Source organism: Amborella trichopoda, chromosome 11, assembly GCF_054954075.1.
Source record: "Amborella trichopoda isolate Santa Cruz 75 chromosome 11, AtrichopodaSantaCruz75HAP2 v2.0, whole genome shotgun sequence".
Taxonomy (NCBI): Eukaryota; Viridiplantae; Streptophyta; class Magnoliopsida; order Amborellales; family Amborellaceae; genus Amborella; species Amborella trichopoda.
This window is the reverse complement of record NC_142346.1, coordinates 48,610,102-48,754,280: the sequence shown is the minus strand read 5'-3', so window position 1 is coordinate 48,754,280 and position 144,179 is coordinate 48,610,102. Positions and strand designations below refer to the sequence as shown.

The 144,179-nt window shown below is 37.9% G+C and overlaps 8 protein-coding genes and 1 pseudogene across 26 annotated transcripts; 6 read left to right on the top strand and 3 right to left on the bottom strand.

Moving 5' to 3' along the window:
• Positions 1–1,737: 1,737 nt before the first annotated feature.
• Positions 1,738–5,619, bottom strand: LOC18427842 (alpha/beta-Hydrolases superfamily protein). Of its 3 annotated transcripts, none has more exons than XM_020663431.2 (6): positions 4,998–5,619; positions 4,281–4,392; positions 3,502–3,595; positions 3,206–3,383; positions 3,060–3,129; positions 1,738–2,633 (listed from the first exon to the last, which is right to left on the bottom strand). In XM_020663431.2, exons 1-6 carry the CDS (start codon positions 5,366–5,368, stop codon positions 2,595–2,597), a joined length of 864 nt encoding a protein of 287 aa, XP_020519090.1. In that variant the 5' UTR covers positions 5,369–5,619; the 3' UTR covers positions 1,738–2,594. The 3 variants fall into 3 exon arrangements, with proteins under 3 accessions (XP_020519090.1, XP_006836950.2, XP_088707460.1); XM_006836887.4 differs by having other exon boundaries at positions 1,738–2,620; XM_088851334.1 differs by having other exon boundaries at positions 1,738–2,620; positions 3,502–3,615; positions 4,998–5,209.
• Positions 5,620–8,619: 3,000 nt separating this feature from the next.
• Positions 8,620–23,382, top strand: LOC18427841 (glutathione S-transferase zeta class). Of its 4 annotated transcripts, XM_011622724.3 has the most exons (10): positions 8,620–8,711; positions 8,803–8,884; positions 9,118–9,174; positions 10,289–10,374; positions 10,622–10,693; positions 11,015–11,068; positions 11,182–11,257; positions 17,122–17,183; positions 17,735–17,794; positions 23,055–23,382. In XM_011622724.3, the coding sequence occupies exons 1-10, from the start codon at positions 8,676–8,678 to the stop codon at positions 23,154–23,156; spliced, it is 687 nt and encodes a 228-aa protein (XP_011621026.1). In that variant the 5' UTR covers positions 8,620–8,675; the 3' UTR covers positions 23,157–23,382. The 4 variants fall into 4 exon arrangements, with proteins under 4 accessions (XP_011621026.1, XP_088707456.1, XP_088707457.1 ...); XM_088851330.1 differs by lacking the exon at positions 9,118–9,174; XM_088851331.1 differs by lacking the exon at positions 17,122–17,183.
• A 10,201-nt stretch (positions 23,383–33,583) lies between these two features.
• Positions 33,584–50,854, top strand: CHIP (carboxyl terminus of HSC70-interacting protein). 2 transcript variants are annotated; one of them, XM_011622723.3, is made up of 8 exons: positions 33,584–33,953; positions 34,069–34,136; positions 34,286–34,349; positions 44,464–44,535; positions 49,705–49,838; positions 49,956–50,106; positions 50,243–50,353; positions 50,510–50,854. In XM_011622723.3, exons 1-8 carry the CDS (start codon positions 33,843–33,845, stop codon positions 50,633–50,635), a joined length of 837 nt encoding a protein of 278 aa, XP_011621025.1. In that variant the 5' UTR covers positions 33,584–33,842; the 3' UTR covers positions 50,636–50,854. The 2 variants fall into 2 exon arrangements, with proteins under 2 accessions (XP_011621025.1, XP_088707455.1); XM_088851329.1 differs by lacking the exon at positions 44,464–44,535.
• A 1,688-nt stretch (positions 50,855–52,542) lies between these two features.
• Positions 52,543–54,476, top strand: LOC105420158 (pentatricopeptide repeat-containing protein At4g21065 pseudogene; annotated as a pseudogene). Its single transcript, XR_016043862.1, has one exon. The product of XR_016043862.1 is annotated as a pentatricopeptide repeat-containing protein At4g21065 pseudogene (transcript).
• A 2,521-nt stretch (positions 54,477–56,997) lies between these two features.
• Positions 56,998–65,054, top strand: FRO6 (ferric reduction oxidase 6). Of its 8 annotated transcripts, none has more exons than XM_088851321.1 (10): positions 56,998–57,054; positions 57,530–57,821; positions 57,916–58,006; positions 58,207–58,404; positions 59,300–59,534; positions 61,805–62,132; positions 62,379–62,652; positions 62,908–63,163; positions 63,305–63,725; positions 64,544–65,054. In XM_088851321.1, exons 2-10 carry the CDS (start codon positions 57,590–57,592, stop codon positions 64,711–64,713), a joined length of 2,205 nt encoding a protein of 734 aa, XP_088707447.1. In that variant the 5' UTR covers positions 56,998–57,054; positions 57,530–57,589; the 3' UTR covers positions 64,714–65,054. The 8 variants fall into 8 exon arrangements, with proteins under 8 accessions (XP_088707447.1, XP_088707448.1, XP_088707452.1 ...); XM_088851322.1 differs by having other exon boundaries at positions 56,998–57,131; XM_088851326.1 differs by having other exon boundaries at positions 56,998–57,146.
• A 5,560-nt stretch (positions 65,055–70,614) lies between these two features.
• AL6 (alfin-like 6) lies at positions 70,615–92,772 on the top strand. Its single transcript, XM_006836880.4, has 5 exons — positions 70,615–70,898; positions 71,030–71,062; positions 73,119–73,347; positions 91,732–91,867; positions 92,209–92,772. Exons 1-5 carry the CDS (start codon positions 70,799–70,801, stop codon positions 92,482–92,484), a joined length of 774 nt encoding a protein of 257 aa, XP_006836943.1. The 5' UTR covers positions 70,615–70,798; the 3' UTR covers positions 92,485–92,772.
• Positions 92,773–93,581: 809 nt separating this feature from the next.
• Positions 93,582–96,226, bottom strand: LOC105420164 (pentatricopeptide repeat-containing protein ELI1, chloroplastic). The gene has a single exon (XM_011622751.3). The coding sequence runs from the start codon at positions 96,101–96,103 to the stop codon at positions 93,845–93,847; it is 2,259 nt and encodes a 752-aa protein (XP_011621053.3). The 5' UTR covers positions 96,104–96,226; the 3' UTR covers positions 93,582–93,844.
• Positions 96,227–96,707: 481 nt separating this feature from the next.
• Positions 96,708–112,557, top strand: LOC18427833 (Class I peptide chain release factor). Of its 4 annotated transcripts, none has more exons than XR_002279890.2 (7): positions 96,708–96,963; positions 100,103–100,178; positions 106,019–106,149; positions 106,274–106,344; positions 107,341–107,422; positions 109,877–112,058; positions 112,318–112,557. XR_002279890.2 is itself a non-coding variant. In XM_006836878.4 (6 exons), exons 1-6 carry the CDS (start codon positions 96,850–96,852, stop codon positions 112,336–112,338), a joined length of 495 nt encoding a protein of 164 aa, XP_006836941.2. In that variant the 5' UTR covers positions 96,708–96,849; the 3' UTR covers positions 112,339–112,557. The 4 variants fall into 4 exon arrangements, 1 of the variants encoding a protein (XP_006836941.2); XR_016043861.1 differs by having other exon boundaries at positions 109,871–110,029; XR_002279889.2 differs by having other exon boundaries at positions 109,871–112,058.
• Positions 112,558–113,811: 1,254 nt separating this feature from the next.
• Positions 113,812–141,351, bottom strand: LOC18427832 (uncharacterized). 2 transcript variants are annotated; one of them, XM_006836877.4, is made up of 5 exons: positions 139,916–141,351; positions 129,648–130,314; positions 115,659–117,015; positions 114,835–114,918; positions 113,812–114,710 (listed from the first exon to the last, which is right to left on the bottom strand). In XM_006836877.4, exons 1-5 carry the CDS (start codon positions 140,925–140,927, stop codon positions 113,973–113,975), a joined length of 3,858 nt encoding a protein of 1,285 aa, XP_006836940.2. In that variant the 5' UTR covers positions 140,928–141,351; the 3' UTR covers positions 113,812–113,972. The 2 variants fall into 2 exon arrangements, with proteins under 2 accessions (XP_006836940.2, XP_011621021.1); XM_011622719.3 differs by having other exon boundaries at positions 129,648–130,299; positions 139,916–141,347.
• Positions 141,352–144,179: the final 2,828 nt, after the last annotated feature.

Genomic DNA, 144,179 nt, shown 5'->3' with positions numbered 1-144,179 from the left:
TCTCTCAAACGCTTGATTTTTTCATAGTTTTTTTGTAAATTTTTTATTTTTATTAAATTGTCGGATTTTTTTTTTTTTTACTCGTAATCTTCGATGATGTTTGGAACAAAAGCAACAAAAATTAATATTTGGAATAGAAACCCACAAAAGGTCTCAAACATCATCCAAGATCTGGGGTTAATATTTGTGAACAAAAACCAACGAAAGCCAATATCCGACCTTTCAAGGGTTGGAGTTGATGTTTGTGAACGAGAATCAACATCCAACCTTGACGCTTTGAAGTTAACGTTTAGAATATTCAAGGTCCAAAGTACATTTATTGGCAAAAAAAAGATTACACTTCGGCACATTCAACGTCTAGATGCAATTAAAAAATAAATAAATATTTTCTCAAAATAAAAACCTTTTTAAAAAATTCTTAAATAACATTAATTTGGAAGGACATAAACATAAAGTTCTCAAAAAAGTTTACGACTTGGAAAAGATTTAACGGCTTAGATGGGCCGAATTACAATGTCATGCTCTATACTATTTTATTTTTAGTTTATTTTTATATATATAAAACATTTTAACACCAAAATTTAGGCGTCCAATCCTCTCTTGAACTCGCACCTATAAAAAATATTTTAAAAAAAATCTCAATAAAATAAAATGACTAAAATGCCCTTGAAAGTTTCAGGGGTATTTTGGTCATTTTAATTTATGCCAAATATTTTTTTTTAATATTTTATTTATGTAGACCCCATTAAAGCTATGGCATGTACCAAATTTCATATTCATATAATTAGTAAAAAAATTATACTCTAAGGCGTTGGATTTAGATTAAATGGATTAGTGGCTCACTTGATCTAAATTTGACGGCTGGATGAAGGAAAAGTACATATTATATGTTGTAGAGGAAGCATAGAAACCTTTTCCATAATAGTAAACTTGAATACACTAACATCTTGCTGAGATTAGACTTATTTGTACGATAAAGGTTATGGCGACAAAGACTTGGATCATTTTGCAATGACAGCAAAAATAACTTCTTAGGAAATTATCAAAAATATCTCTTTCTTTTAGGTTATTAGAAAAAACCCTAAATCTTTTAAAACCTCATACAAAATACCCTTCACCGTAGTATTAGGTCCATGATGTACTAAATGAACTGAAACCATCATGGTAGTGTTTGGGCCATGATAGAGTATCACGATTGTGCTAGTACCGTGATGCTTGCACTTGAGAATCATTGTTGAGTTAGAACCATGAAGAATAAAACGCATTACGGTTGTGCTAGTACCGTGATGCTCTCTACGTGAACCACGGTTCTAAGTAAGGTCTTGATGATATGAAACATGCTCCCACATAAGAGGCATTGATTGCTGTTGAGCTAGGACCGTTCTGCCATAAACAGTTCACTTAGAACATTGAAGATCCCCAAAGAGTCATTAGGGTTGTGTTAGTACTGTGATACTTTCTAGGTTCATCTTCACTTAAGAATCACAATTTACTTAGAACCGTGAAAGGTATTTTGGTCACAAAATCCCAAACAGTGAAGAAAAGGGATATAAGTGAGGTTTTGAAAATTTTGAGGGGTTTTTTCTAATAACCCAAAAAAAAAAGGGGTATGACTCTTGCGAGTCCCAACCCAAGTCAAGGTTCTTAAAAACTGCTTTCGAGGATGGAGCCACCATAAATTGTATGATTTCCTTTCTTCCATTTTTTCTCTTGTGAAGTAAAATTCTCCCTACATAACAAAGGTAGCAAGCTAGATTTTCACAAGAACCAACCGTTTGAAAAACTACATAAAGATAACTCTAAGAACAAACTAGTAATTCCTAATCACAATCATAGAATATGCCTCAAATGATATATACTTTAACACACAAAAAGCTCTCTCTTCTGCAAAATGTTTCAAGATGGCGAATACCGATCTATATACCATTCTTTATTTCTTTTATATTTTCTTCCTTTTTTCGCCTCTCATTTCCTGTGTGGGAAAGATAGGAAGAGCACCCAATTCTTAGTGAGGTGACAAACATGACTTCACTAAGCCCAAGGAATGATCATCTTCATGGGATGCAAACCATACATTCCATGACTCTCACTTAATCCACCACATTAACAGTCGTTGAAGTTACCCAGGAAATGATTTTGTAATCACCAGAAGAGCATGCCAGCAATGCCCTCTTAAATTCCCTCGGTTTCAAGGCATAAAGATTTGAGAATCTTTTAAGGAAATCTATTCTCTGACTTGGAAGAGGATCATAGCTATGAAGATTATTGGACCATTGAAGAATCCATCTACCCAGTGCACGGAATTTAGTCATGGAACCTGAAGACCGGCCAACCAAGGAAGCAGCTTCTCATGGACCAAATCAGGTCTGTCATCATGTGGACAGTGGCCAACTCCTTCGACGACACATACGCTAACATTTGACAACCGTGAAGGGAGAACAGAGAAATACTTGCCCACAGGTCCATCAAGAGGGGTGAATGGGTCTTGATCACCCCATAAAACCAGGACAGGCACTGAAATTCTTGGCATCAAGGAAATGGGGTTTGGCCCTGGTGGGCCAGTCACAATGGACACAAAAGCATCAAGAGCTCCATCATCGTCCGCTGGTCCTTTGATTATCTGCAATTACAATCTAAAAGTACAGCATCACAACAAAGGCATCTTTTATGGTAGACCATCGCTATCAATAAGGTAAGAGTATGTTACAGTTCAACTGAACATGGAAAACCATGCTGCATTCTGGTCATACCAAAATATACTAGAAGCAAAACGCCAAATCCATCCAATAAAATGACATATGACAGTTTCTACTGGCCAATTAAGGTAGATTTCTTTCTTATTTCTACCTGATCATAAATTGGATTGATGGTTTAAAGGTCCTAATCAGAAACTCAATTTTCACATGGCCTACCACCCAGTTGAAATTAAAGGAGAAGCAGAACAAGGACAGAAAATCATGAGAAAAAAAATATGCTAGTTATTTTGCATTCTCATGTATGTAGCTAAAAAACAGAAATATATGAAGCAAAAATGCATCATAAAGGTGAAAAATAAGTACCTCCACCAATTCATCATCAACAGATTCTTTGTTCCCATATACTGATAACAGGATGTTCCTCAGATTCTCTCTGTCTTGGCAAGAGAATGAGCATGGATTGATTCTTGTTTTAGCTTACAAAACCAGGAAAACTAAATTAATAATACCTTTCTTTGACACGCTCAAACAATGCGGATGCAATACCCCGCTGCTTGAGCAAGAAATCGAATAGCCAAAGTAACGGAAGCAAAATCTTGATCCTCCAATCATCAACAATTGCCTTGTTGTTCATGCCTCCTGCACAGTTAAGTAACACGAGTGCCCGAACCAAACCCTTCCTTGATTCTAGTGATCAGTTAGGTTTTATCAGATCAGAAGCCAAAAAGCCCAACAATAATTTTTTAAATATCAGTAAAATCAACAAGTTTATATCACAAATAGGACATTTGATGCCTATTCTAACCTGAAGCAGCAATGACACAGGCCAGGCTGCCTACAGAGTTTCCAATGAGCACGGTTGGCATCCCAATGACTTCATCCATGAAATCCAGAATCAACTGCAAAATTATATTTAGAACTTGCAGAAAAACAAAGATTAGTCTTCATCAATGAAAATTGCCAGCATATATTTCTTGGAGTTCATGACTGGTCAGAATAGGAAAACGTAAAATATGCCCAACTGCATTGGCTTTTAAAATGGCATTTGACATCGTAAACATATTAGAATGTTGTTTTTCCCATTAAGAATATTAATATCTGAAATTCGGAGAAAATTTCCCCTCGCTCTGTTTCTTTTCATTCTATTTTACAAACAAGCATGTATTTGATTCCACTATAATTTCAGATCAAATCCCAACTTTCAAAAGGGAATGCACGCTATAACCCAATGGGCTCCATATACACATAATTCATCAGGGATATCAGCCTCGAATAAAATGATGGATGTTGAATGGAGAGAGAATGAGACCCACCATAACAGAACATGATCATCGCGGTAAGTCTCACTCTATATCCATGCCATCCATCACTTCACTGACACTGATGAGCTTAAGGGACTATGGTCTGCAATGCACTTCCCTTTTTCATCATCGACAGGAAGCTGAAAAAATAGAGTAAAACTAATGAAAAACACAGGAAAAAAAGATTGGTAAAAAATGGGTTTGAAAAGGGACAGTACGACCTGTGACTGATCAATGAAGAATGAATTACAAGGAGATGAATGTGAGTTAATTCAGTGACTACCTCAGCCCATGCTTCCATTGTGTAAGCAAAGCCCGCCGGCTTTTCTGACGCTCCAAATCCCAACAAATCAATAGCAAAAACTGTATAACTCTCAGCCAAAACTCCCATATTCCTATCATAAGAAAGATCGCCACAACGATTAAAACCACCCCAACCGTCATTCATCGTGAATTTGCTCCATGCCTCAGGAAAATCGACATGGAAAATGAGGAGGAAGTACATATTCAATAATTAAAACCACTCTACTGTTACTTCATCATGAATTTGCTTCAGTCCTAAGAGAAAAACCCGCATGGAGAAAGAGGAGTAAGTAAATACACAAAAATTAAAACTACAAAAAATGCCACTTCATTGTGAGTTTGCTTCATTCATCTCCCATAGAAAAATCCATATCGCGAGAGGAGTAAATACCAAGCACCCCCAAGTGCTATTTCATTGCGAATTCACTTCATTTTTTTGAGAAAATCCATAAAGAGACCGTGGGAAAAGCAAATATGCAAAAATCGAACCACACCAGCTGTTATTTCATCATGAATTTCGTCCATTCTTCAGAGACAAATCCATATAGAGAGAGGGGGAGAAGTAAATATACAAAATTAAACCACCACAACTGTTATTCCATAGCAAAATTGCTCCATTCATAAGAGAGAAATAGATGCATCTTGGTGAAATTGAATGCGAATGCACTTCTTAGGATGAAAGAGAAGTGTGAGGCACCTGCGCCAGTGGCCAACAGAGGCCCCAAAACCGTGAACAAGAAGGAGAGGAGCTCCATTCCCATTGCCAATCTTTGAGAAATTGATGGTGTAACATCCCCTCCATTGCCAGGTGCAACAGCTCTCATATATGCTTCTCAATGTAATAGAATGGGGAGGAGAAGGCGGTTTGCGGAGCTTTGGTTTGTCATCTAATGAGGAAGAAGAACCAGAAGCTGCTGAAGCAACAAAAGGAGAAGAGGTAGAAAAAGAAATGGAGAATTTGGTTGGGAGTTGCAGAAGAGGAGATGGGGGTGAAGGCTTAGAAAAGAAGGGGCAAGTAGTGAGAGGAAGGTCGCAACATGGCACCACAAGATAGCACACACAACCCATATCTCAATCTCTAACGTATCCAGCCAGAGACAGTATTAAGTATGGAAAAAGCTTATACGTATATGAATATGAAAAAGATCAAGATTTTGATGTTGCAAAACATCATATAAATTATTGTTTAAGGTTGCAACCTTGTAAAAACCACACCCATTAAGTAATTAATTGTTTTTCCACTGAAAATGGGGAGTGATTTATGAGGCTCCTATTATCACTTACTTATGTCACTCAAAGCAAGAGATATAATGCATGTCGAGGTCCAAACAATAAATTGGGGTCAGTATTAGAGCTATCACCGATATGCCTTTCGCTATTTTCCTTTAAAACAATTACACAAAGAGGCCACTTAGCGCTTTTGTACATGAATGTAACGCATCATTTTTGTCTCTTAAATTTAAAAATGAAAATGGGTTGTTGCAAGAGTGTTATTGAAACTTCATATCTATTCAATAACACTCTTGCAACCATTCATTTTAAATTTCAGAGACTAAAATGCTTGTGACTTCCATATACAAGTAATACATAGTCTTTTTTGTAGACAATCCTTTTAAATTAGGATGCGGTTTGTATAGTTTCGAGGCTTTTAAACAATCAAGGGCACATTCAAATAGTATTGAGAAGCATAGTTTTAATATTGAAAATCTTTATGATGGCCTTAAAATATAAATTTAAAGCTCCAAATATCCTGTAGATCGAGCATATCTATAAAATCTTGAAAATCAACGATCAAAAAATGCATTACAAGATGCACTATTTCCAAAACTTGAAATCTTTTTTTTTTTTTTTCATGTAAAGAAGCCTAATAATACTTTCAAATTTGAAAATTCGAAGTTAGAAGTCAAAAAATATGAAGTACTTTAATTGGGTAAATACTTCAAATTTTTTTAAGTTTGACAGAGAAAACTTTGGGAATTTTAATTGGTAAACTACTTTTTAACTTAAATACTTGGGTTTTCAAATCCCAAAGTATTCTAAGGGTTCCTTGTAAGCCTCACTGATTGGGAATAACGGTATCAATCTTCTCAAAATCTAAAATAAAAAGTTTATATGGAGTAGAGGCTCTAAACAATCAAATTAGAGCCCACCTCAAAAATTTTACTAAAATATGTTGTTTTGATGCCCAAATATCCTCAAATTTATCATCTCGACATCAAGATGCATAGACATGAGAAAAATTTGGGTTTTAAGGTTTGAAAATAGTGAATCTTCTAATGCATTTTTGGACCATCAATTTTCAAGATTTTCAAGTTTTCATATATCTGCTCGATCTACACCATTTTTTAAGCTTTAAATTTTATAATTAAAGATAAAAATATATTTTAAAGCTATCACAAAGATTTCTAATATTAAAAAAGATTTCTAATATTAAAACCACATTTTTTTACAATATTTGAAGGTAGGTTTTACTTTGATTGTTTATCGCCTTGGCTCTATACAAACCGCACCCAAATCCAAAATAGAAGCAATATTGTTATTTTAAAAAATTATATATATATATATATATATATATATATATATATATATATATATGGAAACGGTCCTGTCAGCCCATGAGCTGACATCTACAGTGTCAGCCAACGGCTCAGATTGAATTTGGACCCGATCTATTGATCATGATCTCATTTCACATTTTCATTTTCATTTTTTAGACAAATTCAAATCACTTGAAATTTTGATAGTTTTTTATTAAAAAATAGTAGAATTTAATAAAAATATAAAAACAAATCGTAAATATAATTGACCAAAATACCCCTAAAACTTTTAAGGAGTATTTTAACCAATCTATATCTTATAAATTATTATTTTTTATATTTTTATTAGGTGTGCATTGATGAGAATAATGAACCCCTAAAATTTAAAGTGAATTGGATTTGTATATAAAAAAAAAATTAAATTAAATATGAAACGAGGTTGTGACCGTCAGATCGGGCCATATTCAATCTGGGCTGTTAGCCGACTGTAGCTATTAGCTTGTGGGCTGACAAAAGCTGTTCCCATATATATATATATATATATATATATATATATATATATATATATATATATATATATATATATATATATATATATATATATATATATATATATATATATATATATATAAGGAATTGTTGATAGTGAGACCATTTATTTTTAATACAAGGTGGTCTCAGTTACCTAGATCCATCTTATGTGAAATTTGATAGCTTAGATGCGTCACAAAGTTCGAGAAAAATTATTTTGAAGTTTGAACATGGTCAATGCAATAATTGCAACCACCCAATTTTACATCTAATGGTCAAGATTAATGTGACCACTTTGTACCAAAGATAAATGGTCTCATTCTATACTTTATTTATATAAAGAAACCACTTATTTTTGAGAAATTATAAAAAATGTACCTTAATTTTTGTTTAATTGGAAAAAGAAAACCCCCACAACTTTCATAAACCTAGCTGAAACCTTTTTTTCTCAAAATTCATTTTTTTGTACAAAAATAGCCTTGACGGTAGTCGTATTACCATAATAACTACCATATTACGGTACTTTAAATATCGTAATGACCCGACCAAACATTTTGGTACTTTAAGTACTGTAATAACCAAACTAAACATGACGGTACTTTAAGTATTGTAATGTCCAAGCTAAGCATTGCAGTACTTTAAAGACCGTAAAGTCTCTTTCTCCCTCATGTGCTACATCTCATTAGACTTTTCCTTTAAGGAAAGAAATATTTCCCCATTTTTGTTGTTAAGCAAGTTTCAAGAGTAGCTTTTCAACCTATTTGATTTTTGAGCATTTATAGCATGTATATGGTCTTTAAAGTACCAAAATGCCTGGAAATTTGAGTATTACAGTTTTAAAAGTATTGTAATGCTTAGCCTGATTATAACACTGCTGAAAAGACTATAAATCCTGAAAACTACTGGAAATTTGAGCATTACAATACTTAAAGTATACCGTAATGCTTAGCCTCGTCATTAAAGTACTTGAAGTATAGTTATTATGGTAATACAACTACCATAAAATCTATTTTGGTCACAAAAAATGTTAAATTTGAGGAAAAAAAGGTGTCCGATGAGATTTATGAAAATTATGAGTTCTTTTTTCCAATTAGATTGAAATTAAATTGTATTTATGATAATTTTTATTTTATTTTTAAGTAATAAAAAATATATAAAAAGACATCCCAAGCCATCCAATTTAGGATTAGTTGTGACCTCATTGTCTTCTTACGCCAAGTATACTTACTCTCCTTCCCCCGCAAACAAAGAAAGTTGCTGAAATATAATCGCTTATCTCTCTCTCTCTCTCTCTCTAAAATTGAAGAATGGCTGCTTCTCCTCAAAACGAGCAACAGCCTTCGGTGCTCCTCTTCTTTCTTAATGTTTTAACCCATCTATCTCTCTCTCTCTCTCTCTCTCGTATATATATTGATTGAATCTTCTTCTTTTCAGGGTTCTTCCAAAACGTTGCAGCTGTATTCTTACTGGCGAAGCACCTGTTCATTCCGTGTGCGCATCGGATTGAATCTTAAAGGTCATCGCATGCATTAAATCCCACTCTCGCTCTCTCTGTCTTTTAATTCCATCAATTACGACTTGCTTCATTGCCATCCACTACTGCCAAATACTAGTTTCTCAAACTTCTCATTCAAATTTAAAATCTTGCAAATGATCGACTCCATTCATGGTGTTTCTTCACGATAGAAGTAAAATTTTCTTCCTCGATGTGATAAATGTGATTGAAATTTGGAGTTTTAAAATGAACAGGCATAGCATATGAGTACAAACCCATCAATTTGCTGAAAGGGGAGCAATTCTGTCCAGGTATCAGCTGCTCTGGTTTCTTTCCTGTTGAGTGTATTCCTCTTTAATTAGGGTATAGGGTTTTTGTAATAAATAAAAAACTCTATAAAAATAAAATAAAACTTTATAGAGTTAGGAACAGTGAGTTGTGGATAATGGAATTGGAAAACAAGAAATTAAATGTAAATCAGCAGTACATCATAGAATCTCTTTTAGAGTATGAAGTTAGGGTCAATGAGAGGAACTCTTATACTCATACTCATAATGCTGGAGGTAGTGGCTATGGGTGCAGCGGGGGCTGTAAAATCAGGTTCTGAAGGCTCATGAAAACAATTGCATAAAATCCTCCTATTTTCAGGCATGCTAAAAGAGCTATTTCAATATAATATTTGCTCTATTAATATATGTACGCATAGGTTTGCACAGGCAAATATGTTCTCGGGATACTTAGGAACAGAGGGGTCGTAATTTTATTTCACCTGTCCAATGCGCTTGAACAGCGAGATATTAATGCATTTCACTTTTTAGAAAGAGAAGGAAATGAGCAAGAGAGTGAGGTAAGAATGTGGATGTAAATTATAAAAATGAAATTCGGGTCCCTATTCGGAAAGTAAAAAAGTGGCTCTACAAGTTGAGAGTTGTGACTGTTCACTGGTCTTGTGACTCTGCATGCTTCGCATGCCCCACATCAACCTATACTTTCCCCTTTGTTCTAGGAATGCATAAGAAGTATTTTCTTTTGGGTAAGTTACACATAGGAAGTGTTTCCATATAAATACATCACTTTCTCCTCTATTCTCCAATGTGGGACTAAAAACCCGTTGCTTCTGTGTAGCTTGAAATGATATTATTTGAATATAATACAAATAATACGTATTGGTTTTCATAAACCAAATTAATAACACGTAACTCGACTGTAAACCGTAGGTTTAATACTTGGGCCTAATGTACACATTCTTTGAGATTAATGTGACTGGTGGCTGTCATAAAAAAAAAGTTTCTTCCCCTTCTTTTGCTTTCAAACTTGGATTGTTGCGTTTTTCAATTTGTGGGGATTTCAAATTTCAATTCAATTAACTTTTTGAGATGCACGATTGATGAAAGCACTCTGTTGGCGGTTGTGGTGGTGGTGCAGAGTATGAAAAGGTGAACCCAATAAAATACGTTCCTTCCCTCGTGGATGGCGACTTAGTTCTATCTGACTCATTTGCCATCCTTTTGGTAATTCACTCAATTATTAGACTATTACATCCCTCTAAATCCTTTTTTATTTCTTTTTTGAGAGAGAGAGAGAGACCCTCTCAAGTCCATTGAAAACAAGAAAAAGAAAAAGGAAAGGAACACTTGGAATGCTTCTTTTAGTGATGTTTTCTCATCTTTCTTTAGTTTCTTCTGAATGAATTCCAAAATTTCCAATGTACATTTTTTAATGGAAACATGGCATTTTCTTTGTCTGTCAATGATGCAGTATTTGGATGAGAAATATCCCCAACGTCCCTTGCTTCCTGCTGATCTTCGGTTGAAATCACTCCATATACAGGTATGATCTTTTCGCCTGCATGGGGGCATAATATTTCAAAATGGCCCTGTTTAGACAAAATAACTTTAGTACGCCTTTGCATTCTAAACCTTTTGTTATTGCTCAACAGTCATCATGCTTGACATACTTTAGAGCTCTGAGTTAACTTTTAAAGTTTGTGCAATGCAATTTTCACTAACTGGAACTGAATATCCCTCACTCTTCTTGGGAGACATGAAAAGGAAGTGTTCTGAGTTTCATTAATTGCATGTATTTTTTGAATTTATGAAAGTAGATTTCTTGTTTATTGATGTGAAATTGAGAATTGTGTCCTTTCTGCAGGTTGCAAGTATTGTTAGCTCAAGTATACAGCCCCTTCATAACCTTTATGTTACTGTATGTTTCTGCTACAATATGACAACTTTGTACTGTTCTTCTTTGATGGTTTATCCATAGTACTATTTGGTATTATAAGGAAATTTGATTTCTAGTTTGTATTCTTTTATTAGAGATTCATTGAAGAGAAAGTCAGTACTGAAGAGATGTTCTCATGGGTTCAATATCACATAGGAAAAGGTTTTAGAGGTAAGATTGCATTGACTTTGTATATTAAGTGGTGATGTTGCATTATATACACGTTTTAGTATTAAAGAATGCATTTTAGACACCATCCAAGAGTCCTAGTGATTTCTTGGATGAATCAATTTAGGAATTTGGTTATGTCTCATCTAAATATCGCTTTATTAATTTACTTGTCTAGTACCCTGTAGAGATAGACATCTGCACAATAGAAACATGCCATGCTTATGTATTAATTTGATATCATGTTTTGAGATCTTAGGCTTGGCATTGATTAGTTAGGTGTTGATGATTGCGTCAATACTTCTCGAATCCTACTACTGAGCTAAGCTGCCAAAGAAAAAGGTTCTTTATGTTACTATAGTGAAGTCCCTAAGCATATTAAAAAATAAAAAACAAAAGTCCCTTGGCAGTACCTCTGCAGGGTAATAGTTTTCAGTCTGGCCTATCGCTTTGTTAATCCTTTATAGCGATACTCCATCTCAAGCTTAATTAAAAAAAAAAGTCAGATTTTCTGAAAAACGTTTGAGAATGCAAGACTTTCAGCATAAGTTTAAAAACCTAAAATTTTTCAAGCAAATTAAGTATTGTTGTATTATATGATTTTTCAAAAACTTTTGAAAGAACTTTTAAGAGTTGTCTTAAGTTGCTTCCTTTTTTTTTTTTTTTTTTTTTTTTTTTTTTTTTTTTAATATGTTAACATTGTACTAGTGTAAAAAAAGAGTTACATCTTCCCAAAAAATTGGCTATCCACAAGCAGAACCCCTATATAGAAAAGCGCCCAAAGGGGGTGCAAAAAGAAACAGCGAAAGAACTATGCAATGGCCTATCTTACAAAAATTTACAATAACATAACATTAAGGGCCATAAAAAATGAGCCATAAAAAAATATGCGAATTATCTATGCTTGTTGTGTCCTTAGCGAGGGTGTCGGCTTCCTGGTTTGATTCCTACCAAATATACTTCCATGAGACGTGCATATCCTTGCAAAGGTGATCGATTTCATAAAAAATGTGAGCTAGAGTCCATGGGAAGGGAGAAATTTTAGACGCCTAATCAACAATATTCTTTGAGTCACCCTAAGTGACAATTGGGGTGTCCGTAAAGGGGAGTAATAGCCTAACCCCTTCCAGTAAAGCGAGAGCTTCAGTGGTCATGGAGTCGGCATGGCCAATATTCTTCGAAACAAAAGCGATAATGGCACAGCTTCCACTCCCATATAACAATGCAGGAGTATTGTTTGGTGGAACTTGGGTCTCCCACTGCCCAAAAGTTCCACCAAGCAAACACGCCCTAAGCACTCTCATGGTAACATTTTCTCCACAAAAAGGTTAAATAGAAGCTTCAATAGTGTCATACGCATATGTCGGCACATGCTAAGAACAATGGACTTGTCAGAGAAGTTTGGGGTCGAAGCCCTTGTCAGTGGGAGGGAGGCTTGGGGGGCATATGGGTATCTGGGACCCTATTGCCCATTCTTTGTCGTTGTCTCACATTGCTTCTTTCTCTATGTCCCTCTTCTCTCCTGTATCCTTGATGGTTTGGAATGGAAATTTAATGTTGTTTATGGCTTGGGATGAACTTAACCTTGTTGCATCCCTCCCCCATCCCCTATTGGATCATTGGCGGAGATTTTAATGTGACCAGATGTTCTTTTGAAAGAAATTCTTTTTCTAGGATAACTCTGGCCATGCGTCAGTTCTCGAACTTCATTTCCCATAACAACCTCCTTGACCTTCCGATTCAGCGGGCTCAATTCATGTGGTCCAATCATACTTCTTCCCCGACTCTTTCTAAACTGGACCGGTTTTTAGTTAGTCTTGAGTCGGATTTATTCTTCCCTGGATCTCACATCCTCGCCTTACCTAAATCCACTTTCGACCACTGTCCATTATTTTTGGACACTAGCCCTGCTTCCAAAGGCGCCAAACCTTTTAGATTTGAATTGGATTGGCTAGAAGAAAGGTCTATCCTATCCCTTATTCCCTCCTTGTGGGAGGCTCTCTCGTTGTCAGTTTCAAGTTGGGTTGGGTTCAGAATTCAATGTAAGCTTCAACTGTTGAAGGGACATCTCAAATCCTGGAGTCGCTTGTTGCCTAGATCTTTTCTCTGCCTGTAGTTACTACTGACTATCCATATTCCGATTCGTCCAGTTAATGGGAACCATGTTGGGGATTGAGTTGAGTGTTTCCCTTCCCTTGCCAAAGTTGAGGTGCTGCCCTCCGACCATAAAAAAGCCCTCCTAAACAAAAATCGTCCACGCTTCAGGTCATTCAAGACTTGGATATTACGGAAGAATCCAGGCTACTTTCGGCCCGTGAACTTCAAATGAGGTTCGATCTCAAGATTGAGTACCAATCGATCCTCAAAAAAGAAAAGCTTTTTGGCATCCGAGATCCAGAATCAAGTAGTTGTACTGTGGAGACTTCATCACTGGTTTTTTTCACAAAACTGCCAACTGTAGGCATAGAGACAACACTCTCTCTCACCTAACAATCAGCGAGGGAATCCTCGAGCAACCTCTTGAGATAGAAGAAGCTATTCTATCTTGCTTTAAGCAATTATTTGCCGCTCCTACCAGCCCCAGACCTAGGATGGACGACCTCTCCTTCCTCTCTCTCCCCCCTGATAAAGCGTTTTGGTTGGAGAGACTTTTCTCAGAATCTGAAATCCGATCAGCAATTGATCAAATGGCTTCAAATAGGGCTCCGGGCCCTAATGGATACCCGATGGCTCCCATCAAAATTTTATGGGAATCTTTTTGGTTGGACATCCTAGCTCTCTTTGATGAATTCCATGAGAGAGGAATTATCAATAGAGCTATGAATGCAACCTTTGTCACCCTTGTCCCCAAAATTGAAGGAGAGAAGCAGCTTAACGACTATCGCCCTATTAGCCTTGTGAATTCAACTTATAAGATCATTTCCAAAGTTCTAGCCTCTCGTTTGAAAGAGGTCCTTTCCCTTGTCATCTCTCCCTCCCAATGTGTGTTTGTGAAGGATCACCAAATTCTAAATGGGGCATTGGTGGCCCATGAGTGTATCCACTCTAGACATTTAGCCAAACTACATGGTCTTGTTATTAAATTAGATTGGGAGAAGGCTTACGACCACGTGGACTGGGGCATATTGGAAGAAACTCTCTCTAGGATGGGCTTTGGAGGCAGATGGAGGACTTGGATGAACGCACGTCAACCCTTCTTTTCTATTCTCATAAACAGATAACCAAAATGTTTTTTCCCTTCCTCCAGTGGATTGAGGCAGGGCGATTGCTCTTTGGCATCTCGACAAGAGTGTTAGCCAATCCATCTCTAGAATGTTTGCTACCGGCAGAATGAATGGGTTCAAGTGTGGAAGACGGGCCCCTCTAGTCTCCCACCTTCAGTATGTAGACGACACCCTTTTCTTCCGCAACGCTTGCTCCGTTGATCTTAACAACCTCTTCATGTTTCTAGATGTTTTGAATTTGCCACGGGGTTTAAAGTGAACTTCAACAAGTCTAAGATGATGGGGATTGTGATTGATCACCAAGTTACCAAGTCCTTTGCGGAAAACCGGGGTTGCGAGGCAGAGCACCTTCCTTCTAATTACTTGGGTCTTCCGCTCTGCATCGGAAAGCTTAAAAAACGTTCCTGGTCGCACATTATCGATAAGGTCAACCAAAAGCTTGCTAGTTGGAAAGGTCGTTTCTTATCCCCGGCTGGGAGGCCAACCCTTATAAAGGCTACTTTGGCTAACATTCTTGTGTACCAGATGTCAATCTTTCATATGCTAGTAGCGGTGTCTTCTCAGTTAGAACAACTCTTTCACAGGTTCGTTTGGGCTGGTGATGCTACGAACCACAAGTTCCACTTAATCTATTGGGATAAACTCTGCCAACCTAAGAGGTTAGAGGTGTCGGTATCCGCAACTTGAGAAAGCATAACTCAGCATTACTTGGGAAATGGTGGTAGCGCCTGGCTACCCAGAGAGACCAACTATGGATCGACATCCTAAAGCACAAATACGGAATTGCACCTTCCTCTTGGGTACCGGAGATTAGGGCGAACAGTAGATCTTCAGGGATCTGGAAATCTATTTCCTCCTCTTTAGCCTCTGTCGAAAGACTTATTCGCTTTCACCCTAGAGAAGGCAATAGGGTTCGCTTCTGGAATGACTTGTGGATAGGCCAGGTATTCCTCAAAATCCAATACCCTCAACTCTATTCGCTTGCTCACTTCCAAGAGGATTTAGTGGTAGAAGATATGACTACAGCCGGTGCTTTTCGAACGTGGAACCCGGTGTTCAAGAGCGATCTTACCGGCTCAGAAATACCCATTTTCTCCGAGCTTGCTGCTTCCCTCCAAAATTGTTTCTTAGCATTCCATGGTCAGGACCTCATTATCTGGATTCCCTCTCCATAGGGTATATTCTCTGTCTCTTCATTCTACCACAAACTTGTCCAACCACCTACTTTCGCTCTCTCCTCTACATCCCCTGCAGCTCAAGCATGGTCGTCTTTTGACCTTCCTAAAATCCATGTTTTGTGTGGCTTGCCCTTTCCTAAAGGGTGCTTATTGTTGACCACCTTCGGAGGAGAGCCCTTCCAAATCAATGTATCTTCTACATGGCAAACGAAGAGAGCAATGCCCACCTCTTCCTTCACTACCATTTTGCCCACAAGATATGGGGTAAAGTCCTTAGCCTTTTTAATTGCCAGTGGGTCTTACCCGCCAATGTACCTCAGCTCTTAAACTCCCTTCAACCTTTCCTGTGGCGTAAAGTAGGCATTTCTCTATGGAAGTCTTCAACAGCAGCCACGATTTGGGTGTTGTGGATTGAACGCAATAACAAGATCTTCCAGGGCGAACACTTATCCGGGGAAGGCCTTTTCTCCAAAATCAAACCCTCGATAGTTTTTTGGGCTACTAACCATAAGAGCTTCAAAGGTGTTCCATTTCTGCTTTCTACCAAAATTGGGAGGCCATTCTTCTTTTAAGCCCTAATCATACTCCTCGGGCTCCCGTTTGGAGACCTCACCGACACAATACCTTAAACTCAACTTCGATGGCTGCTCTCTAGGTCTCCCGTTTGGAAGGGGCATCTTCTACACTTTGTGGAAGAGGGGGCTTAGGTAGTCCCCTCATCTACAAATAAAAAACGCCCTTAATGTCACTCAAAATCCCATTTCTCTCTCTAAATGATTTAGGGTCATGTCATGTCTGAGTCAGCAATTCTGTGGTTGGCATTTCTGATGTGCATATCCATGTCAGAAGGTAATATGCGTATCATTGTCTTTCTAACATTATGGTTTTGGATATTTCTTTCCTTAAATCTCGCTTTCTTTTGTTGTCTGAAATGCCCAACCAAATATGGAACAATTTTATCTCACTGATCAATTACACCATTTATAATGTTAAAAAGTCCATCCTCATGAGCATGTGCTTGGAATCAGCTTAAATTGGTGCTGTGATGAACCCAATTCAGACATCGGGTGAGCTGTGTAGTTCTTGACTGGAGGTCCTGTAGTTTTTCTATGGTGTACATTGTCACTTGGGTGCTTCTCTTCCTGTGACAGATAGTTAATTCTGTTTGCTCAACTGGTGACCCCTTTTTGTTCAATTTGCTCTGCAGCAAATGGAGTTTTTTGCTTTGACTTGTTAACAGTCTGCATTTTGCTGTTTTTATGACTTTCCATAATTTCTTGATTAAATTTCAATCTGAATTGAACTTAAAATTCCCTTTTGGCTCCTTGGTGCAAAAGGTCTTTTTAACTCTTATGTCCAGCTGTTCACCATGATCATTCTTTCTTTTTGTAAGTTGTCACCTGCTAGCAAGAGCAGAGATTTGAATGCATTCTAATCCTACTGCATTTATTCGATGTGCTTGTAGCGATTGAGAAACTGTTAAATGGTGTTAGTGGCAAATATGCGACTGGAGATGACGTTTACCTGGTATCTTCCCTTATATTATTCTAGGATAGTTTGCATTTCTTTGCACATGGAAATATTTGCCTCTTGATTTTATCAATCCAAGTTCAACTCTTATGGTAGAATGAACTTGAAATTAGCTTCTAGGCCATTATGGTATGCTTGAGACTGGGAATCCCCTAATGGGGCCCTTCTGCCTTCCTCAAGGTTGGCATATGGGTAGAATAAACTTGAAACTAGCTTTCTAGGCCATTACGATATCCTTGGGACTGGGAATTCCCCAGAGGTTGCCCTTCAGCTTGCCTTGGACTAGCCAAGCACCATTTAGACATGGGAATGTAAAGTAGTATCGGAGTGGGTCGCTTGCTATGCACTCACTGATACTCTTTGATTTATTTTTTGTGAAATCCATGGGAAGTAATTGGGACTTATTCTTTTATGGCCCCTCTATATAGAAGATTATTAAAAAAAAAACTTTAGAGGACTGTAAAAGAGAACTTTGTTGTAGCCTTTAGATCTACTGGTATTGAGAGAAGAGTGGAGAAAATGGTATGACGAGTCATTTTTATATGCAGGCGGACCTTTTCTTGGCTCCAGAGATTGGTGCAGCAATAACGCGGTTTAAAGTTGACATGGTAAATTTTCTGTCATGTAATTTTCGTGATTGTGTACGTGAACTTCTATACTTATTTATTTCTCCACAGAAATAGTTTCTATGGCATCTTCTATGACATTTTAATAGGCTCTATTTTTCACATTCAAAAGATGTTGGCATGTGCATTTACACAGCCACTTATGCACAATATACTTCTATTGTTGGGCTTAAAAAATGGTGCCCGGCTTTACTCTCTCTCTCTCTCTTTTCTTTTTCAGTGTGTTGTCAGGAAACTATCAATTAAACCTGTCCCAGTTTATTGTAATCTATTAGTTGACATTTTGGTTAACATTCTTTCATAAATATTAGTGAGGCAGAAAATCCTGGCCCGAAGCCATCTCCCACACTGTCTACTACTTTATTGGCTTCCCTTGATGCATGAGCAATAACAGTCATTGCACCATATGTTTGCAAACTTGAATCTTTTGTGAAGTTTTAAGAAATCCTCCTCGGAATGGGACAACAGTAGCCTTTGTGCTACTGGTCTGTCATGAGAATGCTTGAAAGTTGTGGTCATTTCCTTCCCCCCATAAGCTGCAAGCTTTTAATTATTGGCTATTATCAACAAGGTTCTCACTCTGGACTACATCCAACATAGGGGAATCCCACTGCCCAATCGGTGTGTCATGTGCACGAAAGTGGAAGAATCTATAAACCATCTACCCTCCATTATGAAATGCCCTTCCAAATCTGATCCTCTTTCCTGAACCTTTTTGACCTAACATGGTTATGTCCTAACATGGTTATGTCCTTAATCAACTGATAATCTTTTCCTATTATAGCCAAACACTGTTTGCTTTCTCGGGAATGGTTGGTCAATGCAGAAGCAATATTGGGATTCCAGAACTTCTGCAGAAGCTGGGGTAACAACCTTATCATGAAGTTGACTCAGCAAATACAACTCCAAGTTGGCCCATTACCCATGAAGATTGGAATAAATATTTAAACAAATTCATGACTTGAGCTCTTCCTCAGTTTTACTTTCTCACAAACCTGGGAGGGAGGCAAACACACTGATTGACTAGTGAACGAAGGGTTTGGCAGTTCCGATCTCTATGCAAACAGTTTTGATACCTATCCTCGTCACAAATTTGGGGGCTGAATTCATTACCCTAACAGAATCGTTTGTACATTGTTGACATCCACAGTTCTATAAAATTTTGTACACCTCGTGGATGATGCAATATATCATTGCTGCAATGAAAACAGATAACTTCCAACAAAAAAAAGGAGAAAAAGAAAGGGAGAACCACCTTTAAACTAGCATATGACTGTTGGGAAGCTGTGTCCTCCTGTCTCTGTGAATCAAAAAGAAAAAATATCAAACCTCAAAGAAATAAAAGCACGTACACGATACTCCCTCGGGGGCATAGTTTACTTCTACTCCCTCAGTCACATGACCTACTTGAGAGGATTTTTCCAATATGAAATTTTGGCAACCTCCTTAGAATCACTAGATGATTATTCTAAAAAAAATATTTGAAATTTGAGTTTTCTAGCACTTAGATCTCACCCTCTAAAAATTGGACAGTTTCAATTCAATCTTGAGACATTATTTTCTTGAATTTCTTAGAGGGTGCAATTCATTGAGGTTAATCTATGTGTTTAAGAGGTTATACCCCCAAAATTTGGGGTCCTAAAACTAAACCTAGGTGGGGTTTTTACCTCAGGGATTAAATGGACAATATACTTCCAAGAGAGTAGAGTATCTTTTGGCAAGAAATAAAAATATGGAAATTAGTCGGAAATTAGAAACAAAACAAACACCAAGATTTGCATTGAAAACCCTTAAAAGAAAGGGAAAACCACGGGGCACCACAGATGAAATCCACTATGTAGAAAAATAATTCCAATAGTTTTTCCCAAGTTAACTAACTGTGACTTAAAGGATTAGGAACATGAAAACAAGAAAACAAGAAAACAAGAAAACAAGAAAACAAGAAAACAAGAAAACATAGGTTACTTCTATAGAATCAATTTCATCTTCTTCCCCTTCTCAAAAGAATCACTTCTTCTAACCTTCATTGGAGAACACCAGCTTTCATCATATAGGAAGCCTCAAACCTTTGGTTTTTGAAAAAAAAAAAAGAAAATCCAATGTAATTTTTCTGCACATATAAAAATCCTAAAGAGAGAAACAAAGGCCAAAGGCCTTCAACCTCTCTCAGCAATTTTTTGGCTCATCTCTCTCTACAAAAGAAATAAGAAAACCTCTTTTTTTATAAGAAACCCTAACTATTAAATTTTTGCTCTTTCCCGAAAAGGCCCTTTTTAATTTTCTTTTTCTGTAGTGTCCCCCATGCTCATGGGGCCAGACCACCAAAAACATTTTGTAACAATTTCCCCTCTAGACCCATGAGGAGGGCTTTCCTTGCTTAGTGGATCTCGTGCCCAACGTACCTGTGCTCAAGTAGCACCCTTGCCTGCCAAGTCCCTACAAAGCTTTTTCTTGTCCTTTTTTAGGGCCTTGGTCGTCATTATCCATTGGATTGCGATCAGTATGGATTTTCTCCATTCGCATCAATTGATTCTTTAAGACATCTCATAACCAGTTATCGTGGACATCTATATGCTTCGTTCTTGCATGATATGTTACATTCTTGCTTAGGCTAATAGCACTCTGACTATTACCGTGAACCACATAAATATCTTGCTTCAAACACAATTCCTTTAAGAACCTCTTCATCCACAACATTTCTTTGCCTGCTTTTGTAGCCGCTATATATTCTGCCTTTGTCATTCTTTGCCTGCTTTTGTAGCCGCTATATATTCTGCCTCTGTCGTCGAAAGAGCAATACCAATTCTGCAATTTGGACTGCCATGACATGGCTCCCCTTGCAAAAGTGAACAAGTAACCTGACATGAATTTCGTGGTTTCAAGGTCTACAGCTATGTCTACATTTATATATCCATCTAGCACAAGCTTTTCACTTCCAAAGCATAAACATAATTTGGTTTTGCCATTGAGATATCTAAGAATCCATTTTACTGTTATCCAGTATTCTTTGCTAAGGTTGGCAAGAAATCTGCTAACTAGGCCCATTGCAGTGCGATGTCTGGCCTCGTAGTCACCATGGCATACATCAAACATCCTACCGCTGAAGCATAGGGAACATCCTTCATTTCTTTCTTTTCCTTCTCATTTGAAGGTCTCAGTCTTGCACTCAACTTAAAGTGTCTTGCAAGTGGTGTGCTAAATGGTTTTCCATTCTTCATATCGAACTTCTTAAGTACTCATTCAATATATTTTTCGTGCGACAGCGATAACATATTTGCTTTCTTGTCACATTTTATTTTTTTTGAAACTGCTTGACTTGTAGAAATTAGAGTAGTTACATAGCCACTGAAGTGGTAAAAATTGGCAGCCCACAAAATGGGTGCTTAGATTACAAGGAGGAGGGTAGAGAAGCAAAACTAGAATAGAAAAACAAAAATACATACAGATGAACATCTGAATATCTAAAATTGGCATCAAAAAATTGGAGCATCATCAATTTTGAAAGTCCCCAAAGGATGTCCACTTAGTTGGATTGTATACAGTTGCCAAAAAATGAATGCAGGCTCGAAATTGCGAGGGGCCAGTAGGAGAGCTCTGGTACTGAGTTAGGACATGACGAAGATGGATTCCATCACCAAAAAAATTGTGTGAGCTGGCCCTTCAAACCAATCTGCCGGGGACCAGAAGGATGAACGTACTGCCTAGAGCACAAGCTGCCCCTCCCCAACTGTCACATTTTATTTTCATGCGCAAAATCTGTTGCGCTGGCTCTTAATCCTTCATGTCAAAGGACTTGGCTTAATTCTTTCTTTAACATGTCAATCCTGGGAAGATGTTACCCAACAATTAGCATGTCATCAACATAAAGCAGAAGATTAATAACGTCATTGGTCAAAAAGTTTTCTAAACGAACACAATGATCTGCAACAGTGCTATTATACCCATGATAAATGAGTCAAACTTCTTGTACTATTGCCTGGGGGACTTGTTTCAATCCATACAAGCTTTTCTTCAACTTACAAACCAAGTGTTCATTACCATTCGCTTCAAAGCCTTCTGGTTGTTCCATATAAATTTCTTCCTTGAAGTTGCCATGAAGAAAGCCAATTTTTACATCTAATTTTTTTATCTCGAAAAGTTCACAGTTTAGACAAGAATCACACGAATAGATGACATTTTCATGATGGGTGAAAAATATTTCATCAAAGGTAACACCCTTTTCTAGCCAAAGCTTTTTTCCAGCTAGACGACCTTTGTACTTCACTTGTTTTTTTGAGATAAAGTTAACATTGTATTACTGAAATTGTTGTGTATAAGAATTGGTAAGTCCAAGTTCACCCGCTAGGGGTGGATCGGTAAAAAACAGTTAGCATATCATATACAAAAAAGGGGGCTGATAGATTCCGCCCGATCATATACAAAAAATGGGGCTTATAGCCCTGCAAATATGGTCAATTTCATCAAAGATAGTGGTTAGGTACCATGGCGGCGAGGTTGTCCTACTAACCTATGAGAGAACATTTTTTGAATCTCCTTCTATGATGAGGTGGAAGCCCCAAGAGCGGTTGAACTTTTTCAAGCCTTGTTGGAGGGCCAAGGCTTCTGCATTATGTACATCCTTGAAGCCAAGATGCTCTAAGAATGTAAGCAATACGTTGCCTTGGTGGTCTCTAAAGACCCCTCCAGCCCCAGCCGGGCCAGGATTCTCGAAGGAGCAACGATCGAAATTTAACTTAATGATTCCTTCTGGTGGTGGTTGCCAAATGCTGGATCTTTGTGGCTGTCGTGGGCTGTGATGGAGGTTATTTTTCCACTGGGGAAAGAACAGACTCCTTGGTATACCCTAGTAGACCTTGTGGTTCGAGGCCCAGAAAGGAACCATGGAAATTGCCTTGTGCAAGAGTCTTGAAATTTGTAGTTTGAACCTTGGAAGGTTTTGTTGTTTCTTTCCACCCAAATGGTCGATAAGGTTGCCACTAAGCTAGCCTTCTAGTTGAATCTGAGGGATCTCTACAGTGAGGTGTCTCGTGTTCGTTTCACAATGTGTATGAATTTTAAAACCTTTCTAAAGGAGATTCCCACTGTAATTCATATAGTGCCCTTTGAGGTTACATGTTCTACTTTCCTGATTGTTTTTAAGAAAATATATTTTAGCATCTCTTGCACCTTCTTTTTTCTTTTTTCTTTTTTCTTGTCTCCATTTTTTATGTATCCAATATTGTTTCTGTGGTCATTGGTGCAGTCGCAGTTCCCTCTTCTAACCAGGTTTTATGAAGCATATAAAGAGCATCCTGACTTCCAAGCTGCTGAACCTGCAATGCAGCCAGATTGTGTGAAACCCTAGGTGGTTTTACTGCCTCCAGCCATGTTGGTTTTAGCCGAAACTTCAAGGGACAAAAAATTTCATGAATCCTTGAGTTGATTGCAGTTCGTATGTAAAAATAAATATGAAATACAAAAAGAGGATACCAAAGAAGGAATGGCACTTTGTATCTATTTACTTCGAAGTGGGATGTGAATGGTACTTGAAGTAGCATATCATGAAATTTCATTCTGGTGTGTTATGCTTCCATTGTTGCTATTACTTAATGTGCTTTGGTTTTCATGCTAAGCCATGATGATTTGGGGTTAATGGCTGCTTCCGTCTTGCAAACTCCTTTCTTTCTGTGACTGAGAAGAGAGGTGAATTATTATTACCCAGTCACAAAATTAAGAATACAGAACAAGGTGGGAAAAACCAAAGAACAGAAGGCAGTCCGGCAAAAAGCCATGGATTTTCTGAAGGGATTGTATACAATGAGAAGCATTATCTTTCATGCATAAAGGTCGCATGCATCGCATGCCCCCGTATGCAAAATTGGACAACTGGGGTATGTCATTTCTTAGCACAGAGGCTGAGGAAATTTCTCGGACTTAGAGCACTGTAGCCTCAACTGCCTGATTTCTCATGCTAGTTGTATGACGTTGACCAGTGTTGCGGGGCTCGATTGAATTAGTATGGGTGAGACCCAGTTGCCCGAGTTATATGTACTATTCGGGGTACATAAAAAAGTTTAAAATTTTCCAAAAATAGCAAAAAAAATGGGAATATTGTCTAAATTTGTTTATATATAATTTGGATTTTTTGCAAAGATTGGTGAGTTTTTTTGCCATAACTGTTATTATTGTAATTTTCTTTTGTTGTTTTTTTTAAATGACCCCATCCATTTTTCTATACTTTTTAAACTTATTGAGACTTTTTAATGTTGTTTTTTGTTTTATTTAACTTTTGCTACAGTTATTGATTTTTTTTCATATTTTTCTTATCTTTTTAAATTTTTCTAATGGTGGCTTCAAAGTGGAGGGTCATTATGTTAGAAGAGGAAGAAGCAACTTTATCTGTTACTGTTGATGTTATGTGTTTGATAAAAAGTAGAAGATAATTTGAGATTCTGTTTGCCGTTGAAGTTCCCACCTTTTAGGCTCGAGTAAAGTTTCATGGTAAACCATCGAATTTGAAAAGGGGACTTTTTTTATTTTGTCCATGATATATATATATTTTTTATTTTATTTATATAATAGATATTTATAATATTATATAATAAAAATATATACAATGTATAATATATTAGATTATTTTATTTTATTTAAATAAATATAAAATACACTATATTATATTTTACATTACGTATATATGATATATGTAAATATTTATTATATACTATATTTGTTTATATAATAGAAATTTATAATATCATATAACAAATGTATATATTAATAGAAGAAATATAGAATACAATGTACAATCTACTAAATTATTTTATATAAATATAAATATATATTATATAATGAAATAAATAAAGAATACATTATTATGTTAGACATATATTGTACATTTATGTAATATAATATATATTATATATTTATGTAATATAAGATACTTTCATATATACATATTAAAATTAAATATAAAATACATTATTTTATATGTTATAGTATATTATAAATATTATAAAATATAATAGATATTTATATTATTATATAATAAAAATATATAATAATAGAATAAATACATAATACAATGTACAATATACTAAATTATTTTATATAAATATATATTATATAATAAAATAAATAAAAAATACATTATTGTGTTATATATATTATACATTTATGTAATATAATATTATATATTATATTATGTTATATATTATATAAAATATATATTTATATATTTATATATTATATATTTATGTAATAAAAGATAATTTCATATATATATATATATATATATATATATATATATATATATATATATATATATATATATATATATATATATATATGTATATATATTATATTTATGTAATAAAAGATAATTTCATATATATATATATATATATATATATATGGGAAAAAATGGGATTAGCCCACTAGCTCATATGAACATATGAGCCCAACCCGATTGATTTTGGGTCGATTTGACGATCACAAATGTCCTATAGTGTTTGAATTTTAGTTTTTTTTCTATAGATCCAAATCGACACCTATTTATAAAAAATAGGTGAATATTCAAAAAATATCAAACAAATATTTTACATGAAATAAATTGACCAAAATACCCTCAAAAAGTTTTGGGGGGTATTTTGGTTATTTATTTTACAGATAATTTTTTTTATATTTTTATTAGATGTGCCTTGATGAGAAGAACACACATCTAAAATTTCAAATGATTTTGGTTTGTAGAAAAAAAATTAAAATTCAAACACTACGGGACATTCATGATTGTCAGATCGGCCCAGATTGAATCTGAGCCGTTGGGCTCATATGTTCATATGAGCTAGTAGGCTAATCTCATTTTTTCCCATATATATATATATATATATATATATATATATATATATATATAATACAGTATATCATATATAATAGTATGTTATAAATATTATATATTTCTATTTAAATTATTATCTATGTAAATATAAATATAATATATTTACCATATATCCCAAGAGTTATCAAACACATAAACTATGAACTTCTTAGCTTCCCACGAAGGTCATCAAACACAAAAACTATGAACTTCTTAAGTAACTTCTAAGTTACAGTTCTTCAGTAACTTCCAATTTCCAGTTCATGGTCTTGCTTCCTGTTATCAAACGCGTTTGATAGCATGAAGTTAGGAAGGAATGAAAGAACTTCTCCATTACTATACAAATTCTATGTTTGATGCACAAAATTTATATCGTAAAGAAGGTCCACCTAGAACTTTCTTGTTACCTTGTGTTTAAGAAAAAAATGTTCCATCTAAAATGATGGAATTTAAAATAGGAACTTGTTCCTCAAGCCCTATTCTACCTCCCTTCTTATATTTATATTTATATTGTTAATTTACATCAGCATTTGTATTATATTAAATTATATTATATTATTTTATATATATCATTTAATATAAATAAATATTAATAAAATCATTTATCATATTATATATTACATATATTAACAAAATAAATATAAAATATGTTATAATATATATTATAATATTACGTTATATATTTATTGTATCATATATAATATATTTTATTATATAATATATTTTATTTATATAATAGATATTTATAATATTATATAATATAGATTATATATTTTATTTATATAATATATATCCATATATATCTATATATATATATATATATATATATATATATATATATATTCGTATTATATTAGTTTATATATTTATGTAATATAATATATTTTATTATATATTATAAAATAAAATAAATATAAAGTAAAATATATTATATATTATATTATGTTATATATATTATATATAATATATTATATATTATATATTATATATTACATATGATGTATAGAACACATTGTGTTATATATTATATTATGCTATTTGTATATTATATATTTAAAGATATTATACATTTATGTAATATAATATATTTTATTATATATTAAATAGTAAAATATCTATAAAATACATTATATTATATATTTTATTATGATATATATTATATATAATACATGTTTATATGCTATATATTTATGTAATATAAGATATTTTATTATATAGAATACATTAGATTATATATTATAGTATGTTATAAATATCATATATTTATATTTAAATTATTACCATAAATTTGTTTTATACTATTATAATATATATATTTATATTTATTATGCATAATATAAAATATAATATATTTTGTTTTATAATATATTTTATGAATGTAATAGATATTTATAATACAATATGTATTATATATAGTTTTATGTTTAATATAAAAAATAATATTTAATATATAATATTTAAATAAACATAACTTGATAGTTCAACGGGTGAACTTCTTTAACATTCCAGCAAGTTATCAAACATGTACACTCAAAACTTTCTTAAATAACTTATTTCTTCCCAACAAAGAAGAATTTTGAATTTCCAAGGGACATTTACCTTCTAGTTATCAACCAGACCCCATAAGTTCGTGATAGTAAATGTTAGAAGAGTTTTTTCCCATCGAGCTCTCCATTGAGCAAGGTAAATTTTTCTAGAGATTCCTAAATAGGAAAAAGTTTTGTTTGCAATTTATAAGTAACGTATACCTCAAAAATCCAAGACTGTTTTAAAGTTGTAATCTTCTAATTGATCATCATGATCACAAGATGTATAGATTAAAGAAAACAAAGAAATACAAGTTCTAAAACATTGAATCTTATAACAAGTTATTTGGACCATCTATTTTCAAGTGTTAATAGATATGTTTTATCTACATTGTTTTTTGAAAATTTTAATTTTATATTTAGTGTTGATCATGGACAACAACATAATTGCCTCATGCAAATTTTAGAGGTGTACCTTATATGTATAATGTAAGGTAGGCACCGTATATAAACCTGCCCTTTCTTAATATTTTAGTTCTGATGGAAAAACATGGATAAATTAAAAAAAGGGTGTGCTTTCCATAAGGTTGCAACTTTAAACAATCTATTTAGGGTGCACCTTCAAATTTTATCATTACATATAATTTTGATTAAAATATAATTAAGATTATCAAAAAATCTATTTTCATATCTAATTATAAAGAATTTAACTCAAAAAATGATTAAAATCAAGCAGATCTATAAACATATGAAAATCTTTAAAATGAACGTTCTAGATAATATATTGTAAGATGCACCATTTCTTAGACTCAAAATCTTTGTTTTTTTCATAGTCATACATCTCGATGTCAAGATAATCAATTAAAGGGTTTTTCAAATTAAAACAACCTTTTTTTTTTATGGATTTTTAGGTGTATATGTCGTTCTACATTTTAAGGTTGCAACCTTATATAAACTTTTCCCATAAAAAAAAAGGTAAAATTGGAGATAATTTTAGAAGGGTAAAATTCAGGAATTAAATAAAGAAAAAGTGTCCGTAAGGTTGTAATCTTACATTTAGAAGTAAGGTTACAGTGATCTATACTGGATACTATAGATTTGATACTATCTTAACCATTTTATCACTATTTTAAAAAGGATGCAGTTTTTATAGAGTCGAGGTCAGTGTTCACAAAATCGAACCAGAACGATTAACCGGACATGGGCTCGAAAGCGATTTAATCAGCCTAACCGACAAACCAGCCGATTTAACCCTTCAAACAGGGCAAGTCCGGGATACTCATAAAAATGTTAAAAATAAAATAAAAAATACAAAAAAAATAATCTACTAAAATATGAAAAATATATTAAAATAAAACAAATTCAAATAAAGTTGAAAATTATTTTAAAAATTGGGTTTTAATGAATCAATTTGTGCCTAGGAGTATTTTTAAATTTTTTTGAAATAGGTGGGAAAATATAAAATGAGTATTAATGACCAAAACAATTTTTAATCTTTAACATAATGTAAATAATATTAAAAATTACATTACAAATCAAATTCTTTATTTTTGAATATATATATATATATAGAAAAGATAAAATTAGCCCACTAGCTCATATGAGCATATGAGTGCAACAGCTCAGATTGAATCTGGGCCTATCTGACTATCTCGGATGTCCGGTAATGCTTGAATTTTAGTTTTTTTTTTTTTTACATATCCAAATCACTTGAAATTTTAAGTGTGTGTTCTTCTCATCAAGGCGCACCTAATAAAAATATAAAAAAATTTATTCGTGAATTAAAAAAGACCAAAATACCCCCTAAATCTTTTTCAATGGTATTTTGGTCAATTTGTTTCATGTAAAATATTTTTTTTGATATTTTTCGAAGATTCACCTATTTTTTATGAACACACACCTAAAATTTCAAGTGATTTGGATTTATAGAAAAACAACTAAAATTCAAACACAACCAGACATATGTGATCGTCAGATCGGCCCATAATCAATCTGGGACGTTGGGCTCATATGTTCATATGAGTTAGTGGGCGAAAGAGAGGATATCTCGATCGGGGGAGAGAACGGGAGAATTCCATATGATCCAATATGTCAAACAAGTCACACTATATGTCGACCCAAGCTGCGTCTTCCTCTCCAGGACTCCGAAAAGGTAGGGAAAAGATGGGATTAGCCCATTAGCTCATATGAACATATGAGCCCAACGCGATCTGACAATCACGGATGTTCTGTAATGTTTGAATTTTAGTTTTTTTTTTTTACAAATCCAAATCACTTGAAATTTTAGGTGTGTGTTCTTCTCATCAAGGTACACCTAATAAACATATAAAAAATTTATTCGCGAATAAAAAATAACCAAAATAATCCCTAAATATTTTTAGGGGTATTTTGGTCAATTTATTTATTGTAAAATATTTTTTTGATATTTTTTAAAGATTCATCTATTTTTTATGAACACGCACCTAAAGTTTCAAATGATTTGGATTTATAGAAAAACAATTAAAATTCAAACGCTACTTGGCTTAGAATCAATCTGGGACATTGGACTCATATGTTCATATGAGCTAGTGGGTTAATCCCATATTTTCCCATATATATATATATATATATATATATATATATATATATATATATATATATATATATATATATATATATATATATATATATATATATATATTGTTTTGAATTTTTTCTTTTGAAATGCCGATTGATCGCCAAAAACGGGAACCGACCAATAGCCGGTTCCGATCTAACTGAGCGGTTAGCGGTTAGACCACCCAGTTTTTCAAAATAGTAACTGAGGCTCTAAACAATCAAATTAGAGCCCACCTTCAAATAGTGTCGAGAAATATGGTTTAAATACTAGAAGATCTTGTGATAGCCTAAAATTATATGTTCATATTTAGTTATAAAATTTAAAGCTTGAAAAATAGTGTAGATTAAGTAGATTTATAAAACTTGAAGACTTGAAAATCTTGAAAATTAATGGTCCAAAAATGCATCACAAGATGCACTATTTTCAAAACTTGAAATCCATTTTTTTTTTCAGATACATGCATCTTGATGTCGAGATGATCAATTTGATGATATTTGGGCATCAAAATAAAATCTTCTAATGAAAATTTTGAAGTAGGCTCCAATTTGATTGTTTAGAGCCTCGGCTCTATATAAACTTTTTCCTTTTAACAAATATGTCAAACCTACATCATTCAACTACAATGGACGGTATAGAACATTGCAACCTTACGTCGAAATAAGAGTTACCATCTTGACGTTACCTTTTGACAACCAATTTACCTTTTTTTGTATTTTTATTTTCCTAAAATTCATATTCTTCTAGGAAATGATGTATTCATAGTTAAGCTTAAATATGTCTCTTTCAAAAGTTGTAAGAATATCCTACGAGACTCCTTGACAACAAATAACATACTTTTCTTTGAAATTCCTTTTGAGAATGGAGACATCAAGGAAACAAAAAGGAAGTGTGGAAGCTGAAAAGACTAGTATGACATTTTCTTATGTCTAAGAAAATAATAGAAATGGCCAATCAACTACCTGGTAATTGCATGGAAGCCGCTTTGAGGGTGCAAAGGGGGCAAAAATAAAGCTTTCCTCAAAAGCATGTTCAAGACCCCTTCCCCACTATTCTTATGGAAAAGTGAAACTTCTTTTTTCTGAGGAAATTTATTTATTTTGTATTCATTATCCAGAAAATATTTAGAAAAAGTTTCTAAAAATAAATTAGAAGAAAAACATAAAATATGGAAAAGAAAAAATTCAAAAGTTCATTAAGGTTGAGGCATTAAATTAAGGTGCACCTCAAAAATTCATTAGAAAAAGTTTTTTGATGCCAAAAGCCCCTCAAATTTGACATCTCAACCTTGAGATATATGTACCTAAAAGAAAATAGACTCCAAGTCTTGGAATAGTGCACCTTATAATGTATTATCTAGAGCATCGCTTTTTACGATCATCAAGTGTTCATAGATCTGTTTGATTTGCACTATTTTTTAAGCTTTAAATTTTATAATTAGAGGTGAAAAAAAGTTTTCAAGCCATCATAAATATTTTTTCTACTAAAACAATATCTTTTAATGTTATTTGAAGGTGCGCTCTACTTTGATAGTTTAGAGCCTCAACCTTATACAAACCACACCCTTTTGTAAATGTTTTACCATCACATACATATATCTATTTATTAAGACGGTTTCTATAAGGCTGCACAATTTTGAAATTGGTAAAACGACACCTTAAAGACCAGCTCATGAAATCTATTACTGTTCTTGATTGTGGAACTTGAAATTCCAAAATGGTATTGATCTAATGGATCTTTGAAGAGTTTGAAACAAATAGCCTAGAAAACATGTTGCAATATGAATCAATTTTAGAGTTTGAAATCTATTTTTTTAATATATTCCAACCTAATTTGAGGTGCTGGTTGTCCCTTAGAAAATATTTTGTATTCATCATCTACTATTGTTTTTTTATGGGATTGTATACTATGAGACCATTTAACTTTATTACAAGAAAGACACAATTCTTTCTAGCCTTTAGATATCAAGTTAGATGGCTTGGGATAAATGTTTTTTTTTAACTTTGAATCTAATCACATACGCACTCATAACCATCCAATTTAAAATATGACGGACACTAATGATTATGATCTCCTTGTATTAAAAATAAATAGCTTCTCTGTATACTTTTATTTTTCTTTTATGTTTATTATAAGTTCAATTAATTCTTCACCATTTCTCTTAATCTTTCTCGCACATCTTCGTGGAAAGTCAGTCCTCTTTGGCCAATCCACGCTGCAAAAAGAAAAAAAAAGAGATAAGAGAAGACAAGTATCATACCGAAAGCAACTTACATAAAGGCATGGAAATTAAGGAGGTAATTACGGTCACTTCAATTTTGATATTTAAAACGCAAGAAAAAAAAGCCCAAATAATATAGGGTGATCCAGGAGCATTCTGGCATTCACTACCTCACATGAAAACCGAGTATTTTTAATTCACAAGGGAGACTTAACAAGGCCCAACCTTGGAATGTGGTCAACCTCAATGCATAGATGCACCCCTAAATTTTGCTAAAAAATGTGGTCCCCGGTGCCAAAAACTCTATAATTGGCTAAAAATATATTTTAAACCCTAATCATGATATTTTAAGCTCTAAAAATAATGTAAATCGTGTACATCTATAAATATCTATTTTTTAAAAAAGGAAATGATCATGTAACCCTCTCACACCCATATATATGTAAGATCTCAAAAGATCACCATTAAATTTGGCATAGATATCTAAAAAAATTAAGTCCCACATCATGTGATAACTTTTCTAAATATCAATGTCAAATTTAATGTTGCTCCAATACATATGAGTGTGGAAGGGTCTCACAGGATCATTACTCTTTTAAAAAACTTAACAGTTTAGATAATGCATTATAACATGCATTATTTTTCAGACAATTTTTTTTCTGAGTAAGTCAGTGGCAGAGAAGCCCCCCTAAAAATAATGCTTATATAGTTTTTTTTGCGTAAGTTAGTGAGACATTTAAGGCCTTTGTGCTACTACAACCAAGTCCTCAACCCACTCACTATTATTTTTAGGAATTGAAATCTTATTTTCATATATATATATATAGAGAGAGAGTAATCCTATGAGACCGTCCTACTACTATGTGTGTAGGATCCCAAATGATCACTATTAAATTTGGCATGGATTTTTAAAAAAGTCAAGTCCCATACATGTGATAACTTTTCTTGATATCTATACCAAAATTTAATGATAATCTTTTAGGATCCCATAAACATGAGTGTGGGAGGGTCTCAGGATCATTAATATATATATATATATAGAAAAGATGAGATTAACCGACTAGCTCATATGAACATATGAGCCTAACGTTTCAGATTGATTTTGGGCCGATTTGACAATCATGGATGTCCAATAGTGTTTGAATTTTAATTTTTTTTCTACAAATCCAAATAACTTGAAGTTTTAGACATATGTTCATAAAAAATAGGTGAATCTTCGAAAAATATAAAAAAAGTATTTTGCATGAAATAAATTGATCAAAATACCCTCGAAAAGTTTCAAAAGGTATTCTAGTCTTTTTTTCCACGAATAATTTTTTTTATATATTTTTATTAAACCTACACCTAAAATTTTAAGTGATTTGGATCTGTAAAAAAATAAATAAAATTCATGTACTATCGGACATCTATGATCGTCAGATCGGTCCAGACTCAATCTGAGCAGTTCTCATATATTCATATGAGCTAGTGGGCTAATCCCAAATTTTTCTATATATATATATATATATATATATATATATATTAAGATGATATTTGAGCATCAAAACAACCTCTTTTACTAACAAATTTTTGAGCTAGGCTCTAATTTGATTGTTTAGTGCCTCTGATCTACATAAACTTTTCCCGTTATTATAAACTATTTTAGTCGATAAAATCCTCCAAAGCAGGCATTTTAATCGAAGGATCAAAAACATAGAGTGCTCCAGCGGGATTTAATAAAGGCGCTCGAAAAATGATTCGGACACTGGGTACACCTCTTTCGCAGGTTCCTTCGTCCGCCAATTCGCCATTTCCCTTTTAGAGTGAGAGAGAGAGGACAAAAGGGGAAGGAAGCCATGCCTCCTGTGCCCTCAAGCGTGGCGAAGCAGGCGGAGCTCCTGAAACAAGACGGCAACACCTTCTTCAAGAAGGATCGCCTCGGTGCTGCCATTGACGCCTACACAGAGGTCTCTCTCTCTTAATCCCATTATCTCTGTCGAGGCTTGCAGCATTTGATATGACGGTTTCTCTCTCTCTGGTCTATTTCTCTTTTTTATTGTTGTTTCTGTCTATCTTTTTCAGGCCATCACTTTGTGCCCGAACGTGCCTGTGTATTGGACCAACAGGGCTCTTTGCCACAGGAAACGCAAGTCAGTTCTCTCTGTTATCTTTTTGGGTTTCTTTTTTATTGATTTTCATATATATATATATATACTCTCTCTTTGTGTGTGGGTTTCTTCTTTCTTGGTTTTCTTGTGTATTTGCGCTGCAATTTTAATATGGTGTTTTGGCTTAACAGTGATTGGGACAGAGTAGAAGCAGATTGCAGAAGGGCTCTTGAGCTTGATGCTAGTTCTGTTAAGGTTGGTCACTCCCACCCTTCTTTTCTGACTTCCTATTCCACCATTTCTGAATCTTCTGTGAAGAACTATATTAGCTCTCCATTGCATATTTCTACTATTTTGACTTTGTGCAGTTGCTTTTTAGTTTGGAAAAAGTTTATTTAAGTGCGAGGCACTAAACGATCAAAATAGGGTGCACCTCAAAAATTTCACTAGAAGAGGTTGATTTGATGCCCAAATATCCTCAAATTGATAATCTAGACCTCAAGATGCATGTAGATGAGAAAAAAATGGATTTCAAGTTTTGGAAATAGTGCATCTTGTTGTGGAAATATAGAAACTTACACTTACCTTTAGGAACAATGTGTACCCCTATTAGGACGGTGGTTCATTGCATATGTTAGTTTCTATAGTACTACATATCTTTGTAACCCTATAAATTGGGGCTCTTGTTCGTATCTTTGATAACCTCAATAATACATCTTCAGGGGGGCTTAAAGCCCAATTATACAGAAATACACTTTCTCACGTGGTATCAGAGCCAGATTCATCCATTCCTGAGCAATCGAGTCTTAATCTACTATTCCTCAATGCTATCCTTTTATTCCTCGATTGAGTCTATTAAATCTGTTATTCCTCGATGCTATCCCTTCTGATTGAGCCGTGAAACCGTAGGATCTTTGTTGCTTCTTTCCAATTGCTTCGCATCATAATGGAAAATAGACTCAATGCTTTCTCTCTCTAGAAACACCAAGACTTAAGCCATGGAGTCCTCTCTCTCTCTACACTATCCCTCTCTAAAAATAATAATTTCTCCGCCTCTACTCTCCCTTCTCTCTCTCTAAGCTGTCCTTTGCTTGCTCCTGACAGCCACTGCCTTCCATTTTGCCAGAATCTTTTTTTCCTTGTCGAACTCCGCTATTTGACGGAATCCTCTTCTTAGTGGCCCTATTTTTAGGAGGAAGCTTCATCATTCACTCCTCTTCTTCAACTTCTCAACAGTCTCAAGATGTCGGTCTTCTCCATTTCGATCTTCGTCTACAACCACCCAATCATCATTGGATGTGCCTTTCGTCTCGAAGCCAATACTATTTTCTTCCTTGCCCAAGGTTTGAAGCTTCTCATTCTTTCTCTATTCCCAACTGCTATCCCTCTCTCTCTGACGGAAAGAGTGGTGATCTTCAGGCCTGTCTCGAGATCTAGCTCGATCTTCTCTTCTCCTATGGTTAAGACCCTCATCTTTCTCTCTTTTCCTTCTACTTGCATCTTCCATAACCCTATATATGTTATCTTCCTTGTCATCTCTCTCTCGCCTCTGAACCTCTTCATCCTTCCTCCGCTTTACACATGGGTTATCCAAGGCCTCATGCCTCAAAAATGAGAAATCATCACCTTCCCTTTGTCTTGAAACTTCTTTTATCATGTTGAGCCCTCCAATCAAAATCATTTGCCCTTTTTTGAAAATGGTCTATGAAAACGGCCGATCTGCTATCTACAAAACAGCCATCGAGTCGTGTTTTCGACTCTCTGATCTGTCTCTCTGCTGAGTCGTGTTTTGACTCTCTGATCTGTCTGCCGAGTCGTGTTTCGACTATCTGATCTGTCTTCCGAGTCGTGTTTCAACTCTCTGATCTGTCTCTCTGTCGAGTCATGTTTCGACTCTCTGATCTGTCTCTCTGTCGAGTCGTGTTTTGACTCGCTAATATGTTTTGGATCTTATTGTTCTCAACTCCAAATCTAAGGTCCAACTGTGCTTGTTGATCCACCGCTGATTGCTGCTAGCTCTTCCAAGTGCCTCATGTTTGGTGATTGAATTACTCGATCATGTCTGTTCCGAATGCCTGTTGATTTGCTGATACGCGAGATTGCTCTGTTCAAGATGTCGTTTTCTGCGAATCGTTAATTTGCAGCTGCTTAAGCTTCTTCTGTTTCTGCTTTGTTACTAAGGCATGCGTTCTTTAGATGTCCAAAATCAAGATGCTCTCTCTTAACTCATCTTGAGTTTGAGGGGGAGTGTGGAAATGTAGAAACTCACACTTACCTTTAGGAACAATATTTCCACACTTGTAATGCATTTTTGGACCGTTAACTTTCAAGATTTACAAATTTTCATAGATCTTCTCGATCTACACTTTTTTTTAAGCTTTAAATTTTATAATTAGAGATGAAAATATATTTTAAGGCTATCACAAAGATTTCAAGTATTGAAACCACATTTCTTGTCACTATTTGAAGGTGCGTTTTACTTTGTCCTCAAATAGACCATCTCGATCTCAAGATGCATGGGCATGAGAAAAAAAATAGATTTTAAGTTTTGAAAATAGTGCATCTCGTAATGCATTTTTGGACTGTCAATTTTCAAGATTTTCAAATTTAATGTATCTACTCAATCTACACTATTTTTGAAGCTTTAAATTTTATAATTATAGATGAAAATATATTTTAAGGCTATCACGAAGATTTCAAGTATTGAAACCACATTTCTTGAGACTATTTAAAGGTGCGCTTTACTTTGATTGTTTAAAATTTCACTAGAAGAAGTTGTTTTGATGCCCAAATATGCTCAAATTGATCATATTGACTTCAAGATGCATGGATATGAGAAAAAAATGCATTTCAAGTTTTGGATATAGTGCATCTTGTAATGCATTTTTGGACCGTTAATTTTCAAGGTTTTCAAATTTTCATAGATCTGCTTGATCTACCCTATTTTTGAAGCTTTAAATTTTATAATTAGAGATGAAAATATATTTTAAGGCTATCACAAAGATTTTTAGTATTGAAACCACATTTCTCGACACTATTTGAAGGTGCGTTTTACTTTGACTGTTTATAGCAATGATTTAAAAAGCGAATCGGTGAACCGGATCGGACACCTCAAAAACCGATCCGGATCGGCGATCCGGATCGGGAATCGACTGAATCGGTCGGATTAGAGCTTAAAAAAAATCCGAAAAAATTATTAAAACTCATTATAAATGTTGTTTTTTAGTAATCCAATAAGAAATGAGGGTAGTACATTATGAACTTTCAGTTTTTTCATCAATTTGTGAATATTGAGATGCTCTTTCCCTGTATAAACTTAAGTATTAAATTTGCATCACATAAAAAAAAAATCATAGCATTATCATGGATAAAATATATAATTATACATGGACTATAATAAAGGATAGACTGAATCAATGAAAGAATGGCCATTAAAATCTTGTTTTGGCGAAAAATCCTAATCCGCTAAAAAAACCCAAATTATAACAACCTAACTAACTATAATCCAAAATTATTACAACCTAACTAATTATAATATTATATACTGAAATTATAATTATTAGTTTACATTTTATAATTATTTTATTAGATAAATAATAACAAATTAAAAATATTTTATAATATTATCTAATTTAAAATGTATTATTGACAACTGTAAGAAAAATAGTACATTACATGATTTATAATGTAAAAATTAATAAATAAAATGAAATATTTGGTTATCAATGTAAAAATTAATAAACTGCGTACTAATTTTGGAAAAAACACTTTAATTTATTATATGCCCAAGGGGGAACAAAAATTTGCTCAAGAAGGGATAACTATTATATGGACTATTATATGTCCCAAGAAGGGATTCGAACTTGAGATGTCAAAACAAATAACATTAGTGATAACCATCATGCCTCCTTAACATATGTATTTAAAATTGCCTATTAATAGCATATATTTATATTATGTTTTCATTTAATGATGTTTGGGAATTATCCCACATCGAAGGATGAGTATTCAAATATGCTATATAAATAACTATGTAATTGGAGATTAATGCAAGTGTGAAAACACTAGGGCATCAGTACACATGCACACGTGCATGTGCGTGTCGCACGCGTGGCACATGTGGGAGTGGTGTGCGTCGCATGTGTGATGCGTACGTGTATGTGTGTGTTGCACGTGTGGACACACGTGCGAGTGGTGTGTCACACGTGTGGCACATGTGGGAGTGGTGTGTGTCGCACATGTGGCACATGTGGGACTGGTGTGTGTTGCACGTGTGACACGTATACATGTGTGGGAGTGGTGCGTGTGGCACGCGTGATCCACACACGTGCGTGCATGTGCGTGTGGCACGTGTGGGAATGTGTACGGCTCGTGTCACACATACACACGTGTGTGAGTGGTGTGTGTGGCACGCGTGACGCGTACACACGTGTGAAGGCTAGAACCAGGAGGGAACCGGCTAGAATCGGGAGGGAACTGCTAGAACCGGGAGGGAACTGGCGGTTCTGCTCTTGAACTAGGCGGTTCTCGGTTTTGTGCTGGAACCAGCACCGCCTGTGCAGATTCCCGAGTCTAACCGGGCGACGAGTCCGGTTCGACTCGGCGATTTTTAAATCATTGGTTTAGAGCCTCAGCTTTATACAAACTGCACCCTTCTAGTTTTTACTTGTTGGGAATAACTTCATGTTGGATTTTTTCCCAAAAAAAAAAAAAAAAAGCTTCATGCTGGATTCATTTTATTTATGGGTTTAAGGTATTGACTTTCAGGCTTTTTTTTTTGGTTTGTTAGTTATAACATTTACTCTTAAATTCAAATTAACTGAAAAATGTATTCTTTATATATTTTTGATATATTCAGAGGGCAAACAAAATAATTTCATTGCTGAATCTGGTCTCTATTGGAACATATTTCTTCATCCATTTTGATGACTGAGATAGGGAGGATGGATATAGTTAGCTTGCCCTTCTTTTGAAGGAAAATGGGTGACCAATAGATAGTCAAATTGGTTTGTTTGTGTGGCCATCTTAAAGAGGTGTTTATCCCAAAAATAGGTATTGACAATAAACATTGGAAAGTCTTGTCAAACCCTTCCTTGAAGTTGAGTTGGGGGAGGTGGACATTTGTTCTATCTGTGTCTGTCCTCTGTCATTGGTGGCCTTCTTTAGCTAAGTTCCTAACCATTGATTACCTTAAAAGATGAGAGGGGTCTTTGTTTCTTATGTTGGGTGACAGAGAAAGCTATAGAGCTCCTTCCTTTACATTGTTCCTTGGACTAGTGATTTAGAAAATCATCCTTAACTTGTTTGTGATTCCTCAATGTTTGCTAGGTACATTTGTGGGGTTTCATGGGTCGATATATTTTTTTCCCCCTTTTTCCCCCTTTAAGGTTGTTTCGTCGGTCATTGATTTTGTGAGATATGTCCTAAGAGAAGCTGCCTTTGTTGGAAACTGTCTTCCCTGGGATTTTCTTGGGGCATATGGGAAAGAGATAAACAACACGATCTAACCTATACTACTGTATTAGGGATCTCTGGATATATGCCCCTCTTAGTTTCTGACATTGAGTTGAGGATTTGGGCTGCATATGGAAAGAAGGAACCCACTATGCCACCCTTAGAAACGGACTTGAAGCCTTGGATTGAAGGCAACCAGTGACATTCTAAAATACAATTTCACAATAGCTCATGAAAGGAGTTCTAGGATGTCACGATTGGATGATTACTATGGGCCTGCCATTGTTGAAGCCTTCTTTTGGCATTTATCTATCTTGCTTGATTTGAAAAACGATACTCTTATTCTTATCATTTGTTCTTCATGTTCCAAATATAGAAATTATGAGTACTTATGGAAAAAAGAAGAAGACAAACCATAAGCATAAGATGGTTATGATTTGAGTGTATCAACAGTGTAACTGTGTTGAATCAAATATTATATAAAAAGTATTAATAAGTTCCTTTGCGCACCACTCCATTCACTACAATTATTAGTCATTTGGTAATATGTTTTAGATATTATAAACGTGAAATACTAACGCAGGAAAATTATTCTTATTTGTAATTTTTATTCAATTTCAAAGGATGTATATTTAAATTTAAATTTTAGTTTTTAGGGTTTTCAATTGTTTTGGGATTCCAGGTTCTTCTTTTTGCTTTTATTATTATTATTATTATTTATATTTATTGATTTTTTGGAGTTGTGTAGAAAAGTACTTAGTGTTTATAGAATATTTTGTTTTACCAAGGGTAAAATTGTTATTACGAATTTTATTTTAAGTTAGGACTATTTTAGTCATTATACTTTTGTTTAGAGGCATTATTAACTTTGTAATTGAATTATTGAATAAAAGAGATTTGCATGGATCTCTATTGTGGTTTGGTTCTGAGAAAAAGAAAGTAAAGCTCCTGGCTTTTCAAGCCATAGGTGGTTGAGGAAGAAACGCTAGGTTTATTCTACTTGTTGCTTGTTTTTGGCCTGAATTATTACTGATTTTCTACTCTCTATTGATTTTCCTACATCAATTTGGTATCAGATCTCATGCTTCCTTCAACATGAAGGCCAAGAATCTATAACTAAGTCTATGGCTTCCTGGTTTTGGGCCAAGTTTTGCCAAATACAGCCTAGATCTTGCTGATTTCAATGAGGTTTTGTTGATTCTCTGTCTAAGGTTTGTGATTTCGGAAAATCTATGGCAATGAGAAGGGGCAGTGGAAGGGGGGATCTCATAGACCAGTTCATGTTCCCAGAGATGAGGCGATTGAAGACCTCAGAAGAAAGTTCAGCAGGCAGCCCAACTCTTTTGCCAGTAACTTAAACTCATATGCCATCTCGATTGGGAACCCAGGCTTCTCAGGTTTTGGAGGGATATTTGGATTGTACTCGGGTACCATCCTCACCACTTATTCTAGACTTGTTGGCAACTCAAAACATTTCATATGCTGAATCTTATACTCTTCTTGTGGGCTTGTGATTATTGAATAGAAGTTTGGGTTCCTCACTAGTTGTTGAATTTGATGCCTTCAATTCAATAATGTGGGCCAACAATCTTCCTCCTGCCCCCCCGGGAGGCTAGAGTGTTTATTCAACCAAGTATGTCAATTATGTGAAGGCAACTCAGTTTCCTTTCAACAACCGACGCACATCACGAGATGCCAATTCAGGCTGACCACTTAGCAAAAGAACCGGTGACTTATGCATTCGTCTCCGTGACACATTTTCATAACCGCCATAGATACCATATTATCTCACCCAAGGTTGCGATTTCGATTTGGGATCCCGACTCCACGATTCCTATAAGGAATCTGTTTGTGTAGTCAAGAATATCGATTCCTTATTTCAGGAATCTTGATTGCAACGCTTATCGATTATCGTTTCTAATATTTATTGATTCTCGATTCCTTGATTGTTGAATCTCGATTCTACGTTTGTTGAATCTGGATTCCATAGATAATGATACTCGATTCGACTGTTTTCGAATCCATATTCCTAAACATCAAGTACCTCGGGTTGTAGATGCAAGAAATCACATATTAATCGAACATACAATCTTGGCTCGATGCTTATAGAATCACGATCTGATTTTTTTGGAATCATAATAGAACAAAATCAAATACAATGTTCTTGGTGCTCAAATCTGCAACTTATGGATTGGTTCAAAATATTTGTGGATTACGATTTGAGTCATTTGGAATCTGGTCTGGAGACGATTGTCTCCAATAGTTCATATGTGCTCTGAAGAATAATATGATGAACGCATTTTCGAAGTATTGGTTCCATAAATCAACTTCAAGTGCAAATGTCTAGAGTTTAGTGCTTAACAAGTATCATTCCAATGTCTTTTGCAGGTAACAAAGGCAAGTATAACATCATTTGGTGATAACAAAAAATTAAGATAACTTAGGCCTTGCAACGTTAAAAATTGAATACTCCATGTCTTCACCCCTAGTATCAAAGGCACATACTACAACATAGACAATACCATGGATAATGAAATCAAAATCACGTGTGAAAATGCATGAGATAATATTTGTATCTTTTGTGGACATTTTCCCTAAGTGGACTACGAGTGTCCATTAATTGACCCTACTTTTGATACTGTGTCTGAGGTTCAATAGTCAATTCATTTACTTTAAATTTAAGGAACCCTTGTTCAGGCCTTAGGAACCTCTGATATTGATCACTTGATGAGGTTCTAAGTTGTTAAGGTGCGAGATGTCATTGATGTAGGGATCTTGGTTCTAAGGGGGTTGATTTGAAATCTTGATTTCCAGGTGGGACGAAACCTAATTCCAAATTGATATGAATCTTGATTCCATATACATCAGAAACTCGATGCCTAAAATATCGGAATCTCTATTTCATATATGAAGAAATCTCGATTCCAAATAGGTTAGAAACTCGATTCCAAAGAGGTCAGAATCACAATTCTATATTGTAGTGATCTCAGTTCCATTTGGGTCGAATCTTAGTTCCTAGAAAAGTAAGAATCTTGTTTCCTGCAATTCCCTTTGTACAAACGTTGATTCCAAAAATAGGAATCTTCTAGCAAATCGTGATTCCAATTCCTAAAACAATTCGGAATCTCAAGCATTTCCAACAACTATAATCTCCCCCTCCATAATCCTATCTAGGATTCAATTTTGTACAGTCTAGGTCGGTGCTAGCTTTTGTCATTTTTGTATGCTCACACACACTACGAATTGTACAACTTCGATACAGAAATGCAAAGAGTTATTTCATCATCATCATCATCATCATTCGAGCTTTATCCCAACTAATGCAAAGAGTTATTTATCCAAAGAAAATGACTATGGTGGTGATGGTGATTGAGTCTGAGGCGGAAGAGGTGGCGGTGATAGTGAAATCACAATACGAAATAACTAAAAAGAAAAAAAGAAAAATGATGGTAGATATGGTTGTTTTGGAGTACGCAGTCAGTGGTGGACGCAAAAGATGCCAAGGGTACAGGTTGGAATGTGGGTAAAGAATGAGGGGGAAATAGAGATGGTGGTGATGTCGAAGAGGTTTTTAGTAGAAGAGAATTGGCAGGTACAGGGCCTACGCATGGGGCAAGAAATGGAGGTGGGTTTGACACCACATGTGAAACGGTCATGTCCTCCTCTGTAGTGTGTTATCTTGCAAGGAGAGTAATATGGAATGGGAGATGAGGTTGATGTGGTGGTCTTGATTAGTGGAAATGGGGGTTTGAGAGGTGCTCATATGTAAGCACACGGTAAAAGGATTAGGAGAAGGTAGAAGTGCCTAGAAGTTAAGAGAAAGTTAGGATGGAGTAGACTAAATGTCATCTAAGAAGGGCAAAAAGAAGACACCATCAGATAGTGGGCAGCTGCATTAAAGGAAGGGCAATTGGAGATCTTTTGGCCTTGATAGATGTGTTTGGATAGTGTCTCAACTATTGGGGCGGGGTAAAGTTGATGGCTGAGAACATGGTTTGTTGACCATATAGCATGCAAAAATGTACTTAGGTGGGCATGTCATTAGTCATAGTCTTATGACAAGAGAGAATTAAGTACTACATTTAGTAGTGATCGATAATGGCCTGTGTGGTGAGAATGGGTGATCTGATTGGTGGCAGGTCTTGCTGTCTTGATCATCACAACAGTACAAAACATGGAGGCGGTAAGGAGGGGTTATTTGTCTATTGGGGTTGTGGCCTCACCCTGAAAATGATCACCATGTTACATTAGCCCTGCAAGATATATTTTAATGTGAGAACTTATTTAAGATTCAAGTGAAGTACACATCTCGCTGCATTCAGGAGCAATCAGTGGAAGATGTATACAAAATAAGTGTTAAAGCAGTAGGGGATTGTCCCCACAGCATCTGATTCTCTTTTCCAGCCAAAAACGTTTTGTTAGCATGATAGAATGGTTAAGGATTATGGCATGGATACCACCCATGGCCATACCATATCATTCCATGGGTTATATCCCACGTCTTTGGTTCCTCTAGTTTTGGGGTTGTATTTCAGTTTAGGTTCCTGATTTTGACAAATTGCATATTAATTTTAGTAGGGAAAATTTGGGTTCCATATCACTCTTTCTTCTCAGTTTATTTTATTTGGATTTTTATGTCGTTAAATTCTTCTCTTTGCACATCCTTGCTAAATACTTTCTATCAACTACCCATCAAATAAATTATTTTCTATCAATCCAGAAATTATTAATGTGGTTTGCCTTAGGCGGTATTTACTCATATGTATCAAAAAACCCAGAGTTGTCTTTAGAGATCCTAGCTCTTGATCCAAGTGAGGCCTATTACATTACACTAACAACATGAATGTTTCTTTATTTTTACCACCATCTTGATCTGCATATGTGACTTGTTTGTAGATGCTTTACCCCTTGGCAGGCCCACTATATGCTTGGACTAGCATTGCTACAGAGGCAGGAATATGCAGAAGGTATTAAGGCACTGGAGAAGGTAAGGATTATGGATTTGTGAATGTAGACAGATATATATTTTTTATTGTTTCTTCTCTTGATATTTGATCAGTTAGTCCTTTGCCTGGATAGTGCAATGAACCATGGTTCAGTTCTGTTTTGGGTCGGGAGCCCTTCATATTTGAAATGGCATATTAGGTGCTAAGTTACACCCCAATTAGGTTTGCCTTTGAAAATGCTGCCACTTTGTGAGTTGGATGAAAACTGAAAATATTCATTTTCGTCCCACTCACTCATTGGCAGATTTAGGTGGAGCAGTGACCACATGTTGACCGAAACCCATGTGGCATCCAAACACGGGGCAAACCAGTTAATACTTTTTGCTATCTCACTGGAAAGGATCTCATGAAAAGATGCTCTTTTAGAAGATTATATCATCATCATCATCATCATTTTAGCCTTTTCCCAATTAATTGGGGTTGGCTACATGAATTTTGGTTATCCATTCTGCTCTATTAAAGGTCATATTTTTAGCGAGATCATAAGTCCCCATATTTTTTCGAACTACTTCCAACTACATCTTTTTGGGCCTACCTCTTTCCCTTTTTAGTCCTTCCACTTGGACTAATTTGTACCTCGTAACACGTGTTGTACTTGGTCGGTGCCACACATGGCCAACCCACCTAAGTCTTCTCTCTCTCATTTTATCGCCTATTGGTGCCACACCTAAATTCTCTCAAATAGATTCATTGCGAATTCTATCCCTTTATGTCTCGCCACTCATCCATCTCAACATCCTCATCTCCGCTGCACTGATTCTATGAGCATATTGTTTTTTGTCTACTCAACATTCTGCCCCATAGAGCATAGCTGGTCTCACCGCTGTCGTATAGAACTTGCCCTTCGGTCTCATTGGTATGCGACGATCACATAAATTGCCAGTGGCACATCTCCTCTTCGCCCACCCAGCTCTAATTTTGTGTACGACGTCTTCCTCGATCTCTCCATTTTCCTGGATTATCGATCCAAGATTTCGAAAGCGCGGTCTTTTTTCTACTTCCTGGTCGTCAATCTTAATTACTTCCTCGCCTTTACCCCTATTGTTACCAAATTCAATCCTTTCTTGACCTTCCTGGCATAAAACCAAATTGGTTTTCAGATACACTCATTTCATGCCTTAGTCGTTGCTCAATGACTCTTTCCCAAAGCTTCATAATATGGTTCATAAGTTTGATACCTCGATAGTTGCACAATTATGCATGTATCCTTTGTTCTTGTAAATAGGTACCACAATACTTTTTCTCCATTCTTCTGCCATTTTCATTGTTCTCACCACCTTGTTGGACAGCTTTGTCAGCCAGTCAATGCCAATTTCCCCCATGCACTTTCAAATCTCCATCTTATTCTCCTCAAGGAGGAAATATTTTGGTCCCAAAGAGCCAAAGTCATATGGTTAAAATTGGGCGATTTGAACACTGGCTACTTTCATAAGATAGCGAATTGCAGAAGGAGAGAAAATGCCATCTCTTGGTTGAAAATCAACAACCTCATTCTCGATCAACCCCACCTTATAGAACAAGCCGCTATTACCTTCTTCTCCGAGCTCTTTACTGCCCCCACTAGCCCAAAACCCTTCATGCATGACCTTGCTTTTCGCTCTCTACCTCCTGAGGAAGCTTCTTGGCTAGAACATGTCTTCTCAGAGAACAAATCCTCGGCCTTGAACAATCTCAGCCTTGACCGAGCCCCAGGCTCTGTTGGGTACCCTATGGCCTTCTTCAAATCATTTTGGGACTCCATTCAAACTAATGTCTTGGACATTTTCTCTGAATTCCACTCTAGTGGGGTGATAAACAAAGCCATGAATGCTAAATTCCTGGTCCTTGTCCCAAAAATCGAAGGGAAAGAGGAGCTCTAGGACTTCAGTCCCATCAACTTAGTAAATAGCTCCTACAAGCTGCTCTCCAAAGTACTTGCATCTAGACTCAGGGCTGTGCTCGGCCAGGTCATCTCCCCCACCCATGCGACCTTAGTAAAAGGTCGCCAAATTCTTGATGGTGCCCCAATAGCCCACGAGTGTATTCGCTCTTAATCCATATCGCCCTAATAGCCCACGAGTGTATTCGCTCTTAATCCATATCAAAGTCTCTTGGACTTATCATTAAAATTGACTTGGAAAAAGCCTACAACCATATAGACTAGTCGCTCCTCGACGAGACTCTTAGGCGGATGGCCTTCAGACCTAAGTGGAGAAGTCGGATCACGGGCTGTATCTCCAGCCCTGTATCGCCTTCGGACCTAAGTAGAGAAGTTGGATCAGGGGCTGTATCTCCAGCCCTGTATTGTCAGTGCTTATAAATAGGACCTCAAAAGGCTACTTCCTAGCCACTAGAGGTCTTCTCCAAGGCGACCCTCTATCACCCTTCTTGTTTGCCATCTCAGCCGAGGTCTTCAGTAACTCCATATCTACGTTCTATCAAGCGGGATTCTTGAGAGGATTCCAATCTAGCAATCTTGGCCCGATGATCTCCCTCCTTCAATATGCAGATGACACTCTTGTCTTTTGCGGCCCCTCGTAACACCAAGTCGACAACTTACTGCTCTTCCTCAAATGTTTCGAGGTGGCAACTGGTTTCAAGGTGAACCTCGCCAAGTCTAAGATGATGGGAATCCATACAGAGCCATTCCTAATACAGTCTCTAGCCGATAGATGGGGATGTTCAGTGGAGGAATTGCCCTTGACTTATCTGGGCCCTCCCCTTTGCCTTGGAAAGCCAAGATTCTTGCAATGGAGCCACATCATTGACAAGTTTACAGATTAGCTGGTTGGAAGGGAAAGTTTCTATCCAATGCAGGTGGGCTCACGCTTATCAAGGCCACCCTCGCCAATACCCTAGTGTTTCAGATGTCCCTATTCCACATCCCTGCGGTGTGGCTGCACGATTGGAAAGATTGATGCGGGAATTTTTTTCGGGCAGGGGAACATGGACACAAATACCACCTGGTGTCTTGGCCCAAACTGTGCTTCTCCATATCTCAGGGGGGTTTGGGATTCATAACCTCAAAACTCACAACGCAACCCTCATGGGCAAGTGGTGGTGGAGGTTGCCACTCAACCAAATCACCGGTGGAGAGAGGTCGTCAAATTTAAGTATTGCCATGGAAACCATCTATGGACCCCAGAGTGCCAAACGACTGGGCCCAACTCGTTTTTGGTGATCTGTTCTTCGATGCAGAGGCTCCTTCCTCCAACACATTCGCTTTAGCCTGAGGGAGGGGACTAAGGTAAATTTCTGGTTTGACAAGTGGATAGGCAACAGTCTACTCAGGGAATAGTTTCAATCTCTACCTTCTGGCTACTAATGCCCGGTCCACAGTGGCAGAAAATTTCCCTTCCATGGGCGACAGGATCTTGGTCGCCAATTTGCAGTAGACCTCTCGCTGACCACGAACTAGAAGACTTCAATGCACTGACTGGTTTGCTTCATTCTATTTTCGTCCCTATTTCTGGAGAAGATAGGATCATTTGGACTCCTGCTGCTTCAGGCACCTTCTCGGTGTCTTCTTTCTTACGCATCCTCACCTTGAACCTCAATCCCTTCTCTTCTTAACCCTCTCCCTCGCATCCAAAGCATGGCTCCCTATCCTTCCACCGAGAATTCAAGTCTTCTGTTGGATCGCCATTCACGAAAGGTTGCTGACCATTGATCAAATCCGGAGAAGAGGCATGTCTTGCCCAAAGAGATGTGCCATGTGTATGGAAGATGAGGAGTCCAATGCACACTTGTTTTTACACTTTAAGGTCATCTATGCCTTGTGGACTGCCCTACTCAAACTCTTCGAGTGCACTTGGGTCACCCCCAGATCCATCCACAAACTTGTTCAGGCCCTCCTCTCCACCCCTTGGCCAAAGGCAGGGAGACTGCTCTGGAAAGCCTCAATCACAGCCACTCTTTGGGTCATTTGGCTCAAAAGAAATAACAGAATTTTGGGGGGAGAAAAATTAAGAATCTTGTAACCTTTTGGGCCACAAACCATAATATTTTCAAGGGTTACTCTGCTATTGACTTTTCAAGTCAATTGGCGGAATCTCTTGCAGGTTTCATGACCTTCTATATCCGTGGCTTCTTTATGGAGAATCCCAGAACAAGGTGCCATTAAGTTCAATTTTGATGGTTGCTCCCTTCGCAACCCGGGCCCCTCAAGTATAGGTGGTCTATTCAGCAGTAGTGATGGCATTACCCTGCTGTCCTTTTCTAAAGCCATTGGCACAGCCAGCTCTGCTCTAGCTGAGGTTCTGGCCTTGTTGGAGGGCCTTCACAAGTTTGAACTTTCCTGGAGCACTGAGCTTTTGGTGGAAGGAGACTCTAAAAGCATTATTTCTTGGGCCTCCAATCTCACTCCCTGGCTGTGGCATTTAGAGGATTTTTATATGTCTGTAGTGGTATCAGGGTGTCCTGGACCCACATCTTTAGTGAAGCCAATACAATGGTGGATTTTTTGGCTAAGCAGGGTGCCCATTCAAAATCTACTGCAGGGTCCTAATACTTGGTGCCCCTTCTGATATGCTCCTTCTCTCCTTGGTCTCTCTCTCCTATCTTTAAATTGTAAAGTCTCTCTTTAATCCTCGGGGTTTTGTATAGGGCACCCTGTTTGGGTTGCCTAACTTTTGTAATATTCTATTTTAGTAATGCAAGTAGTTAACATTATCAAAAAAAAAAAAAGCTCGCTTTGATTCAAATATTCCTATTCTAATATTTAAATTTGAAAAGTCAAATATGATTACATAAAATTTGAAAAATCTGACTAAGCTTGTGATCACTATACTCAAACTTGTGCTTTATATATTAATGGATAAACAAAGAAATTAACATCAACAGCAAGTGGACCTCAATTCTCATGTGCTGGAAATGTCACATGTGGGTTTTGTGAACCAATGATACCTCGTATTTCACGTGTTTGTTGGGAATCTATGTACCAATGTTGTGCTACTTTGAGGAACATGACCTAATAATGAAGTTTTTATGCATTTCCTTGGTCTCGATTGAAATTCCTTAGTTCCATTGAGTATAAAAAAGAACGATGGGATTGTCTTTTTCCTTTTCAGGCTATCTTGTTCTGAAAAATATTTCTCCGGTATTGACAGCTGTAGTGCTTTTTAAGTATCTTTGTCGTGTTTTTGACTGATGATATATTCTTTTGAGAACAGGCATTGGATCTTGGCAGGGGTGCAAACCCTGCCAGTTATATGGTGGAGGAAATATGGCAGGAGCTTGCCAAAGCCAAATATTCAGAGTGGGAACACCTCTCTCATGCTCGGATAGAAAGGCTTGACGTCTTGAGGCATGTGTTTCATCTAATACACTGGCATTACATTATTTTCTTTGACGTTTTATCTAGATATTTGGAAACTTTTCCCCCATCCCATTACCTTGACTTGGAAACATGTCTGTAATCCAGAGAAGCATGTGTGAAGGCTTTAGGATCTCAGCGCATGCATGGTGTTTCTCGGGTGATTGGGTTATCGAATGAAGCTGAAGGTGATCCAGAACAGTTAAAACATCTCTCAGAAGTTTTCAGAAAAGCTGCTGAAGCTGACATCCCATCTGAGGTAACAGATAAATCTTTCATTTCTTTCCCTTTCCCTTTCCCTTTCCCTTTCCCTTTCCCTTTTCTTCGATTAGTATCTTTATTTCAGTTCATTGTTCATTGGAGTTCTTTACACGAAATTAGTCTGAATCCTATAGGTGCCAGACCACCTGTGCTGCAAAATTACATTGGATATCTTCAGGGACCCTGTTATCACCCCGAGTGGGATAACATACGAGAGGGCCGTGCTTTTAGGTCATCTTCAAAAGGTGCATCTCTCTCTCTCTCTCTCTCTCTCTCTCTCTCTCTCTCTCTCTCTCTCTGATCTCCCTGTATATATGTACTGAGGTTGAAATCTTGGTTCATATCTTCCTGTTCATATCTACTAAGGTTTAAAATCTTCATTCTTCTGATTTTTAACCTAGGTGGGAAAGTTCGACCCAGTTACGAGGGAACCACTTAATCAACACCAACTGGTCCCCAACTTAGCCATTAAGGAAGCAGTAAGAGCCTATCTAGATGAGCATGGTTGGGCATACAAATTGAATTGAAGGTCAGCGTGTGGGTTTTATTTTTTTTCACCCCAGTTTTGTGCATAGTGCTTGATCCTTCCCGTTGGTGTTGTGTTTTATATTGGATTTTTGAGTCAAATAACACAGCGGCCATTTGGTCTGTCTCTCTCTCTCTCGTGTATTATTCTCATTACATGAAATCTGCTCTCAAATAATGTACAGCTCTCTATGCCTTTGAAAAATGTTTTTTTGGCGGCACGAGTGAATGTGTACAATTTGGCCTGTGCAGATTCTGTGCAGATTCTGAGAATTTTACTTCTTTGAGCATTGGATTACTTAACTTTAGTTACAGCCTTATTCATATTTTTGCAATTGGATTACTGGATTGGAACTCTTTTTCTCATTTTGAATGGTCAATTTTGATATCTGGGAAACAAACACAAGAGAGAGAGAGAGAGAGAGAGAGAGAGAGAGAGGGAGTTTGTGGGATGTGGAGTTGAGAGGAATTACAAAGCTTACAACATATGGGTATTTTAAATGTTTACTGATGGATCAAGGCAGGATGGGACGAAATTCCATTTTGATGTGGGCCATTTTAACTTTGTGGTATTAAAAAAAAGAAAACGTTTTTACAGTTGTGAGGCCCTAAATATTCAAGTTAAGACGGACCTCAAAAATTTCACTAGAAAAGGTTGATTTGATGCTCAGAAATCTTCAAATTGATCATCTTTACGGCATGAAAAAAATGGATTACAAGACTTGGAAATAGTGTATTTACTATAGTTTTGAAATTTTAAATTTTATAATTTGAGTTGTAAATAAATATTCAGGCCATCACAAAGATTTCAAGTATTGAAACATCTTTCGATACTATTTGAAGGTACCCTACTTTGATGGTTCAAGGACTCATCCTTATACAAACCACACTCTTAAAAAAATATCCTGCAATTTTTTAAACTTATGGGTATGGCTCTCTTCTTTTTTCCCCACGAAGTGCCCCCTGCATTCGGACTTGAGACCCGAATTGGATTGTTTCTACTTCTTTTTTTCTATTGTTTTACTTGGTTTGGGTTTGGAATTATAAGTTCTCAACCGTGCCTTTTTTAATTTTTTTTTTGTTAAAATGCGGTTCGTTCCTTGGAGTTCAGAACCACATTTCCTCTTATCTTTTGCGTATGGGCAAATTCCCAGCTTCTGTACATAAAGAAAAAGGTCAATCGGTTTGGAGCATCGATGTGTCTATGCCTCAACATAACATCCCACCCAAATTGTATGCACCTCTAAATTTTATCATAAGATATAATTTGGTGTCAACTATTCTTAGGATGGTCTTGTAATCCATCTTTTGTCTCTTGATTATAAATTTTAAACTCTGAAAATGGTTCAAATCAAGGAGATCTATAAACACATGAAAATTGACAGTCTAGGTAATGCATTGCACTATATTTTGGACTCTAAATTTTATTTTCACACAGGAGATGCTCAATTAGAGGGTTTTCCAATACCAAAACAATCTTTTTCAATGGAATATTGAGTGCACCTTAATTCTACATTCTAAGATTGCGACCTTATATAAACTTATAAAAGATAAAAAAGGTCAGGTTTGACTTAAATGTGTTTAATGGTGGTGTCATTCAGAACTTGTTTGAACCGCTCATTCAAGTTGCATGGACCGTAGTATACAAATGGTCCCCTGCAAAACTCTTTATATACTATGGTCCCAAAGGACCGCAATGCGGATTTCTATCACTGACCTATTTAACGGCTTAGTTTATTAATCCGATGTCAAATAGCCCTTCATTATTTTTATCGAATTTCAAGCAGCTCATAAAAAAGATGTTTAGAAATTATTCTTGAAGTGTTTGGTGAGTGTGCTGAGTTACACTATTATTGTGCAGTCTCCCTACAAAATATATTTCAAAGACATCCAAAATAAAATTTTAGAGTTCAATTGTAAGATGTAATATTTTTTTGAGTCACATCTCATAGATGGAAGTTGGATAGACAAGGGAGGGACCGCAGGGCGACGTGTCCATTTTTTAAAGGGGTGAACAAAGTGGTTCTAAAATTTGCTAAATCTGTCTTTTGTCTTTCAATTTGGTCTGAAAAGAAAGAAAGTGGCAAAACAAGACTTGTTAATCAATTGAATTCCGCTGCTCTCTCTCTCTCTCTCTCTCACTGTACCGTGGTTAGCAATGGGGTTAAGATGCACATCCAGTGATGAATGAATGATACGCAACCTTCGCCATGCATACCTGCAACCTCTTCACACCTTCTCTCTCTCCATTTCTGGCTCCTTTCATTCCTCTCGCTCTCTTTTCACACATAGCAACCCGTCACCCTCTCTTTCTCTCCTCGCAGACCGATGCACCTCCATGAGAACCATCCTCCAAATCCACGCCCAAATGATCGTCACTGCCCGCATCCTCGACAATTATGCAGCAAGCCGCCTCATTGCCTTCGCTTCTCTCTCTGAAAATGGGGACCACAAATATGCATTCCAGGTCTTTCGAAGCATAGAGCAACCCAATCTTTTCATGTGGAACACTCTCATTCAAGCCCACGCCCAAGCTCGCGAGCCGTGGCTTGCAATCATCCTCTATAAAACTTTGCGAGCCAGAGCCATTTCTCCAGGCGAGCACACATTTCCGTTCCTCTTGAAGGCCTCTGCTCGCATTATCTCTTTCTCTACTGCAACCCAACTGCATGCTCACATCATACATCTCGGATTTGAGACTGATGTTTATGTATCAAATGGACTGCTTCATGTGTATTGCAGTTGTGGTTTGTTGACGGATGCACGCAAGGTGTTTGATGAAATTCCTCAAAGGAATGTAATCATTTTTACGACCATGATTAGTGGTTATGCTCAGAATTGCGAGCCCAAGAAGGCCTTGGGAATCTTTAATGATATGGGTTTTGCTGCCGTCGAGCCAAATGAGATCACATTGTGCTCGGTTCTCTCTGCCTGCTCGAAATCTGGGGACCTCGAGCTGGGGAGAGATATCCATAACAATTATATCCAAAGAGAGGGAGTGGAATTAGGCCCGATTTTGGGTACAGCCCTAGTTGATATGTATGCAAAGAACGGGTGTATCGAGGCGGCTACAGAGGTGTTTCATGAGATGCATGAGAAAAACACGGCTACATGGAATGCTATGATATGTGGGTTGGCCATGCATGGCCATGTGAGTGATGCTCTAAAGCTTTTCCATGAGATGGTGGGTGTTGAAAAGGTGGCCCCAAATGATATAACATTTGTCGGGGTCTTATCGGCTTGTTGCCATGCCGGTTTGGTGGGTGTGGGTAGAGAAATATTCGAGTCCATGAAAAGGGCTTATGGGGTTGAGCCCAAGATCGAGCACTATGGGTGCATGGTTGACCTACTAGGGCGAGCAGGGCTCGTTGAAGAGGCGGAACGGCTCATAAATTCCATGGCTCCGCCTCTTAGGCCCGATGTTACAATATTAGGAGCGTTGCTGGGGGCTTGTAGGAAGCATGGGAAGATTGATATAGCTGAGAGAGTGGTTGAACATGTTCTTAAGATTGAGCCTGAAAACCATGGTGTATATGTGCTCTTATCAAACATGCATGCAGAGGCTGGAAGGTGGGGAGAGGTGGTGAGGTTGAGGAAGGTCATGAGAACTCAGGGATTGAAAAAAGTTCCTGGGTTCAGTTTGGTAGAGGCTAATAATTAACAAGGAACATTTTGCATAAAGAAAATGTGATTTTCAATTTTGGTAGGGCCATGGTTGTAGAGCTTGCCAGGAAATGCAGTTTTGGTCTCAGGACAATATAAAATCCTATTATTCCCACCTTGTTAACCATGAATCTGAAAAAAGACAGAGATTTCAAGTATTGAAAATGGTTGATCTTACAATATCTTTTTTAGGTCATTCATTTTAAGTATTTATGCATCCACTAGATCCGTGCAATTTCTGGAGTTTTAAATTTTACAGTCGGACAGATTTGAAGGCCACCGCAAGGTTTTAGGCCCAAAAATTGTGTTTTACAGTTGGGTTTTGAGGTGCTACTTTGCCGAATTTCATGAGGTCTTGCCCTATATAAACTACACATTTTAGTTATAACATGGGAAAACTGGGATGGGAATTGAACCAATGGTAGTGAGTCCCTTAAAAGTTAGTCAAGTGGTTAAGCCCCTCATTTAAGGTTGGTGCCCTGATAAATGTAATTCATTCTCTCTAGGACGAGAGGATGATGGTATTCTTCAATCATCATGATCATAATTTTTTTTTTTTTAATTAATTGAAATCGGTTGCACGAATCTGAATACACCATTTTGTTTTATTGAGGATCGTACCCTTTGTGGTTTTACATGTTCTAATTAAGTCCCAATGGCACCCAAAGCAATTTGAAAGATGAATCTTAATGCTTGTTTTAACCAAGCAGGAGCGATATTAAATAAATAAAGAAAGAGAAATGCACAAAGATTCAACTATATTTTAATATTTTATCTGTTTTTTATTTCATTTCAAAAAGTCCATCACAACACACGTGATCCTAGAAGAGGGGATATGGGCAATATGTTAAAATATTGATAAATAAAATGTATTTTGATAAAAATTTCTCAATAAAATTGAGCTCCCAACTGCTAATATTCTTTTGAAAGAGAATGTTAGTACCCCTTCCAGCATTGAGTACAGACGGCCTATTTGATAGATGATTAAATTTTAGGTTTTTAAGAATGTTTTCTTTTCGGGTTGTTCATATGGCGAATCAAATATGTGTTTAAAAAATTCTAGAGCAAGAAAATCCTCCCAAGTAATTATTTTTCCTATGGGTGGTAAGTGTAAAACATGAGCACCGTCGCAATTGTTCCAATTAGAAAGGAAGAAAATGAATAGCCGGAATTGTAAGATGCATTTTATTTTAAATATTTTTATACTAGATTTAATTGAAAACTTAAGGTGTCTAAATGTTGTAAATCAGGCCTCCTAAAAAATATAAAATAAATAATTTATAAAAAATAAATTGATCAAAATACCTATTAAAACATTATTTATTAACCAACTTTATTTTTCAAATTATTTTTTGTATTTCTTATGCTTTTCCAAGTATGACGCACACACACCTCCAAAAATTCATATAAACTTATAAAATATCAAATATCAAATACAATCATGATCGTGTATTTCTTCACTTCTAATCTGAATCGATTAATGGTGCTTGTGCGACATATATATCATGCGCCTACCATGACAACCAAAAGGGCAATAAGGTCTTCCGAAGAGATTCTAACTGTCTTAACAAGTCAATGGTCAGTAGATGAATTTTTTCTTTTTTTAGTGATAGGAAATGTATATCATATTGGATTTTGGTTGGGAGGAATGGGGATACAATTTCCAAAACAGGGGATTCAAACCATTTTTGTTTTCGGACACGCAGGAGCGCTATCACAAGACGATATTTGTTTCCCTTCGATTGAGTATTTATTGTGCACAAAAAGAGCAATTTATTGTCCCTAAGGACCATAATACTTATATGGACCATCACACTATAAAGAATTATTTATATATATATATATATTTTTTATAAAGTTTAAGATTGTTACATACGTATAGGGGCATCTCTCGCACATACATACGCTTCACCTTAAAAGGTGGATTTCTGATTTTTTTGAACGATTTATCGATATGCATGATGTGTGATGGTACATGTATGAAGTTTTGGGATCTCCGTAAGTCATCATCATACACAAAAGTCACACAGTCTCTCGGCTCACTCATTCGGACATATTCTCCCGCCTTATAAATAAATAAAATATTTATAACTAATAATTCTACATAAATATTTCATTTCCAATTATCTTGAGTTGGATATAGGCCTAAAATGGGAGGGGTGGAGAGGGCCGAAACGAATCCTACACACGTGCACAACTCATGCTTGTATTCATGGCCAAGGGATTGATGCTGGTCCTCTGTTTCAGAAAGCGCCACGTCATTACTTGTCACTGTCCGTACGAACTCCGGCGGTCTTCCTCGTACGACTTTCTCTATAAAAATCTACAAACATTTAAACAAAGGAAAAAAAGTCTCTCTCCCTAAAAATCTGGAAGCGTTTAATCAAAGGAAAAAAGGTCTGTGGTGTGGTGTGGTGCGGTTCGGTTTGGTTTGGCTTGGTTTGTTTTGGAAGATAGAGAAAAAAAGTTGATTCGTTTCTGTCTCTTCGTCTTGCTTTTGATTATTTAGCATGGTGTGGTTGGTGCAAATTAGGATAAGAGGCATGAGGCCTTCCTGCTTCCCCGTTGCCCAATCAACACTCGACGGAAACTACAAATAACCACCACCCACATAAATCTTTCATGGCTCTTCGTCTCCCTATGTCTCTTTCCATAACTAATGACGACCTTCTCTCTCTCTCTCCTTCTCCTCTCTTCATTCATCGAAAAAGCTAGCAAACACAACCGTTAAAGCCTTGCAACCACAAAAACTAAAAAGGCAGCAATCCTTTCTGCATTTTCCCTCTCCAGAAACATTAATGGGATATTGTCCTCAGTGTCATTATTGTTTCCCATGTATTTGTTCTCACTGTAATGTAAAAACATCACGCTAGTTAATCAATTATTGGTAATTCTAATTGTGGGTGTGGCCCCTATAAATAGTATTGCTTCTCTGTAATCAATCTATTTTGGGTGGTCTGTCTTCTAACGTTTCCTTTTCTTGTGAGTTCCTCACATAAATGGTAACAAGTTCATAAAGTTGGTATCTCTAGTTCTGAAACAACTATGAACTTATTGCATTAGCTACAGTTTTTTCCGTTAGTTAGAATAATATATGATCAAAGCTTGGTTCCTCCTACAATTTGGCCAATTAGTCTTTTGTGACTTATTACCTGGTTATACATTGTTTCTTTTATGAACAGTGAAAATTACCTTATTTATAACAGATGGGATTTAACAGTGACCTTATACAGGGATTGAGCATTGAGGGTCTTGCTGGCTAGGAACGTTTTCCTTTGAATGTTTTGATCACCATGGATGAGCACACAGTTCAGGATCCTTTACTTTCTGATGGTGCAAGGATAGACCATGGTGTTAAGAAGCCAGGTCTTTTGAGCTCAATTGGGAAATGTGTGTTCAAGATTTTCTTATGGGCCATCTTCTTAGCTTGGGTTGCTGTTATATTTCTCTTCCCTAGTGATTTCGTGCGAGGATTCTACTTGAAATATATATTTGCTACTCGCAAATCAGTCTTTGAAAGCTCTGGTTAGTATCTTTCCAATTTATATTCTTACATTTCCAATTAATCCTTATTATATGCCCAATTTTACTTATTTATGTTCATCTTTTGGATAAGCAGGAGGCATATTGCTTGTATTCAGTGCCCCAATTATTTTGGTTGCCATTTTGGGGATGATATACATTACCATTTTCCCAAGACAGTACCTTGGGTATGCTTTTCTTTATCCATGGACTATATACTTTGGATCTCCTTTTCCTTGCCTCTACCTTAACAAATTAAGATTTTGTATGGCTGGAAACAGAGCAGTAGCGTGATTCTATTAGAAATCACTGTTTAGGATTAACTATGATCTGGCTATTCTGGTACACTTTATAGCGATTTTTTGTTTTTTCCACAATTCTCTATCAGGGTGAAGAAACGAAATTTCCCAAGTTTCCATTTATGGACATTCCCGGTTATTGTGGATGGGCCTTTTGGAGTGGTTTCTGCAGCAGAATTCGTGGGGATAGTGTTGGTCATTGCATATGTGCTATGGTCTTTATCTGCTTATATAATCAGAGACAGTCATACAATATCTGAATTATCTGTGTCTACAGAAGAGAAGAGGTAATCCTAGTATGGGTAAAACCCATTACGAATTTTCTTGTGTTGCCTCTAAATCTGAGCTTCCTTTATGTTTTTATCCTGGTCTTGATGATTTGTTATTTTGCAAAGACATGGTGCCTTTGATTGAATTATCTTTAGAATAATATCATTGGTGTGATGTGATAGTAATGGACAAAGGTCTTCTCTATGCTTTCTTTTTTTCTCTCTTACCTTTTGCTTTTTCATTGTTTTGATTTGAATTTTAGAAGCCAGATGGATTTATAGAGTAGCTCAGTAGCTCCATAGAAGGCCTGCCTTGTGGAATCTTGTGCTGGTTAGGAGCTCTGGAGCCTTTTCATGGAGACACTTTTCAAGATGGATCTTTTGCATTGAAAGTATGCTGCATCTATTGAATGGTTTCCATAACAACATTTATCACGTACCAGAGAACTGATGGCCTCTTCCAACGCCATACTTTTGTGGTCATTATTTATTAGTGTCTGTCTTTGTTTTTCTGTAAGTAAATTTGAATCAGGAAAACTATGGAAACTTGGATTGGTTATAGCTAGAGCTGTAACAATATTTGCTCTACATTCCGGAATTTAGAATTTCTGTATGCAACTTGATTCATTGCACTTTTATCTTCGACTCCGCAAAATAAAATAACATAAAAAATATGAAAAAAATAATCTTTATCTTGTTCGACTGAGTTGTAACCGTATTATTTATATTCCCTAAAGAGATCTTCTGAACTAGTTGAGCACCTCTAGGCTAATTCTCTTATGCTTTCTTGGCAACGTTTTATGAACTCTTATCAGAAGTTGTGTAACTGAAGTCCTATAGTCCCTGATGGTTGGCTTTCTTCATATTTTTGAAACACTGCTTATACCTAATTTGTTCGTTGTTGATTTTGCAGCTATCTAATGTTGGAGTTTGTAGGCCTTCGTTTAGGATCGATTGGATTATTTCTTTTGGCTTTCCTCTTTCTCCCAATTGCAAGGGGATCAAGCCTTCTCCGCCTCATAGATATTCCTTTTGAACATGCAACTAAATACCATGTGTGGCTTGGGCATCTGACTATGGCAATCTTTACAGCGCATGGCTTATGTTACGTTGTGGCATGGGCACTAAAAGGGAATCTCATTCATGAAGTGAGTGAAAATAGTACCTTATGCCCTCAATGGTTATCTTCTATATGGATTGTGCATGTTACATACTTCCAGTGTGGCAAACTTTGTTAGCATTAACGACCACCTAATTTTCTAGCATAAAATAACCCTTCCCTCCATTGTAAATCAATTATGGGTGGGGATAGCGTGTCAAGGGAAATGCCATGTAATGCTTGGTCTTTTGGTTTCCTGATGCACACACACATGCCCAGATATATATATATATATATATATATACATATGATAGTTATTATAAAAGAATCAACAAAGTTGTTCGAAGTTGCTTTTGTGGAAGATATGGAGATATGGTTGGAACATTGGATATAATCATCTATTGATTGTTTTTGGTTTATTATCATGGCCTTAATCATCTATTGATAATTTTTAAATCTGTATTATAATGTTGTTTGTTACGAAATTTACAGTATGGATTTTTTCTATGCAAATAAATTGCTTGTTTACCAACGCCTTCATTCTAGTGACAGTCGAACATGGTAGACCGTGTTCCGCGTTTCAAGGTATATATGATTTATATGAACTATGAATTATATGTAATACTTGAATAATGATCAAGATCTGAAATTATTGTAATGTATGATGGCATATAAGTTTGATGTAAAGTATTATTGATTTTATACAATTTACTATCCATTAGCATGGCTTGGCTTGAGTATTTAACCAAGGTAATCTTCAGTGAAATAGTGAAGGCTCAACTACCCGTCAATAATTTAAGTAGATTTTTTTCTTAAACGGAAATGAAAGAATGAGTAGTATCCTAAAGCTTGTACTTTAGTGTGAAATCTACTCATCATGATGGTTATTCGATATTAAATGGGGAAAAAAAAGGAATTGAAGATTCATTTAGGAAAGTCATATGAATATTATAATATGTAAAAAGACAAGTCGTTTGTTCCTTACAAATACAAGCCCACTTCTGCCCATTGAATTAAGCACGTAAGAAAGAAAAATGCATGTGTTTTCCATCTCTTTTATCATGATATCAAACTGGAACTTTATCTTGTAACTAAATATAAACCAAGACAAAAATAGAAACCCATAAAACTATCATATGGTGTTTGATGCATATTCCTCTAAGAGAGTGAAAAACTATCTTCACGATCATTTTTGAAACACTTGCATTAACCTCTCTCATTCTTGATAGGGATGATGCCCTTTCCTTCCCATTGAGATAGGAAATCTCTTTGAGGATCCTAGGACTGTAAAACTCTCCATATCATTTGCAAGTTGTGACCCTTAAACCTCAAACACTAATACATATATATATATATATATATAGACACACACTTTTCTATCTTTTAGGTAAACATCATTATAGCCAACGATCCTTAAATACAAATATAGAAATAGTCGTGGTTGCTATAGGAATAATGCATTTGGTTTTTTCTATCAGGGTGTGGGTATGGATTGTGCTTATAGAAATACACACAATTTCATGCTCGAATGCACATAGATGTATGGATTTCTTTTTGTGTGTGTATATGTTGATGAACATAAATATGTAATTTTGTAGGTAGTTTGCAATCTTGATGTGTTCTGCAGTTGCAGATATTTCAGCCAGAAAGAAGCATCACATTGTGTAATTAGCAACTATTTGTCTATTGTAAATCAAAATTAACTATATATGATGCCTGAAGCAATTGCTTACCTCTCCTTACAAATTTCAAAAAGCAAAAAGATGCATTGCCCTTTTTGTTATTTTTGATGATTTTTCCCTCAGTCTGTTCTTTTAAACATCAGACAAGTGTTTGTGCAGGATCGTATTTTATAATGGAAACTACATGAGAGGGTAAATTAAGGGGGTCACAGATTGAACTCAGTCTGGTGGTTGCAACACCAGAACACTGGTAAAACAGTCATATACATAAATGTTTTAAGATGTCCTTCAATTGAAAGTTCACCGGCAACATTTTTTAACTATTTAGGGTATATGACGTTCCTACCTAAGATAGACATATGCTTTGGGCACTAGTAATAATTTTGCATTAACTTTATCGTGGAAAGAAGCACATAAATATGTTGAGAATAAAGTGTAGTAAGAAATAATGAAACCCAAAATTGTTTACTTTGATACACTGAGTCATTGGTGATTCTGAGTATGAGAAAAGTCTCTTGGCTTCTTATTGATGATTCTCGTCTTTTATTACCTTGGAAGTTCTTTTAGCAAAAGGATAGTTGTATGTAAATCAACACTTGATTGTATTTCATTAATTTCCTTATGTTCACATTTGCAGATCTTAGAGTGGAAAAATATTGGGATTGCAAATTTGCCAGGTGTAATAAGTCTTTTGGCTGGTTTACTGATGTGGGTCACATCACTGCATCCAGTGAGAAAGACATATTTTGAGCTGTTCTTCTACACCCATCAGCTCTATGTGGTTTTTGTTGTCTTCCTAGCTTTGCATGTTGGTGACTCTATTTTCTCAATAGCAGCAGGAGCAATTTTTCTTTTCATTCTCGATCGGTTTTTGAGGTTTTGGCAATCGAAAACTCCTGTTGACATCCTTTCAGCAAAATGCTTTCCATGTGGGACTGTAGAACTAATTCTATCAAAGCCACAGAGTATGGCCTGTTCCTTGATAGCTTATTCTCACATATCTATATATATATATATATATATATATATATATATATATATATATATATATATATGTAAGTGATTGTTTATTCTTTATATTACAATTTGAGTCAGTTTATCAAAAAATATGTAACTATTTTGTGAAAGCAGGTTACTAAGGTCTCATTTTGATTTGTACTAATGTTCTTTTGATTTGAATTACTGACTAATTTGAGTTTCTCGTATTCCAGGCTTGCAATATAATGCTCTTAGCTTTATCTTTGTTCAAATACGGGAATTATCATGGTTGCAGTGGCATCCATTCAGTGTCTCATCTTGTCCTTTGGATGGTAGATTTCATCTGGCAGTTCTTATAAAGGTTCTCGGAGACTGGACCGAGAAGTTAAGAGACACGATAGAAAATGCTGCAGAGAGATCTCGAAAGGGCCTTTCATTTCAGAATTCTGTGAAGATGACAGCTTCTGTTGAGGGACCATACGGGCATGAATCAGCATACCACCTAAAGTCAGTACTCTCTGAATTGGACTTTGTAACTGTTAATTGAGGTTATGGATATTGGTTTTTTTAAGAGTTTATCATATTATGTAGCACGTGGACTTTGAAATTCAAGCAATTTTCATCACTATTGTATAAATTGTTCATTGCTTTGAACTATTTCTCTTTTGACAAACTAAGTCCTATGTCTTGCTTGTACGTGATCCTTCAAAAACTAACCATGAGAATCAAAATTTGACCTCTGAGTTTGGTATTTGCTTGTAGTTATGAAAACATCATATTGGTTGCTGGAGGCATTGGGATTTCACCTTTTGTGGCCGTCTTAAGAGACATTCTCCACCGAATCGAGGAGAAAAGGCCTTGTGCTGTAAAAAATGTTTTAATTGTTTGGGCTATCAAAAGATCAGATGAGCTTTGTCTTCTTTCTGCTGTTGATGCCAAATCCATCTGTCCATCCTTTTCTGATCTATTGAATCTAGATATTCAGATTTATGTGACCCAAGAAACAGAACCTGCATTGGTAAAATTTGCAGCTTCCCTCTCGCATTAGATCTGCCCTCTGTGATTTCTTCATGATATTTTCATTAATTAAATGTGAGAGTGATATCACTTATTCATCTGTATCTTTTACTTCTAGCTTAGAAAATTTGTTCGAATGCAGGAAGATGGCAATCTCTCCAAAATCACAAACCAAGTTTATTTTCCAAAGATACATGGGAATCATGTTTCTAGCTTGGTTGGCACAGGGAATACCATATGGTCCGGGATGTATTTGGCTGTATCTACGGTTGGTTTTATCATCTTGATGGGACAGTTAGGATCCCTCGATGTTTCTATGTGGTGGTTAAGAGGACTTCTACTTGTTGTTTGCATGGTAGCTAGTGTTGCTCTTTTTGGGGGCCTTGTAATTATATTGTGGCATTACTGGGAGAGAAGAGTTGCAAACAATAAAGATAGTACTGGTGGAAAAGAAACAGATGAGTCAAAGCACCATGGTGAGCCGACAGCACCAGGCAAAACACAGGAGGGAGATCTCGTAGATTTGAGCACAATACAATATGGTCACAGACCGAACTTTGAAGGTATGATAGATTATTTTCCTGTCAGTTTTATGTTTGAAGTGATTTTAGAAAGAGAGAGAGTGAGAGAGAGAGCTTTCTCACTTTCTAAGAGAGAGAATGTACACCTCCCATTTTCCAGGGAAGTATGCAGTATACTTGGGACATACTCATCTGGTCCAGAAACCGAGGTCGAGTAACTCGGCCGAGTCCAAGTCGACTTGGCCTAGTCTCATCACACTGGTTCAAACACTCATACAGGAATTGCTTGAGATAGAATAGGGACTCATTCATTTTGTGATGTTTTTGGGAGGTGAGACGATTGACATCTGCAACATGATCATATCAATAGCATATTGGCTGATGAATATTTCTTTGATACACTCTTTCATCAAGGTTTTTGAGACACGAGGTTCTTTGCCAATAACTCGCACATATTCTCAATTGATCAACTTTTACCACTGCTATTCCACTAACTACGTCTTCCTTTATTGGCCCTATACATCTCGTGATGAGGAGACCAAGTTCTGTTATTCCCTTGCCCCTCCCTAAATCTATGGATATGTTCCCTCTTTTCAAGTCCCGGTATAATTCCTTATTCCTATTATCGACTATTTCTCCTTGTGGCTTCACCATGAACTCCTGAAATATAACAATCCTTTAGCAATCACACATTAGTAAATGAATACTGAACAGAATGCTCTCCTTGACGAAAGTTTTAATGGAAAGGTCGTGAATACACTCTCAAATGGCCAATATATGGAATTATTTCAAGAAGTTATGTACTTCTTTTACTTCATGTCATCTTTACATTTTCTGTATTTGTCGTTCATAACTTGCAGGGATTCTTGATTCTGTTATAGAGAAGTGGGGACATGTGGATGTAGGTGTAATGGTTTGTGGACCTCCGAGCCTCGAATCCACCGTTGCTGCACAGTGCCGATCCCGAAACATAATGCGCAGATGGAATCAACCCATTCTCCACTTCAACACCCACAGCTTCGAACTATAGATACACTACTTGTGAATGTATGTCTAAACGAGGCTTATACACATCAATATGTTGCGGTATTTTAGCCTTGAAAAGGGGAAGCTCTCTTTGTACAGTTAATCAGCAAAAAGTAGAAGAAAAGCTAAGTAGAGTTTTAAGGGTTGGTGGATCCTTGTGTGCCTCAGTGCAGGCTTGGTATTAATGGTCTATATGTATGAAGTTCATGGCCGTAGAACCATGCACTATGGACACTTTGATGTTAGTTTTCTTTTGCAGGTAAGCTCCTGGTTATTAATTGAAGCTCTCCATTGTACAGTTGAAGTGAATATTGCAAGGGTGGAAAGATACTTAAATCCCTCAAAGAGTAGGTGTAGCACAAGTTCCTTAAATCCCGCAAAGTAGGTGTAGCATGTATTGGGGATGTGAACCAAGTTCCCAACATATAGGGCCATAGTTTAACAGATACTTTGTTACTTTGCTTGCTTTTATAACTTTCAAAGGAAAATGATAATGTGGGTGGACTGGTCTGTAGCAAGGTATAGGCCAGACCAGATTGAAGGAGACCATGAGAACAGGCTTTCGAGGTGAGTTGCCATAGTATCATAGAGCTCTATTCTCACTGTCTAAAGTTAACATTTAAACAAAAAACAGAAAGAGATGAACCACTTAGATTTGTGTGTTAATAAATTATTTTTTCCGAAAAATCAGATGGCTAGGTCTCATCTAGGTGCTCAAAACAAAAACGAAATAGATTTGCATGAAAATAGGTTCTCTCCCAATTATTATTTATATTTCTATGTATTCGTAGTTCCATATAAATAGATTATAAAAGTCAGGGGTGTAAACTGTAAATGGGGAGCCGCATCAGGCCCTACCCGGACCCGAACCGACAAATCTAAGGTTGGGCCTTGACCTGACTTGGACCCCATCAGGTTTGGGTAAATGATTAAAAATAAAAAATATTAAAGTATGTTTTGTATTAGGGTGTGGTTTGCATATAGTAGCAATATTAAACAATCAAATTAAGTTGCACCCCGAAATTTATGATGAGATGCAATTTTGTTGTCGAGAATTCTTAGGATGGTGCAAAAATCTATTTTTATCCCTAATTATAAAATTTTAAACTCCAAAAATGGTTCAAATCAAATAGATCTATAAATACATGAAAATCTTGAAAATGGATGGTCTTTATAATGTGTTGCAAAATGTACTATTTTTAGGACTTTAAATCTTTTTCTTCTCCAATATCTACACATATGTTGAGATGATCAATTAGATGTTTTTCTAGTGTCAAAATAACCTTTTTTGAATGATTTTAAATGTGCACCTTAATTCTATATTTTAAGGTGCCAATTTTATATATTTTTTAGGAAAAAATATGTAAATATCCGTTATATTTTTTGTTATTACAAAAATACCTGAAACTTTCTATTATTACACATATATTTCTTTTTTAAGCATCATAAAACTTTTTTTTTCAAAAGACAAAATTTTCCATTTTTGGTTTTTGAAAAACCTTTTCTAGTTTATTTTTTTATTTGTCAAAAAAGGACCGAATTTCAACAATTGAATGTTTTAAATATCAATACTACATATGCCCAATATTTACACTTGGGGTTGAATTGGCTTTTTGGTTATCATGCATGCCTCTACACTTTAATTTTTTTTCAATAAATGATGGATGTTTTTTATTTTATTAAAAAAAAAAAAAACCCATCATGGAACGGGCATGGCTTTTCGGTTATCATGCATGCCACTGCACATGCATGTCAAGAGTTCAAGTCCCACCATACGCAATCTAATTTTTTCAATAAAAATAATGTTTTTTATTTTATTAAAATGTTTAAAAAAGCTTCATCATGAAAATGTTTTTTAATGTTTAAAAAAACTTCATCATGGAATGGGCAGAATTTGATACAAAAACTTCTAAAAAAAAACCCATATATTTTTACCAATATACTATTTAAACAATAATGATAGAAGTAAGTATCGTATTATATATACACTTTATTTTTTATTTATTTTTTTAACATGCCAAGTTATAATCAGTAAAATTCGGTTTTTCACTTTCAATAAAAAATAATGTTTTTTATTTTATTAAAATGTTTAAAAAAGCTTCATTATGGAAATGTTTTTTAATGTTTAAAAAAGCTTCATCATAGAAAGGCAGGATTTGATACCAAAACTTTAAAAAAAAAACCATATGCTTTTACCAATAAACTATTTGAATAATAATGATAGAAGTAAGTACCGTATTATATATGCACTTTATTTTTTTATTTTTTATTTTTAACATGCCCAATTACAAATACTAAATTTAGTTTTTCAAAAACCGAAAAATGAGTAGTTTCATCTTTTTGTAAACAAAAAATCTTATGAAGTTTAACGACGGAAAGTTTCAAGTATTTTATAGTATCAGAAAATATAATTGCTATTTCTGTAAATTTTCCTATATTTTATTTATATAGTGAAAATAACAGGTTAGGTCCTAGATGAACCCGAGCCCGACCGGACTGTTGGATCCATAAATCTAAACCCGGACGGACCTGCCAAATCTTGGTCCCAAATCCAAGCACCAATTGGGTTGACACGACCCGCTTAACAGCCCAGGTGTACTTCTCCTCTCCTCGGTATCTTCCGTGCATCCACGTGAAAATTATAGTTCCACGTTAAGTGACAAAAACGCCTTCTGCATTTTTTGGAGCGCTTCTAACATGAATCCACGAGAAGATACTGTACATGTACTCCCTCAGGAAAAATATTTGTTTTTTTTTTTTAAAAATTTGGGTCCCAAGTCCCAACTAAAAATGACTAGATTATTATTTTAAAAATTATAATAATTTTTTAGTTATTTAACACTTAAATCTTGCACTCAGATAATAAGAAGCTATTTGTTCAATATTTTTTACAACGTACAAGGTATAGTATTTGATTTATTTATTTTTATACAAACGTTGGTCTCAAGCCCCAAAATTCAAAAAGTTTGTTCGAATTTGGACCTAATTTAGCGCCATATTTTTTTATATTCCCACCCAAAACTGGTGGATCGCTTGGTCACCTTATAACTGCCTCCCAATATGAAACACCCAGGTACAAAGTCTAGCTTCGCTTCCAATTTTTTCTTTTTGCCTTTTTTTATTATTATTATTATTTTATTTTTTTTTTCTTGAGCATAAAAGAGTGCCTCACTTCAAACTTTCAGTCGAAAAAGTACTTTCGACAATAAAAATATCCACAATGGCTCTAAAATCAATTTCTAACACCAACAATAAAATTTTAAATTAAAAAGATGGTACCGATCTCACGGTTTTGTAAACATTTATTTTTAGGGCGTAATAGATTATCTAAATAATTTGTTACAATTTATACTATTTTTAAAGCTTAAAATCCTAATTTTTTCAACAACCATCATATTCAAGCAAGACAAAATGATCTATGTAAAGGTTTTTCCATGCTTGAATTGCAATTTTGACGAATTATGAGGTAAGGCTTTACTTATTTTAATAGATTTGCAGCCCTTTCATACTATTTTCCTTTTTAGTTCAAAATGAAAATTCTCTTGCGATTTTGTAAAATCTCTCTCTCTCTCTTAACTTCCCAAAGGCTCCATAGACGTATCCCACCTCTAAATTATGTGTCAAACCTCATTACAATATATTTTCTCTCCCTCTCTCTACACAGAGGTAGTTCTAGGTAGCTTAGGAAAAAAATAGTATGCTTCTATTTATGAACAAATATAACTGCACCCATAGTTAGCAATGCTCAATCCACAACACATTTTTTTTTTCCCCAAAATAATCGGTTTGTTAAAAAAAATTTCTGAAAATATGTGATTTTTAAAACATCTAAAAGGAAAATTTGTCAACGTAGAGAGAGAGAGAGAGAGAGAATTTAACATTTTATCCATATTTTTATTCAATTGTAACATACCAGACATATGGTCTTGAGTTGGAACAGTTGTACATAGGTAAAATGTTGAATAATTCATTCCTTATGGGTATTTTGATACAAAAATTTCATATGAAAAGATCTATCACTTGGAAGAATTTGAGAAATAATTGCATCGTATGATAATCATCATTATTTGACCCATATTCCAACCATTTGAAATTGACTGCACAAATCTTGTTCCGCAATTCCATTTCCATCAATGCCTATACCTAAATAGCTGCATCATATCATAGTAAAAAAAAATTAGTTTTTTTTATATTATATTGAATATTGAAATTGCATTAAAGTTTTACTTTGCTCGTATATTTGATTTCACAAAGCTTTATGAGAGAACTAAAAATGACTGTTCTTTGCTCCCATCAATGTTCTACCATTTGATTACTTACACTATGAACTACAAAATTTATTTGTTTTACTTGTATTTCATTATTTTCACCGATCGTTTTTAGACAAATTCACCCAAAAACATATGCAAATCACCCAATATTTGAGTTAAAGTTATAAAGACAAATCCAAAATAAACACAATTTTTGTTTCCTTAAAGTTATTTCTGACGCCATTTAATATTTTTTAGCCCATTTTTAAACATCGTATTTTTGGGCCAAAACCGAATTAATACCGATTTCTTGCCCACGTATTTATTAAGGTATGGTGCACCATAAAAAGAGGTCTCCCTATTTTAGTCCTTAGGAGAGTAGAGAAAATTACCTATACTCCCCAAGATTTAATTTCTTAGACAACCTTCCCTAACTGTTTTTTAGATCACTTACTAAACCCCAATACTGACTATGTTTTAGATCACCCGCTAAACCTCAATACTATTTTGTATAACATTTACCTCTGATAAAAAAATTGAGTTCAACTTAGTTGCGGTTCAATGATGTTTATTCTGGATGCACTATCCAGTCCAGTAATTTGGTAATGTTACTGGTCTTCGTTACGGTCTGACACTTTCTTAGAGCGATCTAGCAATTTTCAATGCCAGTTTGGCATTTGTTTTAACTAACGGATCGGTGTCGTACGATTTGGGTTTCGGTCTGGCATAAATATGTGTCGGATTGTCTTTGGTGATTCAACACCTAATGGAAATGTGATGTCAAGATGTACAAAAAAGGGTATTTTCATTTTTATATATATGACTTTTTGACTTGAAGGGATATTTGCTATAAAAATTAGTTTTGAGGTAAAAGTTACACTTCAAAAAGTAGTTGAGGGGGGGGGGGGAGGATATATAGAAAGTTGAGTCGTAGGGGTTTTATAGTAAAGTTTAAAAAATTCAACCAACATGCATTTTCATAGTGCGGGGAAGCCTTGTTATGGTATGAAATCTATTGTTATCTCTAGTTATAAAACGTAAAAGTCTAAAAGTGATGCGGTCGATCGGATCTAAAAACAATTAAAAATTCTGAAAATGGATTATCCCGATTGCTGCATGACAAAATCTTTTTTTTTCTATATGCATACATGTCGAGATTGAGATGGTCAATTCGAGAATTTTTAACATCAAAAAATATTTTCTAATAAAAGCTTTTTTCCATACATGATAGGAAGATTTATCCCCCTCTCTTAAAAAAAAAAAAAAAAAACAAAGAAGAGGTCTAAATGAGGCACAGGGTTGTTTTTGATGCGAGGGTAGCAATATGGGGGTGTATGTAACAGTGAGTGTGAGAAGACGCGTGCGGAGGGTGGTATATTATATAGGGCATACGACGCTCCCTATGAAACCAATACCGATCAACTCTCTCTCTCTCTCTCTCATCCCCAACCGAAAAGCCTTCTCCCCTCTCTCTCCTCTCTCCTCTCTCTCTCTCAATTCACCACTCTTCTCACCAACATTCATTCATAAGGACGGTCTTCAAAACCCATCCCAAATCTCCTCTCTCTCCATTCCTTCCTCTCTCTCCTCTTCTCTCTCTGAGCTTCCTCTCTCTAGAGCTCCCTCTCGTTACTATCAGATGAAGAACACAGAGCAGTACTTTTTTAATCCAGTCTCCGTTGAAAATACCCCTAGTTAAACTTCTCTCTTTTGTAAAAGCTCTCTGGAAACACTTCTCCCTCCCTTCCCCGCCTCTCTCTCTCTCTCTCGAGTTTGAGAGTAGAATCTCACCTTTTTGAGGATTAGGGCTAAAACTAGACTTGGGTTTTCTGCATTGAAATGGAAGGAGGCTCGGGGCATTACAACCCACGCACTGTCGAAGAAGTATTTAAGGATTTCAGAGGTCGTCGAGCTGGAATGATCAAAGCTTTAACCACTGGTATTCCAATGCCTTCTAATTTTTTGTTCCCGTTTCTGTATATTTCATATTTACTGTTCTTTTTCCTTTGTTTTAATTTGTTCTTCATGCTTCCCTCGTTACGAATTGTTGTTTATTTATTATTTGTACAGATGTTGAAAAGTTTTATCAGCAATGTGATCCAGGTAAGCTTGAATCATTTTTTTTTCATTCCTTGTTAATGGGTGTTTTTGGGTTGTTCAATTTTATTGCTTTTGTATATTGTGACTTCTTTTTGCATCATTCTTTAACTATTTTAGTTGGGTTTTCATGAATTTTTATTTCAGCCAACATGCTTATTCTTTTGTTTTTTTTTGTTTTTCCTTTCTGTTTTCATTATTGTTACTTCTCCTTTTATTATTTGCAGTATTTGTCTTCCTTATAAATCGTATCTGGGGTTCTCATTTTTGTAGTAACCAGCATACTAATTTTGCCCTTTCTTATTTCCTAGATTTATCTCCCCATGGATTAATGAGAAAGCTTGATACTTAAAGCTAAGTCAACCAACAATTTTTGACTTTTCAGTCCCGCCTTTTTGATTCTCATGTTTTGACTCTTTATATTTCTTTCTTTTGTTCGCATTGCTGTATTTTTTTTTTCCTTTCTGATTTTTGCGAAACGAATATATGGGTCTCTATTAATAATATGCATTCTCAGTTGCAAACAGTTGTGTGCTATCGCTTGTGACTTATACAGTATGTTATTTATCAGAAGGAAGGGAATTTTTTTTTTGCTTATATGAAAAGGGAAAAAGGGAGTTATTAGGCTTGGTCTAGTTGGCTATTTTATTTTTTGGGTGTTTTCTATCATTTCATATGATGGTGACTGGGTTCTCAAGAGTTTAAACGGAACTTTTTTCTTATTTTCTGTGTATCTTCTTCACCAACAATATTCTGTCTCTGACCCTGGAATCTTGGGCATTGTTAGTGTGTTTAATCAAGTGACCAACTGATATATAACTTGGACAATTTGTTGCTTTCTGTTACATGACCTAAGTTTCTTTCTCAAAGTAATTTTTGGGTGAAAAAGGAGAAGATTGGAAGGGGTATTCTCTTTATGCAATGTGAAATTTTCATTGGCCTTTAAAAAACAAGTGCGTGGTTTGTTTTTGGGGAAAAACACCCACATGTAAATAAAATATCTTTCATTGGACTAAAGCCTAAATGACAATTTTTGTCTACTTATAAGGTGCCCAACTTGTTTTGTGGTCCATTGGCCTAATGAATCACAAAAGATCCGTAAATTAGGCAAAGGAAGGCCTGCTGTATGAAAAATATATTTTCAAATATGCGCACACGATATGAGAGGGAGGCTGGTGGGAATGGACTGGATCACTATTTTATAGAATTCCCTTGCACCTTGGTTGAAATCTTTATTTGGAAATGAGCAGCTTGCAAAATATCGGTGGTTGTCTCACAGATTTTTGCTATTGAAATGAAGGGGTTCCCATGTGAGATGTCAGTTATCCAACCACTGATATTTCATGGGCCTCTTTCTTAATATTAAATAATCCTTGGAATATTGAGTTACAGAGACCTTAATATTTCACTGGCGTCTCTTTTTTTTTCTTTATCAAAAACAAAATACTAATTTGGAAGATAACGGTTTGTTGAAAACACACTCCTTTCAAGAAATAAGAATAAACAGCCTGTGGAATATTAGGTTTTTGTAACCCAATTTTCTAGTAAGCTTTTCAAAAGAGTTTGGGCCCATGAAATAGCGGTGGTTGGGCCACCACTGTTTCACTATCTGCCGTTATCCCTTTATATGAAGATTCCAGCCACCAGGATTTTGGGGGGGTCCGGGGGATAATAGAATTCACCATGTATGATGCATTTAAATAATTTCACTTGTATGTTAATGATAAAATGTTCCTGTATTTCCCTTAGACCCAACCTATTCCTTGTTTTTAACCCCGTTTTCTCTGTGTGTATCCTTGGTGAACTTTTTGACGCGCAATTTCTTATTTTTTATTATTTTTGTCTTTTGAGTTTTTTGTTAAGGTCTGTTTTTCTCATGTGATGGCCGTAGCTGGTAGGCCATATTTTTAAGAAAACGGAGAATTTGAAATTCTTTCTGTACATGTTATTTTTCCATTAGAAATGAGTTATGGACTGGTCTTGACCATTTGTCTAGGTCTTCATAACGATAGATAGTTCCATTGATATGGCTTTTGAGACTATTTTGGATGTGGTGACACAGAAAAAGAAAATCTGTGTTTGTATGGATTGCCTAATGAGTCGTGGGAGGTTAATCTGCCTGCTGAGGAGGTGCCACCTGAGCTACCTGAACCTGCACTTGGGATAAATTTTGCTAGGGATGGGATGCAAGAAAAGGATTGGTTATCTCTTGTTGCTGTTCATAGCGATGCATGGTTACTTGCTGTGGCATTCTACTTTGGTGCACGCTTTGGGTTTGACAAAAATGATAGGTAACATGTGAACTTCAAAGTAATGATTTTTCTGTGAGGGTTCTGTTTATTTGTTTAATGCTAATTCACTTATGTGCAATTAGTCGTACAATTACATACTATTTTATGCAATAAAGTCGACTTTTCTTTGAAAAAGAAGAAGAATATGCTAATTATATTATGTGCTCTAGATTATTTATCTGAAGATCTTCTCTTGTTTATTGATAATTTTTTGGGGAACTTTAGTTTTCTACTTTACAGAATGTAGCAGTTTTCACTTAACTTGGTGTTTCAATTACACAGTAGAAATTAAATGTCTCTTTTATTTTACATTTTTTATGATTCATTATTATGCAATTGTTCCATTTAACTACTTGAAGCTATTGCCTCAGCTCATGACCATCCTTGGCCTATGTTTTTTGCTATGTTTAATTCTCTTTCTTTGATGTATTTGGTTATGCTGGCATATGTTCTATATGTATTACAAAAGAATATTGGTGTGAGATACTTTAAACTATTCCGACTGATAATGTACGGCCAGTGTCATAATTTCTGTTGGCTGTTACAAATAGAGAGAGTCTCTCCTTTTATTTTTTTGTCAAGCATTAAATCTAACCTTGATTTTTGAAAATACAAGTCATGAATACATACAATTTTCATCATCAAGTTGGATAATTGGCAATGGTATAATTACAAATTAATTTTTTGCTTTTTGGCTTGTAATGACCATCCATTTAGCATTTAACCTTAAGGTTTATTGCATTACGTATTTGTGGTTCCTTCTTTGGCTATGGATTTGGGTTATGGAAGTCTTCTCTACTTCTTAATGTATGGATATATTATTGGCATATTTTTCCTTTTAAAGCATATGCATTTGGTCTAGGCCTTTGGGGCAACTTGATTATTATTGTACACATCCGACTAAGATTTATTTAATAGAAAATTTCAAATGAAGATTTTATAAAAAATGATAATTAAGAAAAAATCCCTGAGATTTTATCTGTGAATAATGGATACATACTATATAACTTTGAAACTTTTTAATATCTGTGGCTGTTATGGGCATGGTGAATCTTAATTTATTACCTGCATCATTGATAGAATCATACTTTTTAATTCGAGTACAAACATGCCAAAGCCTTGATCACGTTGGCTTCCACCCCATGAGGATCTAGCAACTTTATACGATCTAGCAATGTTTAAATTTCACCTTGCTTGCAGCTCTTTGGGTAACCAGGTAAAGCAAAGGGCGGTGGAATCTTTATTATTCATGTGGGCTCTCCTTCCATGGTCTAATCAGGCTTCATGAGATAACTTGATTCTTATGAAGCTAATTCTGGATCCCTCCTTGCTTGCCTCTCATGAAATTCAAGTGATTTTGGCACAGATTTACTCAACGCTTCCAATTTCATTGCTTTGGGCCTCCACCTTGCTACTTCACCTGTTTGCTAGAGGAGGCCTTCAAAATTATCAACTGGTAAGCTCCCACTAGAGGAATGGAGATGAATCAGAGTGTTCCAAATAAACATATCAGATTTGAGCCCAAGCTTCAAAGTTTGGGTATGGAATTGCTTAGCCATTGAAATTGACGATAGCCTTGAAAAAGCTTTGAGCAAGAATGGGGAGGGCGGGAGGGAGTTGGAGCTTCTAAGCTAGAAGCCTAAACTTCCTTCAAAAAGATATCAGCTGAAAACCCATAAGTCTTGGGCCAAAAACCAGACATCCAACCGTCCTCAAGCGCCTTCAAAACTCAACAACAATGACCTCTTTGATGAACAAAAGTTTGACGAATTCAACCTCCCAAAACTATGGCCTCTCTGACGAGCAAAAGGATGATGATGCAGGGTTCAAGGGCCTTGCAGGTATTGGTAGCAAAAAGGAGAGAGAAAGATCTATTGGGATAGAGAGAAAGTCAGGGGATGCTAGATAAAGTGATGATAGGGAAAAACGAAGTCAAGAGGAGAGAGAAAGTCATTGGTGGGGTAGAGAGAGAGAGAGAGAGAGAGAGAGAGAGAGAGAGAGCGAGAGAGAGAGAGAGAGAGAGAGAGAGAGAGAGAGATGGGGTATACATAGAGAAGGGGTAGAGAGAAAGACTGAAGGCGGAGAGAGAGAGAAAGGGAGGTGGGACGAGAGAAGGGGTGAAGAGGAGAGCAATTGCTTGCCCGATAGAGGGATTATTTTCTTTGCTTAAAATGCTTGAAACGACCCCCACCCCAACAAACACCGGAAAAAAGAAAGAAAAGGGGTCTCATGGAGGATCTTGGAGCAAGGAAAAGTTAAATTACTTTCCTGAATGAGGAACCCAGGATACCATGACTCAAGGAATCTGGTGAATACCAAATGGAAGAAAATATCATAATTCACAGATTTGGGATATTCACGGGAGGTATCCTCCTATCAGAAGGGCCCTGAGGGACTTGTCTTGAGTTTCATGTGATGACTTACTTATATTAATGAAATGTATATTAACTGCAAAAAAACAAGGTTTAGTGGATGTAGATTTGGTTGACAGGGCTGATGGTGAGCAAATTAAAGTGTGCTTCACTCCTTTGTTTCTCACTGAGGGAAAAAAAGCACTTAAAGTTTTTCACCGTGTATCTTAACCTAGATTATATCTCATGGTGCATCAATGTTTGCCCTTTAGCTATTCTCTGCATTTGATACTGCGACAATCCTTTGTTGTTGTATTTCTATGCTATTAGATTGCTCATCAGAAATATAGAACATGTCAAATGGATGACTTCATATCATCCCCATCCTGTTCAATCATCATCAACTTTTCTAGAAAAGAAGATAACGAAAGGAATATCTATTGATTTACTATCCTTTCAAATGATGAATTGTGTTGCTTGAAGATGTTGGGTGCACAATTTGCTTATAAATTTACTGACTACCTTGGGCTGCTGTCCTGATTGTTTTTTATCGTGACATATTGAGATTTGTAAGACTCTTAGCAAGTCTTTTGTAGGATGATGGTTCTCAAAGTTCCTTTACCCTTTTGGTAAATTTCAATGTTTTAGAAAAGGGAGGTGGCTGCCCCATTAACTAGGTTCCCTGACTGAAGGCCATTTGGGGTGTGTGTGTGAGCAAGCCGTGTGCATGCGGATACATGTGTGTGTTTTTTTTTTGGGTTGGGGGGAGGGGCTGATCATCATACTCCCAGCCACTTTCTTACTTGCAAATCACCTTGAAGCAGTACTCGCTTCTCCCATGTAGCTTGCAAAATCATCATATTCCTTCCCCCTTGTGTCTTGTGACACATCATCATACTCCCAGCCACATTCTAGCTTGCAAATCATGTCAAAGCACTGCTCCTCTTCTTCTTCTTCACCAGGCACCCAGGTGCCTGCCTAGGCGGGTACCTAGAGCCCTCTCTGCCCTTAGTACCCACCTGGCCCTAGGTGATGTGCCCAGGGCCTTTGGCTACCTTGGCGCCTGTGTGACTTATTTTTTGAAACATTGATAAAATCAGATTCACCGGTTTGCATATAAGTCTACTTTTTAAGAGTTTCATTTCCAAGGCCTTGTAACTATGCTTTTGGCTGAGATGACAAGATGCTTGTCATCAGCATTACAATATTGTCAACATTGCTTAGAAGCACTCCATACCCTGTTTGATCTTTTTATGTTTCTTCGTTTACTGAGAAGCATACACTCTATATGATCTCTTAAAGAAGATTGGAGTTATATTTCGATATAAAGTTATCTGATTGATGCATGCATTGGAAAGCAGTGAGATGAGTTATATTGCTTCATTCCATAAACGATGTGTACATGCGAGTCCATAGCCATTTTTTGAATATAGATAAATAATTTGTTGAGTTTTCAAACCATGTTTAGTGGATGGATGATGGAGAAAGTCAAGGTGACAAGCTTTTATAGACCTCTTCATGAGGTGGCAAGCTTGTATAAACCTCGTTGTGCAAGTCTCGTCACATCTATTGTTAGGATATTGAGCTGGCACGTCCATATTTCACCTTGAGTGGGCAGTTGTTGTACAAGAGCAGCTTGGGATCATTTTCTTCTGGTTTTAAGTATGGTAGTTATTTTTATCATTTAAGTATGGTTTCTTGGTACAAGTTTGTGAGCTTTTGATAGTAGACACGAAGGATTAATGATATGGGAAAAGTCTGTGATCTTTTCAAAAGAAGTGATTGGCTGGAGCCTGGATGTAGAACCAAAGAATTTATCCATTCTTTTTTCAGTTATGATGTTTCTGGTATTTGTCTTGGTGCTATCAAAGGCCATTACATTTTCGAAGCAATTGGAATAACCCAAGAAATGATAATATTCAGTCTAAAGCTATGGATATTTTTGGTGTTTTTGATGTTTGTATAGCTTAATGGTGTTTAAAGATTAAACATGATCAAAATTTATCATGTAAGATATCCTAAATTTGGACAATAAATTTACATCCCGGGTCAAACTCACATTTTCATCAGCTACCAAAAGAAAAGCTCAAATTTATGTGCCTAGGTCTCCATAATTACTTCTTAATTGGATTTATTTTTTAATAGAGATGACTGTATTGAATTAATATAATAAAAGTAATGTGTTACATAGACATTGTGCAGTATACTGTACACTGGGAGTAATGTGTTACATAGACATTGTGCAGTATACTGTACACTGGTAATAGTATGGGGAATTGCGACCCCAAAACTAAAAGAAGCTGCTTAATCTGACAAAATTACTGAGCCATCAGGGAAGAAAAAAAAACTTGCAGTTGACGTCTTTTCTCATGGAAGTTTGAGCACAAAAGTTGTATTGTGAGCCCCATGTTTGGCCAAGCCATCGTTGTGCTATTAATTTGACATTGAGCAGGGCAGCAATTAGCACAAATATCTCTCAAAAATCTGATCTGGTCGCCATTGGCATATAGAGACCCCGTTAGCCCAGTTAATCGTGTTTTAAGAATTTTTCAATGACTAATGATTTATCCCAGCTATAATCGAATCAAGTCTCTGCAGCAAGAGGGAGGGCTTCAGTCGTTGATGAGGTAGGGGTGCCAATGGTTCCCAAGAAAGATAGGATCCTAGATCCCTGGCTATCGCTTGAAGTTCCTCTGAATCCAGCCCTCCCTGGTTTCCCAGTGAGCAGCCATCTGATCGAAGCCCAGGAACCCTAGGTTCCATAAATTGAATCTGTTTCCCATACATGTGATTGACACCTCTTGTTACCTGTTGTTTCAGCCTTTCAGGAATGCCATTATTAAATCGCTTCCATTTGTATTATTCTCATATCCCTCAAAATTTGAGTTGGCTACACTAGCATGGATGGTTTATTACTGTATTCTCGCAAAGGGAAGATCCAATGGTTGATATTGATGTTTTCAAAAGCATACACAGGCTTGAGGCTTTTATTTTGAATTGCAAGTTTTGTACCTCGAAGAGTTAGAATATAAGATTTTGGCAAAAAATTAAGCGATTCTTAACCAAAACAGGAATGGGGAAAATGGAGAAAATAATAAGAGAAGAAAGGAAGTTAAGAAAGGAACTGGTCTACGAAGGGTGAGGATCTTAATCTTTCCCTTAACCTGTTGCAAGCCTGGGTAAAGGAGATGGGGGTTGTGTTAGGTAAGCGGCCAATGCAAAACTTTGTAAAAACTTACATGAATCTTGAATCCATGTTTGGCTAACCAGCATTCGTGTAGGCAACCCCAAATAGTTGGGAAAAGGCTCTGATGACAATGATGATGATGATGATGATGAAGGAAGTTAATGTAGTAAGTAAAAAAAATTATAGACACATAAACGATAAGAAAGATACACATTAATAAAGTAAATAAGATAGTTATTTTGAAAAATTTTGGAAAGTTGGATTGATGCATTATGTGTTTATAAATCTCGAATACCTTGAAATATAGTACTTGAGATAGTGTCATCATGCACATTTGTCAGGCATTAAGCAATGGCAATTTGTTACTAATTGGTAAAATGACGGAGTAGTATATAACGTTCAATGATGTATCTTTAGAAAAGCATTTGTGAGACCATTTCCTAATTTTTACTCTAGACAGTCCTTGATCCTTAGGTCCACTGCCACCACCACTACTAAGTACAGACTATGGGTTTTCTGACCCAATTGAGGGAAGCTATTGCCTAATTTTTGTTGAGGCCATATTTACTTATTTGTTGTGTGACCAATTGATGGAGGGAAAATTTATTCTTATTTTTTATTTTTATTCAATTTTAAAAGATGTATATTATAATTTTAGTTTGAAGGTTTATTTCTATGTTTTTTAGTTTTTTAGGGTTTCTAGGGTCTTTATTTTCTTATTTACTTCATGAGTACTATTCACAATTAATGTTTATGGGTACTATTTACAGGGGTAAAACTGTTGTTGCAAATTTTCAGTTAAGTTGGGATATATGGGTCAATACATTATTTGTTTGGACATTTTTGTACTTGAAACATTAAATTATAAGATATAAGAGGTGTATGGGGCCTTGAGAGGGTAAAGTCCGCACGATTTTTAGAAATTGAAAGGGAGAGAAAAGCTTGGGCTTTTGCAACCCGAGCTTGGGTGTGGAAAAGAAGCCTTAGGTTTCTTTGAATTATGCTTATGTTTATCTTTGTTTTTTGCTGATTTTACTATTCCCCCAATTTTCTCACATCAAATTGGTATCAGAACCTGTGATCTACACGGAAGAGGGGAAGCTACAGTAGGGTCTGGGGTTTGCTGGTTTTGGCAAAAGTTTTACCAAAACAACCTAGATCTTGCTGATTTCAATAGCTCTTTGTTGATTATTTACCTAGGTCTCGTGATTTCGGTGAACCCATGGCAGCGAGAAGGGGCCGTAGAAGGGTGATTTTCGTAGATCCACTCAATGATCCCGTAGATGACAGAGTTGAGGAACTTGAGAGGCAAGTACAACAGCTGACGCAACAGTTCACGAGCCTTAATAATAGGTAAGACGATGATTTTTCAGGCCAAGAGGATCTCGAGTACAAACCTTTTCACTTTTACGCTCCTTGTGTGGAGTCGAGTGATGAGGATAGCGACTAAAGATCTAGATGTGGGGTGCATCACTCTAGGGTTTTCGATTTGAGGGATGAGATTCTTGATTTTGACACAAATTGCATAATAAATTAGTAAGTTGTAGAATGGGATTCACCACCAATCTTCAATGAATACTCCAATGAACCACAAGATCTCTTAAAAGATCGGATTTATGATAAACAAAAAAAATTCGTGGATGAATCAATCTTTGATGAAGAAAAAAATGAAGATTTTAAGAATATCAAAGAGGTAAAACGTTTAGGAGATTTAGGGCATTGGAATCAGAGTAGTGCAATGGAAGGATGGTTGATTCAGAATCTGCAAATTCTGGCACTAATTTGAGAGAGTAATGAAATAAATGAGAAGAAATCCTTTAAAGACCAGTAAATTGAGTTTGGAGTATCTTATATGATTTTCAATGGGAGTTCAAGAATAGCCAAATTTGATAAATTTGTATCAATTCCTTAATATACACATCAAGATCCATTTCTTGAGGAATTATTTTTACCACGAATAATCATTTAGCGAACAAAGAAAAAGATGGTTGAAGAAGGTGGTTTTGATGCTGAATTCATTTAGCACACTTTAAAATTCGATGACAAGTTTTTCTCCAACTAAGGGAGAATGATGGAGGGCAAAATGATTATTTTTTTTTATTTTTATTCAATTTTAAAGGATATATATTATAATTTAGTTTGAAGGATTATTTCTAAGGGTTTTTAGTTTTTTAGGGATTCTAGAGTTTTTATTTCTTTATTTACTTTATAAGTACTACTCACAATTACTGTCATGGGTACTGTTCACAGGGGTAAACTGTCATTACAAATTTTTAGTTAAATTAGGAAATATGGGTCAATATATTATTTGTTTGGACACTTTTTGTACTTGGGATATTAAATTATAATATATAAGAGGTGTGTGGGGCCTTGAGAGAGTAAATTCCACATAATTTTTAGAAATTGAAAGAGAGAAAATCTTAGGCTTTTGCAACCCTAGTTTGGGTGTGGAGAAGAAACCTAGGTTTATTTGAATTATGCTTGTGTTTACCTTTGTTTCTTTCTGATTTTATTGTTCCCCCAAATTTTCCTACATCACCCATTATCTTCTACTATTAATACCTTCAAATACGCACAGGCATTAGGACACTTTAGGCAAGGGGTTTTGCAAGTTGGTGCTTCATCAAGTAAAAGCCCCATTCCACAATTTGTCGACGATGGTCACTTGATATATTTTTTGTTTTTAAGGTAATTTTGTGGATGCTTCAGCGAGGGGTCTTTTCCCCTTGCCACTCTTTAGATTCTACCTAAATGATACAATTATAAAGGAAAAAAATAAGAAATGAAAGGAGAGGGTTTTCATTGATGAATGAAATGAGGTAACAAATGGACCTCTATACTTTTGAAAGGTACCACTGGATGAGGCGTAATAGTTTCTTATTTCTCCTCTCTCCTAAATTCCTGAATCTTCTCAAATTTAGGTCTTGGGATATTTTGAGGGACCTTCCTTGGATAGGTATACTCCTTGGAAAAGGCGTCGAGCCCTTCATTTTATGCCAGCAACCCTACTAAGAAGCCTCAAATATTAGGACAGTTCAACAGGGAATTGAAAAATTATTATTAATTACATGGTTGGTCAATATCATGAGTATTGCTGAAGTATTAGAAGTTACATTTAGGGACTTGGAGATGGGCTTTGATAATTAATTTTGGTAATTATTTCGTATAAATTTGGAGGATTAGGGAGTTATTTCTTTAAGAGCCATGGAGTGGACCAGTTATCAATAATCAGAACTGGTTCATACCTCAGGTTGCCAAGGGAATCAAAGTTCTCAAATCCCATGTCTTGCCACTTGTGATTGCATGCTTAGGGTGGGTTCATGGGGAATGGATGGTTGCCTCATCATGAATCTTAGAAATATCTTGGCCAGTGGGAGTTGTTTCTGTCTGGAGTGCTTGCATACATACCAAGTGCACACGGTATCAATCACCATGATGTTAAATGTAGCTTGTTAGCATTGTTATGTTGGATTCTGGAGCCAAGTATTGATCAAGAATACTTTGATTCAGTGCACAAACTGTGGTGGTTTTAAGGCACACTGGTCTATTGTTTTGGAGAACAAAGTCTTTAGTATTCGCTCTTTTTTTTTTAATCCAACAATTTCTTAGTATTGTGAGAAGTTATTTGGACGTTATAATCATTTTATTTGATTTCCGAGATGGACAAATTTATTTGAGGTAGCGTCTTTTATCAGATTTGTGTTAAAATTCTACTCGAAAGAGATTTGTTCCAAAAACTTAACAAAATAGGTTTGGGTTAAAACACTAAAACTTAAACCATGTTGGTTTCAGATTGTGTGTGCTGTTTGCCATAACCCAAAAAGATATAGGACATCGTGTCTATGAATTAGATGCATGTTAAGCTTCATCCACCTTGGTATTAGGTGCACTTGTTTCCCTTAATTTAGAAGGCATCCTCTTCTGCACGGTACCAATGAATGGAATGAATACCTTCTTGAACAGTATTGAGAGTACAAACTGCCACAACTGTAAACTATAGTCTTGATCAAATGTCTTTTTTGAAATGTGTCCTGATTCTTGATCAAATATCTAATATCTAATGTCTTGATCAAATATCTAAAGTCAGAAATCCTAATGTCTTATTGTTTTTTGTGACAATTAAAATTTTCATGCATTTATTTTCGGATCTCCACAAGGGGCTGGTTGCTAATCTCTCAAGCGGTTGTGGGTTGTGACATTGCTAAAACCGTTATTTTTGGATCTCCACAAGGGGCTGGTTGCTAATCTCTCAAGCAGTTGTGGGTTGTGACATTGCTAAAACCTTGATTTTCTTGAATGGATATCCATTTTTTATTTTTACCATACTTAGCATAAAATTGCACTATGTTTTTCACTTGTGATGCGTATACAGTAATATTTAGATGGGGTTAAAGTGAGGCATTAGGTTGTAGAACAATAGATCCTCGAGTACCATTATAAGTGTAGTCCATAAATGTAATTTCCACCCAACAAATAACATTTCAAAATTGGGAAAGGAGGCTACAATTTTCTAAAGATAATACAAAAAAGAGAAAAAAGAAACAAAAAGGGAAGCATAGAAAAAGAAACATTTTGATAGCTTTGTAGTTGCTGAAAATGAATGCCAGATTTGGGATGTGAGGTATATGGCATTGTTTTCTTTTTGAAATGAAAAAGAATTAGGGATGCTTGTGGGAAAAGAGAATACTTGTACATGATAAGTTCCAGTATTGGGAGTTTGCATGATGAGTATAAGAAATAGCCACCATAGGAAACTAGGGGTGTTGCAAAAACTTGGATTACTGAGTAGGGGTGGCAATAGGTCGGGTCGGGTCGGGTCTAGGTCCGGTCTGACGTGACGTTATTGGACACGGACCCAACTTGACCCATTGGACCCAACCCAAAATAATATATATATATATATATATATATATATATATATAAACGTGTTTAACATTTTTTGTATAAGTTTGTTTAAGTACTATGTTAAATATTATGTTGAATGTATACATGTATTAATTAAATATTATAACTAAAAATATATAGTTATATTTATTTCAAAGGTGCGGTTTCTATAAGGTTGCAACCTTAAACAATCCAATTAAGGCGCACCCTAAAATTTTATCATAACATTTAATTTTGTTGTAAAAAATTCTTAGTATTAACTTAAAATCTATTTCATACTTAATTAGAAAATTTTAAATTAAAAAACTAGTTAAAATTAAGTAGATCTATAAATACATGAAAATCTTGAAAATGGACGGTCTAGATAATGTGTTGCAAGATGCACTATTTCCAGGACTCGAAAACCTTTTTTTTTTCATATTCATACATTTCGATGTCGAGATGATCGGTTAGAGTGTTTTTTCAACATTAAAACAATATTTTCGATAGATTTTTGAGGTGCATTTGTGATTCTACATTTCCCTTATTTAAATATCATATATTAAATATTAACACTATTCGGGTCGGGTTGACATGGGCCCGGACCCTGACCCGAATAGTGTTTGGGTCCAAGATTTGTACCCAGACCTGACTTGTCGAATCCAATTATTGGACCCATACCTGGATCCGGGTCAGGTCCGAGTCCATTGCCACCCCTTTTGAGATTGAATCAAGCACCATTTACTGCGAATAAAAGCGATCACCATTTACCTGAAACTTTAGAAAACATGACAATGACATATCAAGTAAAGGAGAGCCCTTCTGTAGAGAATCATTGTATAAATCGTGTGTTTATGTTTTGGGTAAATGTAAATCGTGTGTTTATGAAATCGAGAATCCTTATCATGTAACCTATAAATAATTGAAGTCCCTTATGGGTATGGTTACAACTTAAATATGCCTGTGTAGCTCTTTAAGATGAATATTCCTTATTGGGCAATTGTACTTTGGTTAGGTCAAGAATTAACGCTTTCTGTCTCCCGCGAGATGATATTTGAGGTATAGAGAAACGGGCCCAAAGCCTCTGGGGCATTCTCGACATTAGTTGCAGTTGACTTCCGACTGGCAAGAACCTATTTATCCACCCCTCGGCAAACTCCGCTTCCACTGACATGCCACCTTTTCCCATCTTCCCCTTCCCTTGGTTGACACGCGGCACCCCACCATCTGCGGAACTCAACACCCGTTTGCCTCCTAGCCCCGTTTGTCTCACCACGAGTACAACATATGCACTCCACCTTGTCATGTCTTCTCTTCCAAGCCATCCAAGCAGTGTGACCCCATCCAGTTGCGGCCCCCACCCCACGGTAAGTCATCTGAGGCTCATCCACCGTTGATTCCTGTGCCTCCTCTCTTGGGATTGATGCTATCTGTCGACTTCGTCGACCGCCCATCTGCTGTTTTCGTGGCCCCACCTGCCACCCTTCCCTTTACCCCTTACCTGGCCACCACCCACATGTGTCCTCCAAGAAGCTAGCTCTTGCCCCTTCTTGTCAGGCAACTATTCGCCCATGTCGTTCTCCTTGGGTGCTTGAAGCCTCTACCCCTAGAGTGACCCCTTTTGCCTCGAGGATACCCCCCTGTCCCTCCTCTGATCCTCCCTTGGGAGCTAGAGGCACTTACCCCAATCCCCCCCCTCCCTTCCGCCCCCACCCCTCCCCTCATGAGCCCCTTGGATGTTCTTTCCAAGTCGCGACCCAAAGCAGTGTCTTCTTCACAAATCTTGAGCAACCTGCATCCTGCGTCATGCCTAGCTCTCCTCATCCTCACCATGCGGCAAGAATGCCTTTGCATCGTCTCTTGCTCACTGCGCTTTGTCGGGCCATCCCCTCTGATACCCATCCATTTGCGCTCAGTATCTCCTCTTGCCCTCCATCTGGCTCCCAGCAGTCTTAGTGCGACCTCCACATTTGTCAATCGCTTGGAGTTGCGAGTCCCCCTCTCCCTACCCCTCCCCCCCTGACCAAGTACTCCCCCTAATCCCAGGCCGTCTTAACCCGTTTTCCCCCTCCCCCCCTCCTTCTACACCTTCCCCCACCTCTCTCCCATCCCGCCCATCACCGTGGGTGCCTTGCTTTCCATCCATCTCCTCTCCCCTCTCTCAATCTGCATCACCTTGGTCTGCGGATTCAAACTTTATCAACGCCCTGGACCTGGCCCAAGGCGATGCCTGTCAGGTTATGCTTGTGATGGGGTTCAAATTCAACGTCCTTGAGGAGGGCCTCCAAGAGTTGCTCTCTGTGAACCCTCTTCCTCAGCTCAAGGTTTCAAGGAAGGGCAGCCAAGAACTCGCAAATTTGGCTATCAGCATCGACTTTGGCAATCCAGCTGAGCCTGGCAAGTCGTCTCTTCCCCCTTCCCTGGCCTTTGGGGAAAACTCTGCTAAGATGATCAAATAGACGTGCTCCACCCCCTCCCAATCTGTTATCATGTTAATTTTATCATGGAATGTGCGCAGCCTCGAAAGTGCCTCAAAGTGTTCAGCCATTTGAGATGTCACGTCCCTCCATTCCCCAGCCCTTCTCGCTCTTTTAGAAACTAAACTCCCAATGCCATCCTTATCTCAAGTTAGGCTGGTTTGGGGTCATAGGCCTTGCCAATGGGTAGCACTACCTGCCAATGGGTCATCAGGGGGCATTTTGATCATCTGGAACCCATCTTTATTCACCTTAATCCAATCCCACATTGGTTCCCTCTCAACCTCAGTTGTGATCCAATGGAAGTTTTCGTCAATCTATGGCCCTCAGATGGATACCCTCAAAGAACAATTGTGGGATGAACTCGAAGTAGTGGCTGCCCTCTCCCCTCCCGTTTGGTGCTTGGAGGGTGACTTTAATGTCACCAGGTTCTCTTTTGAAAGAAATTCAAAGGCAAGAGTAACTGCGGCCATGACAAGATTCTCAAATTTCATTACTCGCAAGTCGCAGTCAGCTTATTGACATCCCGTTGCACGGAGCCCAATATACATGGTCAAACCATGGTTCCATCCCAACTCTATCCTAGCTAGACCGCTTTCTGCTCAGTCCCGAATGGGATGCTTTACTTCTTGGCTCCTTTGCTTTGGTTCTCCTGAGCCAACCTCGGATCATTGCCCAATTATCCTAGACACCAAGCCGCCACCAGAGTTCCCAAACCATTCAGATTCGAGCTAGCCTGGCTCGAGGAAGCCGAACTCATTCAACGTTTCGTGGAACTCATTCTCCCCTCTGGTCTTCAGGATCCAACTCAATAGAAAGCTCCAACTCAAAGTCTCTACCAAAGAGTGGAGGAAAAGCTCACCTGGCTGTTTTAGATCGTGCAAAGCATCTTCCTTGGAGGCCATACAACATTGGGACCAACTCGAGGAATCGAGGATCCTTTCACAAGCCAAGAGACGTGAGAGGTCAAACCTCAAACTAAAGTATTTCTCCATCCTCAAAAAGGAGGAAATTTACTGGTATCAAGGGTCACACATCAAATGGCTCAAATTCGGTGACCTCAACACTGCCTTCTTCCACAAGATTGCGAACTGTAGACAGAGGGACAATACAATTACCCACATCAAAGCCAAAGACAACATCTCAAAGAACCCTGATGAGGTCCAAAATGCAATCGCCAACTATTTTCAGAATCTTTTCACAGCCCCTCTTGGGCCCAGACCTTCTTTGGGTAATCTTTCATTACTCTTTCTCTCCCCTGAGAAGGCAATCTGGCTGGAACAACCTTTTTCGGAAGAGGAAATCCTCAAGGCCATTCATGAGTTGGGCCAAGATAAAGCCCCTGTGGCCCAGACGGTTTCCCAGCCACCATTTTCAGCACATTTTGGAGTCCTTGCATTTTTCAAAGAGTTCCATGCTAGGGGTATTGTTCATAAAGCCCTTAATGCCACCTTCATAACCCTTATCCCCAAGATAGAAGGGCCTGAGGAACTCAAGGATTTTCAATCAATTAGCCTCCTTAACAGTTCTTAATAAGATTCTGGCCAAATTGGCCAAAATATTGGCCTACCGCTTAAGAGAAGTCCTCGGCCTAGTCATCTCACCCCGACAGGGCTCGTTCGTGAAAGACCGTCAGATTCTCGATGGTGCCCTAGTGGCCCATGAGTGCATTCATTCCAAGCACCTCGCCATGTCCTTGGGTCTCATTGTGAAACTCGACTAGGCTAAAGTCTATGATCACGTGGACTGGGGGATTCTTGATGAAACACTTCTCCGGATGGGTTTTGGACTGAAGTGGAGGACTTGGATAAAGGGATGCATCTCGAGCCCCCATTTTTCAGTGTTAATCTATGGCTCACCTAGGGGTTTCTTCTCCTCCTTCGCCAGGGTGACACTCTCTCCCCCTTCCTATTTGCTATTTTTGTGGAAGTGTGCAATCGATCCATTTCTTGGCTCTATAGCATCGGCCACTGCCATGGCTTTAAGTGCAAGTCCAATGGTCTTTCTATCGCGCACCTTCAATATGCCGAGGACATGTTGGTGAGTGGGCTACATGCGTCAAGACCAACTTGGGAAAGTAAAAACTGATCAGGATAGCCCTTATTCCTAGCATCACCCAAGCCTTGGCCGATAGTTGGGTTTGCTCTACCGAGACCCTCACCTCTTTATAGCTCGGGCTACCCTTGTGCATATGCAAACCGAAGCCCAATGCCTGGGCGCACATTATCGATAAATTTGAGCGTAAGCTCGCATCATGGAAGGGTCGCTTTCTCTCTGCGGCTGGTAGAACAACTCTCATCAAGGCAACCCCTTCATGCATTCCAATCTTTCAAATGTCCCTTTTTAGAATGCCAGCTTCAGTCATCAATAGTGTCTTAACCATCTCTTTGGGAAGGAGACAGTGACAAACGTAGATTTCATCTCTTGTCATGGGAAAAAGTGTGCTCTCGTCATTACCAAGGAGGTCTTGGAATCCATAATCTCAAGCTTGCCAACACTGCACTCTTGGGCAAATGGTGGTGGCGCTATGCCACCCATTCAAACTGCCTTTTGGCAGCTGGTCTTCCAGCTTAAGTATCTGTCACTTTCTTCTTGGCTGCCTCCAACCAGGGGACCTACATCAGGGCTTTGGTATATGGTCCACGTTTCAAAGCATCGTCAAGATTTTCATTCTGAATACTCGCGTGCTAGATCATGAAGGTCTGCAAACTAAATTCTTGTGCGACATGTGGCTGGGTTCCTCTCCCCTGATGAATCTCGTCCCATCCTTATTTTGGCTTACCCTCCACAGGCAGCTGCTTTCGTGGCTGAGGTTTTTCAAATCCTTGGACAAAGGCGAGTGTGGCCTTCAACCTTCAGGGGGCCTCCCTCGGATTCCGAAATTCAGGAATTCCTCGACCTTTCAGCTCTCCTAGACTCTGACTTTCATGCCCAGTCGGGGTCGTGATAGGCTCATATGGTGGTGCCCTTCTCTCTTCGGGGTTCTTCTCGGCTGCCTTTGTCTATCTCAAGCTCACTCAACCTCCCACCTTCCCCTTAAATCTTCAGCCATGGCATGGTTTCCCCTAGTGCCCCAAACTTTCAGTTTTTTAACTGGTTGGCCCTTCACCAAAGAGCACTCACAGTCGATCATGTTCAGAGAAGAGGCCTCCCTATGCCTAACCGGTGTACGATGTGTTTTGAGGCGGAGAAACCAATGCCCACCTCTTCATTCATTGCCCCCTAGCCGCGTCTCTTTGGGGTTGTCTGCACAACCTCTTCAACTGGCAGTGGGTGACACCCCAATCTATCCCTCTCCCTTTCACCCCTCTTCAACTCTATCCCTGGCCGAAGGGCTGGCATTCTCCTCCGGAAAGCCTCCATATTTGCACTGCTTTGGACTGTATGGATCTAGCGCAACAACCGGATGTTCCAAGGCCAAATCAAGCCCACCGATGTGCTTTTTGACAATATCAAGTCCCTGGTCTCCTTTTGGGTAGGCAACCACAAAAACTTCAAAGGGATTCATTTGTCGGCCTGCGAACGCATTTGGCAGCCTATTTTTCACCTCTCGCAACCTAGGGTCTCGTGATCCTCTTGCTGAACACCTCCTAGCACGGGGACGATAAAGCTCAATTTCGATGGGTGCTCTTTAGGACCGTCAGGCATTGGCGGTCTCTTTCGAAATAATGAGGGCCAGATCTTGGGGTTCCTTCTCCAAATCCATCGGCCATTGCGATGCTTAATCGGTTGAAGCGCTCGCCCTCCTTGAAGGCATTTGACAATTTACTCTATATTGGTCACTACCTCTTCTACCCGACGGAGACTCATTCAATGTCATTCGTTGGGCCTCATCCACTGCTACATACCTGTGGACCCTTGTGCATATTTTCGAAGAAATTGTCCACCTCTGCTTAGGAATCTCAAATCTCTTATAATCATGTGTGGCGCAAGAGTCCTTTGGTTCCGCGGGTGATGCCTTTCCTTCCATCAGTGCTGCTTCCTCTAATGCCTGAAGAGAGTAGTTCCCTTGCAGATTCGTTGGCCAAAGAGGGACCCTTGATCCCCTTGACGGAGTAGTATGGGGTAGTCTAAGGCTTTCTTATGTTCTTTTGCTTGGGTTCTGGCCAAGGGACCGTTTCCTGATTGTATAATCTCCCTTCTCAGGGAACACCTCTTGTAACATCTGTAATTCTTAGTAATACAATGCTAACATTCTCAAAAAAAGGATAATAATTAAAAAAGAAAAAAAAACAGGAGAGCTGGTTTGTGTGCGCATCTGCTTCCCCACATGTGGATGCATACATTGGTTCCTTGGTGTGCAAAGGGATTGACTAGCAATGCTGCCGGGGAGGTGATGAGCTTCTATTTACCCTTGTTATTTTGGTCTCTAGGGAGATTTGTTGACTCAGCCATTTCTGTTGTGTATTTGATCAAGGATCTATGTGAATCATTTCCTTTGGCCACTTGCTATTGAATGCGTCCTGCTCATTGTTCTCAAGATATATGATTTAACTAGAGGGTTATATGTAATGGTTTGGTACTTACTTTATTTGTGGAAATTTTCAATAGCCATATTTAATAGCTTGGCTATTAATCCAAGTTTGATGCATTGGATATAGGTCAGAAGTTAATCAAATGGCAAAGAAGCTTGCCAATGCTGTTTATTTGTGGACCACTTTTAGTGTACCAACATTCACCTCACTGTTTTTTTTTTTTTTCCGACCTTTCTCAATATTTAGTTGTAAAGTAAATGCAGGAGATATATGAGTTCCATTTTGTAACTTCATTGTTTTCTTTTCATTTGGCCTCCCTGCTTGCTTTGTTTTTCTTACTACTATTTTTATGAACAGAAAGATTTGAAACAGTATGCTTCTCTACCTCTTGTTAAACTTTTTCTACTTTTTGCAGTAGGATTGAGCAGTGGAATAAGTTCTACTAAAATTTTGATCCCTAGGTTTAGCAGCTATGAGTTTGTCACCTCGATCTCCATACTCTTTTACTATTGTTGGTATTTGCCCCTTCTTCTCCTCTAATACACACAGGCTATTTCCAAGAGCTCGAGCTTTCCTCTGATTTATTGTTTAATTGTTCATCATATGAAAGCTTCGATCTAGCAGGCAATTCTGATACTGCAGATTGCGCAAGGATTATGAGGCCACGGGATCTTATAACCTTGATTGAGTGTTCCTCAAGTATTTAATTTCATTTACATTATGACTATTTTTTTTTCCAATAGCATTAATGAACTCAAGATTGTGGATCAGGGAAAGTGTTTTTACACATTCTGCTTGGATAAACTTCTAGGCTATATAGCCAGAGTACATATATCTGTTCTTCGGCCTAGGTGGGATTTTTATTGCTTTTTGTTTATCTTTAGTAATAATGATAGCTTGTGGGGGATAACAGCTATTTCTTCTTCTTTTCTTTTTTTTTTGAGCAAGACTCTTTTTTGTTTTGACGAAGTTTGAGTGAGTCCTTTTGAACTCACATTTGTTTCTATGGTTGGATATATTGGATTTTGTAGGAAGAAGCTGTTCAACATGATGAATGATCTCCCCACCATCTTCGAGGTTGTTACAGGGGCTGCCAAGAAGCAAGCTAGAGAGAAGTCATCAAACACTAACAACAGTGGCAGCAAGAGCAAGTCCAGCGTGAAGGGGGTGAAACTCTCAACTCTTATTAATATTTGAATTCCTTTTTCTTTCTATGTGTTTCTCCCTCATGTGCATGAAGCTGGTTGGTGATCCCCATTTCTTCTTTTGATTTTTTGTTTTTTAATGGCATGGGCCCTATTAAAGGATACGTGCCCCATCATACAAATCTCATTATCCATGCGACTTGAGAGGAAAAAATTAAAAAATAATTCCAAGACTTCCAGTTTTAACACTTTTTGGTATTTATGCAGACAATGCAATTGTCACTGATTTGTTATATGAATCGTGCTAAATTTCACATTGGACAGTGTTACTCTCTCATGCTCTCTTCTCTCTCAAACTTTCAGCAACCCCGGCCATCTGAATCTCAAACAAAGGTCTTGAAGGCGGCGCCCCCAAGGGATGAAGAGGAAAGTGGAGATGAGGAGGAAGAAGAGGATGAGCATGGCGACACACTGTGCGGGGCTTGCGGAGAGAACTACGCATCAGATGAGTTTTGGATATGCTGTGATGTTTGTGAGAAGTGGTTCCATGGCAAGTGCGTCAAGATAACCCCTGCACGGGCAGAACACATCAAGCAGTACAAGTGCCCCAATTGCAGCAACAAGAGGGCTCGAGCCTAAGTAGAAAATGGGGGTAGCGTAAGGAGGAGAGGTGTGGAAAACCAATTCAAAACCTCTTGTTTTTGGAAAGGCAATCAGGCTATCTATGAACAAATGGTGATCAGTTGGTTTGAGCTAGGACTTCTAATTTTGAGACTTATGGTTGATCCACATTCATCTAAATTGTTGGTTTTTTCTTCTTTTTTTTGGTTCTTTTTGTTTCCTTAGTTTTCGCCTTTTGTTATTAACAATGGAAATTGGCAGGTTTGCCTACCCCTTTTCCATGGTTTATGGTTTTCTTTTTTAGCAGTTCAGTTTATACTGGTTCCCTTAGCTTTAACTGGAGAAATACCCTTTAACTGTGGTCCCAAAATATTTGCACGAAATCATGAAAGTACATGGTGATCGAAAGACCATGATAGACAGTCTGTAGGGGCATCACTTCCCGATGAAACGATGGAAGGTTAGACCCTGGAGAGGGAGCTATAAAGCATACTTCCTACTTGTCTCTCTCTTTTTCTATCATCTATTTCAGTTGTGATCTACTATGGATTATGCTTCATTTAGGGACAGCACCCATTCACATTGTTGTCATTTATCAGGTGCTGATGATCTCCGAAGGAATTTTGAAGATGCCTTTCACCGAAACATTCCCTCTTGCAAAGATTAGAGAAAAAGAGATTGTTTGATTCTGCAGGGGAACATGTACTTTCACTTTCTTGGCTGAACCCTATCTGGGAGGAGTTTTAGGATCTTAAATTTTAGGGATGTAATCTCCTCAACAAGACACCAACTTCACACTAAACAACGGAAAAAAAAAAAACTAGTCACCAATTCATACCAAAAAAGGAAAAAAAAAAGAGGCCCCATGCCATAACATGCTTAGATAGCTAGAAGAGGTGGTACACACTGATGGCTGGATTTTCAACATAGAACATTGAATTTTTGGACTGTCGGATTGAAGTGTAGTCGAATTCACCAGTACTTTCTTCTCTTTTTTGAAGATACCTTCCCCTCTTTAAAATACTTTCTGGTTATTATAAAGTGGATACCAAAATTTCAGGTCCAAAAAACATTCACCAAATCATTAAAAAATATGCCATGTGGACTCGCAGAACTTCTCAAAGGAACAAATTCATTGCTCTCTGAGTGAGAGAGAGACTTGATTAAAAAAAATGCGTTTGAATAAAAATAAAGCAAAACGAAAAAATTATTTGAAGGTGAAAGTTGCAAAATTACAAGAAAGAGGAGAGCTACTACACTCGGATGAATTCCCATGTCTTTATATCTAAATAACAGATATATTAAACAGTCCATCTAACCTTTTTTTTTTTTTTTGTATCGCCAATGATCCTTGCAGTAGAGGCGTTGCATTATTAGATCACCAATAATCCTTACAAGAGCAATGACCATCCTTGAACAGATGGAACCTATTATTGTCCCTCACAAGGATTTCCCTTCCAACCACCTTGGACATCAATTTGATAGCACCATGGCAATCTCCACACACTCTAAGGTTCTTCATAACTCTTATGGGCACCCCTGCCTCCAAAGCAATCAATCCAAAAGCAATGGCCAACTTCTCACTGTGAGTCCCCACCAATTCTTCCTTCTCTTCTTCCTCAACATCTCTTAAGACAGAACTCTTATCAGGCACATAACCCCTCCTCCTCAATTCCATCATAAGCTCCTCCAGAACCTTGTAAATCTCCTTCAACTCCGGGTGCGAGCAATCACCGGCGATGAACTGGTGAATTTTGCCCCTGAATTCGACCCAACTACATGCCTGAGTCTTCCTTATTCCTTTCGCTCTCATCATAGTCCTCACTCTCTCTACATCCTCCCATCTCCTTGCCGCTGCATACATGTTAGAGAGAAGTACATAATTGCCAGGATTATCAGGCTCTAACCTGAAAAGCTCAGCTGCCACCTTCTCTCCAATCTCTATGTCTCTATGCATTCGACAAGCATTTAAAAGTGCTCCATAAACTCCAGCATGAGCGTTCACAGGCATCTTCTTGATGAGGGTTTCGGCGTCTCGAAGCCGCCCTACTCGCCCAAGAAGATCTACCATGCATGCATAATGATCCACCGATGGTTCACCTATCGACTGGAACAAAGAGCATCCTTCTTGTACTAAACCAGCATGGCTACAAGCAGTGAGCACTCCAATATAAGTGACGCTGTCAGGTTCGATTCCTCTCTCGTTCATCACATGAAACAGCTCAAGCGCCTCTGTCCCATGGCCATGTTGGGCAAACCCTGCAATGAGCGCGTTGTAAGAGACCACATCTCTCTCAGGCATTTCGTCGAAAAAGACTCTACAAGCCTCTTCCATGCTCCCACACTTTGAGTACATATGTATCATGGAATTGTATCCTTTGAGGCTCAATCTTATCTTACTGGTACCAATTGTTTCTCTTACCCAATTCGCTAGATCCAGTGCTCCCAAATGACCACAAGCCGAAATAACACTCACCATCGTCACTTCATCTGGTCCAACTCTGGCCCGTTCTACCATCTCTTTAAACAATTCGATGGCCAGGGACCATAGTCCATTTTGCGCATACCCTGCAATCATCGAATTCCATGATACCACAGTCCTATTGGGCATCTTGTCAAAGAGCTCACGGGCAGAACACAAATTTCCATTTCTCGAATACCCTGAAATCATGGCATTCCAGGAGAAGGAATTCTTATGAGTCATGGCATCAAAGAGCTCTCTCGCTTTCTCCAGGCTACCACACTTGCAGTACATGTCAACCATGGCTGTCTTCACAAAGCAATTAGGCTTCACCCCACATTGATCAACGAACCCAATGATCCATTCAGCAAGCTCGGGGTCACCATGCTTCGAGCATGCAGATACCACGGTGGCCAAGGTGGTCTCATTAGGTGGAACCTCTCTCCTCATAACCATATCTCGAAAGAGCTCTATTGCTTCATTGACAAATCCTTTTTGCGCATAACCAGAGAGCATTGCATTCCATGAAACTACTGTACGATTTGGCATCTTATCAAAGAAGCGGTCTCGAGCCAAGCTCAATTGACCACATTTTGCATAGGCTGAAAGCATGGCTGTCCAGGAAACCGCTGTGCGTTCAGGCATGGAATCGAACAACTTTTGGGCATTTTTGAGGTCTTGGACTCGAGCATATGCGGAGATCATGGAATTCCAGTCAGGTGGGGTTCTTTGGTGCATTTCATCGAACACTTGGCGTGCGCAGCCTAGAAAGAGAAGGTTAGAATACAAGTTGAGGATGGAGTTCTGGATATTGGGCTTGGCAAAGAGGCCAAGGCGGAGGGCTAGCGCGTGGAGAGAGGCACCGAGAATAGGCAAGAAGAGGAGAGAGGCGGATTTGAGGAGAGGGGGAAGAAGGAAGGGATAGACAGAGAGAGGGTGGGAACGGGGTGGGCAGAGAGAGAATGAGAGGAGGTGGGCGTAGAGAGAGAAAGTGTAGGTAGGGTGGGGGAGTTGAGCGGAGGAAGAGAGAAGATGGGGGAGCCATGAAGTGGTGGGGTCGTGAGGAGAATAGCGAAGGAGATGGGCGTGGGTTTGCTTGAGTGATGAGAGAGAAAGGGGGTTGAGGAGGAGAGAGAGAGAGGTCGGTGGCTTTGATTGGATAAAGGGTGGGGGCATTCTTGAAGAGACATTATCGTGTTGCTTCTTCTTCTGCACCGCGTTTGAGGAATGGCTCTTGAGTTTGAAGAAGGAATGTTACCATATGCTAGAGAGAGAATGTGATATATATTTATATATATATATATATAGAAAGAGGAAGTGAGAGAGAGTGAGGCTCTTTCAAAGACAGACTTCTTTTGTTTTTTTCGTTCTTTTTTTTTGCTCGCTCTCAGGAAAAAAACAAATTTTGTCCCGAAAAGTTACTGGTTTTGCTCTCTCTCTCTCTCTCCCTCAGGGCCGAGAAATTACCTGTTTTGCTCTCTCTGTCTCTCTCCTTCTCTCTCTCGAAGGGATGTGAAACTCTGACACATAGGATATTGCCATTTGAAGAACGAGAAAACCTGCAGTCCTCTGTGTGAGAAACCTTCATTACCATCTTTCCGCACTCTAACAGCGAGGAAAAAGCCCTTCTTTCTTTCTTAGTGAAAGAGAGAGAAAAACCTCCCCTTCAGCTCTGCTTTTCTTTAACCAAGCTGCTCACCTCTCTCTCTCTCTCTCTCATCTAAAAAATGGCCCATTGCCTCCATTTCCAGCAACTAGGCCTCAAAATCCTCTTTTCCTCCTCCAAATCTTTAAATCCTTCACCAATTCCAATTAGAAGACGAGCTCTTCAGTTCCTCCTCAGTAATACTGGCTGCGGTAATTTGAGGGCCTTTTCTTCTTCTTTAAATAATAAATACATACAGTTAACAGATCATGAGCTCATGGCTCAATGTGAGATGGACACTTTCAAGGCCTCTGGTCCAGGAGGCCAGCATCGCAACAAGCGAGAGAGCGCAGTAAGGATCAAGCACCTACCCACTGGAATCATTGCACAGGTAATACACTTTCCTCAGTTACACAACTCTCGCTCACTACTAATCTTTGATATAGAATTTGTTGGGTGTTCGCTTTGTCAAGAATTGGGGTGCCTTTCTTTTGATTCCCTCCAAATTCTCTCTTTCTAGTTGAGCAGATCTTTTTGTAATAAATAAGAAATCGATGGATTTTTTACTTTTTCGAGAATTTGGGTGCCTTTCTTTCTATTCCCTGCAAATTCTCTCTTTCTAGTTGAACAGCACGTTTGATGAGAAGTTAATGCATTTGGATTTGGTATGTGCATGGCCGTGCTTGAAATGTAGAATTCAATGGCAAGATTCAACTATGAATGTTGAATGGAATGAAATTTAGAAGCCATGGAATGGCATTTGCTTCTAAAAATCTGTAAAAACCTTATTTTGGTTGCTTGAGCTTGAATCTATGCACAAAGGCAAACAAGTCCATTCCAGTTTGAGAAATATGCAAGTTTTCTAGTTAGATAAATAATAAATGTTTCTAGTTAGATGAATAATAATATTATTCAGTTGGAGATGGTACTTGGTTCATGCTCTCATAATGTAGAATCCCATGCTGATTGCTTTTTCTATCTGCTTGACATATTGAATTTGAATGACATTTAGGAATTGACAGAAGGGATAGGTGGTTAGGGCGGATGGTGCCACAAGATAACATCTTGAGTTATATTCCTATCACGAGTAGGGGATCTTCACTCCACTGAACTACCAAAAGAAAAGAACATGAAATACATTTGTTTTTTATGAATAGGGACCCTTCTTTGCACTTTTTCAAAGTTTCTATTATTATTTTTTTTTTTCATCAAAGAAAATATTTATTACTAAAATAAAATTACAAAAAAACAAAAACAAAAACAACGATCAGAGACGTAAAGACAACATCTCAAGATTCCAACACTGAAACTGCACCAACGTTCAGTGATTCTTGAAGCACCTCTTCATTGGCAAGGGTATTAGCCTCCTACATAGCTCCCCCAAGAATATGCACAAAGGTCACATTCTTAGTGTCGCAAATGTCGAAGATCTCACCAAATACCATTGCCAACCTTTATGGAATAGACGGTGCCTTGGGAGCCTATCTTATGACACTGAAACAATCCCCTTCTACTGCTAATAAACTCCTTAACTGGACAGAACATATCCCTAGACCTGTAAGCAATGCACAAAGCCTTCACTAATGTAGAATCACATATTCCCAGTTGGCCTAAATGGCTTCTAAGCTTCCCACCTTCTTCACCTCTAAAAGTTTCATCATACCTGTCAGTCCCGGATTACCTGGTGAACGTCCATTAGAAGTTACCCTCATAGTGCTCTTCATCGGTGCAATTCAAACTGTCCTAAGTTGAAGGGTTGACCTAATAAGCAGAAAATCTTACTGTCCTTGACTAAGTCAATGGGCTTGAAACCTTGAAATTCTAGTCGAAGCAAAGCCCATGAGATCAACTATTCCTAGTCCTGTGGACCAACTAGTGCACCCTTTGATCCCCAAAAGTCTGAGAGTTCCGCTCTTTTAAAATGCACCTTATAATAGCCATAATGCTCAACTGCCATAGACTCTCCCCCTAGGTGGGATTGCCATAGAGATGCACCTCATCATAAGGTCATACACAGAAGCTGGGTTCACCCATTTCCTGCCAAGGAGGTTAAAAACATAGGCCCATATGGTAATAGCATACCTCCAATGGATAAGGTGGCTTGCCATTTCCTTCTCAGCTTGGCACAGATGTGCATCCCGCCTTTGAAGGCAGCCAATCATCAATATGCTCTTCCAACATATGAACCATCCAAAGGCTGAAACCAGGAGTGGAGCATGGACTCTCTAACCAACCTTTAGACGGGGTATGTGGCCAACAACTGATAGAATCCTATAAAAAGATCAGTAGTAGAGCATCCTCGACCATACCCACTCCGCACCTGTCTATCCACCCCTTGCATCAGCACATAAACATCTTCCAACTCATACAAGAATCCCTATGAAAATTTGGTCACCATCTCACCATCTTCAAAGTTCTAGTTCTGATTGTATAGTTTACCAATAGTAGTAAGGTCTGTGGTTCATTTAGTTGTTGCCAACCATGGTAGTAGTTGCGGAACTACTGGGTCGGGAGAGGACAACCAGTTGTTCCTGCTCCTCTTTCTTCACTTGGTTCATTTTTGGGTTTTAGAACTTGATTGGGGATCCTTGATGGTGCTGTTCTAAATATACACTGTTCTGCTCACTTGCTTCTAAGAATGTGTGGTACATTTCTTTTGTTCTTTATGAGTTCTTGTTGTATGAGATATGGTCATGCCCTAGAATGTGTGCAGGTAATGTCCTAGATGTTCTATTTTTGTGGGATATATCTATAGGTACGATTTGATGATGATTCCTTTAATCTCAATTTTTTTTTTTTTCCCTTCATACTTTAGTCTCAATGTTCTGAATGTGGAATTGGTAAGTCCGCCCTTGCTTTCCTTATCTGCAAGTTCTGGTTCTAGTAAACACTTCAATGGATTGTTCAATGAAAATGATTTTCATGTCAGGAAGGAATAGAGGGACTACAAGCACAAGAATTACAATGCATCTAATTGGGTTGTTCAATGAAAGATTTTAATTTCAGGAAGGAAAAAGGGATTATGAGAACTAGAATCAAGAAACGTGAAATACGAACATCAGTAAACATACAAATCAACTAAATACCTTGAGATATTAAAAGCAAAGTTGTGTTTGCATTGGAGGCCAGCACAGCCGATGTTATAAAATTCTGGGTTAACACTGCAATATTGGTCTCATGCTAATAATCTGGGACCACAACTTAATGAAGCATATGTATACATTATGCTCAATGAGTGCACATAGAGAAAGATCTACATGAGTAGGACTCACCTAGTGCTCAATAACGGAAGACCTTCAATGGGGACTACTAAAATGCCTTTGATCTATTCCCTGCCATTGAGATCTTCCCTTGTAATTAAGCATACTAATTGATGCTTTTGATGTTTTTCCATCCGTGGTAACTTGATTGATGAAACCTATAATTAGAAAAAAAAAAAAACTCATTGTGGGTAAAACTTGTCATTAAAGATATATCCATGGCATTATATGTATCTCACCTTAAAGGAAGATATGTTTTTTTCACTACAGGCTGTTGAGGATCGTTCACAGCATAAAAACCGGGTATCAGCCTTAGCTCGTTTACGCACTCTGTTGGCTCTTAAAGGTTCACTTTCATGACATGCATTTGGATTTTCTGTTGCAGTAACTAATAAGCTGTAATTTGTATTTGTTCTGCTTGCATCGACAGAAAATACCTTGTTTCTTAAGTTAGTTGGTTGCACATCATGATTTTACTATCTGTACAGGTTTTTTCTTCGTCTTGCCTCCGTAATATTATGGATCAGTGATGCATGAGATTGAGTGTTTGAGACTATGGTTTCCATTTTATGGAAGTATGGTATTGAGGTCAAAGAGTACTTGAACTTGAACCTACCACACGAGATGAAACTTAGAAAGACTTGCCATTCTGAAAGCTTGAAATCGAGAGCGACAGAGAGAAGTCTCAATGCTTGCATCCCTCCTCTATCATGAGGGGAACAGAAATGGAAAGGCAGATAGTTACCGGGAACAGGAGCGAGGGGAGCTCTAGGATCAGAAGAGGGAATGCAGAAGCGAGGGAAGTTCGAAGATCCATGGTTGAGAGAATGAGTTCCGCACATCATGAGGCAAAGGGACCAAGATCCCTAACAGTAAGGGAGTGTTCCACAACTTCCCAAGAGCAACTGCTAAACTGAATAGGATTGCGGGCCATCGAGCATCGGGTTGAGGTTCCCAAAGATCAGTTATCGATGTTATTCTAGTTCAGAAGCAGATTCTATTGAACAATTATTTAAGAAAGTTTCACTCCAAAAAGCTATTCATGTGGGTCCATTACAAAAATTGTACCCTCGACTATCGATTGATGATTGTATAGAGAGAGATTATTTTCGAAAAGAAATGCTACGAAATAAGTTTTCCTTTGAAAAGGAAAGACAAAGAAAAAGGAGGAATGACATTACCATAGATAATGCTCAATAGCTCTAGTGGCTCAAGAACATATAGAAGAGAGAGACTTCACATTCCAAGCATATATGTTATTTCATCATCCATAAGGCAACCCCATGAGTGACTCAATTTGGATGACTAACACTCAAGCGATAGAAGTCCTTCAAGAGGTAGACAGGACCCAATGAATCAGCCCCATTGAAATTAAGCCTACTGATCGTGATCGCATTCCTTGATTAGTACCACAACTCAAATATCTTTTCTACCTCCTTCCATTAATTCCCTCTCTTTCTGCCATCTCTTGTAATGCAGGAAGGAAAGGTGGAAATTATATCCACCTTTTCCTCAAATCACAAACAAGCAAATCAGCAATAAGGGTAAACATGGCTGTAAATCAATCCAGGAGAAGAAGAAGTCCCATCTTCTTTTTATAAAATAAATTTCACTCAAAATAACATGAGCTTTAAATTTCACTCAAAAATAACATAAGCTTCCTAAAATTTGACATCCAACCTTTTATAAGCCTATGAAACCCTACAATTAACCTGAGATCCAAGTAACGTTTTAAACTCTAAAATAGCTCTAAATAATACTAAAATTCCAGAAATACCCCTGAAACAATAACACATGAACAGTACCTATGAATAGTACCCCATAAATATTAACCAAGGAATAATAAATATAAATATAAAAAAATCCTAGTATCCCTAAAAAACTGAAAAACCTAAAAAATAAGTCCTAAAACTAAGATTAAAATATACATCTTTTGACATTGAATAGAAATTAAAAATAACAACAATTTTGTCATGCATATATTGTCTTTCTTTGAAACTAGTCACAAGTGGTGATTCACAAGGTGTGTAAAGTTGTAAACCGTAAAATATGTAAGAAATCAAGGCCCTTCAAAAGTTTGTATATGAAACTAAAAAAGGTACTGGTAAAACTCACCTCCAGAGTAGAATATACTTGATGCCATGTTGTGGAATCATGGTTCCAGTTACTCATGGAACCCTGATTGGCATAGGGATATGGATCCCATTAACTTAGGATTTGGTTCTTCAATTTCCCGGATCGATATCTCTGAATCAAGAAAATGCTGGAATTAAGATCTCGCGTTTCGGAGCGCGGGATCGAGCTTCCGAGCAACCCCCTCCTTAGAAGATCTTGGTAAATATTAAACTATCAGAAAAACCCTTGAATGAGATAGAAAAAACCAAAGAGCAAGGAGCTAGAAGAGAGAAAATCCAATGGAGAGGAGGAAAACCTGAGAGGATAGAGAAAATCCACGAGTATGAAAAGAAAGAGGAAAATTGACCTGAAGTTGGCCGGAATCTTGTTGAAGAAGAGTTTGAGAGTAGAGCAAGAGAGCGAGATTGGGAAAAAAATTACTATAAATCTCTCTCTCTCTCTCTTAATTTCTATACAAAACTTAACCCTTAAGCTTTGATTTTACTATTTTACCCTGACGTATTTTTAATATGACAAAAAAACCACCTTTTTCTTATTATCATCATCATCATTATTTTATCATTTTCCCAAATAATTGGGGTCGGCTACATGAATCCTAATTCTCCATTCTGTTCTATTAAATGTCATATCTTCAGTGAGGCTATAAGTCCCCATATCTCTTCGGACTACTTCCAACCACGTCCTTTTGGGCCTACCCCTTGCCGTTTTCAGTCCGTCCACTTGAACTAATTCGCACTTCTTGATAGGTGTTCTTCTTGTCTTGCTGTTCATCCATCTCAACATCCTCATTTCTGATACACTCACTCTATGGGTATAATGTTTTTCGTCCGGCTCATAGAGCAAAGTTGGTCTTACTGCTATCCTATAGAATTTGCCCTTCAGCTTCGTTGGTATATGGCGACCACATAAAATTCCAGTTGCACATCTCCACTTCGCCCATCCAGCTCTAATTTTGTGTGTCATTTTTCTTGGTCTCTCTATTTTCCTAGATTATCGACCCAAAATATCGAAAGTGCGATCTTTTTTGTACTACCTGGACGTCAATCTTAACTACTTCCTCGTCTCTACTCCTATTATTACTAAACTTGCACTCCATATACTCTATCTTAGTCCGATTAATTTTAAAACCTTTGGATTCTAGTGCATCCCTCCAAAGTTCTAACTTTGAGTTGATGTCATTTCGTGTCTCATCAATCAAAATTATGTCATCTGCGAACAACATGCACCACGGTACCTTATCCTGTAGGTACTTAGTTAAGTCTTCCATAATTAAGACAAAGAAATACGAGCTCAATGTTGATCCTTGATGTAGGCCTATTGTTATTGAAAACTCACTCGTCTCTCCACTAGTTGTTCGTACACTAGTTACCGCTCTATCGTACATAGCTCTCAACAAGTCGATGTTGTATCTAAAGATGCCTTTCTTTTCTAACACCCGCGAAATCAAATCTCGAGGGACACTATCATAAGCTTTGTCTAGATCAATAAATACTATGTGGAGGTCTTTTCTCTTCGTCCTAAACTTCTCAATCAGTTGTTTAAATAGAAAAATAGCCTCAGTTGTTGACCTTCTTGGCATAAAACCAAATTGGTTTTTAGATACACTCATTTCATGCCTTAATCGTTGCTCAATGACTCTCTCCCAGAGCTTCATAGTATGGCTCATAAGCTTGATCTCTCGATAGTTTGCACAATTCTATATGTCTCCTTTGTTCTTGTAAATAGGTACCACAATACTTTTCCTCCATTCATCAGGCATTTTCATTGTTCTCAACATCTTGTTGAACAGTTTCGTCAGCCAATTAATGCCAATTTTCCCCACGCACTTTCAAACCTCTATCGGGATACCACCTTTTTCTTCTTATGAAAACAAAAAAGATGGGGTAAAAAACATATTTTCTACCCTCAGTATGAACCGGCAGTGCAACTATGAATTGGTAAACCAGCCGGTCTAGTTATTGGACTAGCCGATTCTCCTGTTCATTGCTGGTTCAGACACTTCCCCGGCTCGTTGGCTGAACCGGACCGGAAAGTGACTGGTTCACCGGTCGAACTGGCCAGTCCGGTCCAGTTCTAATATCATTGTACTAAAGGAGTTGGGCAGGGAAGGCTGCGAAAACTTATTTGCAAGTTGGGTGCTAATGACATTCTGACAACAACTTGAGGGGGAGTGTAGACAGATGTAATCCACTAGGGCACATTGTCTTTTATGTATACTTTTGTACCTTACTTATGTTGTATTTATCAGCACTCCATATAAGGATTTAAGTGTGCAATGTAATGTAAATGCTACAAATATAATGTATATGAAATGGTGTTCGGATGGAAGTTGTTCATTACTTTCCTTTTATTTTCTTGTCTTGTTTCTCTCCGTGCATGGGCTGGCACCACTTCAACCATTTCTTATCAAATAATCTAGTAAAACAGTTCTGTTAATAGTCTACTATTTTCTTTACTCTTAGTGGGTTGAGACTGTATCAAATGATTTATAGTTGAATATCTGCATAAGTGTTACATATCCAGCTTAATTTAAGTTCTTATCTTATTGTAAGAACAGTAAGTAATGTCAAGAAGATCATGATATCTAATTGTGGTTCTGTTCCTTTTCAAAGAACAATGAGTAATGTTGAGATGATCCATCTTACGACATAATTTCAAATGATAAAAGAAAGATTTGGCGGGATTGTTGAGATGAATCGCCAATGTGACGTGATTTCTATGCAGTCACTTGAGGCACCTCATGCATCTTTCTTCTTAATATTGCAGCCTTTTGCCATTTCTTATATGCGTGTGTGACTGAGGGAGAAATCAACAAACATGACAAGCCCATGTATATTAAGTGTTGTGACATTTCCTTTGGGAGAGAGGGCAACACATTTTTATATGTTTTTCCTGTTAATGAAACACTTTAAGGTATGTTAGATACGTCATCTATTCCTCACAGTCATTCTGAAAAAGAGAAACTTTTTTTTGGCTATTTAGCGGGGGGGGGGGGGGGGGGGGTTTACAGGACTGTACCATTGTATTAATTTATGTGAAAACTTTACAGTTGAGAACTTGAAGGTAATATTTACAGTGGACCTCGCTTAATATTCTTGGTTCTCACTCTATATAGATAGTGATCACATTACATTTACTCTTATCTCACTAAGGTCAATTGGGAATTTGTATTTCCCATTCATATATGCTTTTCTCTTGCATTCTTTTGGAGAGATTATATTTTCTACCTGGATGCTATTTTGAATTTTCCATGCGACCTCACTCAGTACTCCTGGAATGGTGTGATGACGATCTTTTACCTGCTGATCTCTTGCTTGCCAAATGACCTATATTCTAGAGTTCCATATGGTGCTCCTCCAAAGATATCCTCTTCCCATTAATCGTGTCTGTATGGAATGGCTTTCCTAGCTAATTCCCATCCGGTTTAGCTAGTAAGGACTCTTATGTCTATCATATCAATTAGCGGCATGTTTTGAACTTAATGAGCCAGTGTGCTTTACAGATTTTAGATGCTGTAGGAATTTCAAGTGCCATAAAGTAATTTATTTTCTGATTTTGTTTTGGGAAACATTTATCTAGAGCTGAGGCTCTAAACAATCAAATTAGAGCCTACATCAAAAATTTCACTAGAAGAGGTTGTTTTGATGTCCAAATATCCTCAAATTGATCATCTCGACATCAAGATGCATGGACACGAAAAAAAAATGGATTTCAAGTTTTGGAAATAGTGTATTTTGTAACGTATTTTTGGACCGTCAATTTTGAAGATTTTCAGGTTTTTATAGATCTGTCGATCTACACTATTTTTTAAGCTTTAAAGTTTTTAAATAAAGATGAAAATATATTTTTAGGCCATCACAAAGATTTTCAGCATTGAGACCACATTTCTCAACACTATTTGAAGGTAGGCTCTGATTTGATTGTTCAGAGCCTAGGCTCTATACAAACCGCACCCTTTTGTTTTTTGGCCCAGTGACAGAACTCATATCGTCTTCTTACAAGATCTCTGAAAAAAATTGTCTTACGAGAAATTGTTTCTTTTGAAATTAGTCAGGAATGCGATAAACCTTGATGGTTATGAGCCTCCACTGGAGCTTCTACGAATACTTCCTGAAAAGTCGACAATAAGAGGACCAGATGTTGGTCCCCAGATTGGACCAAATAATGCAAAGTTTGCACTGGTATGCTTGGAATTTAGTTGGAAAGTCAAAATGCTATTATAGTCTATAATTCTAATGCTTTGGTTTTTATAGATATAATTGACAAGTCTATATATTGTCTGCACTAACAAATTTTTACTCATAGGGCATGCAAGCATTATTGGATCTGATTTTTGCTGTTGATGGCTCTATCTCAGATGCGGCTAAATATCTTGGGTACCACTTAATTGTGTGCTGAAATTGCTCTTATTTAACACTATGCTAGTTGCCTACATTGATATGTTTTTCTGTGCTATTGTATGTAAAATTGTTCTTTAAAGACTTGATGTTATTTCACTAGGAATTACACCACCATCTTCCTATCCTGCTATGTAGTGATCTCCCACCCAGGATCTCTGTCTTGCAACTCATGGTTTAATCTGTATTGTGGCGAGTTGAATGAAATGTGCGTATACCCCAGAACCACAGCTATGTATTTTGAGATCAGAATATCTTATGAACCACAGCTTAACGAAGGCAAAACTTCCCCACATCATGAGAATAATGTTCCCTAGTGTCTGGATCATGGTCTTGCCTAGATATAATACATGGTAAAGATGTGTTAAACTGCTGGATCATGAGCACCGGTTTGGATGCATTTAGATGGCCACCAGATTTAAAGAATTTAAAAAAGATCCCCTGGCTTTGAATTCCTGAAAAAATTGCCAAAATCTGCCTATGGGTTTTCAAGACTCTCTCTCTCACACATACACACACACCCACCCCTACAGACACACACACCCCTACCTAAATGTTGCGTAGTAATTTCGGATTTCCTGTCTCATAACAGAAGAATTATAAAAATAGGTACTTACTTTAAGTTGCTGAAAAAATTGCCAAAACCTGCCCATGAGTTTTCAAGACTCTCTCCCTGACACACACGCACACACCCAGACACCCACCTAACTGTGAAAGAATGTCGGATTCCCTGCCCCGTACCTGAAGAGAGAGAGAGAGGGAGGGGACAGAGGTGGTTATAGGGTTGGGGTGTAACTCAGGGTAGTTACTTTTTAATTAGCCAAGGTTGGGTTTCACTCCCACATGGATAATGAATGCCTTATAATTCTTGATGTTCATGTGTGTATTTTATTTGCCTATTTCGTTGTATCTGTCTAAATGACATGTTACAAGTCTGTATGAACTTAACTTGGTTTTGTTGCTAAACTTATGCAGATTAAGCACTGGCGCTCTATCACGGCTGATACTGTCGGATGATTCCCTTAGAGCGGCAGTCAATGAACTACGAACATCTAAGGTAATATTTCTATCTTTGATTCTGGGGTTTATTTTTAAACATGTAAAACTAAGTTCCATGCATTATGGATTCATGACCAAGATATTTATTTATTTGTGTAAAATATACATTAAAAATTGGAAAGATTTGTATGCAGGTTTATTTTTAAACATGTACTAAAACTAAGTTCCATGCATTATGGATCCATGACCAAGATATTTATATATTTGTGTAAAATATACAAATAAAAATTGGAAAGATTTGTGTGCGGATGTGTCTATGCATGTATCGATGTAATGTGGATTTATTTGTTCATGTAAGTATGTGTTTTTGTTTATGACTTTCTATTGTGACATGTCTATCTATACTATCTTTTGTATAGGAAATCTATAGGGCTGCAGCCCTACTGAAATAAGTTGGGCTGCAGCCCTACTAAAATAAGTTGGGCTGCAGCCTCCTACACGGTCAATTAATTTGAACGGTGTGGATCTTTTAGCATTGGTTTATGAGTATAACCGGGAAATGGGAGGCGCTGGTTGCCCTTCCCATTCATTTTTATTTTCCTTCTAACTTTTTTCCATGGCCTGTATCTCTTCTCCCCCTTATGCAGAAAAGTTAACTATCTTCTAGTAGCACTTTCCCTCTCTCTTTTATCTCGTGGCCAGAAAATCACCTCACGACCCTTTCCAGCATCTAGAAGTGTATATAGTAGCTTGATTTTCTCTGGCATCCCTTCTCAGAGAAACAACTTCTTTAAAAAAACGCAATTCTCTGAACCCCATTTTCTCTCTCTTCCCCTAACTAAATACTCAGAACCCAATCCACTTTCTCTATCAGCCCACTTCTCTATCTACTCCAAAAACTTGGGGTCCTTTAAGAGGGTTGACGATCAATCCTTAGAACAATACAAGGAAGAAATTTGGAATTGAAAGAACCAAACAAATTCAGGAGCACTGAAAATCTAAGAGGCACCAACAAAAATGTCAAACTCTATTTGATAAATATAAGTTCATGGACCCCACAAATTCTTGGGATCTCCTGTGCGATTGCCAAGATTAAAGAACCTGCATTCTTGAACTTATCCTGCATAAAATTTATAAAGATCCTTCAAAAACCAGAAGATTCAAATTAATTTGCCCCTAATTCATGGGTTTTCTTGTTTGTCTCTCTCTGCATACTTCTATGTCCCTCCTCTTCCCATGTACCTGTTTTGGTGCCAAACAATTGTGATTCCTCGCTCTTACCTACTGCTACAGCCACAAAAGATTCATCCTTTCCTTCTTTAAAACCCACCTTTTAATTTTCTCTCTCTAGGTTTCTTGCATGTGCTATCAGCGTGCAGCAAATCATATAAACTCTGTTGCAATGGATGAAAAGTAGAATCCCTTATATTGGGGTTACAGAAGTAGAAGCCAGGAGCATTTTGTGATGGGTCACAGGAAGACGAAGAAATCACTTGAATTAGGGCTAATATTGTTGAGAGAGAAACTTGAGTGTGACGATGGACAGGAATTTACAAAGTGAGGATGTAGAGCGAGAGTGAACAGGGAGTTAAATGGGTGGGAGGGAGATCGGGTGATACAGAGACAAAGTGGATGTGAAATAGCCCAAGGAATCTGAGACCATAGAAAAGTTAGAGAGAGAGTTAGAAAAGACAAAGGCAACCAAGGTACCAGGAGGCCAGTACTACAAATTTTCTTTATTGGGAAGTGAGCAAAATCTGTACCATCAAAATAGATGAACGGAGCAGAAAGCTACAGCCCAATGTCAACAAATAAAACTGCATCCCTATAGAAACCGCATCCTTTGTATATGTGTGCATATTGGGTATATAATATGCCTGTATTTGTCAACCCCGTTAGCATGTCAAAAAACAAAAAAACAAAACTCTGTGCTTGCATTCCTGTTTGGTGTTCATTATGTGTATGAATATATGCATAGCTACATCCCTTGAGGTTATCCCGCCCTAGGAAGAACTGGGAGAAAGAATAAATATAGTGATAGTTTCTTTGTTGTCAGAAATAGAAGAAGTTGGGTGAAATATGGGGATTGAACACATGCATGGTGGACTCACAATCTACTGCCATACAATATATTTGTTCAGATATGAGTATGCATATCGTATTAGAAGTTTATTATATATGTGCATTAAAATGTTTGGGTGTTTTCTATCTATGCATTCGCTTGTGCGCTTGAGTGCTTGTAACTGTTTGTTTGATTATATTTTTATTTTATATAAGTTTTTATGTCTATAATTATTTCTTTATGCTGGTCTCTATGATTGTATACTGTGTAAAGTGACAAAGAAAACCCAGTTAAGAAACAAAATATACCAAGGGATGTTGATAGAGAGATTTGTTTTTGCATGTATGACATGTTTACATGTGTATGTATAATTGATTGTGTATGTGACCACTTAGAGTTGCACGTATTTAGCCTACTTATAATTTGTCCTGTTTTTATTATTAGTTTCAGGTGAGCTTGTTTATTCTGGTATAAGTCCCTTTTTTTGGGAGGGTGGATGGTTTGTGTATCTGCTGGTGCACACTGGCTTCGCTCGACTCTTATTGTCTGCTTACATAGGAATGACCAACAATTACCATATTTCTTGAGCAGCTTCCTAGAGTAGTAAGGACTTCCCTCTTTCTGTCTTGTGGATAGGCCATATGCTAGAGCATTTTATTTTTGGTTAGAAAGCATGACACTCTTTTTCTTAACATAGTTTTGTTCCCTAAGTTTTTTTTGCCTTATGCAACTGTCATCCAAGGTCTTGATCATAGCAGCCATACTAAAGTCCGATAATTTCTGTATCTATTAGTTAATACATATATGTGTGCATGTGTGTTTGTGTTGGTGTATGTTCCCAAAAGTTGACTGGCTTTAATCATGTCTGTTAAAGCCCTCAATTGCCTTTCCTTGCGCAAGATTTAAGAATTGTGTCCAACCATAACAACCAAATTGAGGCCAACATGGTGGCTCGCCATAGGAACAATCCAATGGCAGGTAGTGGTGGACAGAAATATCCTGAAAATAGATGTTGGACATTTTGGGCCACACCCAGACCCCTTCAAAATCTCCTAGGATAAAAGCTCAGATCTGGACAGCAACTGGTCACTGGGTAAAAAGAGTTTCCTTTGATCACTATACATAACAAAGGAACATACATAAACACATCTCCACCCAAAAACTTATATATAATAATACAGTTATAAATGTCTGTGTGTGTTCGTCTTTATGTTTGGTAGATGGGGCAGGGATGAGATAGGAAGCATTCAATTGTCTTATGTAGGTAAGAGAGGAAAACAGTATTATATATTGCAGTGCTGGTGTTTTTGTTTGTCTTGATGCTATCCATATCAGTATTGGTATTCTCTTTTTTCTTTTTTTTGAAAGTGTTAACCTTTAATAAAATAGTAAATCAGTATAAAAGACCTTGGCAATCCACAGTAAAGGTTGGATGCTCAAGGGAAGAGAGGCCCAAAAGTGGAATCAAAATTCTCTTTTAAGAGGTTAAAGTGAGACACAACCACCTAGAAAAACAGGTTTATCCACCAAATTGGGTCCAAAAAATAGAAGGCAATAACTAAAAAGCCCAAACAAGTTATAGTCGTCTACCATTGCTGCTGCTTCTTTGGCAAGGGAGTCAGCTGCTTGGTTTCCTTCCCTCCATGTATACATCCACACGACGGACATATTCCTGCAAAGGTATTCAATTTCATCAAACAAGTGGTTCAGATGCCAAGGGGAAGGGGAGGAGGGAAGATTCTGCGCCCAAGAAATTGTGTTCTTGGAGTCTCCCTCGATGAGGAGGGAATGGAATGTAAGTGGAAGGGTTAGTCTGAGGGCTTCTAAGAGTGCCATCACTTCGGCCTCCATGGAATTAGCGTGGCCAATGTGTTTGGAGATAGTTGCCACAGTAGCACCGAGGTGGTCTCTGAGGTTGGCTCCAATGCCTGAAGGACCAGGGTTATCGAGAGAGCACCTTCAAAGTTGAGCTTATGCTTCCCCACAGGTGGAGGTTTCCATCTTGATGCTCGCGGCAATCGCAAGCGATGGAATTGAAGGACGCTGCTCCAATCCTGGTTAAAGGTCGAGGAGGGAACACCGTTGAAGAATTGGTGGTTGGTTGCCCAAAAAATGATTGTGGACTTAAGTTTGTTGAAGACTTTGAGCCAATTTGAGGATGCCCCTCGGAAAATTATGTTGTTCCTCTCGATCCAAAGTGCCCACAAAGCAGCAGCCACCATCGTTTTCCAAAGAAGGATCCCTTCTTTATGTCAAGGGAAAGGTTGGACGGAAGATATGATGGAGGTCACATCTGCCAGTAGCACCCGTTGCACATTGAACAGTCTGAGGATAGCTCCCCAGAGATTGAAGGCATAGGGGCAGTGCAGTAGGAGGTGGTTGTTTGTCTCTTCTTTCAAGAGGCACATGACACACCTATTTGGAATCGGGATCCCTCGTCTTTGTAGCTGATCTACTGTTAGAGCTGTCTGTGAGAGAGCCAGCCACATGAAAATCTTGATTTTTGGTGGTACAGAAGATTTCCAAGAAAGAGGAAACCAAGAAGTCCCCTGATGTTGAAGGACACCAAATGATCTGATCAGGCCCCGATGGTGCTATGAAAAGGGCCTGGAGTTCTACCGCTAGAGTACTGGTATTGTTTCTAGACCAAATTGATCATTTCCATATCAAAGTATTTCCTATCTATATTTTTCTACATATCAACCCCTTACAGAAAGTAGTCGATAGTTCTACCTCCTGGTAAATAAAATTTATAAGTGGTGTGAGTATATAGATTCTTCTTGCAATAGGGAACAGGCTTCCGAGTATTTTCTTGAGTAGAAAATCTCTGACTACACTTTGTCACTGGTTTCCTGTCTTACTCTTGTGCCTCTGCGTTTTGGTCATTGCAGGGTTTGAAGCCTCTCAAGTGAAACTCATTTGTAGAGAGCATTGGAATAAGTAGCATTCAAAGCCTTCAAAAGTAGCATTCAAATCCTTCAAACATATCATTCTAAACTCAATTTATTTATTGTGAAATGTGTTACTTGGACATACCTTTAGAAGGTTTCACTGGCCTATTTTATGATCATTTGATTGTTGTGAAATCTACTAGTCAAACAAGGAATAAGTTTGTATCATTGTTAGAAAAACAGGGTGATCTAACCGCTAACAGTCCAATTAGATCAGAACCGGCCAATGGCCGGTTCCAATTTTGGTGATCAACCGATATTTAAAAACAAATTCTAAAAAATATATATCAATTCTCAAAAATAAAGAATTTGGTACGTAATGCATTTTTTAATATTCTTCCCATTATGGTAAGGATTAAAATTTGTTTTTGTCATTAATACTCACTTTCATTCAAAAATCGATTAATTAAAATTTATTTTTTTCATTAATTTTCAACTTCATTTGAATATGTTTTGTTTTAATCATTCATTGTATGCTTTTTGTATTTTAGTGGATTTTTTTTGTATCTGTTTTTATTTTTTAAAACACTTTTTTTGACTGCCTAAAACTTGCCAGTTAGAACGGTTAAATCGGCTGGTTTACCGGTCAGGCCAGTTAAACCACTTCCGGACCCATGTCCGGTTAACCGTTCTGGTTCGATTTTGTAACCACTGGTTTGTACAAAGTCGCAACCTTCATATAGAATTAAGGTAGTGCCGCTCATTAATTCATTGAAAATGTTTTTTTGATGTTGAAAAACCCTCATCTCTATGTATGAATATGTGAAAAAAATAAAAATTTTGAGTTTTAAAAATAGTGCATCTTGCAACAAATTATCTAAACTATCCATTTTCAAAGGTTTTCATATATTTATATATATTTGATTTGACCCATTTTTGTAGTTTAAAAAATCATAATTAGAGATGAAATGGATTAGATGGTCATCCTAACTATTTTTAACACCAAAGTTATATCTTATGGATAAAATTTAGGGATGCATCTTATTTGGATCGTTTAAAGTTCCAACCTTATACAAGCCCCACCCATAAAAGATTGAAAATCCACCCCATTACAGGAAAGTTTTATGTTTTTGTGTTTTGTTTGATCAAAGGTCGCTTAGATTGATTGATATAGCAGTAGGGTTTTTTTCGCCCTTCGAGATTCATAAACAGTTCCTCTCTCTCTCTCTCTCTCTCTCTCTCTCTCTCTCTCTCAGCACCATTATTGATGCGTAAGCAGTTCCACTCTCTCTATCTCTCTCTCTCTCTCTCTCTCTCTCTCTCAGCACCATTATTGATGCGTAAGCAGTTCCACTCTCTCTCTCTCTCTCTCTCTCTCCTTCCCGGCATAAGTACCAAAAAAGAATTGCCTCAAAAGTTAAAAGTTCAGAGCAGTAGGCTGCATCCAAATCTCAAATTGTTAAGCCTCTATTGGAACAAAGGAATCAGGAGACGTTTAGCACAATAACACTGCATTCTAAAAGTAAAAAATTAACAAATAATGTGGTCTGAAGAAACAAACAGACATCTAAAATCATACCTGCAGGAAGCATATAAAAAACACATGAGGATGCATTAAAAATAAAAAATAGCAAAGACGAGGGAATAAAAGAGTTTCAATGTGTTCTTCCAGGTATCCGACTTAGATGGACTCTACAGTCCTCCGGGTACTCACCACCCTCTATGTTCACACCCTCAGAATTGAGGGTTTCATGTTTTCGGTAAGAAGGAACCCCTTCATCTAGACTACTCTCATCTACATTACACGCTCTCACTTCCCCTTCTTTTTGAACAACTTTGTTAGAGTCAGAATCACTTTCCTCACCATTTACTGGATTATTTAGAGAATGGCACCCAACTTTCGTGAGAGAATGGTACCCGTTGTCTCCTTCCCCGCCTGCAAGTTTAGTGATAGACACACACCCTTCACTATGCCCACCAAGTTCAAGTTTGGTGATAGAATTATGCCCTTCAAAGGTGAAAACATCACCCTGTGAAGGACCATCTAAACTAACAAGAGAAGTGTGACTATTGCACCCTTCAAAGGGAGTTCTCGAGCCTTCGTCGAGTATTGCAGGCTGAGCATTGACTGTGAACACTTCAGTGTCATAAATGAGACTAACTTCTGGCTTTTCAATCGACCCTCTCAAACAGTGGCTCCTCTGCATTTTATTATCAGAGGGATTTTGCTTCTGCAATTCCTGCCCCGTGCCATGCATGATACATTGGTTCCCCTTCTTATTGCCTGACTGATTATTGTCTATTTGTAGTCTTCTCTCATGACTCTCGTAAGAAATAGCAGAAATCTTTGCCTTTGTTTTTTCTGCCTGCTTTGAATAAAGTGCCATTGCTCTCTGAAAGCAGAAATGAAAAATTTCACAATTATAACATCTGTTTCTATCTATTCCTTATTCTAATAAAAGGAAACAAAATGGTTCCAATTCAACTCATGGAATGACGATTATAAGACGAGCTCACCTGAAATATATCATCTGACATTTGACGTAAGAATGGTTGCTTCAGATGATGGATGTAGCTCTCTGTTCTGGGCTTTGGAGTCACCTGATATTCAGAGAGGAATGACATGTGAACTCAAGATCTATGTAGAAACAGCAAGCAATAGATTATCAAACAGGATATATCAGTTTGGATAGTTGGATGTCAAAACTGGGCATTATTCACATAACGAAATTTGGATTCTTTCCTTTTGTTGGTGAGCTGGGTTCAAAGGCAACCTCAAGGTGGTTAAGCTAGGTTGGCATTACGGAATCTCTCAGATTTGAACTTTCTAGATTTGGGAGAAAAAAACTATTTGGTATGTACTTGCAAAATTCTAACAAAGCATCATCCCCAAGAAAATAAATATGTTAAATGGATGCAGAATAAAAAACGAATCCCATATATGGACAAATCCCCAAAGGCTTTCATCATCTCCCAGCAAATTTAACTTCAAAATATGCAAAATAATTTCTTAAAAAACTCGACATCCCATAATTTTTGGCAGGGAAAAAACTTTTTCCCACTCCTGAAATGTCTCAAGAGTAGTAGTTAAGTTTCAGACAAGAAATCGCTTTTACAATTCAATGTCTACCAAGAGTCCTATAAATTATGCTATATCATTTATAGCATTTCAGAGAAAAGTTGCCCAGGTACAGTTAAAAATCACCACTGTCCATCATCAGGAACATACAGTGGATGCCGCAGCAGTGTTCAATACACCATGCACTGGTGCAGGGCATTTTTTATGGTTCAAATGATTACATTTTCTTTTCTTCTCTTTTCTGTAATTAAATTTTACATACCTTTAGATCGCCAACTGAAGTCCCTAAGGATAGGCACTCAGCGTCTGCAGAATGCACAGCATCGATGCCACCTAATGAACTCAACAAACTTGCACACTCTCTGTAGAGCTCCAAGCCTGCAAGATCTACAGAAATATCCAGCTTCGAAAGGTAAAAGCAAGTTTTATCGCAGGATAATTTCTTTGAATCAGGCAGCACGCGCTGATCTTCTCTGTGAGGTGCTTCCTCCACAGGCTTTGTCGGCACAACTTCAGATCGCTTAACCTCAATGCTCTCAGCCGTAGACCTTTCGGGACGAGAACGCTTCTCTTGGCGCCCGCAGTTGGTAGGCTGTGCAGGGCACGCATCAAAAGGGGAGGAATTACCAGGGAAACCTAAGCCTAAATTAACACCCTCACTTTGTCCATTCCAAATTTCCCCACTCATATCCCATGCCTGATTCATCAAGTGCCTCTTCTGATCCCAAGACTTATCTACCCCGTCCCATGAATTTAGTTGGGTTTGGACCAAAGGCAAGCAACTATCATCCTGTGGCATCTGCCAACCAAAATTACCAGGAAACCCATCCGGTCTCATCCCAAAAAGTGGTGGCATTGGCTGCATAACAGGGTGAAAAATAGGTGGGACTTGATGCTGGAAAGGCATAAATCCACTGTGCATCACCAAGCCCTGACTCTGAGCATTCCAACTCTGCATAACCCCCTTCCAACCATTGGTTTGAAATCGCCCGCCACCTAAATCACCCCTCTTATTACGAAAAATGTGTTTCTTCTCCTCCAAAAAGCCACTTGATGAGCCCAAGGCCATGAATGAATCGTTTCCTTGCCTATTGGGGGGAGGTGAAAGAAGAATACTTGAGGATTGAACCAACAGAGGAGGGTTATGCAACCTCACCGAACTCTCTGGAGACCTGTTGGACTGGAGTGTGGTCCTTTCTGGCTCATCAAGATCCGGACCCTTGAGCTTCTCCCTTATAGATGGTGAACCCAGAATTACTGCAGGCTTGACATAGCCATTCATTTCAGAAGTACCATCCTGAGATTTGGTATCCATCCTCTCAAAATTGATCTGACTCATTGCTGGTGACCCCTTTATGGGTGAAGCTGGTGTGTTTGATTTTGATGATGTACATGGGCTCATAACTAAGGCACCCCGAGCTTCATGCAAGTATATTGCAGAATTATTCGACAATTCATTTCTCTCATGGGGCTTATCATTTTTGGCTCGAGAATCACATTCCCCAGTAGGACTTTCAGAGACATATGGATTTCCTTTGGAGCTTGAAACTCTACTGGCTGGCTCAATCCTTTCTGCAGAGAAGCCTTCATGTGATGGCTCTACTTGCATCGGTTTAAGCCTGGAATCAATTGCACATGGTTAAAATAGCAGCCACCACATAATCTAGCTAGAAATTATGGAACATGGAAAGAATACAAAGGCGAAGGCGAAAGGGAAGAACTGTAAGCCACTAGTAACCAATCCTTGAACAAGTTACCTTGTTTCAACTCAAAGACAATTGCATGAATAAACTATGTTTACAATTTATCTTACACTCAGCAAATTCAGAAATCACACTTTGTTCGCAACAATATTTCTCCAATAGGAGTTTTACTTATAGAAGGAATACACATGAAGCACCTAAAACAATGCATGGGACAAGCTCCACATGTATAGGGTCTGGGGTTAGGTACCTGTGTGGAAGCTCCCATTAAATGCTCAATTTTTTCTTTATTAACAAGATGCATTCTGGATCATAAAAATTATTTGTCAGTAAGCCTTACCACTGTTATCAGACAAGGGAGCGATTGGGGGTCCAATGTGGGATGCAGATCAAAGTGGCTCCCCTAGGAGGGCGCATCAGCGAAGCGGTCTATAAACTTTAAAATATACAAAATTTATAACATAGAAGAATGCATAGAAAAACACAAATGTGTAATTCATATGATATTAGAAGTTTTATTTCATGTAATTTTGTTTCAACGTATTCACTATTGTATTGTATTAAGATGAAGAGTAAGATGTACAAATTGCCAAAAAATGGGCTTCCCACAACAACGGAAGCTCTATACAAAGACCACGGAGAAGGTGGCGTATGCCAAAAAATGATATACAACAAAAGGCAGCCTAGTGACTGGAAAGCCAGAAACCCAAAAAACGACAACAGGCAGAGAGCGACTAGTCTCCTGTTATTGCTGCTGCTCCTCTAGCAAGGGTGTCTGCAACATGGTTCGCCTCCCGCCAAATATGTGTCCATGAAACCAGAATAGACATGAAAATGTCAAAGACCTCGTCAAAGACATGGGCTAGTCTCCACAGAGGTGTTGCCACCCCCAAGGCCCAAAGAATAACAATTCTAGATTCTCCTTCCATTATGAGATGGGTGCTCCAGAGAGTGTTGAAGAGTTTGAGGCCTTCAAGGAGAGCAAGAGCTTCAGCTGTGGTGGAGTCGGGTCAACCAATGGATTTGGTGAAAGAGGAAAGGGAGGTGCCTAAATGATCCCTGAAAATGCCTCTGATACCGGCAGGACCAAGGTTGCTGAGTGAGAAGCCATTGAAGTTAAGCTTAGTCTTGCCTTGATCTTGGGGCCTCCAAAGGGACGATCAAGGGATGTCAAGGGGCCTTCGGGAGAGGAGGTTCTGCCAATTGAGGTGGAAGGCAGAGGTAGGGAGATGCTTGAAGAGCTTGTGATTAGAGGCCCAAAAGATGACCTTGGCTCTGATGCTGTCCCTGAGGGAGTGGATAGGAGTGAAGTGACCTTGGAAGATGCAGTTATTGCGCTTGATCCATATGGTCCACAGGGTGGCTATTATGGAGGCCTTCCACAGTGGGATGCCCGAAGAGGCCCATAGGAGGAACTTCACCATCTCGAACAGTTGGGACACTGACCACGAGGTACCCCAAGACCAGTTGAAGAGGAGAAGGGTATTCTTCCAAAGCATGTAGGCAATACTACATTGGATGAAAAGGTGAGGATTGGATTCCTCATCCTCCATGCACATGATGCAGAGGTTTGGGGTAATCATACCCCTTCAGCAAAGCTCATGAACAATCAATGCTCTTTCGGAGAGTGCGATCCAGTAGAAAAATTGGATTTTAGGGGGAATAAAGGGCTGCCAGGGCTTGGCGACAATAGAGTGCGAAGGGGTAAACAGGGGTAGAGGAGGATTGAAGTTTACAGTAAAAGGAGGCAACTGAGGAGGAGCCGACTGAGGTGAGAGACCAGATGATTTTGTCTAGTCCATGGGAAGAGAGGTAGACAGAATGTAAGGGTGCTTGGGCTTGAAGGAAAGCAAGGGTCTCTCCTTCATGGAGATTTCTACGGAAATTTGGGTTCCATGAACGGGAGGCTCCAATAGGTTGGAAGGAGTCAGCAACCAAGATGTTGGGGTCTCTAGAAAGATAGAAAAGGGTTGGGAAAAGCTCTCTCAGGGGTGTACAGCCGATCCAGAGGTCGGACTAGAACCTTATCGTGTTTCCCACTCTAGCATGGAAGCAGATATTAACTTTGAAAAGAAAGAGGTAGTGTAGAAAGGACCTCCAAGATCCAGAGCAGGAATTGTAGAAAGAAGAAAGGGGTAGCCAGGGGGACCTTTGGAGCCGGTATTTGTACCCAAGTACGGTTGGCCACAGGTGGCCATCCTGGGTTGCTAAGCGCCACCACCATTTCCACAATAGGCCCAGATTGTTGAGTTTGAGGGAGTGAATACCCAAGCCCCCCTGAGACTTAGGCTTGCAAACTGTGGTCCATGAAATGAGGTGGTATTTCTTGGTTGTACTATAGCCCGACCACAAGAAGTTGCGCATGAGTCTTTCGAACCGAGAGGAGACATCAGCGGGCATGTGGAAGAGGGACATCTAGAATATAGGTACGTTTAAAAGGGTGGTCTTGATGAGGGTAACTCTACCTGTTGGGGATAAGAATCTGCCTTTCCAAGTGGCAAGCTTGTGGTCAAATTTGTCAATGATGTGCCCCCATTGCCTGAGTTTAGGTTTGCCAAGGCAAAGAGGGAGACCCAGGTAGGTGGATGAAAGATGGTCCACTGCACATCCCTATCTGTCAGCGAAAACTTGAGTAGCCGAAGGCTCCATGGCAATGCCGATCATCTTGGATTTGGCCATGTTCAATCTAAATCCAGTGGCCAACTCAAAACACTTCAGAAAGAGAAGTGAATCCACTTGTTGTTCAGATACCGCCGCAAAAGACGGTGTTGTTGACGTATTGAAGATGAGAGATGGCCAAGCCTCCATTGGAGCACGTGAATCCCTCCAAGAGACCGTGTTGATATATTCCGGCCAAACACCTGCTGAAGACCTTTGTGACTATGGCAAAGAGGAATGAAGACAAGGGGTCCCCTTGTCTAAGACCCCTTGATAAGGGGAAGAAGCCCTTGGGTGTGCCATTGATAGGGCCCGAGAACACTGGGTTAGAAAAACAGCCTTGGTTCCACTTGCGCCAATGGGCCCCGACGCCATCCAGAGAAGAGTTTCATCTAGGACCGCCCAATCCACGTGATCGTAAGCTTTTCCCCAATCGAGTTTGATCAGGAGACCAGGATTCTTGGATTGGGTTCTAGAATGAATGCACTTAGAAGTTTCAATTAAGTACTTTGGGCTAATATATTAGCTGTCTGAGTCACCTGGTAGCCTAATAGTCTAAAAAAGAGTAGTTGAGTTTGTTGTCTTACATGTAAAAAACCAAGTAATCCATTCCATCCCATTCATTAATTTAAATAACTAAAATCCAAAATGCCTAATAGTCACTACAATTGACATAACATCCAAAGACAAAAGTACTTCATGATCACAACCACAACCTCACAGCCACAGGTACACAAGTATACTAAATAACTTTCAAACTCCAAAGACCAAAGTTCATAACATGTAAAATAAAAAGACAATGAATACACTCAAGATCAATGAGTCAATATCTCGACTCTTAATCAGATAAGTCAGTGATCATCCATTATTTGTACCTCCCCAAATCATACTGAGGCCAAAGAGTCATCATCATCAGCATTATAACCCTCCTCCACCTGCACTTCTTCCTCCTTGGTCTCATGCGAGTCAGCCTCCTCCTCGATCTCTGGAACCAATGTCAATGTTTACCCAACTCTATTCCATTGTGATCTAGCTAGGCCTTATTTCTTCTCCGGCCCCTATAGCTTGCTCGACATCCAACCAAAGTCCTTACCTCGAATACAAGCTTTTATTGGAGATCTATTATCCACTCGTGTCATTGGGTTCATCTAATACAATTGGGTCAACATCGATGCGTTTAAGATCCCTACCCAATCCACTAACAACATGGACATTGACGAGATCATTGAGGCATCATTTGATTTTCTAGCTAATGGCAATTTGGGCCTATTTGAAAATTTTTCACTACCAATTTGAACACTTTGCAAAACTACTCCAACTCATTTTGTAACCAATCCACCATCACCACCACCTAGCCCGTTATTCCACTACCATCACCACCGCTGCTGCCACCTGAACACCACCACTATGCCACCATGACTACCACCACCACCAACACTGCACTATCACAACACCACTACCACCCACTCACTCCATCACCACTCCACTACTGCCTAATAGCCACCACCTCCACACCTCCACACCTCCACCCATGCTCAACCACCACGTCCTCTACTCCACTACCACAGCCACCACAACACCACCACCATCATCGCATTGCCACTATCACCACTCTCACTATACCACCACCATCAAACCATTAATATGACAGCTACCATCACACAACAAAATAAAAATTATATATTTTAAATTGTAACAGTCAAACAACCATAGATAGCAAATGGCATTTGACCAATTTGCCATTCAGTAAATTGCAAATTGGAAAAAAAAAAAAAAAAAAACCTCTTTTGACAAAATTTTGTAATCAACAGTCCCTCAACATGGGCTTCTTCTTCTTCTCTTCCTCTCTCCCCCCCCCCCCCGGCATTTGTCCTCCTGTGGCCCTTCTTCTCCTTCATGTACAGAAATGATTTTTTGACAGCGAATGTTTTTAGACCGTGCTGTCTTGGCTCTAAGCCTTATTTTTTGACAAGCCCCACAGCTTCCCTCTAGCAACTCTCTCTCCCCCTCCCCAAGCACTCTCTCTCTTTTCTCCCTAATGTTGCTATCCTATCACCACCTCCTCCTCCACTTTCTTTCCACTTCTCTTCTATTTCTTTCTTTTCTTTTCTTTTTGCTGTTTTTTTTTTGGTAAATGAAAGCGCAGTCTGTGGGTGGGCTACCATAACACCTCATTTCGAGTGAGCATTTTTGTAACCCCACTATTATAATAATATATTGTCACCTTCTCTTTAAAAAAAAATAGTCCCTTAACTTTTGCTGCTCAAGTCTGTTCCTTTTTTTGGAAGTACAAAATACAAATCAAGGATATAAGCAAAGGAGAAAAAAAATGTTACTTTACGTAATCAATGCCCAAGAAATCTCACATTCAGAAAGTTAAAAGTTAAGCAATTAAAGACTGTCCTCACAACCATATGAGCTGCATGTGAGGCTCAATATTCGAATAGCATGTTGGACATTTGGTGTCTTGCTCCCATATGGCACCGACCACTCAGCCCCATATTAGTTTAGATATTTAAGAATACAACTATAACAGTGTGAAGGAGAAACAATAAGTTGACAATTTTAAAGTGAAATCCAAATTTCAAAGTCCTAAGTTTGCATATTTTTTTGGTTTCCTGGTTTCTAGCATCCATGTTCCGAACTGTGATATCACAGCCAATGTTCCCAAGTATACACTTGAACTTGATCAGATCGCTCACGACTTTAGATCTCAACTTGTACAGAAGGATCGTGAACAAATCTCTTAAATACAATCCAATTATATTCCAATCTGATTCGATCAATGGCTGTGGTTATAATGAAGAGATGAATTCAAAAAGTACTCAGCTGCATGGACAAGCTGGCAAAGTTGGGTATCCCATCTCCTATCTACAATCTCAAGAATGGGATTGTATTTGGTCTCATTGTTCTTCAAAACCATTTTTATCTTTTCTTTCACCCTAATCATGGCCTTATGTATGTAGCCCAAAGCAAGCTTTGCATCTCCATCAATCAATCAAAGCATTTTCACCTAAGGGCTAGAAAAATTCAATGAATAGTAGACTCCAAAAAGATGTACTAAGAACAATTTTCTCCACTTTTGTCCCATCTTGATGCCCGAACCACTTACTTCTCGTCCACTTCTCTGAAGTGAACATGCTCCTTAGGGCATCTTTTCGCTTACATAAGCTTTGAAAAGTAAGAAATGTCTTGCAAATCTAGTGACTCCTCCTTTGACTATCTTTCTCTTCTTTGTAAACTCTCTCGTCATGCTTAGAACTACGGTATGATAATAAATGAAGTCGATGAGAAAATTAGCTTTCGTAATTGCTGCTTTAATTGTAGATGTCTTCTAATGTCCTTAAGCATGAAATCAAGGGAGTAAGCGGAACGAAGTCTAAAACATATGCCTCTTCTTCTAAGTCAAGAGATGCCCAGCTGCTAGGGGTGGCAATGGACCCGGACCCAACCCGGGACCCGATGCGTAGAACCGACTAGGGTTCGATTATGGGTCCAAAAATTGGACCCGACAGATAGGGTTCAGGTCTAGGCCTTGGCTCCCAATTTGTGAAATATATTTAAATAAATTTTAAAGATATAGATATTTTGATTTCTGGGTCAGGTCTGGTCGGGTTTGGGTCTTGGTCCGAGTCAGGGTCCGGTGACTTCAGGTTCAATCGGGTTCGGCCGGACCTGGACCCGGACCCAGACCCGAGCTGTTGCCACCCTCACCAGCTACAGAGTATTTGGCACCATTGTTAATGACAATTTATATTACATTCTCTCCCCCAACAAACTCTACAATATCAACCGTCAACTCACACAAGTTTCGTTATGTGACTTATCTAATGCATAAAATATTTGACAAAACACTGTCTAAAGAACAATTGAGCAACAATTAATACATGCTAGAGACTTTCCATCAAACCATCCATGCAAATGATGCTCACCCATAATTCGTCCACCGTAATCTTGAAGAACTCAAAATTTTCTTCACATCTTGCACTGCATCCTTAAAAGACACTCCTTGAGCTCATGAAATGAAAGGGGTTTAAGCCCAGAGCCAAACTACCTTATTTCCTCAACAATAACCTTGAAGCTATCAAGCCATGTAGTATTAAAAGGGATAACATGCTTCATAAAACCATTTAGCAATACATTTACATACCTTATGCCTCTCTTTTTCTTATCTATTTTTAGGTGTGGTTTATTTTGCTTTTATCCTCCTATCCGCTACCATAGCTTTAGGTTAAGGGTACAAAATGCATCCATTGGCCCCTTTGAAAGCCTTTTATGCCCAACATTTACACCAATATTTAAAAACCTCTCCCTTATAACCCTACTCCTCGAAGTATTAATCTTCCTCATCATCACATTTTGATTCTTTTTATTTATTGTTTTTTCTCTATCTCCCATCTCTCTCTCTCTCTCTCTCTCTCTCTCTCTCTCTCTCTCTCTCTCTCTCTCTCTCTCAATCCAATGTGAGTCCCCATAAAAATCTCTCTGCATGTTCCTCTCTCAATCTTCCACTATATCTCTCCCTTATCTCATGTTTAAAACCAAGTGTAACATATCCTAACTAACCCAACCATGCTAATCCCTATCCATATCCTTCAGCCCTTCATCATTTAAAATAAAATAAATTTTCCAATTCAACCACTGAAATCTCTACAACCAATAAAGACGTAAATAACCTAAACCTAAAAAAGCTAAAAATAACAAAATATATAAATTAAAAAATTTAAAGAAAACACTCATTGCATCAGGGGGTTACTAAAAAGGTAGAAATCAACTTTGATGTTGACAAAAAGTTGGCAATGCATCTACAAAGGACACAACCCTCACGAGACCATCAACCAGGAACTCGCACAAATGAGAACCAAACTACAGGTTTCTTGCATATAAATCCAGTTCTAATGCAAAGCAATAGCATTCAAAGGTACAACAATAAAGTCCAGACACCCAGACCATGCTGGCCCATTACATTTTGGGACGTAGTTGTTGGAAATGTTTGAGATTCCAAATTGTTTTAGGAATCAGAATCACAGAATCACTGCTGGCTAAAAGATTCCCTTTTTTTTTAATTGACATCAGAACAAGGGGAATCGTGGGAAATGGGTTCCTACTTTATAGGAAATGAGTTTTGACTCAAATGTAATCTCGATCCCTTACGGTCACTCTGGTATCGAGTTTCTAACTTATTTGTAACCCATATAGAAACGAGATTCCTTCATATATGGGATTGTCATTCCGACATCTTTGGAATCGATTTTTTTGATGTATTTGGAATCAAGTGTTCAAAAATGCGGAGGCACCTGCCTAGGCGTTTGGGGGCCTGGCCACCTAGGCAGGCACCCAAGAACAAGGAGAGGGCTAGAGGAGTGCAACATGTTAACTCATAGTATTTTTTACAGCACATATTTACGTATTCATTATTAATATTTTTATTTTTATAAACAACTACCTTAAAAATGTTATAGTATTTTTATAAACAACAGCACACGTGTAAGTATTTATTCGTTATATGGCCATCTATGTCCAACGACTTACACGTGTAGAAATTTTGACAGCACACTTGTAAGTGTTTATTAATATTTTTTTATAAACAACTGCCTTAGATGGACAATTGTCTATGTGTTTATTAATATTTTTGTAAACAATTGTGTTGTATGTCCATCTATGTCCAACAACTTACACGTGTAAAAAGTCGTGAGCACACTTGTTAGTGTTTATTAATATTTTTATAAACAAGTGCCTTAGTTGGACAGGTGTCTATGTGTTTATTAATATTTTTATAAACAACTGCCTTATAAGTCCATCTATGTTCAACAACTTACATGTGTAGAAACAAATTTCCACATGGCGCTGTATCTTTAGAGGCTACAGTACCATCCCAATATTTTTATAAACAACTACACACATTGAGGTATTTATTTGTTTATTCATAGTTCCCTTGCCCAACGCATCTAAGTCATAGTATTGTGGAGAGCACACATGTAAGTATCCATTGGTTTATTAATATTTTTTACAGCACATGAAAAGGGCTTGGGTCTAGATGGTGGAGGCTAGGTTTTCATAGCCCAACATCTCAAGTTCCATTCGTATGCAACCATGTCAAAAAAAAAAGTGTAAGATTGAACCTTTTCAGTTGAATTTTAGCCCTTTTACTGTGAACATTATTCTAAGAATTGAAATTCAAGGATATTGCCCCATTAGTCGACCTTGTTCCAAGGTGCCACCTAGGCACCCGCCTTGAGATGACCGCCTAGGCGGCACCTAGGAGCAACGATGCTTGGGGCAGCTGCCTAGGGCCCCACTAGGCATTTTTGCTTTCGAACATTGGGTATCGAGATTCATATCAGTTTGGTAATCAAGTTTTGACGCACATGGAAATCAAGATTTATAACTGTATGGGGTCAAGTTTGAACCCCTTTAGAATTAGGATTCCTACATCAACGACAACTCGTGCCTTAACAACTTCGAACCTCGTCAAGCAATCGAGGTCAGAGGTCTTTAAGACTTAAAGAATGTTCCAAAGATGTAAAGACAATGAATTGAGTTATTAACTATTGAGCCTCAAATAAAGTATCAAAAACGTTTTTTGACAAGGTTACATAGGAATGGAACTTGAGACGTTGTGCTATGAAAACCCAGCCTCGACCGTCTTAACCCAAGCCCGATTCCTAACACAGCATCAGAATTAAGGTCCATTAAGAGACGCGTAGCACCAAGGAAATTGTCTACAAAAGGTACAAATCTTATCTCATGAATTTTTGAAATTTGATTTTTATTTCATTATTATAGTTCAAAATATAACTGTTTGTGCCATGGTGTCCTATTTGAATCCTAGTATCAAAGCCAGTCCTAGCACTATTAGAAATGTGATCCAAGTCGGTCCTAGCACCATTAGTACTCTTATAGCTGCCTTTGTCAGCTGCAAAAGATATTAGAATCATAGATGTTGAGAACTTCTTAATATAAACATTTGCCTTGAAAGTTGATTCGTGTTACAAATACTTCAGCACTTTATTCATCGGATTATTAGTTGGAGCACCTATAAACCATTCGAAACAATGTTCTCTAACCGGGTTTCCAATAATTGAAATCAGAATTCGTAAATATTTGAGGTCAGATTCCATGTTCAAATCACATATTTGCACGCCTATGAACATCAGTATTTGATTTTGTGGAATCAGGATTCCATAAATATTGGGATTGAGATTCTATGATGGTCGAAGTAAGATTCCATGTTGATTGAATCGCGGCTTCCAGCGCCTATGAACCGAAGTACTTGAGGGATTTTGGATTAAAAAAAAATCAATTCGAAATTCATTATGTGGAATCGGGAATCAACAAATGTGGAATCAAAATTAAAGAAAAGTTGGAATCAAGATTCCATACACACTGGGATTTTGAGATTCAGAAAAAGTTGGAATCAAGATCCCTAAAATAAAAAATCGAGATTCCTAACTTCAAGAAAATGGGTTCCATGAAGATTCTTTTTCGGAATCGTCGCATCGAGATTCCGAAGTGGAATCGCAACCTGGGCAGAGAGATTCCGGTAATTGTGGGACCACCACCTCACAAGGGAAAACATCCATGCAAGGTAAACTGAGATTACTAAGATCATCAGAACTAGATCTCAGCAAAGAACACACTAGACCTCAACAATCCCAAAAATACAACAATCAATTTATTCAAGAAAGCCATGATTCTTCAACTGATCGCCCATCAAGTAAGCTCCTCTAGGGTATAACGTACAACCAAAATGCACATATTCCTTATCTGAAAGGATGGCTGCTCTAATGCTTAATCACCTCACCACCAGTGTTCACGCATCAAAAAGTTTTATTAACTCACAATTCCCACATCGCCTGAAAAAAAAAAATTTGAATAGACATCCCCTGAAGACTTGCAAGCAGGCATAGAGTTTTGTCATCTGGCAAGCAAAGGACAAGGCAATTCTTGAGCAACCCACCACCAGTGCTTACTTGTCTTAAAGTTAATAACTTCTATCACTCAAATTCCCCCACATTGCCTAAAAAAATTACAAATAGGCATTAGCATATGCCCTCTTGCAAGCAAAGGTCTGGACAACGAATTGCAAAGCAGAGATACCATCGTTGCAGGCATCATAGGAGAATATGCTCTAAATAATCACATAAAATAGAGGCTCCAAATAATACTCTACCACTGAAGTGTGTATAAGAAAATGATCAACAGTCCTGGCAGCTCTAGACATACCAAAAAATTCAGAAAAGGAAATCTCAACGTGTATATTATCACAAATCACAATATCTGCCAATCGCCTCCATCTAGCTAAAGGCCAGCACCATTTGGATGGGCTTGGCAACTTCCAAGGCCAAATATCTAGGAGACAAAGAAACACCCACCTGAAAAACCACAAAAATTCTTGAAGAGACCATCCAAAAGTTACCCATTTTCATAATCTTGCGTCAAGGTTCCCTCTCCGAGATTATGCAAATACTGCAAGAGAAGAAGCGCCATCTCTTCTTATAACCATATTGAGACGGGAGAATAGGCACTAGGAAAGTTACATTGGGAAGGAGCTCTAGTAAAAAGGGTAAACTGAAGTGAAAGAAGAGGCCAAAAGGGCAATAATAGTTCAAGGACACTAGTGTGAGGGGGTTTCAACGAAAAGTTCCAGAAAAAAGCATGGAGGATATGCAAGCAAACAGGATATTGGGGTTGCCAGGGATCATTAATTAGGGATGAATGGGGAGTATTTGCCCAAGAACCCCAACTTGAAGAACCAAGATGAAAGGGCAGTTAAAGGCTGATTAGAAAGAGGAAGTAAGGTGCACATGTCACGGGATTCCACAAGGCTACTTACTATAGGGGAAAACACAAAGTTGTGATCAACTGGTATTAGAACTCAAGGGCAACACAAGCTCTCAATCACAGGTGTCCACAGGGACCGAACCTGGACTACAAGAGTTAATGAAATGAACAACAAAATGTATATGCAGCCTTGCCAACTCAATTTCCAGATCCAGGTTATAAGGGATAGCTTCAAACTTCAAGAAATTTTATTTATGGATAAAAATATTTATAACTTTGCTCACTTGCCACAAATATAACAAAGGAAACACCAGTTCTCTTACAAACTTTTATCTTTCAACATCCATAAACTTTGTTTATGTAAATTTCTAAATTATTTTATTTATGGGTAGAATTATTTCACACATAGCAATCAAAGCATATCTCCAGTACAAACAAAAACGAGTGAATGCATAGGCGTGAACTCATACTCAGAGCCCTTTCAAGAACATAATGCACCATTATCGTTCCATGAAATTTAAGAGAACAGAAAGAAATTTAAAAGAACACTATACAGGTTCAAGCAAATGCAATGCAACCCAGAAATAGCTAAAACTACATCATAAGTATTCTACATCTTAAAGCATTGTAAAACATAAAGGCACAGATAGCATATTACACTGGCAAAGGAATGAAAACAAAGCCTTCCTCATACTATGCACAGTTTCACTTTTTTTCAGAAATAACAATTACAAGAAATTCTTCACAAGGTATTCAAACGGTTTGAGGTTCTACTCTTGCATACTTTCCTCCATTCCAAGCCATGGCTATAAAGGGAGTACGAAAAGACTTAATTATTTGAATCATAAACCACTGCTCCCTCAACTTCCTAAAAAGCCTAAACAGAAGATATTTGCTTATAGTCATTGGTAGAACTGTACAACCGAATCCAGGAACATCAGTAAAACCTTCAAACAGAGTCAGCTCTTTGTTTTTTTTTTGAAGAAAAGGTTAACTAACAGAGTCAACTGTTAATTTCTAACAAAGGCTTTTTATGACTATTCATGGAAGGCAAGGCCAGGACCAACAAATGTACAAATACAATGGAATGAAATAAGAGACCATACCTGTTTTGCCCAATGCCCAAATCTGGCTCCCTGCAACTGGAACCCTCTGGATGGGTATTGTTCGATGTAAGATCAAGTGCGTTAGAAATAAAATTATCAGATTTTAACTGTTCCTTGTCAGACATTTTTTCCAGTTTGCTATTATCCAATAGTTCTTTTCCTGGAAAAGCATCAGAAAACTCGCTCACTCCATGCTTGGATGCACCATGAGCACCATAATCATAAGATGACCTGCTTTTTTCCCGATTATCCTTAGATCTAGTACGACGATCGTCTGCAGGAGGACTACTCTCTTGATCACTGCCATGTGATTTATTTGTCTTAAAACGACCTTCAGATAATCTTCGTTCATGCCTCGAATGATTATCATCCCATCTGTCAATACTGTGATCTCTTGGTGAAGCCCTTTCTCTCTTTTTATCACTTCGGTGCCTGTGTTCCTTGCCAAAATCTTCTCTACATTTTTCGGGATACCTTCTGTCCTTATGCCTATCGACTCTGTGCCTTACTTTTTCTTGATCATCCTTAGAAGACAGATGACTATCATCACCATCCCGGTCAACTCCATGACACTGTTTCTTGTCATCAGTACCATCTCTCTTCCTAATCTGCTTTTCAAGCTCCTTTTCTAGACCAGGGTTGCGTAGTTCATCTTGCAATGGTGGTTCTGTAGTAAGTTGCATTATCCAATAACAAAGCAAATTATGTAGTGGATAAATCAATCCTACAATAGCAAGATGTTGCAGTCTAGACTTACAAGATAGGTCAGTATAAAAAAGTGAACTCATCAACAAGTACCTCCAAAAGCACAAAAGGAACAACCTGTCAAGTTCAAAACCTAAAAGCCTACTTCATATACCAAAAATAGAAGATGGGTGATCTTTTTAATCATCTTTTCATTTTGATTTGTGGTTGATGAACAAAGTGGTTGTCAAACTAAAGAGCATACTAACATACACCCTCACAAAGCAAAATGCCTATCTAAAACCTCAGCTGAATAAAGGACAGTCAAAACATAATCAAAGGAAACATGATGGAGCTTCTCCATGACATATGGGTAACAGTTCAGAGGTTCAAGAACAAAGAAACAGAAACCCGCTTGGTCCTGGTACATGATCATTGTCTAGTAACAATATGTCATGTTAGTATCAAGACGAAATGCTAAACAGTTTATGGAGGGAAAAATTGTTCTTATTCTTTATTTTTATTCAACTTTAAAGGATGTATATTATAGTTTGCTTTTAGGGCTTATTTTTAGGTTTTTAGTTTTTTTTGGGATTCTAGGGTTTTTATAATTTCTTTAAGTATTTCATGAGGATGGAGAACCAGAATGAGTGAGTGTAATTGAGATGAGGATGTTGAGATGGATGAGTGCCAAAACAAGACGGGATAGAATTCGCAATGAATCTATTCGAGAGAATTTAAGTGTGGCACCAATAGACGATAAAATGAGAGAAAGTAAACTTAGGTGAGCTAGCCATGTGTTGCGCCGACCAAGTACAACACTTGTTAGGAGGTACGAATTAGTTCAAGTGGAAGGATTGAAAAGAGTAAAGGGTAGGCCCAAAAGGACGTGGTTGGAAATAATCCTAAAAGATATGAGGACTTATGGCCTCACTGAGGATATGGCCTTTAATAAAGCAGAATGGAGAACCAGAATTCATGTAGCCGACCCCAATTAATTGGGAAAAGGCTAAAATGAGGATGATGATGATGATAATTTATTTCATGAGTACTATTCACAATTACTATTTACGAGTATCATTCACGGTACTATTCATAGGGGTAAAACTGTCATTATAAAATTTATAATTACATTAGGACCTTTTGGTCAAAAGTTAATTGTATGGACAAATAATGTCCAAAACAATAATTTTTCAAAATAAATAAAAGCATGGATGGGCTAGAGAGTCATTCATGTATACACCTTTAAGAAAAGAAAAATTTTGCCTTGTAAATGAAGCCTAAAGCTTGAGCCCTAGGTGGGAGAAAGCTTCAAGGTTTCTCCACAATTACTTGTGTCGTCAATGTGCTTATTGCTCATTTTTCTATGTTTCTTCAAGTTCTTCTGCATCAAGTGGTATCAAAGTTCTGATACCACTTGATGCAAGGAAAATCGAGAGAACAACAAATTTAGCTAGAAACAAGCCAAATACAAGCAATTTTGGAGAACCCTAAGACTTTCTCCCACCTATGGCTCAAGCTTTAGGCTTCTTTTACAAGACAAAGTCTTTCTTTTCTTAAAGAGGAATACATGAATCACTCTCCAGCCCATCCATGCCTTTATTTATATTGAAAAATTATTGTTTTGGACAATATTTGTCCATACAATTAACTTTTGACCAAAAGGTCCTAACTTAAGTATAAATTTCGTAATGACAGTTTTACCCCTGTGAATAGTACCCATGAGCAGTACTTATGAATAGTACTTGTGAATAATACTAATAAAATAAATAAAAAAACTATAAAACCTAGAATCCCTAAAAAAAACTAAAAACCGAGAAATAAGTCCTAAAAGAAAACTATAATATACATCCTTTAAAGCTGAATAAAAATAAAGAATAAAAACAATTTTTCCCTTCATCAACAGTACAAACCAAGAACATAACCTTAGCTAACCTGGGACTTACTCTCAACTAGCAGAAAGTTCCAATCATTAGAGGTTTTTCGAGGCAATAACTCAATTCTACTAGTAGTAGAAGAATGAAGAAGACGAAGAATAATCATGAAACAGATGCATGAGAAAAATTACAAAACTCAGAGCTCAGCAAGGCAAATGCAACAAATTTATCACAGAAAAGTAGAACTAGAGCACTTGTGAACTGTAGCAAGATTACAGTGTGTTCCAAGTTGCATAAAGGCAACACTTCACAAGCAGTTGTAAATTGAACAAACACATAAAAAGGGAATTCTGTAGTTAAAAAAATGGAAGAGCTCCAAGAATTCATCAAATCACCCTTGCCTGCAAAATGTTAAATCCCTGGATCACCATCCACAGGTTGCCAAGGATCCTTCTTTTTCTTTTAACCATCAAGATCGATTTCCTTTCGCTAGGTGAGACTTCTTTCTTGGGATAAGGTATCCAATATTTATGATTCCTCAATTTTGTTGGGGCAGAATTTCTCCCTGCTCTAGAAAACAATCATCCAGCAGCATTTTAGCTGAATCTTCCACAGCACCAACAGGCACCATCATCCAAACACCATAAATGGGCCCCTTGGTGCTTATCCACAACTGTTGCACCACCATACAAACGCCACAAATGGGCCCCTTGGTGTGTATCCACAACTCTCCAACTGTATGGATCCCCTTTCGCAACCTCTTCCTGGATTTAGTACAACAGCATGCATTCTCATTCACCACCACCAACTGCACATTCTCCCTGATTTCAACACCCCAGCTGTGACCTTTAGCCATTCTTTCTTCTTAATTCGGGCCTTTATTTTGTGAAACTTCTTAATGAATAGCCCCTCCAATTTTTGTTGGATAAGGTATTATCTGCATCAAATCTTTGTCCATATATTCAGAGTGTTCTAGTTTCTTAAGGATGTGTATGGAAGTATATTGAGGCCCAGTCTGGAATTTCATGGAAATTTAGTAGTTCTCCTCGGAGTCATTACATGCCCTTGAAATTTAAGAGATAAGCACTGGTTTTTGCTTTTCCTTGACTACAGAATCGTTGAATCTATCGCTGCTGTCAGCAATGAAAGGTCCCAGGCCCAATTGAAACCAGTAAGAGGCGGCCTTGACTTGGTCCAGAGTCCAGACCATAATAGAGATTAATGGATGGAAGATTTCAACACAGGGGAAGAGAGGCAGTCCCCTCCAGACACTGGATCTGCCTCCTCCAACCCATTCATTGTCAAGGTTCCATTACTTCCAAAGAGGCTCGATGATATCCAAGAGGAGACTTAGGACAATTTTGTTCTCTGACTGCCACCTTTCAAATAAGGTACCGATGGAGATTGCACAGGGCCAACCCAAACTCGAATCCAGGCGACAAGGCCAACCTTCCACAAACATGCACCAAGATGAATGAAGCAAAGAAGCACATGAGGCACACACAAAGTATAAAGGATTCTAGCCTGCTCTTATCAGCCCTACTTGTCATATACAGCCACGAATGCCCATTAAGGTTCTGGGCAAGGGGTATATGTGGCCCCCTGTATGCACCCATATACTGAACCGTCAATTGCATAACCCTTGTGGCCTGCATCACCATTACTGCCCACCATGAAAAAGGGGTCAATAACCTGGTCAACCCAGTCCACGGGTCATTACAGCCCATGCATGCAATTCTAACATGCATGATCAGTACAAAGCCATTAATGCCTACAAAGATCCACTACATGTGCATTCATGCTCTCGCAAGAATGATCATTACAAAACCATTAATACCCATAGAGACCTAGAATGTGCACCCACGCTCTCTTACATAACCTATGACTATTACAGAAGCCCATGTCAAGGGAATTTAAACAACTTGTATTCAAATCCCACACTTGACCAGTGAGGCCAATAACCCAGCAAAATCAAGTTTACGGTCAGCCACACCTCTTGCACATCGACCACGCCCATGTCCCGTCAGCTCATGCTACCTATCATTATCCGAGCCTTATCCCAACTACTTGGGATCCGCTACATGAATCTTGTTCCGTCATTTTGCTCAATCAAGGGTCATGCCCTCAATCAGCCCATAAGTCACCATATCTCTTCTTACTACTTTTATCCATGTTCTTTTGAGCCTTCCCCTTGACCTTTTAGAGTCTTCCACTTGAACCAAAGCACCCCTCCTTAACGGTGTTATTCTAGGTCGACGTTGCACATAGCGAGACCACCTAAGGCTATTTTCCCTCATTTTATCATCTAATGGGGCGACCCCTAAGTTTCCTAAGATGTATTTATTTCAAATTTTATCTTTTCTTGTCTTGTCACTCATCCATCTCAATGACTTCATCTCAACACACTCATACTATGGATATGTTGTTCCTTGACTCCCCTCAACATTCTATCATAAAGCTTGGTTGGTCATACAACCGTCCTATAGAACTTTCCCTTTGGTTTCATTGGAATACAACCAAAAGCACATCTCCACGTCATCCACACAGATCTAATTCTAAGTGCGACATCTTCTTCAATCTCTCCATTCTCATGTATTATCGATCCAAGACATCGAAAACAATCTCTTTTAGGTACTTATTGACCCTCAATCTTAACTAATTCCTCATTTTTACTCCTATTATTAATAAACATGCATTCTATATACTCTATCATAGTCCAGCTAATTTTAAAACCTTTAGATCCTAGAGACCCCCTGCAAAGTTCAACTTCGTGCTGACACCATCTCTAGTCTAATTAATCAAAGCTATGTCATCTACAAATAATATACATCATAGTACCTCATCCTGTAGATGCCTAGTTAGCTCGTCCATAAGCAATGAGGTATGTGCCCAATGCTGACCTTTAGTGTAGGCCCATTGTAACTGAAAACTCACTTGTCTCTCCACTAGTAGTCTTCATATTAGTTAGTGCTCCCTTGTACATATCCTAAACCATGTCAATATATCATCTTGAGACCCCATTCTTTTCCAGCGCCACCAAATTATCTCTCTGGGTAACCTATCGTATGCTTTCTCTAAATCAATAAAAACCATGTGGAGGTCTTTTCTCTTCTCTCTAACCTTCTCCAATCAATTGCCTAAGTAGGAAAATAGCCTTAATGGTTGACCTCCCTGACATAAATCCGAACTAATTTTCTCATCCACCTGTTTCATGCTTTAGTCATTGTGCAATCACTCTCTCTCACAGTTTCATAATGTGGTTCATAAGTTTGAGAACCCTTGATAGTTCGTATAACTCCTTTGTTCTTGTAAATAGATGCCAAGATATATTTTCTTTCTCAAAGCTTATTTGACTTCTGATATCCTATCTATGACCTCCGGTCTCATTTATGTCAAAGATACTCCTAATGTTGTGCCCCAGAGTGGTCATCATTTAACAATTTTTTGGAAAAAAATTATCCACATCTCATCGACCTCGTCATTCTTCACCAAGACCCTCTGATCCTCACTTTTAATGTATTTAATATTATCTAAATCCCTACACTTCCTTTCTCTAATTTTTGCTAGCTGGAAGACATCTTTTCTCCTTTTCTTATCCCCAATTTACTGTATAGATCATCATATGCCTTAAGATTAGCCTTACTTATTATTTTCTTCACGTTCTTGCCATTTTTATATTTTTCTAAGTTTTGATCATTTTCTATTCTATTGTCAAGCTTTGCAACATAATTGTTTTCCACTAATAGCCTTTTGAACGTCATCACTCCACCACCAAGTGTCCTTCTTTAAATGTCTTTTCCCTCTGGATTCTCCTAAAACTTCTTTCACCGACTTCCTTACTACAAACAACCATCTCTATCCACAAGACAATAACTTTGACCTCAAAATTCTATATTACTTCTTTTACTAATTTATTCCTAAGTATGTTTTTTCCCTTTTTAAACTCCAAGACCTTGAACTTGGATACCTATTAATTTAAGTCCTCCTCTTCCATCTCTTTACATAAATATCCACAACTATGAGTCTATGTTGCGTGGTCAAACTCTCTCATGAGATAACCTCACAGTCTTTACATGATCCTTGTTCGGCCTCTTTAATTAAAAAAAAGTCTATCTGGCAATATGATAAGGATCAAGATGAAGATGAAGATGTTTCGAGAAAAGGATCTTGCTCGTCAAGAAAATGGAGAGAAGGCAGCAAGGGGGCTGATTAAAATCATGGCCTTTGAAGATCTCAAGGATATTGAAGAGGTGGAGCATTCAAGAGATCTAGGGCATTGGAATCAGAATAGCACATCGGAAGTGTCGTTGACTCATGAACTCCAAATTGTGGCTCAGGTTTCAAAGAGTAACGAAATAAATGTCGAGAGCATAGTTAGCAAGTAGGGAATAACAATATATTGGCTCACGACAAAATCGAGATTAAATCAATTTCGAGCAAAAAAAATGGAATACAGATCGAAAAGAGTACTATAAGTAAAAACATCGTGGATATATCAGATTGGGATAAAAACATCGGACTGAAAAAGTCAGATAGGTAAAATCTTACAATTTGCAAAAGCCATCAATAAGTAATGTATCCATGAAATTTTACTAATCTAATATAATAAAATAAATTAATTTAGATGTCTCATTCCATGATCCTTATTAAATACAAAACAAGGGAAAAAAAATCATAAAGCATGGTTGACAACTCAGATCCCTGCAAAAACTCACGCCCAAAAATCCTCTCATCGAACTTATCCCAGCACAATTCCTATTCCTAAGAAAAATAAACAAAAATAATAATAACACTAAAATTTTGACAAATCTTTTTCTGCATCAATTTCAATTCTAATTTTTGGGTTTATAAGGGATTCTAGGTTTTTTTCAGATTTTTATTTACTATTCACTAATACCATTCATGGGTATTGTTCATAGATATTGTTCATGGGCTGTTGTTCAAAGGGGTGAAATTGTTGTTACAAAATTTAAATTTAAGTTAAGACTTTTTGGGTCATTTTATGTATGGACATTTAATGCCTTTGAACATTAAATTATAATATATAAGAGGCGTGTAGGGCCTTGAGGGAGTCATTCCATGTGATTTTTAAAATTGAATACGAAAGAAATGCTTAGGCTTTTAGAACCTAGCTTGCGGTGAGGAGGAAAACCTAGGTTTCTCCTAGTTATTGCTTGTGTATGGTTATTTTCTTGCTGATTTTTACTGTTCTTCAAATTTTTATACATCACTTTTATATGTTCCACTTTTGTATATTATTAAATATTATCTCACTTTTTATAGTAGGTGTTTGCAATTGCTAAGTCGTAAGCCATAGTAAAATCAAGAATAGCATTCCCATTTTATTTCTTTCCCCAAATCCATATCATCCATGTACCATTTCATATCCTCTACTATACATGACCATTTAAGGCCCCTCTTAACAATGTCCTCTCTCCATTTGGTATTCCTCTGACTAGTCCATCCATATCCTCTCAAAATTGTCTTTTAATTCTATCCCCTAGTCCTACTTATGGCGCATAAGCACTAATTACATTAATTATCCCTTCCCTAACATAAGTTTAATTAGTATGAGCTTGTCACCGAATCTCTTAACATTTACTATTTTATCCTTTAAATCTTTGTCCACCATTATACCTAAGTTATTTCTATTATTACCCTTTCCTATATACCGAAGTTTATATCCATCAATTTCCTTAGTTTTTGCCCCTTCTTACTTAGTTTCCTATAAGTAAGCTATGTTAACCATCCTCCATCTCATTGTATCACTAAGACGAATCCTATAAGTAAGCTTGTTAGAGTTCCTAGATTCCATGTAGCTAGACGAATCCTATTCTCTTGAGATAACTTCTTTACCCACACTCGTCCAAAATGGTACACGAATCCTTACTTGCTTATCACCGCAATCAGGCATCGTTGCGACGCATCGCTTCCAGGGAATTCCCTAGCTCACCGTTGCTCATTGTTCACTGCACTCAAGTGCTAGTGCAACACGTTGCTTATAGAGAATACCCTAGCATGAGCATAAAATATGGATCAAGATTCATGATAGAGATATGGCAAAGGTTTTACGCTGGCTGCCAACTCAACACAACCCTCCTTTCTCATCTAGCCTTGGGACCTGTCATGTTACCCATGACTACCCAAAAACGTCATGCTACCCATGACTGGACCTTCGAGCCTCGGTCTATTGATCTTAGTGGTCCACCAAGCCCCAACAACTTAGTCGTATGTCCGGGCCTTCTTGCCTAACACCTCATACCAAAGGTCATTTTCACTAGCTCACGTATGGATGCGCATTTGTGCCCCACTCCCGACTCCTGCCCAAGGTTAGTCAAGAACAAAGACTCTCCCTTGTATAGGTTTGTTGTTTAAAGAACTAACCTACTAGGTGAGATAGTTTTTTTTTTTTTTTTTTATGACACGGTTACATAGGAATGGAACTTGAGAGGCTGGGCTATGAAAACCTAGCCTCTACCATCTTGACCTGAGCTCGTTTCCTAGCACAAAGTAAACTGCCCAAAAAAACACAAGTTAAACCGCCCAAAGTAACACAAGTTCGTACAAGACTTGCGGGTCCTTTATAGGCTGTTAACTTGTTTTGTTGCTAAGGGAGGCACAATGCACCTTGCTTAGCTCGCATGCATAATACTAAAAAGGCATTATGACAAAGGATCACTTCTTGCCCAATGGAGACATCATTGGCCTATGCTAATTGTGGCCAAAATCCGGTTGATAGTAACAATCCGCAAATAGGTGAAAGAAGTTGGAGTCTCATGCAAGAGCCAATGGACAGCCCGGATGTAAGCTTAAATTAGTGACAGAATTCCCAAAGCCAACCTCAATGCAGGCAAGGTGAGCGGGCCCAAGAGTAGCTAAACCTCGAAATAAGGATGCCATAAAGTTGATGCTCTCACTATGCTTTACAACAACGCCATCAAAGCTTTCAAGCAATAACAGGGAGCTTGATGTGGACAGTTTTGGTACCACACCTTCTAGAATGCATGAATTTTTGTCTATTAGCCCTGGTCTGGGCCTTGTAGCCATGTCCTCATAGGGCTGGGCCCAAAACAAATGAAAAAAACAGAAGAAAAAACAAGAAAAAAATAGGGCTGGGACGGCACCGAACCTAGCCCAACCTTCTAGCCACAAACTGTGGCCCAGGCCTACTTTTTTGGGGCCAAGCCGCCCAGCCCATTGCTATCACCCACAAACAGACCAATCGACAGAGGTTGTGAATCAAGGTTTGGTAGACCAACTACGGAGCCTAGCCGGAGACAAGCCTTGTCAGATGGATGAGATCCTGCCTTAGGCTGAGTGCACTCACAAGTCACAACAGCACTGTCAACCAGTTGGGGGAATTCTCCATTTAAGATCGTGTATGGGCAACCACCAAACAAAGTGTTGGATTTGGTTCCTCCTCAAGAAAGGGAGCAGACCAGGATCGCACAAAGGCACTAGCAGAGCATCTCTAGAAGGTCTATGAGAAGGAAAGACAAAAGCTTGAAGAGAGGATAACGAGTACAAAGTTGACGCAGACCAGCAACGTGAAAGGAGTTTAGTGAAGCTAACTTAGCAAAGGTGTACGTGACTTGGTGATGGCACAACCGTGGCTGAGAGCTTCCCATGATTAAACATAGTAATCATTTAAAATGAAGAAGGCATAATGAAAGATGAGGAAAATGGACATATGAATGGTTGGCTTACCAGATGACTTTGTTTCACGGGCATTCACCTGTCCTTCTCCAGAACTATCTCCTTTAGTTTCTTTCTTTCTGTATGATTCATCTACCTTTGTTGCAATGGTCATCAAATCATCCAATTGCTTGTCCACTTTCAATTCACTTCTATGCTTGTCCTTTTCTTCACCCCTTTCCTTTCGATCTTTCAACCCAGTCTCCTTTCTCGAAAACCCATTCTCAGATGATCTCCTTTTCACCTCGCCATTATTTGTACTCCTTATCTCTTCTTTTCCTATATTTCCTGAGGAATCCTTCCCCTTCCCATTCCCTTGCCCTCTGCCGCCAATATTTTCCTGTCCTTTCTTCAAAATCTTGTAATCTCCAGCTGAAGCCACCTTCAAATCTTTCTCCACCCTTACCCCGTGTTTTTCTTTCTTTGTCAACCCAACATCTTTCTCTGAGTCACACAAAATTTCTGCCCTTTCACTTGAGCTGCTCTTTATGTGTATTTCTTCATCCATGTCCATAATAGACTGCAATGAACCAGGAAGATCGGCCAAAACAACAGTTCCACACTTATTGATTGAAATGTCGAATTTCTTATCACAAATGCTAGCTTCTTTTGATGCAGTCCCTGTATACTCGACAAAACCCAAATCATTCCCAGTGAAATTATCCCCATTCCATCGTTCTGGTTCCACGAAATCGATGGATTTCTCCTTCTCCTTCTCCTTCTCCTTCTCCTTCTCCTTCTCCTTCTCCTTCACCTTCTCCTTTTTTCTCTTTGAATTGCGAAAACCTTCATCCAATTCTTTGTTACCTGTTGCAAAACACTCCTTAGAAACCATGGATTCTTGCTCATGTCTCCTTTTCTTCCCCGAACTCAAAGACTCGTGCTTATCAACCCTGCAACTTCTAGAACCAGAGGATTCCTCCCTGTAACTTCTCGAATCCCTTTCATCCCTGTCTGATTCCACAGCTATCTTCAAGCTGCTCTTGCTTTGTTTGTGCGATTTGTGGCGTGATCCACGAGCCATAACAAGGATGAAACAAAAACGTAGATAGAGAAAGAGGCAAAAGGCTCCTCCCCTTTCTACACCCTAAATTCGCAAACATAATTGCATAGAAATGAAGCTTACCCCAAAACCGCCATGGAAGCCATCCGAAAGCTCGCCGGAAAATAAAACTGCCACCGGAAAACACACGGCGAGAGAAGAGAGAGAGGCCTGAGTCCGATCCATGGTATGGATTATGGAATTACAAACCGCCGCGTAGCCGACGAATAAAAGAAGAGATTGTTTGTTGACACAGTGAGAGAACTTGGAGAGAGAGAGACGACACAAGGGTCGCGCTCGCGTGTGCGGCATCTACACGAGTGTACGACGGTATATGCCATTTATTACAGGGAGCAAAAATACTCTGCTCCCGCGATAGCAAATTGTGTTTGTGCTCACAGGGCCAAAATACCGATGTAGGATGACTTTCTTGATATAAAAAATTAGTTCATATTTGAGATCATAAATAGTTATATCTGATCGTTTAAAAATCACCCGACCATGTGCAATCTTAAGGTATGATTTTTTCCGAACAAGTCTATGATATGTTTTCGAAATTTTCCTTTTCCTAGGTGGAATATGTCACATTTATAAAAATGGGATTATAGATAATGAGATTATTTGCTTTTGACACAAAGATGTCACAGTTACGTACAACCATTTGATGTGAAATCTTATAGCTTGGGTGTGTCACAGATTTGAAAAAAAATCTTTTGAAATTTAAGTTTGGTCAATAAAATAAATGCAGCCATCTAATTTCACATCCAATGGTCAAGATTAATTGTGACACATAATTTCACATCCAATGGTCAAGAAATTGTAACACTGGCCTCCATGTACTAAAGATAAATAGTCACATTATATACTTTTCCGATAAACGTAGGGGTCTCAACTGTTAAACATCCTTTCTCCATAAGCTTAATGTGACCCGTGTGTGCAGGCATCCAGGTGGAGAGAGCCTGGTGCAAGGGTATGGACAGTGCGAACAACACTACCAGAGACCAGCGATGCGCAACCGAGGATTAACGACACTTTACCCTTGCAAGTATGCTCTTCTGCTATATGGTCAGATTGAGTGAGATTGAATTTGGCATCCAAGTAGCATCCACTTGGGCATTAGGTCCGCACAGGCTAGACAATGAAAACATCCCTATGATAAATGGTATCAGAGCCAGATTTAGCCTCACTCAATTCGACCACATAGTAGAAGAGCATACTTACAAGGGTAAAATATCACTAATCCTCGGTTGCACATTGTCGGTCTCTGGTCGTGTTGTCTGCATGGTTCGTACCTTTGCACCATGCTCTTTCCACTTAGATGCTTGCACACACACATCACACGGGTCACATTGGCAATAACCAACAAGCCAGTGTTGTGGCCTTCAGATTTCGAAAGACCCTTTGAGGTGCAAACAGATGTCACGGGGACGTATTCATTGTCAAGCCCATGTGGCCGTGATGCCCATGCAAATGGTACTTGGATGCTATGTTAAACCTCACTCGATCTAACCACATAGCATAAGAGCATTATTACAAGGGTAAAGCGCCGCTAATCCTCGATTGCGCTCGCCGGTCTCTGGTCATGTTGTCCACACTGTCTATACCCTTGCATCAGGCTCTCTCCACCTGGATGCCTGTGCGCACATATCACATGGGTCACATTAGGCTTACAAAGAAAAGGGGTCTAACAAGCCTCCACCGCCCCAAACTCTGACATCATTGTTAGATGCTAAGCCTTCATTAGGTCCCCACAAACCGCAGCTCCAACCTCCACCTACTTCACACCGGTAGCGTCCTACTTCACACCGCTAGCGTCCATGTCATCCACCAAGCCTCCCCATCATGTGCACTCGATGGGTCCTCCTGCAGCCACCATGCCCCTGAATGAAGGGGGATCTTCTGGCTCACATTTGCAAAGAGGTCAAGAAGGACCTGATAACCCAAACGTTGATGCAGCTAGTCCAGGAGGGGTGCACCCTGCGGTTTTGGCTAGAGGGTGGTGCCATGTATGCCAAAGGCAGACGCATCTATGTGCCTAACACTCATGGCCTAAAGAAGGAGTTGCTAAGGAAGTGCCATGATACCCAGCAGCTGGCCACCCGGGCCAAGAGCAGACCTTGGCCCTATTGTCCTGCGGTTTTTATTGGTAGAACATGAAGCAGGAGGTCAAACACTACGTGAAGACCTGCCTGATGTGCTTGCAGGGCAAGATTGACTGGTAGAGGCCAGCCGGTTTACTTGAGCCCCTTCTCATCCTTAAAGGTCCATGGACTTCATAAGTGGCTTTGCCCAAAATGCATTGGAAGAGCCAGTTCATGGTGGCGGTGGACAAGCTTTCAAAATACGTCACCTTCATGGCAGCCCCTTGGCATTGTTTTTTTAGGGCGGGACACTGCATCACAATTGTTCTTCACCCACCTGGTAAAATGGTGCGGTGCCGCGAAAGATATTGTGAGCGAACACATCGTTCGCTTCACAGTAAGGTTCTGTTTGACTTTATGGGGACTAAGTTAAACTCCTCCACGAGCAATTGCCCTCAGACCGTTGGCCAAACTGAGGGGGTGAATGCCCTACTAAATGAATTACTTCAACATCTAGCCACGGACCGACAACCCCTAGCGCCCCATGATGTGGCCTTGTACCAAGGTTAGTCTCAGTGCCCAGTAGCACCGCGATTGGCTAAGGCAAGGGCTGAGCAACTAGAGGAAGCTCGCGAAGGCCATGATTGAGTTGTCCAACGCATGAATAACTATGCCGATGCAGGATGGCGGCTCTTAGAGTTCCAAGTTGGGGATTGAGTGATGTCAAAACTCACTCCCCAGATTTGGAAGAAGATCAATGCCAAGGCGGCACACCGCGGCTTGATCCAACGGTACGATGGCTCGTTCGAAGCTACCTGGAAGAAAGGGAAGTTGGCACTTCCCAACCAGATCAAGGTTCATATGTTCTTCCATGTGGGCTTCTTAAAGACATATCACAATGATGGAGACCCAAGTAGGGTCCAAGCCCTACGAGCTCCACCGAACATAAGAACCGAATTTGAATATAGGGTGAAGGCCATTTTGGCCCAACGAGTACTGGGCCATTGTTTTTCATTTCAATTGACTTTAAATTGCTTGAAATCAAGCGCCCCTCAATTAGATTAGTGTGTTTCTTGTCTATATTTATTTGATAAGATTTTCTTATTGTTGTATCTTACTACATGAATCAATAGTACAATATTTGATAAGATTT

Coding starts and splice junctions, on each gene's coding strand:
- LOC18427842 (XM_006836887.4), bottom strand. CDS start 5,368: ATGGGTTGTGTGTGCTATCTTGTGGTGCCATGTTGCGACCTTCCTCTC. Junction 4,393..4,997: donor TCTGTTGGCCACTGGCGCAG/GTGCCTCACACT, acceptor TTCTTATGATAG/GAATATGGGAGTTTTGGCTG. Junction 3,384..3,501: donor CTGTGTCATTGCTGCTTCAG/GTTAGAATAGGC, acceptor ACTGATCACTAG/AATCAAGGAAGGGTTTGGTT.
- LOC18427841 (XM_011622724.3), top strand. CDS start 8,676: ATGGCTGCTTCTCCTCAAAACGAGCAACAGCCTTCG. Junction 10,375..10,621: donor ACTCATTTGCCATCCTTTTG/GTAATTCACTCA, acceptor TCAATGATGCAG/TATTTGGATGAGAAATATCC. Junction 11,258..17,121: donor CATAGGAAAAGGTTTTAGAG/GTAAGATTGCAT, acceptor ATGTGCTTGTAG/CGATTGAGAAACTGTTAAAT.
- CHIP (XM_011622723.3), top strand. CDS start 33,843: ATGCCTCCTGTGCCCTCAAGCGTGGCGAAGCAGGCGGAGCTCCTGAAA. Junction 33,954..34,068: donor CCATTGACGCCTACACAGAG/GTCTCTCTCTCT, acceptor TATCTTTTTCAG/GCCATCACTTTGTGCCCGAA. Junction 50,107..50,242: donor AAGCTGACATCCCATCTGAG/GTAACAGATAAA, acceptor TGAATCCTATAG/GTGCCAGACCACCTGTGCTG.
- FRO6 (XM_088851321.1), top strand. CDS start 57,590: ATGGATGAGCACACAGTTCAGGATCCTTTACTTTCTGATGGTGCAAGG. Junction 63,164..63,304: donor AAGAAACAGAACCTGCATTG/GTAAAATTTGCA, acceptor GTTCGAATGCAG/GAAGATGGCAATCTCTCCAA. Junction 63,726..64,543: donor TCACAGACCGAACTTTGAAG/GTATGATAGATT, acceptor CATAACTTGCAG/GGATTCTTGATTCTGTTATA.
- AL6 (XM_006836880.4), top strand. CDS start 70,799: ATGGAAGGAGGCTCGGGGCATTACAACCCACGCACTGTCGAAGAAGTA. Junction 71,063..73,118: donor TTATCAGCAATGTGATCCAG/GTAAGCTTGAAT, acceptor GTGGTGACACAG/AAAAAGAAAATCTGTGTTTG. Junction 73,348..91,731: donor GGGTTTGACAAAAATGATAG/GTAACATGTGAA, acceptor TGGATTTTGTAG/GAAGAAGCTGTTCAACATGA.
- LOC105420164 (XM_011622751.3), bottom strand. CDS start 96,103: ATGCCCCCACCCTTTATCCAATCAAAGCCACCGACCTCTCTCTCTCTC.
- LOC18427833 (XM_006836878.4), top strand. CDS start 96,850: ATGGCTCAATGTGAGATGGACACTTTCAAGGCCTCTGGTCCAGGAGGC. Junction 100,179..106,018: donor CACTCTGTTGGCTCTTAAAG/GTTCACTTTCAT, acceptor TTTTGAAATTAG/TCAGGAATGCGATAAACCTT. Junction 106,150..106,273: donor ATAATGCAAAGTTTGCACTG/GTATGCTTGGAA, acceptor TTTTACTCATAG/GGCATGCAAGCATTATTGGA.
- LOC18427832 (XM_006836877.4), bottom strand. CDS start 140,927: ATGGCTCGTGGATCACGCCACAAATCGCACAAACAAAGCAAGAGCAGC. Junction 130,315..139,915: donor CCGTGAAACAAAGTCATCTG/GTAAGCCAACCA, acceptor AACTTACTACAG/AACCACCATTGCAAGATGAA. Junction 117,016..129,647: donor TTGGGCATTGGGCAAAACAG/GTATGGTCTCTT, acceptor AATTGATTCCAG/GCTTAAACCGATGCAAGTAG.